Source organism: Pseudonaja textilis, chromosome 15 (genome assembly GCF_049901715.1).
Source record: "Pseudonaja textilis isolate UNSWEBS1 chromosome 15, rPseTex1.2, whole genome shotgun sequence".
NCBI lineage: Eukaryota > Metazoa > Chordata > Lepidosauria > Squamata > Elapidae > Pseudonaja > Pseudonaja textilis.
This window is the reverse complement of record NC_142004.1, coordinates 9,263,074-9,379,542: the sequence shown is the minus strand read 5'-3', so window position 1 is coordinate 9,379,542 and position 116,469 is coordinate 9,263,074. Positions and strand designations below refer to the sequence as shown.

Below are 116,469 nucleotides of genomic sequence, written 5' to 3'. Positions count from 1 at the left end.
GGGTGACAAAATTCAACTTTTCTAATTTGAAAGACTTCTTGCTGGCAGTGGCCCAGGAATAATACACAACATTTTTGCGTATTTCCTTCTACATATTTGACTCAAACACACTTTGAAGCTCAACAATAATGGAAACCCCAAGCAACGGCCACCTTAAATCTGCATTTTTTGTTTCTGCCGTAATCAATTTTGCTTTTTTTTTAAAAAAGCTTACATGAAAAGCTGAACAGCAGCACTTACACAGACAGTTGAAAAAAAAATTATAATAATGAACCTTTGCACGACATTTTCACACTCCCAGGAATTAATACCGGACACGAATCGGGACTCCCATCGCCTTTTAAATGACGGGCATCTCAGTGAATAATGAAACCGTTAATAGTTCAACACAGAGTACATAGAAAGTTTACGCTTGTAGAGTTCAGACAGTACTAATTGTGCATTTAATAAGGCAAACATCAAGGCTTCTGGCAAACTAGGAGTTTCAAGACCATGGACGTGTCACGTGGTGAAGAAACATGGGGCTCAAAAAACAGGGTTCTTTTTTGTTAAAAAAAAGTTTTTAGGGTTCTTTGTTTTCCACTTTCAGGTAAGGGTTTCACCGAAGTGGAAATAGGGAACTTGGGAATAGAGGAGGGGGGAAAAGTGGAAATAGGAAACAAAAGTCCCTTAGGGTTGGTTGCAAGGTTTAAATTCCTCAATCCCATCTTCTCTCTAAATGTTTTTGTTTGGGGGAGGAAAACAAACAAGCATGCTAGCAAAATGCTTTTCTTTTTAGCATCATTGCCACGCTGAGCGAGACCAATCCAGAGAGAAGTTTCTGGAGACAATCATCGTCATCATAAAAAGGGGTCGGTGGGTCCTGAAATCCCTAGTTTTTAAGCGTTTCTAGATCGATCTGCATATGGGTGTTTTTTTGTTTTTGTTAAAAGGAAAAGAAAGTCTGGTGGTTTTTAAGAGGATGTCCAGATGATTGTAAGTTTCATTTCACGGCACCCAGTCTTTTCAGAAGTTTCTTCCCTTTGGAAAGGAGACCCTTCGTCTTTCTCGAAGAGACCTCCCTGCCTCGCCTGGGGCTACCAGAGCCCATAGTTGGGAGAGGTGACCCCGAGTGGAGATGGGCTGTGGGGCTTGGTGATCTCCTTGGTGGTGAACCTGTGTTCTCAGGAGGAACCTGATAGGTATATTTGTTAAGTTTACTGAAGGGTTGTAGTCACGGACAACAAGAAAGCTTTTTTTTCTTTTGTTTTTTTTTTCATTCATTAAACCAGGGTTTCTCAATCTTGGCCTGTTGAAGACAGGTGGGCTTGCCACGCCCAGAATTCTCCAGCCCACAACCGTTCTAGACCAGGGCTGGGTTGGAGAATTCTGGGAGTTGAAGTCCGCCCATCTTAAAGTGGTCAGAGTTGACAAACACTGCATTAAACACACACACACACACACCTCTTTTAGGGGCGGGATTAGTTTTCTTTTTTATGCCATGTGACAGACCCCGTCTGTTTCCCGGAGTTATGTCAAAAGACTTGTGTAAATTGAATTGGGCTTGATGTTATGTTAAAAGTCGCAGCATAGACAGCTGAAGTCTTCCGCCTATTTTAGAAGACCAACCTCCACAAAAGGACTTATTTTAAAAGAGGGAATCTGGATTTTGCCCGAATCCCTTCGCTTCTCAGGAGGGATCTGGGGACTCACACGTGGCATATGTCTATGTGGACTAACCCACTTCCGGGAAGAATCATCCGGGGTGACGAAGAATTCAGACTAGCTCAATTCTTGCTTTCCTCCATGTTTCTTAATCCGTCACCCCATCCCCACCCAGCCTTTGCCAACTTTTAGCATTCTGTCAGGACATACTTTGAGAAGATGGCACACTGGTGGAAAGGAACAAAGAAAAGCAAACAAAACCACAAATAAAAACAGACCTTAATCACAATCCAAGGAAGCTCTTTGAGACCTCTGGTTGAACGTTTCGGAGTTGGCTGGCATTCTCCACACGCCCAATGGCATTGAAGAGGAGAACGCCGTGAGGAAAAATGGTGGGGAAAAAATACCAAAATGGAGCTCCTAAGAACATCCAACTTCCCTCGTGTTGTGTCTGTTTGAACATCTCAGTGGGTTCGTTAAGCCAAGGAGGTGCCAAGCTTGCTTTGATCTTCGATCAAGGTCTTGTCTAATGGGGGAGGGGAGAAGCCAAAAGGGACCCTTTTTCTCAGCGCAATCCCAACATACACCTGAAGATACCATCTGTGGAGCGTTAATGTGTTTGCCCACCGAACTGAGCGGCACGCTTTCCTTTCAGCTTATTGCATTGGTCAACCAAAGAGCTGCTGAGATGTTGGAGAAAGGAGCACACTTCCATAAGTGACATAGTTTCAACTCGGCCATGACCAGATGGGCAACCACCACCCAAGGAGAACTGCTTTGAAGGCAAACTGGCCACCGGTTATTGAAATTTAGCGTGCTTTTAAAAGAAGGAACTCAAGTCCTCTCTTCCCACCGCCATCCAGGTTGTTTTAGCACAACTGGCTTGCTCAGCAAACAATGTTGGGTTGTTTTTCCTTCTCCCCAATTCGCTAACAATGCAATACGCAGCTTTTCTTTGGAATCAAAACACTGGGAGCACTCTTTATGCAAACAAGCATTAAGGCCGGTAAGAAATATGTTCCAAATAGTCAGAAATGTTTTAAACCCTGGGTGGGTTAAACGAACCTTAAGCCCTGGCGCGTTTCTGCATTTCTTTTTTATAAATCAGAAATTCTCCATTCCTAACTTTGTGCCTTCTATTGCCGCTAGACTAGCAGTCCAATGGCTGGTCTCCTGGAGGGGATGGGACTTGTAGTCCCCCATAGTTGGAAGGCATCCGATTGGGAAATCCTTGCTTTTCTGGAACCAGGGCTAAGGAATTTGGAAACATATTTCTTTTTTTCTGCCCACGTCATGGGCCCAAGGTGGCTCGCGTTACAGGAGGCCAACTTAGAGGAATCGGGGTTATCCACTGGTATCTTCAGTTGCACACTTACGTGAAGGCAATGTTGCCCGTTTTTTAAGGTGTGAAATGAACACTCTTCTTCTGGTTCCCAAGCGGATGAGCAAAGAAATAAAGTAAACATATATACACGTAAAATAGAATAAGAGAAAAAAAAACTGCAAGGATGAGAGAAGACGACACACATGAAACCCTTCAGAAGGGAGCATCATTCAGCAGCTCAAAACATCGCTTTGAAATTTTGAAGTTTTGGGGGCGACGTTCCCCCCTCCCTGCCCAAAATAAGTGCCTGAACTTTTACATCCATCCATCCATCCATCCCCAAGTCTACTGTCTTAGGTAAAGGTCTACAGCAGATCTATAATTTACAGATATAAACTGCTCAAGGTGAGGGGAACGAATATATCTATATCTATATATAGAAAATTAGTGGCTCCTAAATTAGCATGAGCTCGATCACTGATGGAAGGAATAAGTTGGTTTAGAGCGAGGAGCTGTTTCGTTTTTTTTGGTTTTTGTTTTAATCTCCCAGCTTCAGAGCGATCTAAAAACTTGGTTTCAAAAAAAAAAATGCATTTCTTAATAGATCTATCTATCTATCTATATATATACATATACATATGTACACAAACACGTTCAAGCCAAACAGAATCTGAAATGGTTGGCAAGGGGAACAAAGCGAGAAAACAACAGCGTCGTTTTGTTTTTATTTTAATTCTCTTTTTTTTCTCTCTCAATGCTTGCTTACCCTTTTTGCTTTTGTACGTATGGGCGCATCTTGAGGGTACTGCGAGGGCGCGTCGGATAAATAGACTTCTACATCGTCAGGCACTTCTTCAAGAAAATTTGAAGGAACGAGACCCATCTGGTTGTTCAGTTCACCCTGAAACATGGAAATGGAAAGAAAAATGAACGAACAAAGAAGGAGAGATTCAACCCTGGAAATAAGGAGGAATTTTCTGACAGCGAGAACAATCAACCGATGGAACTGAATGAAGTTGCCTTGGGAAGTTGTGGGAGCTTCATCCCTGGAAGCTTTCAAGAAGGGACTGGACTGCCATATGTCAGAAATGGCATAGGGTCTGCTGGGTGGGCGGGGGGAGGGGTGGATTAGATGACCTTCAAGGTCCCTTCCAATTCTTATTCTGTTCTGTCTGAGATAACGGACTAGACAGCTATGGTAGAAAGAGTGCGGAGAAGAGCAACCAGGATGATTGAGGGACTGGGGGCTAAAACTTACGATACAGGAAATGGGCCTGGCTAGTCCAGTGAAGAGAAGAACCAGGGGAGACAGGAGAGCAGCCTTCCAATATTTGAGAGGATGCTACAGAGAGGAGGAAGGGGTCAAGCTATTTTCCAAGGAACCCAAAGGCCAGACAAGGAACAATGGATGAAACTGATCAACCTAGAAATAAGGAGGAATTTTCTGACAGTGAGAGCAATCAACCCATGGAACTGAAGTTGCCTTCAGAAGTTGTGGGAGCGTCATCCCTGGAAGCTTTCAAGGAGAGACTGGACTGCCAATTTGTCAGAAATGGTGTAGGGTCTCCTGCTTGGGTGAGGGGGGGATTGGATTAGATGACCGACAAGGTCCCTTCCAACTCTGTTAATCTGAATCTATCTAAGATGATCAAAGGCCTGGAGACTAAAATATATGATGAACAGTTGCAGGAACTGGACCTGGCTAGTCTAGCGAAGAGAAGGACCAGGGGAGACAGGATAGCAATATTTGAGGGGCTGCCACAGAGAGGAGGGAAGGGGTCAAGCTATTTTCCAAGCCACCCGAAGGCCAGACAAGGAACAATGGATGGAAACTGAACAAGGAGAGGTTCAACCTAGAAATAAGGAGGAATTTTCTGACAGTGAGAGCAATCAACCCATGGAACAGTTGCCTTTGGAAGTTGTGGGAGCTTCATCATCATCACTTGAGCTTCTAGAATAGGGATGTCAAACTCAAGGTCACTTAGAATCTGGCCCGCAGGGCTGCCCTGGAAACAGTGAAGGACTGACCAGTGGTTCCTCTGTCAGCAAAACGGAGCCAGCTCCATTTTCGCTGGCAGAGGGCTAGCAAAACAAACAAAAAACAAACTAAAAAGCAAAACCGAAGGAGAAATGTTTCCCCGTTTGCATTTTGAACAGGCAAGAAGGGACAGGGAAGGAGGAAGAGAAAGAGGAAAGACGAAGAAAAAGATGGGAAGAGAGCAAGGAAGGAAAAATAAGGAAAAAGGGGGAAGGAAGAAGAAAGGAGAAGGAAAAGGGAAGGAAAAAGAAAAGGAAGGAAGAAGGAAGGAAGTTAAAGAGAGAAAAGAAAAGAAGCAAGAGAGCTGAAAGGAGGGAGAAAGTAGAAAGGAAATAGGATGGATGGATGGATGGATGGATGGATGGATGGATGGAAGGAAGGAAGGAAGGAAGGAAGGAAGGAAGGAAGGAAGGAAGGAAGGAAGGGGATGCCTTAGCACTTGGCCCCCACAGGTGCCCCCAATACAATGTGAGTGATGTTGAGTTGGCCACACACCCCTGGCCATGTCCCTCCCCGCCCCCACCAGCCAAACACACCCCTGATGTGGTCCTCAATGAAATCGAGTTTGATACCCCTGCTCTAGGGCACCGTTCCTCAACCATGGTGACTTCAAGATAGGCAGATTTCCAGAATGGTGGAATTCAACTACTGGTGGGCTCTGGCAGACTTAGACCACCTAACTTTCAAGTTCTCCAAGCTAACATTTCTGTTGAGTTATAGAGTAATATAAAATACAAAAAGTAAATAGGAGAGAAGTGAGGGAAGATAAGAAAGAAAGAAAAAGTAGCGTTGACCTCCAACTGCTTCTGTTACAGTAAAATAAGGCGTGAACATCAAATCACAACTTTTTGCTGTTCTGTAATAAAATAACAAGCCATTTCCATAAAGATCTATAAATCAATAAATCTCAAAGTCAAAGTTTTATTCTTCTCCACATCAAGCACGAACTTCAGAAAGCTGTCTCCATATGGAAACAAAAGTACTTATGTTCTTTTCTTTAATCAAAGTGGTCGGTTTTAACTCCATCAATTTCTGCCCGCCTAACTTTCAAAGTTCTCAAGCTCGAGAAACACATCGATCTAGGACTCTCGGTCTTCTTGATCATGGCTGGCTGGAGAATTCTGGGAGTTGAAGTCCACCTGTCCTAAAGTTCTCGAGAAACTGTAATCTGGGGTTCTCAATCTGAATCATGACCTGCTGGGGAATTCTGGAAGTCCCCCTATTTTAAAGTCCTCAAGGCTATTGGAGCTCTTCAATCTCAATCACAGCTGGCTGGGGACTTCTGGGAGTTGAGGTCCACCTATCTTCAGGTCCTCAAGCTTGGAAAATGCTGCTTTAGAAGTTCCCCCAATGCACTGGTTTCAATTATGGGAAGGTCGACCTTGAAAGGTAAAGCAGATTCTTCTCTCTATGGCTAAGAGTTGAAGGACACTAAGTTTTAGTATTTTAACAACACTAAAGCTCATTCTTGACCCACCATCCATCTTGGGTGACATCCTGTCTTCAGGTTCCTTGCTTGTCAACCAAAAGGCTTTTCCCCCACCATTAATACAAACCAGGGGAAGAGCATGAATAAAGCACTTACATAATAAAAACCATCTTCATCAATTTCTCCAAAGACAGTAATGATGTCGCCGGTACAAAATGTGAGCTCAGCCTGCAGAAACGATTAATAAAAAAAATAAAGCCATTACTTTCACACCTCTTAGTCCAGCGTTTCTCAAATCTTTTGCTCTGAGGACCCCCCTCCCACATTTAAAAATTAGACCGGACAACCATTTGATTGGGATGGCGTAAGGTCTACTACCTTGAACGGGGAGCAGTGGTGGGATTCAATATTTTTTTTTACTACCGGTTCTGTGGGAATGGCGTGGCTCGGTGGGCGTGGCAGGGGAAGGATACTGCAAAATCCCCATTCCCTTCCTCACCCCACTGACCTGCTTTCCAGCTCTGTTCTCCTGTGCGGGGCAACCAAAGGAGACTCAGCCGATCAGCTGGGACTCAATGGGAGGTGGAGATTAGACAGGGCCGGGGCCAGTCAGAGGTGGCTTTTGCCGGTTCTCCGAACTACTCAAAATTTCCGCTACCGGTTCTCCACAACTGGTCAGAACCTGCTGAATACCACCTCTGGCGGGGAGGTGGACTAGAAGACCTCCGAGATCCCTTCCAGGCCAGCCCCATGATTCTATCTTCTAAGTAGCCAGTGGTCCAGGAAAAAGTTTCTGGACAGATCCGGAACCCACGCCATAATTTTCAACCCACCTGTTTTGTCCCCTAATTGGATGCTGTAGCCCCATTTCCCATTGGGTTTTTTTGTTTAATTACAAAACAAAATGTTCTGGGTTTGTGTCCATGACCACAATACCTCCACATCAACATTAGGAGAGCTTTCTCTTGGGTCGTAGTCATACAACGCAACCATTCTTCTTGTGGTTGACCCAGGCAGGCGGCTGCTTCTTCGGTTTCTTTCTGTTCCAACCCAAAGAGAGAAAGCGATTGCAACTGTCCTTAAGTGTACAACAGGCCATTAATTTGTAGCATCCTTGGGTGGTGTGGGCTTAGTTGTTTTCTTGCTGATGTTTCATTACCCAAATAGGGAACGTCATCAATGCTAGAAGGGAGTGGGGTTTGTGGAATGGAGGAGGAAGAGGAAGAAAAAGAGGAAGAGGAAGGAAGGAAGGAAGGAAGGAAGGAAGGAGAGGAGAGGAGAGGAGAGGAGAGGAGAGGAGAGGAGAGGAGAGGAGAGGAGGAAGGGGAAGAGGAGGACTGTGGTGTCCTTGCTCTCTAAGCTTGGTTGTTTCCTTGCAGACATTTCAAGACCCAACTAGGCAACATTATCACTGTTAGAAGAGAGTGGAGTTGGTGAAATGGAGGAGGAGAAGAGGAGGAGGAATGAAGAAGAAACGGAGGGAGAGAGGAAAGGAGGAAGGAAAGAGGAGCAGTAGTAGGAGCAGGAGGAGGAAGAAGACCATGTGGTCCTCGATATCCTCTGAGCTTGGTTGTTTCCTTGCAGATGTTTCATGACCCAACTAGGCAACATTATCAGTGTTAGAAATGAGTGGAGTTTGTGGAATGGAGAAGGAGGACGAAGAAGAGGAAGAAGGAAGGGAGGGAGGGAGGAAGGAAGGAGGGAAGGAAGAAAGAAGGGAGGAGGAGAGCAGGGAGGGAGGGACGGAGGAAGGAGGGAAGGAGGAGCGGTAGTAGTAGTAGGATCACTAGGAAGAGGAGAAGGAGGAAGAGGACTGTGTAGTCCTCAGTGTCCTCTGAGCTTGGTTGTTTCCTTGACATTTCATGACCCAACTAGGTAACATCATCAGTGCTAGGAGAAGGGTTTGCTCTCCGTTTATATACAAGCAGCTCACTCTATCAGTGTTGGTGGGAGTGTTGTAGCCCTTCAATATGGATGCTATTTACTGCTTTATTGTTGATGTGGTATTACAGAGCAAGCCACTTGTCTACGATCTTAGTGCTTTCCAAAGAATGAAGTGTCCTAGTTAAAGATGCTGTGGGAATGCAACTAAGAGGAGCCCTGATCTCAAAGGTGGAGAACCTTTCCCAACCGTGGAAATAACTGTCCAAAGGACAACTGGTGGTCAGGCCACCAGTTCCATGCATGTCCACAGGCCGATGCTTACCAAGTTTCTCAATTGGGGTGTTCAGAGGGAGGAACCCTTGCTTCAGAAGGTGGTCCATCATTTCTTGGTCGTCTGCTTGGATTTCGGAAACCATGTTGCAAGGAATAAGGCCCAGCCTCGCACAAGTTTCCCCCCGATAAAACCCGTCGGCATCTTTGTCCCCATAAACCTTAGACGTAGAAAAGAGGCATGACACAGACAAGAATCAAAAGAACCACCAGTTAGAATTTGCAAAGGTTCATCGTGATGCATACCTTATGCCACCAGGCTTGAAATTTTAGGCTTGGACAACCTAGAACTACACCGCCGTCGGTCCGACCTAAGCGTAGTACAGAAAATTATCTACTACGATGTCCTACTTGCCAATGACTACTTCAGCTTCAACCTCAACAATACACGAGCACACAATAGATACAAACTCGGGGTAAACCGCTCCAAACTCAACTGCAAGAAATACGACTTCAGCGACAGAGTGGTCAATGCCTGGAATACTCTACCTGACTCTGTGGTTTCTTCCCCAAACCCCCAAAACCTTTAACCTTAGACTGTCTACTGTTGACCTCACCCCATTCCCAAGAGGTCTGTAGGGGGCGTGCATAAGCGCACCAATGTGCCTATCGTCCCTGTCCTAATGCTCCCTTTTTATTCGTATCCATTTCATGTTTAGTTTAGTTTACTACTTTATTGTCACTGCACCTCGTACAGCAAAATTAAATACCATCTTCAGTGTACATTATGACTATGAAAATAAACACAAACACACATCCTTCACATTCTATACATTGTATTGAAAATCGCTGATATTGCATGAATATTGCACTATGCAGTAGAATTCAATAGAGTTATTGTCCTGGGATAGAAGCTATTTTTCAGCCTATTTGTCCTTATTTTTATTATTCTGTACCATCTGCCTGATGGTAACAGTTCAAAAAAAGGGTTCCCAGGATGAGATGGATCTTTGAGAATGTTTTGAACTTTCTTAAGGCAGCGGGAGCTCTAAAGCTCTTCCAAAGAGGGGAGAAGGCAACCAATTATGTATTCACAATCATGTTTACACTTGTATCTGTTATCGAATACATGCTCGACAAAAAAATAAAATTAAATTAAAAATTAAATGTAGCTATCATCTATCATGTAAGTCCTCAACTTATGACCACCATCGAGCCCAACATTTCCGTTGCTAAGCAAGACAGTCAAGGGAGTCTTGCCCCATCTTATGACCTTTCTTGCCACAGTTACGTGAATCAGAAAAGTCAAGGAAGAATGGATGGAAACTGAATGGGGAGAGATTCAACCTGGAAATAAGGAGGAATTTTCTGGCAGTGAGGGCAACCAACCAGTGGAACAGAAGTTGCCTTTGGAAGTTGTGGGAGCTTCGTCACTGGAGCCATCTGTCAGAAATGGTGCAGGGTCTCCTGCTTGGGCAGGGGATTGGACTAGATGACCTTCAAAGTTCCTTCCAACTCTGTTATACTGAATCTATCTAAGATTATCAAAGGGCTGGAGACTAAAACATACGAAGAACGGTTGCAAGAACTAAGCATGGCTAGTCTATTGAAGAGAAGGACCAGGGGAGACAGGATAGTAGTCTTCCAATATTTGAGGGGCTGCCACAGAGAGGAGGAAGGGGGTTAAGCTATTTTCCAAGGCACCCAAAGGCCAGAAAAGGAATAACAGATGGAAACTGATCCAGGAAGGATTCAACCTGGAAATAAGGAGAAACTTTCTGACAGTGAGAACAATCAACCCATGGAACAGAAGTTGCCTTCAGAAGTTGTGGGAGCTTCATCACTGGAGGCTTTCAAGAAGAGACAGGACTGCCATCTGTCAGAAATGGGGTAGGGTCTCCTGCTTGGGTGGGTGGGGGGTTGGACTAGATGACCTACAAGGTCCCTTCCAAGTCCGTTAATCTGTAAATCAGCCCTACCTTGATAATTTGCCCTTCTTTAAAGGGAAGTTCTTCGGTTGCATCAGGGTTTGGAGACATGGTCAGTGGGTCATAATCAAAGAGGGCGACAAAGATCCGTGTTGTCATCTCTTCTGCTCCAGGGTCAGTTTCTGATTCTTCGTAGATCTCTGGAGACAGGCGGTCGCGGCTACTGTACCCATCTGGGAAAGCAGAAAGATTGGACCAGCAAATTGGTTATATGGAGGTAAGAGCCATTGGGAGTACAGGTAGTCCTCGACTTATGACTGCCACAGAGGCCCCAATTTCTGTTGTTAAGTGAGACACTGCTTGAGTGAGGGTTTTTTTGCCCCCCGTTTTATGACTTTTCTTGCCTCGGTTGTTAAGCGAATCACCGCAGTTGATAAATTAGAAATCCAGTTGTTAAGTGAATCTGGCTTTGCACGTTGGAAGGTCACAAAAGGTGATCCAGTGACCCCGGGACTCTGCAACGGTCGTAACAATGAACCAGTGGCCATGGGAATGCTGCAAAGGTCGTCACTGTGAAAAACAGTCGTAAGTCCTTTTTTCAGTGCCATGGTAAAGTTGAATGGTCACTAAATGAACTGTTATAAGTTAACCTGACAACCGTATGTTTAGTGACTCAAGTTAGGTCCTCGCACTTACTACTGTCGTAACATCTGCACGTTCGTGTGATCATAATTTAGGTGCTTGGCAATTGTGCATTTATATCCAGTCGTTTAGAACAATGTTCCTCAAACTCAGCGGCTTAAAAGATATGTGGGCTTCAAATCCCACAATCCCCCAGCACCCGGTGTGCTTTCTTCCCTCCAAACTAGCGTTGCAATACAATAAATGCCGCGGTCGGCCACTAGATGGCACTGCAGAACTGCATGTGGATTTTGATCCTAACTTGTTCCTTGCTTGAAGTTGAAACAAAACCACATCAGCCAGCCTGCTAATGGCATAGTTCCAAGTGATCAGATGTCCTGGCCAGCACTGCCCCCAGTCATAGATACACATTTTCCTAGGAAGGAAGGCAGGCAGGCAGGCAGGTAAGCAGGCAGGTGAGCAGGCAGGTGAGAACGAAGGCAGGGAGGGATTGTTTGAAGTTATGATGGCACTGAAAAAAGCAACCTTTGACTGTCACAACGTTCCCCGCTGTCACATGATCACAATCCAGGCACTTGGGAACCAGCTCACATTTACAATGGTTGCAGCCTGCTGGAGTTACGGGATCGCCATTTGAGAACTTCGATGCGAATATTTTTATTACCGGTTCTGTGGGCATGGCTAAGTGGGCACGGCTTCTTTTTTCGCAGCATTCCACCCCCAGCGCTCCATTTTTATTTTTTATTTTTGCCTCCTGGGACTCAGGGAAGCCTCCTGGGCAGAGCAGTAAGACACAACGAGGGGGATCCCAGCACAGCTGATCATCGGAACAGCTGATTGTCGGGAGGAAAAAAAAAAAGAAATACCACTTTGGCCGAACTGGTAGCTGTTTTTTTATGACTGATTTGCTTGAACTGGTCCGGACTGGTAGAATATCACCACCGTTCCCAGCTGCTTCCAACAATCAAAGTTAATGGGAAAGCTTGCAGGAAAGGTAGCAAGTTGCAGCCACGGTGATTCACTTAATGACTGTGGCCAAAGAGGTCGTAAAACCAGGGGGAAGTCCTATGGTGCCTATTTAACCTCCACACTGCTTAATGACCAATTTCTTGGTCCCAATTGTGGTTGTTTTCCTTTAAACCTCACATCAGTTCATCTTGTGTTCAGGCCTGTTTGGTTCTTTCGTTTAACAAGAAGTGAATACGATTGTCACTCGTCCGCACCAGCCATATTCCTTCCTGGACTCTCCATCTACGGAACTGTTAAAAATAAGGCGGCTATTTAAAATCACACGCACACACACAAAAGGTGTGAATTGTGTGAAGTTTGAACTATTTAAAGTCATTTCTAATTATGAGACTTTGCACAAGGGAGAAGTGTCAGCTGACCCTTGAGGTAAGCAAGGGTGAACGAAGTCGATGTGCTTGCTCAAATTGTGTACGGTAACTATTGCAAGTCCCGTGTTAATGAAGTTATAAAAATTGGTCACAGCAAAAAAAAAATTTCCCAGCTTGCCTTCCTTCTTTGCAATTGTTACCTTTAATATGTTAGTTGACCAGATTCTTGTTTATAGGCTTCAATAAATAAACTATTTTTAAAATATATATATATATATATCTTTGTCGGTAAATTATAAATTCAACACAAAAAATAGTTTGCTGCGAAAGTGACTGCCTGCAAAAGCTCTTGGATTGGGGCTGAAAGGTGAAAGCGGAAGCAGTATATGTTGTGGCCTGCCAGCTGCCAGTGGAGCTGGCGCCAGACTCGGATGATGAGGAAGTTGGGGAGGAACTTGGGCCAGTCCTGGAGTCAGGGGAAGGCTCTGATGGATGCTCTGCGTCAGAAGCAGATATAGAGCCAGGGCCATCTGATATCTGCCTTCAGAGTCAGAGATAAGCGAAGAAGAAGAACAGCTGGAGCCTGTTCCCAATGCGCGTATGCACAGAGCTGTCGGGAGAGGAGAACAACTGTGGAACAGGGGTCGACTTAGGAAGAAAGGCACAAGGGGATGCTGAATGGCCCCTCCCTGGGTAATAAATAGAAGCAAAAGGGGAGTGGTGGTTGCACGATACACATAGTTCATATTTCTTTTGAAAGATTTGCTTATCAGAGTTCGTGCCTCACAAACACTCCTTGCTAAGAATTAATTTACAGCTTTGTGACTGGAAGCTCTCGGCCTGGCAATATCCCAGGACTGATAAGGTCTGTTCTTTGCAATTAACCTTTGGGAGGATTATTGCCTGGACTTTTCTGTGTTGAATGCCATGAATTCACAGTAACTAAATAAAGAGGGGAATTTAGGGACAAGGAGTCTGTTTCTTGGTTTCGCTAAGGCTGGGTCAGAACAGTATGCTTCATCCCGTATTTGGGCAGACCAGGTCGCCCGGATAGACCGGTTTCACTGGAAAAACACTTGTTCCCTTCCATTGCATCAAAGCAGGTCTTCAAAGTCAACCTCCTCCTCTAAACTCAGTAACCCCCCAACCAAGCACACGGAGGCATCATCGCCAACTCACCCATAGAAGGGACCAGAATGGGACGTGATCTTTGAGGACCAGAAGTGCCGTGAGATAATCTTCGATCTGGATGCTCCCCTCGATCCGGCCTCCTGGATGACATGGGTTTACTTAAGAGCTGAAGGTCCACACCAATAGAAAATAAAAGAAGAGAGAATGGGGGAGGGAGAAAAAGATGTTTAAAAGCTACCCAACTGCCCCGTAGAAGGTGTGAAAGGCAACAAGGGAGAATACACAATTGCGTGGAAGAAAAATCAAATGAATCGTTCTCCAAAAAACGTACGTTCTAAAGGCAACTAAACTTTTCTTTTTTAACTGAAAGGTTAGCTGAAAAAGAAAAGGAAGAAAGAAAGGGGGGAGGGGAGAGAACAGATGCCATTAAACCTGAGAAAGAAAATCACAGAGAGAGAGAGAGAGAGAGAGAGAAAGAGAGAAAGAGAGGCAGACAGACGGAGAGACGGAAAAATTGCCATCCGGATATGGCACATATTTGGCAGACAACAGTCGCACATTCAAACAAACAAACAAACAAAAGGAGAATTAAACGTTTTCTTTTGCCTTTGTGGTTGCGTCTTTTGGCCTCCTCTTTGTTGAGAATGTGGCTGTTCCTTGGAACTACGAAAATCTGGATGAGCTGGTAGGTTTATCGGCTTTTTCAGCGAGTTTAGCCTGTCCTATTTGCAGAATATTTGCCATCCTTTGCAGAATATGTGCAGAATATTTGCCTAGACACCTACAACCTCTTTCCTCTTATCTGTTACTTTCCTGCCACCTGCCCAACTTTAAAAAAAAAAAATGGTGAAAGAGGCTTTCAAATTCTCTCAAGGACCTTCAGGAGAATGGCTTTGCAAATAACCAACCATCGGTGCGGAAAACAGAAACAAATCAATTTGGTCGATGGACAATTTTGGAAAAGAAGAAAGCATTCCATGCATTCGGAATAATGGACTGTTGGATCTCCTTATCATGCAGAGTGGAATGTTTGGAGCATCTCTAGTTTGCTACACCAGGAGCAAACCATGATCCGGATCAACGGGAGAGAATCACATTCCTTAAGTAAGACACAACATCCATCTATGTCTCAAAGGGTTCCAAGTCTTTCCGTTGCCTTGAAAAAAAAAGGCTAAAACCTAGGAGAGTGGATGATGGGTCTTCCTGCAGGATGAGAGAGTTAGGAGTTTGCAACTTCAAAGGCAAGAAGAGGTGATTTCTGATTTTGTTCAAAAGAAAAAAAAAAGAAACAAGCAGGAATGGAAAAATAAAGTAGGAATAGAAAGAAGCATATGGTCCATTAAAGACGCTGGAGCTCCCCAAGGATTGGCGAGAATGTTTCATCCTTGAAAATCTGGAATGAGGTTAAAAATGAACGAAACTAAAAATAAAATAAAAGATAAAAACTATTGAAAGCAGACATTGAACGGAAGAAGGGAGGAGGGGATGGAAATGCATTCATTGTTTGGTTGTGTGTATTTCGTTGTTGTTGCTGAAGGTGTGCATCAAATTATACATGGTTCTATTCTACCGAGCGAGCTCAAAATCGAGAGCACAGATATAAAGAAGGGAAAACACGAGAAATAAAATCAAAGAGCGACCCCAAATGTCAGGACAATGGCAGTTCAGCTAACCCTTAATTAAAACATCGTTTCAGTTGTCCTTTTAAAGAAAAGAGAAGGGGGAAAAAGAGGCAGGTGTTTTAAAAAAATTTTATTTATTTATTTATATATTTATTCGTGGCCTTGTGGGGGGAACAATGAAATCATAATGGACCGACAAGCAATTTAATCTCATTTTATTTTATTTTATTTTATTTTATTTTAAAGCAAGGCACAAAATTAAAAGAAAGAAGGAAAAACGAAACCGAAGGGATAGCGTTCGGAGGCCGATGAAGCAATGCAAATTAAGATGGCAAACGAATGATTGGGAGGCGGAGAAGGAAACAAAAATGGGAAAAAGAAAGGAAGGAAGAAAGAAAGAAAGTGTCACGTGCAATATGGGAAGAGAAGAACTCAAAACGGAAAGAGAGAAATAAAAGAGATTTTTTTTTGTTTGAAAATAAAGGAAGTGATTTGGCAGGCAGATGTTAGAAGAAGGAAGCTTGGATTGCAACACACCGGTGGGGCTTCGGACATTCGGTAGGGTTGCTTTGAAAGCGGAAGAGAAGTTAGTCTCGTTTCATTCTCTATCAAGGGGCTACTCCAACCTCCCCCAGCATCTTCATGGCTGGAACGTTCTGCTCCAGAACTTTTCTGATGTTCTGGCTTCCTCTTGTAACAAGCTGAAAGGTCTTCCTGGTTTGGAGAATCCACAAAGAGCTGGATGGGGTCTCCAAAATCTTCTTCAACGCTACTCTGCCGGACTAAGGTCTTCCGGCGGGCCAGGAGCGGCCGTAAAGACGAAGAAGAGCTGTCCTCCTCTTGACCACAGGCGGAGGACATACGAGCAGCGAGGGTCTCATGCACCGGGGGGAAATTAAAACGTGATTCTTCTTCTTCGCTGCCACAGTCCAAACCACTATCTGGGCTTCGGGTGGAAGACCTGCTGGATCGACCACAACCTCGTTCTTCGGTGTCCTCCAAACTCCGCGACTTGGTGGTGGGGTGCCAGGAGATGGGATGGTCTTGGCTGGAAGCCTTGGTCGATCTACTCTCTCTAGCTAGGGCGTTTGGGGCCTGGCGGGTTCTCCATAATCCCTGCTTGTGGAAACGTTCGGGGTGATCGCCCTCCTCTTCCGCCACTTCAGGGATACTGAACAGTGTCTTACGGTGGCGGGCAAAATTGGGAGGCTCCTGGGAAGCTGTTTCCGTGGCTTTAGGATGATAGCATTCCTTTAAGAGTCACCACCGAGAAAGAAAGAAAAGAAAAGAAAAGAAAAGAAAGAAAGAAAGAAAGAAAGAAAGAAAGAAAGAAAGAAAGAAAGAAAGAAAGAAAGAAAGAAAGAAGGAAGAAAGGCAAGGAGAACAAAGTGTGCAATTTTTAAAAAGAGGGAGAGGAGGGAAGGGGAGGGGAGGAGAGGAGAGGAGATGAATGAATTGGGAAGGAAAAGAAAGGGAAGGGATGAATAGAGAACAGAAGAGAAGGGAAGGGAAAGGAAAGGAGGATGGGGATGGGGATAAGGAAGGGAAGGGGAGGAAGGAAAGGGGGAAAGGAAAGGAAAAAAGGAAAGGAGGATGGGGATAAGGAAGGGAATGGAAGGAAAGGAGAGGAAGGAAAGGAAAGGAAGGGAAAAAATAAAGACAGAATTAGTTGTACAGCAATGGTGAGCTGAAAGCATGCGGCTCTTATTCAAGTGAAGAACTATGTCATGCTTTGAATGGGAATCTGTGAAAATAAAACAGATGATTAGAACAGCTGTCCTAGCGTGGTCTATCGGGCGAGATGTCAACTTTAGCAGGCATGTCAAAAGAAGAACCTGACAAGGCATACAGAATATGAGTAGTTGACCCTACATAGAAAATCTCATCTCTGAATCGGCTACCACTGGAACTTAACCCTTCTCTCGCTCGGTGTTAGTATCCTGTCTCTATTCAGTACAAAATCTCTTCGCTATTGATTAAAAGAACTAGTTTTTGTTTTTCCTTTAGCGGGTGTGACTCTCTGAAGATCGTCCTTCTCCTCCAATGGTGGGGAAGCCGCCCCAGATCCACCAGAAATGCTCCAATCCTATTAATAGTGGTTTGTTTTTGTTTTTTTAACTGTTTAGACCGTAACAAGTTCCTAAAAATAATCCTAGATTTTCCTAAAGAGATCAAAACAATGACACCTACTTTTGAAAGGAGGAAAAGAAAAAGAAAAAAGAAAGAAAACCATGATACCTGCTGCTGGATGGGAGAGGACCCATTTTAGAAGAAAAACAGCAGGAAATGTGATGCCGCAGAGAACTCCAAGGCTGAAGGGAAGCTCTTTTTCTAAAGCTATGCCCCTCCCCCACTTTGCTTTTCAGAAAATCCCTTGTTCCTAACCTTAAGCCTTTCCATTTGGTGGAAGGATTCAAGATTTCAACATTTGAATTGCAACTTTGGCCACCTCGGTTTTCAAAGACAGCACGCTGTATTTTGTCTACTAAAAGCCAGAAAAAAGCCACCTAGACCCCATGGGAAAGTTCACAGATGTTTGAAGAAGATGTCCATAGTCTAGGTCCCAATGGCAAAATCCAAGCTTAAGAGACACGGTGGGAATTTTTCCTCTCTTGAAGTCTCCAAAAATTTCCAGAGGGCCATGCGTTGCTTACCTAGACTCTCATCTTATCTAGATCTTTTGATACCCCCAATTTATACTCCATTCACACAACCGTTCCTTTCTTTCTCTCTTGCACCAGAACTGCACCGGAGGAAAACCGTAGTACATCTCAAACTAGATTTGGAACATCTCTTTGTGTACAATAAGGACTGGTTAACGCAACCAACTCAACACTTAAACCGCTAGGGTTTGCCAATCATGCCTCAGGGCAGACACCAACCACAAATCGATAACTAGTCTATAAATCATGGCTTGTGGACCACAGTCATTTCAAACTGGGTTCACCCTGTCTGGAGATTCTCAGCCATCCATGTCATGGTTGTCCTAAAGGTGCTTTTTTTCAAGAGGCAACTGAAGAAGCTTCTTGGATGAGAAGTGAGATGTCTTCAAGGGAAAACAAAACAGGTCCAGTGGCCTCTTGAAAAAAAAAAAGCGCCTTTGGGTCATCGTGTCTTTATACCTTCAGGGTGTTATGTGAGGTTACGCTCACTCGTCTCCTCCCGCCATCTTCCAGCTGCATCTCCGAGTATAAGTCTTCTTCATCTTCTTCCATAATGTCGGACAAATCAGAACCTCGGCTGCTTTCTGTGTGATATTCCTCCCCGTGGCAATAGTGGGGCTGTGAGAGAGGGGAGGGAGAGAGGGAACACAGAACCATAGGGTGATGAGGGACTCTTGACAAATGTATCTTTCCTTTTATGTACACTGAGAGCATTTGCTCCAAAGACAAATTCCTTGTGTGTCCAATCACACTTGGCCAATAAAGAATTCCACTCCACTCCACTCCAACTTCTGAAGGCCGAGATGTTCCATTAAGTTATTCTCGCTGTTTTTGAGCCAGGTCTCACCTAATCTGAACTTATACCTTTAGATTTTTCCTGCCTAAATGTCAGTGAAATTCATTTTTGTTGGATGGGACCCCTTGTTCAAGTTGGTCAAGATCTTTTGGGTAAACCTTCTCCCTCTTTCTTGAAAACAGATGGAAGAGGAAAGAGATGGTGAACCTCCAAAGCATCTTTCTTAAGGAATTATGGCTTTGTAGAGGGACTCAGTGGCTAAGATGCTGAGTTTTTCAATCAGAAAGTGTCAGCAGTTCAGCGGTTCGAATCCCTAGCGCCGCGTAACGGAGTGAGCTCCTGTTCCACGTCCCAGCTTCTGCCAACCTAGCAGTTCGAAAGCATGTAAAAGAGCAAGTAGAAACATAGGGATCACTTTGGTGGGAAGGCAAAGTGCGCCTTCGGCATTTAGTCATGCCAGTCACATGACCACGGAGACATCTTCGGACAGCGCTGGCTCTTCGGCTTTGCAATGGAGATGAGCACCGCCCCCTAGAGCCAGAAATGACTAGCACGTATTATATGCCAGGGGAACCATTACCGTTACCTCTCCTGTTCCCATTGCCAAAGAGATGCCCGTTACCTGCTTCCCAAGCTCGGAGCCCTTCAAAAACTCGTCTACCGAAGCACCTCTTCGCTTGACCCTAGGCGAGTCGTAGCCGTCTTCTTCCTCATCTGAGTTGGTGTACTGCAGTGCGTTGCTCCTCTCTGGAAACGCAGGCCTCCTCTCCATCTGCGAGGCCCCAGAAGAGAAGAGAGAATGAGAAACGTGACTCTCTCTAGGGCAGGGGTCCCCAAACTTGGCAACTTTAAGACTTTTGGACTTATAGAAGAAATTGTCAAAGAACAAATAGAATTTGAACCGGAATTATTTATGCTAGGAATGTTTTAAAAGAACCATGATAAAAAGATTAAGTACTTTGTATTACACATATTAACGGTGGCTAGGTTACCTTATGCACAATGTTGGAAACATTAAGAACATCCCCCCCTGACGAACTGCTAATTCAAAAAAATGTTGTCATGTGCCGAAATGGACAAATTGACCCTAGAACTAAAGGCCAAAGAAGATTCGGAATATTATAAAATTTTGGGTATGTGGTATGATTGGCTGGAAATTAGACAAATAGAAAACAATGAAAGTTAAAATAAGTGGATGACAGATAAATGAATATAATCGCACAACAATGTATATCAAGGTATAACACACAAGAGATAGAGATGTATAAAATGAATGTTACAGTACTGTTAATGTTATGGTTATTTTTTTTCTTTTCAAAATGTAAAAGAATTAATAAAGCTTAATTTAAAAGAAAAAGACTTGTGGACGTCAATATCCCAGAATTCCCCAGCTAGCATACAAAATTCTGGGAGGTGAAGTCCATGCATCTGAAGTTGCTAAAACTTGAAAATCCTACTCTAGAGCACCATCCCTGCACAAAGGTGCAATTAACAACAGCAGACTTGGGGGTGCCCTAAGGATCACTCTTGGGGTGGAAAGTGGGGGGTTCCCCTAAAGCAGAGGTCTTCAAATTTGGCAACTTTTAAGACTTGTGGACTTCAACTCCCAGAATTCTCCAGCCAGCAGAGCTTATACCTATCATCTTGTAAGCGATTGACAAATCAAATAAATAAATAAAGTAAAATAAGACTTCAAGGTTCCCCCAATTAGCATTCACCCCTCTTTGCTAACCCTTCCCGTTCCTCCAACCCCCACTTTTTTCCCTCCCCCTCAAAAAAAACCCTGGCCTGTCAGTGGAGGTAAAGCAGTGGTGGGATCCAATTATTTTTACTATTGGTTCTGTGGGTGTGGCTTGGTGGGTGTGGCAGGGGAAGGTTACTGCAAAATCCCCATTCCCTCCCCGCCCCACTAACCTGCTTTCCTGCTCTGTTCTCCTGCGCAGGGCATTCAAAGGAGACCCAGCCGATCAGCTGGGACTCAATGGGAGGCAGAGAAGAAATGGGAGCAGGGCCAGTCAGAGGCGATATTTGCCGGTTTTCCGAACTACTCAAAATTTCTGCTACCGGTTCTCTACAACCGGTCAGAACCGGCTGAATACCAACTCTGAGGTAAACTGACTCTCGAACCTATTCCCGTGAACGAAACCCGGCATGCAGCCCAAACTAGACTTGGGAAAAGTTGCCTCGTGGTGGCCAGAAGCCGCAACTCTGCTCACCCGGTTGCTTTCGGCTGCCACCCTCTGAGCGGCCTCTCGTGCCATGGCCTTGGCGACGGTGTTCGGGACAGGGGTGCCCTGTGGTTGCGGAAGGATCCGGTTGGGCGAGGGCGACCGCCGCCCGTGAAGCGGGCTGTGGAAGTTGGGAGGCTCCAGGGTGTGTCCGTGGATGGGGGAGGCCATGCGGGTCTGTTCCCAGGCGTCGTCCCTTTTCCCGTGGGGACACAAGTGTTCCTCTTTGGTATCTGGGATACTGGCACTTGATAATGGCTTAGATTTGGGAGCTGGCTGAGGGTGAGGAGGCACCAGTAAGTCAGGTGGGATGGGAGCACTCAACGAGTCCATGGACTCCCCTTGGGCGGACTGGGTCCGGACAAGGACTTCTCTGGCATCCAGGCTCTGGATTTTGTTTAGCGCCACGGTGCTGTTCTCAGCGGTTGGAAACATCACTTCGGCCACCTGAAAATGCAGGGACAGATGCAAATACTTTAGGAACGGTAAAAGAGAATATTCGTAGCTCAGGGGTGGAAATGAAGGGGTCCTTAGTACTCTCTGAGTTTGGGGTTTTTCTTGCAGGCGTTTAGCCACCCAAAGAGATAACATTGTCAGTGCTAGAAGGGAGTGGGGTTTGCAAAGAGAAGGAGGAGGGCTGTGGGGTCCTTGGTGCTCTCTGAGGTCGGTTGTTTTCTTACAGATGTTTCATTACCCAACAAGGTAATATCATCAATGCTAGAAGGGAGGAGGAGGAGGAGGATGTTAAATGTTATTTTCAGATTCTGGCTGCACACAAGGTAAGTTGTTTTGATATGGGATGTCATGCCCCTTTCAGAGTCTGAACCTGCAGGGGAAGACGAGCTGGAACCGGAGCTGATGGCGATCGAGCGGGTGGCTTCACTGCCTTTGGAACAGAATGGGGAGGATCAGGCCCAGTCAGGCCAGGGCCTTTCAGGATTGGGACAGCTTGTAGGCAGGGAGGAATGGGGGGGGGCAGGATGACCAGCTGAGGTTAAGCAGTGAACATGTGAGACAGAGCTCAGGTGATGAGCAAGGACCGCCCCCTCCTGATCCCTGAGCATGGAGAGTGGAGAGAAGGCGAGAACAGCACAGACTGACTGACCTGACTACTCAGGAGGAGAGCACCCCACCCCTCTTCACAAGGTACACCTGGGGACTGAGACTTAAGGAGATGCTGTGGGGAGGGGCATTTCTCGGGAATAAAGGCTGAATTCATGGAGCGTTGAGCGTCGTTGCCGACAGCTGAACTTTCCTGGATTCCTTGAATTCTTTCTGGCTTTCCGGATGAATTGCCTTTCTCCTTTGCTTCCTGGACTCCTTGATTTGCCCTGCTGGATTTCGTTGCAGCCGTTGTGCTCACAGCGTTGTGCTGGACGACTTGCAGCCAGAGGCTGCTAGAGGTGTGTGTGTGTGTGTGTCTGTGTGTGTGTGTGTAAGAGAGAGAGAGAGATCACTGTCAACTCATAAAACATTTCTATGCTTGTTTTAGAGTTGCCATGAACAGAAGGGGGAGGTGAGAAATTTGAAAGAGCGGTCCAGCAGTTTGGAACTGAAAGTGCATTCCGTTCTTATCTTGCAAAGATTATAACTAAACTACCACAATTTCTGCCCCACAAATCTCTAATTGGAGAATGTGATTGATGACTCTTGGCTATGGACGTGTTTCGTTGGAGAATATGAATTATGATATACCCGGATGGGGGAGGGGAAACCAGGGTCAAGGGTGACAGTGAATTATGTGTCTCAGAATTGCCTTCACACAGGTCATGCCAACATGTTCGCTTCTATTAAATTCTTCGAAGTTTTTGAAGCTTGGCTCGAGGCTCATGGTTTAATTCGGGCAACTGCCGGAATCCTGACAGCCCCTTTGCTCTGATACGTGCGGGAAATGTGGGAGCATTTGGGAAAATTTGGAGCAATAAAGGGGCAGTTTGAAGGGCCAGCTGCCTGTGTTTCCTCTGTGCCATGCCTGGGTGATCACATGGGGATCCCAATGGGTCATTTGTTTGGTATATAGACCAAGATCCCTTCATCTCTTTTTATGATGATCCTAAACCTCTGCCCCTTTAGCAAATTTGGCTGTCGTCCTTGGATTATTATTATTATTATTTTTAAAAACCCCAACAATGTAAGGTTTCTCTAAGTAGAGACCTACCCTTTGACCTTTTGCATAAATACCATAGCCAGTCACATGGGCTCCGTTGGAGGTCCCTGCAGCGGTGAGGACTGGTGGCTTCCAAGAAACCAGGATAGTTCCTGGTGTTGGACCAACTTGAATTCGGATGTCTTGAGGGGGAGCTGGAGGACCTGGAATGGAACACAAGAAATATCTTACAGCTTCTTGTTTCTCTTCCTCTTGCTAATGAATCAAAATTCTTGGGGGAACAAATTAGGTTTTCCTTTTAAATCTAATATCTCACTTCCTCTCCTACATCCGCGGGATAAGAAAAATCATGAATTATCTTATAGCTTTTTCTTCTTGCTAACAAACCAAATTCTTGGTGGTACTCTATATCTGCTAGGTCTTTACCTTGACCTTACAGTGTATCGTTTCCTCTCCTAATCTCCTGGATTCATAGAAATCCTCTAATATCTTCTCCTCCTCCTCCTCATCTCCTGTTCTTCTCCTCCTCCTCCTCCTCCTCCTCCTTCTACCCTCCTCCTCCTCTTCCTCCTTCTCCTCCTCCTCTCCTACTCCCCTCCTCCTACTCTTGCTCCTCTCCTGCTTATCCCTTTCTCCTCCTGTTCCCCTCCTCCTCCTCCTCCTCCTCCTCCTCCTCCTCCTCCTCCTCCTCCTCCTCCTCCTCTTCCCAGCAAACCAAACACTTGGTGGTACAAATGCATCCATTAGATCTTTTACCTTGACCTCACTGCTTCTTCTCCCAAACCCTCGGGTTCTTCCCTGCTGCATTCAACCAACTCTAATACACCATTGTAAAAACTACACCACGCTGATCCTATAATATCTTGGACTAATCAGCTAACAGCCTTCTCACAAACCACTAAAACCACAAAACCTCTAACCAAGCCTGGTGCGTGATGAGAATGCATCTGGTAGTTTCTCCTTTGGCTTTGCAGGAAGTCAGCCAAAAAATTTCCTACCCATCCACTGAAGAGACCAAGCTCCGTTTTCAGTTAAATAATTGTGGGGTGGCCTTCCCAAGGGAGCCCCCTGCATTCACAAATATATTATCCATCCCCAAAGCCAAGACAGGCTTGATCTACTAGGAATGACATGATAGCAATATTCTGATTTCTCAGAGGCTGCCACAAAGAAGAAGGGGTCAAATTATTCTCCCAAGCATCTGAAGGCAGGAGAAATAATCTAGAAATAAGAAGAAATTCCCGGACAGTTAAAACAATTAATCAGTGGAACAAATTGCCTCCAGAAATTGTGGATGCTCCAATACTGAAAGTTTTTAAGAAGAGATTGGATAACTTCATTTGTCTGAAGTGGTGTAGGGTTTCCTCTGCCTAAACAGGGGTTGGACTAGAAGACCTCCGAGGTCCCTTCCAACTCTTGTTATTCCATCCTACTCTACTGTGGAGAATCCTAGTCCTTTGGAAAATTTTTAAAAAAAGCTTGCATTGTGAGCGCAGCCTTGCTCTTTAAATAAATTCACCGTCTGGAAATAGAAGAAGTGTGCTAGATGGAAGAGTCGCCTAAAAATAACGATGCAACTACGAAGGCGATGTATATTTCATGAGTTCTCTCAAGGTTTGGCAACCTCGTGGCTGAACTGAGCAAGCGGCGAGAACTTTCATAGAGAAGAACGTCCCAGCTGACTCAGCAACTTGCTTCAGAGACACAGATGGAGCCGCGGACAACTTCTCCACAACTTGTGATGCTAGACAACCGAACTCCTGATGGGAGACGCAGTCAGCCAACAAAGCGGCTTGATGGTTGAAATGAAACTCTACCATTTCAGACAAATGGTTGTCCAGTCTCTTCTTAAAAACTTCCAGTGTTGGAGATTTACAACTTCTGGAGGCAAGGAGTTCCACTGGTTAATTGTTCTAACTGTCAGGAAATTTCTCCTTGGTTCTAAGTTGGTTCTCTCCTTGATTAGTTTCCATCCATTGCTTCTAGTTCTCCCTTCAGGTGCTTTGGAGAATAGCTTGACTCCCTCTTCTTTGGGGCAGCCCCTGAGATTTCGGAACACTGCTATCATGTCACCCCTAGTCCTTCTTTTCATCAAACTTCTCTTGTTGTTAGTTGCGAAGTTGTGTCTGACCTACCGGACTCCATGAACAACGTTCCTCCAGGCCTTCCTGTCAGTGGTGGGATTCCATTTTTTTTTACTACCGCTTCTGTGGGCCTGGCAGGGGAAAGTTACTGCAAAATCCCCCTTCCCTCCCCACCCCACTGACCTGCTTTCCGGCTCCGTTCTCCTATGCAGGGCAACCAAAGGAGACCCAGCCGATCAGTTGGGACTCAATGGGAGGCAGAGAAGAGATGGGGTTGGCGGGGCCAGTCAGAGGCGGGATTGGCTGGTTCTCTGAACTACTCAAAATTTCCGCTATCGGTTCTCCACAACTGGTCAGAACCTGCTGGATACCACCTCTGCTTCCTGTCCTCTACCATCCTCCGGAGTCCATTTAAGTTCACGCCAACTGCTTCAGTGACCCCATCCAGCCACCTCCTTCTCTATCGTCCCCTTCTTCTAGACATACGCAATTCCTACAACCATTCTTCCTGTGTTTTAGCCTCCAGTCCCCTACTACATGGGTCCTTATCCAACAGGCTGTGGGCCACACTACCAGGTTGCGGCCTGGTCAGAACTTGGCAGTGGGAGAAATGGACAAATGCTCACTCAAAATGGAGCAGTGTGCGTGCGCATGCACCTGCCCCACACTAGACTGCCCCCCCGCCTCTCGCTGGGCCGCCAAGCTGGAATGGTTGGGGGCTGCTGAGCAACTGACCCCAACTGACTTTGTGAGACTCAAAGCAAGGTGTTTGGTGGTGCACTTTGAGATTGGTTCATTTCTTGCAGACGTTTCATTACCCAACTAGGTAATATCATCAGTGTAAGAAGGCAGGAGGAGGAGGGGAAGAGGAGGGAGTAGGAGGGGGGGAGGAAGAGGAGGATTGTGAGGTCCTTGGTGCTCTCTGGGATTGTTTTCTTGCAGACATTTCATTACCCAACTAGGTAATATCATCAGTGTAAGAAGGCAGGAGGAGGAGGGGGAAGACGGAGAAGGAGAAGGAGAAGGAGAAAGAGGAGGAGGACTTTGGGGTCCTTGTGAGCCTACCTGCTGGCAAGGTCGAAAATTCTACGAAAGCTTCCTTTCTCTCACGTTGCTCTAAAGGCAGCTGCCAGGGCATCTGATGGGGCTTGGCCAAAACTTTGACCTTGTAGGCCATGTTGGGTTTCAAGTTGAAAAACTGATACTTGTAGGTGGCGGCCCGGACAATGTCGAACTCCTCTTCGTTGAGGAAGATGACGTGGCTGTAGTTGCTGTTTGTGGGGAGCCAGGTGATCTCCGCCGAAATCTGGCTGACGTTGTCGACCTTAAGGTGCGAAGGTGCCACAATGACATCTTTCCCAACCAACAAGGTGCACTGCAGTTCGTCGGAATTGCCCCGGCTGGTGATGCTTTGAACGGAGACCCGATAAGTGCAAGTAGCGAGGTTCAATTTTTCTAGGAGAGCTTTAGTTTTGCTCCCCAAAGGGACGTTCGTACGTACTTCCTTGTCTACTAGAACGTTGTAGCTATGGATGGTTCCCCAACCAGGTGGCACGACTGGAGGTTCCCAGCCCACAATGACACTTTTGGCTAATTGTTTGATAAGGGTAATTTTCCTAGGGTAAGGCACAACGTTTTCTCCAATTTCGTCAATGTTCACATCCAGAGTTCCTGCACCGTTATTGAGGACGCCGGAGTCCAACTGGACCGGTAAGCTGATATCCTGGAGGCCTTCTCCTTCTGCCAGGTGACTACTGTGGTTGAGGACTTTCTGCTCTGGCTCACCGCTCAACCCGCTGGATAAATGAGACTCATCCTGCACAAAATCCACAAAGTTGGATGGAACCAGACCTCTCTGTCCATCTAGAAGTTCGCCTTGGGGAGAAAGAGATATGAGACAAGGAAGACACATACTAGCCGTGTTGCCAGAACATGAAGATCCTGTCCATCCCAGTTAAGAGTTATCTACTAATTGTTTGATAAGGCTTTTTTAAAAATTTAAGTTTTACTGTACTTTTTTCCTTGATATACATAGCCATTCCAATTATACAACCTCATGGTGTACTGGTTACATTGTCTCTTCCCCCCCACCTTCCATCATGTTATACATTCTAATTAAGACCGTCATACAATATACTCTCTCCATCATGTTATATATCCAATTGGTCATTATTATTTGCTTATTTCTACCGTATTACGCCATTACAATTCTCACTCTATGCATGCTATATTCTTGTACAATTTCATAATACAATAATGCAGTTTCTCACATGGTTTATTCTTATCACTGTATATATCTATTTTGTTAATCTTCTTTCCTCCTTTAGTAGATAGATGGAATTCTTGATTGGCCAAGTGTGATTGGACACACAAGGAATTTGTCTTGGTGCAAATACTCTCAGTGTACATAAAAGAAAAGATACATTCATCAAGAATCGTAAGGTACAACACTTAATGGTAGTCATAGGGTACAATAAGCAATCAAGTCATAGTACTATTCTCTTCTTCTATTACTCATCCAATTATACAATATGTCCAATGTTAGGTAGTCCTCTGATTCTTCCTTGATAAGGGTAATATTGTGAGCCACAGTGGCACTATGGTTAGAGTGCAATATTTCAGCTCCCAGAATTCTCCAGCCAGCTGACTGGAGAATTCTGGGAGTTGAAGTCCACAAGTCTTAAAGTTGCCAAGGTTGGAGACCCCTGTTCTAAATCCAATCCCTGCTCAAGACAGGAGCCTTATACCTTCCCAGTCAAATGGTTGTCCTGTCTATTTTTGAAAACCTCCAGCGATGGAGTGACCCATGACTCCAGGAGGCAAGCTATTCCACTGATGAACTGTTCTTACTGTCAGGAAGTTTCTTCTTAGTTCTAGGTTGGGCCTCTGTTTAATGATCTTCCACCTCTAACCTCTTCTCCTGCCTTCTGGTGTCCTAGAGAATAAGTGAACCCCCTCTTCTCTGAAGAACCCCTCCAGTACTGAAAGACTGCTATGATGTCTACCGTAGTCCTCCTCTTTTTAGACTTGAGAAGAGACTCAACCGTTCATTGCATAAACTAAGTCATGTGTTTAAGAGAATGGCCAGGAAGTTTCTTCTTATCTGAAGGGTGGAACTATTTCAATAAAGATATTTAAACCAAGGGTTCTGCTAGGCCACGCCCCCATCTCCAACACACCTTCAAAAAAGCCATCTTCATCCATATCTCCATATACGTAGAGATACTTTCCCGCAGTGAGAGGAAGTTCTGCCTCAGGGTTTTCATTTGGCCCATCAAACGGATTGTAACTGAAGGAAAACACAAGATTGTGGTTCGTTTTCAGAATCTTTCATAAGGAGGGTAAGGTAAAAGATTTTCCCCTGTCCATTCATGTCAGGGGGCAGTGATCACTTCCGTTTCTTGGCCAAGGGAGCCAGTGTGGTCTGAAGACCATTTCCATGGTCATGTGGCCAATATGACTGTACCCCAAAGGCACACAGAACGCTGTTACTGTCAACTAAAAAGATACTCCTTTGGTCTTTTTAGCTGCCAGAAAAAGGGAGTGGCAGGGAAAAACAAGACATTCTTGAAATGCCTAGATAATCACCTCAGCAGCCCAAAGTTGTCAGAGCATATAAGGAGGTTATTGGAGAGCATGATGGATGACTCTTGGAGACAGATGTGTCCCATTGGAGAAGTCACACCCAAGGGGTGGGGGAAAAATCAGGGTCAAGGGGGAAATGTATGACGTGACGCGCCAACATGGCAATTTCTAATAAACCAATTTACTTTTTCTGAGATGTGGCTAGAGACTTTTGATTTGAATGAGGGTGGATTTGTTGGAGCCCTGACAGCTACCTTCCCACAGAAGCGATACCTTCTTTAACTTAATCGACTTGCAATTGCATGCCCTTAAATTGCTTGGTGGGCAGGAGCTGGGGCAAGTAATGGGAGCTCACCCCATTGTGTGGCGCTTGGGTCTCGAACCTGGGCTCTCAGTTGACAAGCTCAGTGTTGTCTGAAGACCGTTTCCATGGTCATGTGGCCAACATGACTATACCCCAAAGGCTCACAGAACGCCATTACCTTCCCACCGAAGCAATACCTTCTTGAACTACTTTATCTACTTGAAATTGCATACTCTTGAACTGCTTGGTGGACAGGAGCTGGGGCAAGTAATGGGAGCTCACTCCATCCTGTGGCGTTTGGGTCTCAAACCTGGGCTCTCAGCTGACAAGCTCCGTGTCAAGTATGAAACTTTGGCAGCTACGTGCCTCTTCGTTTCAACTTGCCAGTAGAATAAGAGCGGAAGAGATTGCTTTAGAATGGGTTGGATGGAGAATTGAAACCTCCACGATTCCTCTGGAGACTGAGAGAGAACCTGAAACCTTTTCAAGGATACTGTAGCAGGTGTGAAGTTGAAGCAGATGGTTCCCATAACAAACTTACATGGGTACGTGAGAGGTTGTGGGTTTGGCTGGGGAAATTATTGTTTAATTCTGTGAACTGATGCCTGGGAACCTCCAAGTTAGTTTTGCTTCGACATTACCATGCAGTGTATTCAATAAACAAAATTTTCGGAAATGGAATAAACCTGGAGTTTTATTTTATTTGGATTCTGGAACTGGAGGACAACACTCAGCCTCTTTAATTACTGAGCCACTGCACCCCTACTCATAAAGAGAAAGGCACTATTAATAACCACCTGCATTCAGATATTGGAGTGAGATATTATTTTGGGCTTGAAGTCATGCAAATGTAATCATTGTGGCTTAGCGTTATGACTCAACTATTATGTCTTATTCAACATAACCTGGTTGGGGGGAAAAAAACAATTTAGCCTCATAGAGCAAGACAGGCATTGTCAGTTTTTGAAAGGAGTTGGGTCAGGGATCTTATCAAGAATTTAAAACTAGCACCAATGTAAGGTTGAAAGTGTTTATTGGACAGGCCGTATTACCTGTATCGGGCAATGCAAAGGTGGACTTTCCCCGAATACCTCTGCTTTGAGGTATTAGAATTCCGTTCGTTCTCCATCTGCAACAAGAACGTGAACAAGATATTTGGGGTGACCCAGGGTGGGATACAAAATAAACACAGTCACAAAAAAACAGGTGAAGCCCCTTTTATTCCTTCACTTCCAAGCTCCAAATATCCTTGACTAGAGACAAAAAACCTCCCACGTGAGCAGTTACGAAAAGGAGGAAATGCCGTTTAAATTATAAAGAGTAAAAATAACACAAACCAGACAAGATAAGGGCTGGAGGACATCCATAGATAACGGAACACACACTGGAAAGGACGCCAAATTCAGAGAGGAACCATAAACTAGAGATATTTCCATGCTTTGTTTCCAGCACTCGCCCTTGCGCATGTCCGTCCTCTTATTCAGTTGTCACAGCTGCAGCCTGAATCTCTCTCTTATCCTCTCATCCTTGTGTGCCCTAGGATGGAGAGGGGATGGGCCTGGGTCCTCCTCTGACTACTCAACCGGCCTCTGCCCTTCCCCAGCCTCCTCCACAACCTCCGGAGCCACACTTCTACTCCCTGCCGGCTGTTCCACCTCTCCCTCAGAGTCAGTCTTCACCAGGGGTATGACAATATTGAACAGGATGAGTCGTCCACCTACACACATTGACTTAACCCAAAATGGGATTCCTCTTAACATCAAAGAAACCCAAACGGTGTCTCATGAGAGATTAAGCATGTGCGAAAGTCTGAAGGCCATTTTATATATTTAGGAAAGTGATAATTTCAAAGACACAGAGAGAGATTAAACGCAGTAGCCCATGCAGAGGTGCTAATAAGGAATGGAAATGTGCAAAAATGAATTGCACTGGCCTGTCTCAGTCATGGTTGTCCCAAAGGTACTTTTTCAGGAGGCAACTGGACTTCCTTGCTTCTTCTTTTGAAGACCTGGATGACTGAGAATCTCGACAGACTTTTAGCGCTATACAATTTGGGACAAACACCCTCGGAATGGTGTGGGGGTAGAAATGGATTTCCAAAGGAAAACCATTCGCACTACTCAGGTGGCCCTGAGGACACAGATAAACCTCCAAGTGGCCTCAACGACCCTCTCAAAGGATGCAAATGACCAGCTGTCTGCAAGGAGTATAAATCCTTCCATTCCCCACCATCCAGTCAGAGCTGAAGAAGCTTCTTGGATAAGAAGGGAAACAGCACCACGGGCCACATGGTCCTCCTCCTCTACTCCATCACCTGACTCCCTTCTAGCACTGATGTTGTTACCTAGTTGGGTCACGAAACGTCTGTAAGAAAACCACCAAGCTCAGAGAGCACCAAGGACCCCACAATTCAACCCTGAGCTACACATGATTCTATCAGTTTGCTGTCTCCGTTATCATTCATTTTCAGCAAAGCCGCCTGCTTACAGGCAAGGAAGGAATATCATCTACGTACGTCTGATTCAAATCTGCATCTTGGGATGCTGGAGCGTGAGCGGATGAGGAAAGCTGGTTTGATGGAGAGTTGGTCCGGTTTGTCACCAGACAGCTGCAGGGGACGTGTGTACTCAGAGATCACAAATTGGCCTCGGGAGGGACTTTCATGATCTGCATGGAAAAAGCAACACACTATTGAATAGTTGTCCCATACAGCAATTGTAACTGAATAGGCTATTGAAATAACAAATGGAGGAACAATCTTGGGCAATTCTGAAATAACAGACACCATCTTTCTCATTGTTTGCAATGTTTGCCTATATTTATTTATCTTTAGCAACCAACTGGATTAAACCCAGAACTGGACAACACCCAGACTGAATAAAACTTTAAAACAAAACAAAGTACAGTTCAAATTAATATCTCCTCCTGTTCCTCTTCCTCTTTCTTCTCTTCTTCCTCTTCCTCTCTCCTCCCCTTCCTCCCTGTCTTCTTCTCTGCAAACTATATTCCCTTCCAACACTGTTTTTTTTTTTTGTCTTTTAATGATCCCGTAATCCTTTGCATGGGGGTGGAGTCTGGGAGACTGAATGGAGATGAGTGTTTACTGGCCGGATGCCCTTCCTGTTGCCAATGTGGAGTTTTGTTCAGCTGATATATTCTCATTGTGCCCAGAGAGAGAAATATCTGCCGCTACCTAGGATTGGACTCACAAGCCTCCTGATTGTGAGTTGAGAGCTCCACCTCTAGGCCAGTGCCACCACTCCTCCCTTCCAACACTGATGTTGTTACTTAATTGGATCATGAAACGTCTGCAAGAAAACAAACAACTCAGAGGACCCCGAGGATCCCACAGGTGAACCCTGAGCTACAAATAGTCTCTTCTATCGACGACCCAAACGTTTTTCTTTTTCTTTCATTTTTTTTAATGCTCTTGAGAATACGATCCCGAATATAACCCAATTCTATCAAAAGTGAAGATGGAAATAATTAACATTCTTGGGGTGGGGGGGAGGAACAAAGTGCGATATAAAAGCAAGAACAAGCAATACGAAACTCAGAAGCGGCCATGCCCCCAAAATCCGAAAGACTGGTAAGCAAATTCCAAACAAGCAGCTCAAAGAACGAATCACTCACGGAGAGAAGGATACTTCCTCAAAACAAGCAACGTGAAAAGAAAAACCTTCCAGTGTGACAGACTTATTTTAAAGGTCTCCAAACGCACGTTAACTGCTGGCACTTAAAAGAGCATTTATGCAAGGCGAGTCATACTGGTATCGATCCGTCAGTTATGAGCTCCACTAGATCCTTGAGTAAATGCATCTCACTGTCCTCCGTATTTAATTATAGTGATTGCCCGGGTTAAAACAATGCTCAGTTTCCCAGCCTCCGCTCCCAGTAGCTTCTGGGTTTCCATTTGTACAGCTGAAAACCAATCTGCCTTTGCTTTTGATTAGGGGATGACTGGAGGCTAAAACCTATGATGAACGGTTGCAGGAACTGGGTCTGGCTAGTCTAGTGAAGAGAAGGACCAGGGGAGACAGGAGAGCAGTCTTCCAGTATTTGAGGGGCTGCCACAGAGAGGAAGAAGGGGGTCAAGCTATTTTCCAAGGCACCTGAAGGCCAGACAAGGAATAATAATGGATGGAAACTGAACAAGGAGAGATTCAACCCGAAAATAAGGAGGGATTTTCTGACAACGAGAGCAATCAACCCATGGAACAGAAGTTGCCTTCAGAAGTTGTGTGAGCTTCATCACTGGAAGCTTTCAAGAAGAGACTGGACTGCATACCACCAGAAAGAGAAATAATAAAGAAAATAATGGCTTGTGCAGAATCAGATAGGTTGACTTTACAATTGAAAAATAAGCGGGGAATCAGCTTACTATGAAACATGGAATAAGTTTTATCAATGGCTACAAAAAAGAAGGGAAGGTCGGAGGGAAAAATAGACAGAATGAATAGAACCAAAAAGCAAATACAGTATTAATAATAGGAAAGTTAATGGTTTAGCAATATCTTTGTATGTATGGTATATGCGACGCCAAAATGGCAGCACCGTTGTATATTACAGTTGTAAACAATAAAGATATATTTTTAAAAAGAAGAATAAGAGAGTGGACTGCCATCTGTCAGAAATGGTGTAGGGTCTCCTGCTTGGGCGGGGGATTGGACTAGATGACCTACAAGGCCCCTTTCAACTCTGTTATTCTGTCTGTTCTCTTAATGTTTGTTCCCCGGATCGGTACAAACACCAAAACAAACTATATGTCTCTTTTGAAGCCAATCAACATGTCCAGATGTGCAATTCAGAATTCTAAACCAGTGTTCCTCGACCTTGGTGACTTTAAGATGGGTGAACTTCAACTCCCAGAATTCCAGCCTCTAAACAACATGTCCCCCCAAATAAAGCGCTGCTCTTTAGTGGTTTGTTTAGACTGAATTTGGCACGTTTGTTCGCCTTATCAAGTCTCCCCAAGGACTTGTTGCTGGATGTAAGCTGTCTCGGGGCTGCCTTTTGCAATTGACTGATTATCAGTGCAGATGGTGTTCAAGTGGTTATTATGAGTGAAAATCCTAACCAAGTAATTATTGAGGTAGCATCTAAGAATATAGGCAATTCCGAGCATGGTGATGGCTTTTATTCTGTATTAAAACTAACACTGTCAAGGATACTAAGAATTGTAGGATAAGTATAATGGGAAGGATAGGCGGATTGGAAAAAGCTGTTTAAAAATTCATCCGGGTAAAAAAATATCTCCATACAATTCAATTTTAACTTCTATTTTTCTTACTGTAACTGGCTAAATTCCCCAGAAACAACCTTTTGTCTAGATAGAAGATCACATTTAAAAGTACTGCAACTATCAAACTGTCAAAAGTACTCTGAGTCATTAAAATAATCCAGGCAACCATAGCCACTCAATTTCGATATGACTCTTAAAAATGATTTAGACATATGACATGTTTTTCCTTTCCGAAAAACCTTGTTCCTCTCTGTTACATGAAAGCTAACAGTTCTGTTTCTAGTTCCACAGCCTGTCACTTCCTTACATCACACAGAGATCAACCAGAAGAGAAGTTCTGTAAATCTGAATTCCATCCAGGTTTTTCCAGGAGAAGAATAAAACGAGTCTCCCAGCCGGATGAAGTTGATTTAATTTGGTGTCTGCAAGTTCACCCCAGGGTAGAATTTACAAAACATTCTATAGGTTACCTGAGAGGCAGTTTTAGAAATTTGAAGCCAATCACACAATTGAGAACGTACATTTCTCCATTTCCTTGGAGACAACCTGGAGAAGATGATAACCACACCTTAACTATTTCGCCTTTATTTCAGCACAGGTGAACAAACGATTGACCTACAAACATGGATCGTGTTTATCCTCTAACAACACCAGCTGGGGTGCCCCAGAGGCGCTCTTGCCAACATGGCATTTCCTTTTGCCACAAGGTATTCTCCTTTCTTTTTTTTCTTTTAATTAAAAGGATCTTTAGAAAACATTTAGAAGGATAAGGTGTCCTTCTGAGGTCAGATGACCTGATGTAACGGTATGTGAGAATGACCACATGACGGATGAAAACCAGAGATGCTGCCTAGGAACATTCAGTTAAGGAACCACTTAGCCCTCGTCTGGATAACGGGCAAGGCAAGAGGTTCAGAAAGGAACCACACACACACACCAGTTTCCTGGAGAGTAAAAGGGAAGGTGGGGAAAAATACTTTCAGTCTTGCAGGAATGTATTAATGTAGCCTTAACATAAAGATAAACTTAGTCCTTCTGGTTGGACTTCTGGTCTGGACTGTTATAATGGGTATGTGGGAAAGACCTTGGGAGAAGGAGGGAAGGAGGGAGAAATACTAAAAAGGAAGGAAGAGAGAAATACTGTCAGTCTTGCAGGAATGTGTTAATGTAACCTTAACATAAAGGTAGACTTAGTCCTTCTGGTTCAGCTTTTGATCTGGACTATTGCAATGGGTATGTGGGAGAGACCTTGGGAGACCGGGAGAAGAGATGCTGCCTAGGAAAAGTCAGATAAGGGACTGCTTAGCCCACAGATGGGTAACAGGCAAGCTAAGAGGCTCAGAAGGGACGCTCCCTAGTTTCTAGGGCTGTAAAGCTTTGTGGGAGAGACCTTGGGAGACAGGGAGAAGAGATGCTGCCTGGGGGATGAAGAGATAAGAGACAGCATAGCCCAGAGCACCATAACAGGTGGAGAAAGAGGCTTAGAAGGGACCCTCCCTAATTTCTCAAGGTGTAAAGCATGTGGCTATAATGGCATGTGGGAAAGACCTTGGAAGACAGGGCCAAGAGATGCTGCCAGGGGGATGATCAGATAAGAGACAGCATAGCCCACAGGTGCAAAATGGGTGGAGAAAGAGACCCAGAAGAGACCCACTTCCTAGTTTCTCAGACTGTAAAGGAGACAGTGGTAGATTTGTACTTTCAGACTTGTAAGATTATATCAATATAGCCTTACAACAAAGTAGAATTAGCGCATTGAGTTGTGTTTCTTGTCTGATCCACCTGGTAAGGTTGACCCCTCTCTTCCTTCTTACCTTGACCCAAAGAGGCGGCAATTCCGTTCATTAATTGGGCTAAAGATTTGCCAGGAGAGCCAGGAAGAGCCGAGGAGGTCAACAGATTAGTACCTAGAAGATCGAATTTCCCAGTTTGTTGCCGAAACTTTTCCAGTTCCTTGGACAGGAGGTTGAATTGCTCACTCTGCGTCCGGCATTTCTCTTCGAGCTCACAAACTTTGGCCTGGGCAAACAGAGAGGAGGAAAGAACTGCAAGACTTGTCAAAGGGCAAAGGTACATCGAGATAGCAAAAGATGGCTATGTTTCCTACTTCCGCCCTGAAAAATTTGGCCATTTCCTGTCCAAATCCTTCCTGGGAACAATCCATACAGACAAATGGAATAGGCTAACATGGCAATCTCTAATTGGGGGTTTGAAATGTTCCGTGGCCCTTTGTGACTATCAGTGGGGACATGCAGATTTGAGATCTAGCAGAGTTGTGTCAGAAGTTTAGAATGTCAGAGTTGGAAGGGGCCTTGGAGGTCTTCTAGTCCAACCCCTATTCAAGCAGGATTCAAGTCTACCATGCCAGACAAATGGCTGTCCAGCCTCTTCTTAAAAACCTCCAGGGACGGAGCGCCCATCATTTATATGATTTATGTTAATTTGTCCAGCTCATTATAGAACACAGAATAACAGAGTTGCAGGGGACCTAGAGGTCTTCTAGTCCAACCCACTGCTGAAGGAGGAAAGCCTATACCATTTCAGACAAATGGCTGTCCAGTCTCTTCTTGAAAGCCTCAGGAGATGAACCACCCACAGCTTCCAGAGGGAAGCCCTTCCACTAATTGTTCTCACAGTCAGGACACGTCTGCTTCATTCTAGGCTGGGTCTCTCTTTGTTAAGCTTCCAGTGGTTACTTCCTGTCCTTCCCTCAGGTGCTTTGGAGAATAGCTCAACCCCCCCTTCTCTGTGACAGCCCCTCAAGTACTGGAAGGTTGTTATCACATCATCCCCAATTCTTCTCTTCATTACACTGGACGTACCTAGTTCCCTCAATCGTCCATTGTATAGTTGAGCTTCTGGGCCTCTTATTTTCTTTGTGTCTCTATCTAGGACTAAGTAGTTTTCTAAAGTTGTTGGGGAAGCCACATTTGCCTTGAAAAAGAACTTCCAATTCCATGCAACTTCCTCCTGAACAACGTCCCTGATCTCCATGAAAGATCCATGAATTCCGACTATTGTTCCAGGGGATCTAAGATGGGACAAATATGAAGTGCTAGAAAAAGGCGTGGCCTGGAAGCTGAAATGGGTCTCTGCTATAGTCTCTGCCCTTGCTCCACGTGGACGGAATGTGCTAGAAATGGCCGAAAGCATCCTCCCTCAATGGTGGGTGAATGGTAGCCCCCTTTTGTGGCCTGTCAGCCACTGGCCCCTCCAGCAGCCGAATCAGAGGCGGAGGCGTGGGAGTCAGGAACAGCATCAGGGCAACCTGGGAGCTTGGGGGGTGGGGGGAGAGAGGGAATGGAACTGGCAGAAAGAGAGAGCGGGGGAGAGGCAGATCCTGGGCTGTCCATCAGCCTTCAGATGGAGAGTCAACAGCCCTCAGGTCTGGAGGTGGCTGATGAGGAAGAGGAGGAACAGCTGGGTCCAGTGCCTGACGCACGAATGTGCAGAAGGCAGAGGAGAGGAGAGCAGTGGAAATCTATGGGCCGGTCCTTGGGATGGAAGAGCCACCACTGCTAGCGAGGCCCCAGCCTAGCTCTGAGGATAAAAGGCAGTGGGTGGAGATGAATAGATGACAGACAGACTTGTTACCCTGCAAGATAAACTTCTTGCCAGAGCCGCCGGCATTCCTAATAAAGGAATCTTTTGAGTTCACATCAGAGGGTTTGTGGTGTTTGGGGAGATGGGTCAGAACACACCCCAAACCACTCTTGTACAATTGCTACAGGCTCCACACCTTTCCATTACCTGTCTAGATGAAGCCCTGGCAATTTCAGGAAGTCTTCTATCCATGTTCTAACCAGGTCTGGCTCTCCTAAACATCTTTCAAGGTTCATCAAAGTCATCTCTCTTAAGAGTTGCCAACTGCTCAGGGTTCACTACAAAGCCCTGCAGCCAAACTCAAGATCCTTCCAGAATCTCTTCTGGCTAGGGCAGGGATAGGCAACCTTAAACACTCAGAGTCACAGAAGTCCTAACCAGAAGCCCCCCGTTCAATTCTGGAGCCGACCGGAAGTCTGGTTCCCCCACCACAGAGTGTCCTCCAAGCACGGTGTCCTTTTTTCATCTGCTGACCGGAAGTTCGGTTCCCTCACCACAGTCTCCCCCTAGCGCAGCGTCCTTTTTCCTCTACCTGTCCTAACCTAAAGCCCTATCAATGGTGGAACCGACTGGCGACAGGGAGTCGCAACAGGGGGATAAAAGAGCCGCATGAGGCTCCAGAGCCGCGGGTTGCCGACCCTTGGGCTAGGGTTAGGGTTAGATCCCCTACTGTACATTCAGACAAACTCTACAGACAGTCATGAGACACTTTCTACTTTGCATGGAGAACAGTTTTGCACGGTTTTTCCGAGGCACACTCTTCGGATTAGTGGCCAACCTGCCAGAACGTCTCCAGAAGATATCAGTGGAGCATTTTTGCCCTGGAGCATTTTTGGCCTGGAGGTTTATGGGCTGAAGGATTTCCCGTTTGCTTGGACATCCCCACCAAGCCATGCACCAGGATTTGCATCAAGCAATTCGACATGCTTTTTTTTTTTTTTTTTTGATAACAATCGTGTTTAGGGTTCCATGCAAAGGTTCCATGCAAATGCCAAGGGCATTTGGCAAGGGGCAATTTGGAAGAGGTTGGGTAGAAGAAGACCCCAGAGAAGGTTTTTTTTCCCTCCTCCCTCCCTCTCCCCTCCATCTAAAAATACCTGCATACTGTCCAAAGTGATCTGGATGAGAAGCAAAGCAATACATAGAAGAAAGAAAAAAAACAAAAAAAAACAAAGACACAGGATGGGAAAAAAAAAAGTTGTGCGTTAAAAGAAAGATTTACAAAAAGCCAAAACACAGCCAAACAACAGACAAATCCTCTACAAAGCAATACACATATTGAACCTGTTCTATGCTGCAGGTTTGAAATTGTTTCAGAGCTTCTGGAATTGTTCCGGTTTGTCTTTCTTTCTTTCTTTCTTTCTTTCTTTCTTTCTTTCTTTCTTTCTTTCTTTCTTTCTTTCTTTCTTTCTTTCTTCCTTTCTTCCTTCCTTCCTTCCTTCCTTCCTTCCTTCCTTCCTTCCCTTTGCTTCCTCCTTTCCTTTCCTTTCCTTTCCTTTCCTTTCCTTTCCTTTCCTTTCCTTTCCTTTCCTTTCCTTTCCTTTCCTTTCCTTTCCTCTCCTCTCCTCTCCTCTCCTCTCCTCTCCTCTCCTCTCCTCTCCTTTCCTTTCCTTTCCTTTCCTTTCCTTTCTTTTTCAATTTAGGTGCTGCCCATCTGGTTGACAAGCTTTCAAGGCGTCTTGGGAAACATGAGTTTGGACAAAATCTGGGAAAGTCTCAAAGGCTTAACGTTTCCAGGTCCTCACCCAAATATAGACCCTCCTGTTATCTGAAACCAAGGCTGGTGAGAAACGCAGAGAAAAGGGCCATGCAAACCCTGAATTTGGACCCGATGGGCGGAAACGACAGCATCACCTTCCCTGCACCCCCTTTTGCTAAAAACCTCCTGAAGTTGGGAAAAGGCAGGTGCTGGAATTTCACAACTCCATCCAGTGCAGCAAACACAAGCTTTGAAACCAGTTTTCAGCAAGGAACATAGATACGCCCACTAGTACACTTACCACGCTTTAAAAAAAAAAGAGGGGGGGGGGAAGAGAAGGGGAGGGGAGGGGAAAAGCATGCGCCGAAAGGAATATATTTCGAGGGCGGGGAGAAAAAAATCAATATGGCTGCCGATTTGCAATCTCGGCGGGCCAATTAAAGAAACATATTTGGGAGAAAATTTAATGGGCTCCCAAGCTGGGTCAGATCGATAAGGAAATCAGCAAGGAAGGAAACATGGCAGATGAAATTGGAATTGCAAAACAAAAACAAAAAAAAAGGGGGAAGAGGTGGGATAAAGAAAAGAAAAAAGTCATTTACCCTAATAAGAGACACCCCCTACAAAAACCTCCCTCTTGGGACCGAACTAATTTCCTTTTGCAAGCACCAAAAATGTTTGAGCCGTTTGGACTTTTTGCTTTTTTTTAAAACAAAAAAAAAAGAAAAATCGATTTCAATACATTTGGCGGTAACAGTAAAACACACAGGAACGTTTTGCTGATAAAACTCTTATCAGTTTTTTTTTAATCTACAACACATGGTTGCAGCAGTTCACAATCTTATTCTTAATGATTCTCTATATTCATTGATCGTATAGTCTTACGTTCATCACTTTTGCAAATTTTATCAAATCGTATCATTCTGTTGGTTACTGACAAACTTATACTTAATTTATATTATCCAATATTTATCCCCTTTTTAATATTGCTTTTGCCACCATTATATCTATCTATATATTTCATGCACATCCTTCCCTCTAACTTCATCGCATTTACATGAATTATATTTTCCATCTTATTTTCATTTGGCCAATTATATAAATCAATACCAATATAATCTCTTTTTTTCTTAGTACTCTATACTATGTTCATGTACCTCACTACCTTATATAGATAAGTCACAAATTATATAATCCATTAAAATATTGCCTTATTTTGTGTGTGTGTGTGTGTTCTCTGTCAGATTCCACATGGTATTTCCTTCCCCATATTAAATATTATATATGCAGGATTCCAACAGTTACTCCAATTAAATAATGAGCCTTGAGCCACACTCCCAAAACTAAAAGGGATTTATTAGAAGTTATCATTTTACTTCCTGCATTTGCCTGAGTGTAGCCGATTCTGCGACACTTAATTCACTGTCATCTTTGATCCTGCTTTTCCCCCCAAACCCTCTGGGTGTATCATCCAGAGAAAAATGTCCATAGCCAAGAGTCATCAGTCATGCTCTCCAGTTAGATTTTTGTGTGGCAGAAGCTTCAGTCATCTAATCAGTCTCTGAAGAAAATATGAATGGAATGTACTTTCGATTCCACACTGCCACTGGCTCTTTGAAACTCCCCCCTCCTTTCTGTTGACAACTGTAAAATGTGTATACAAAATGTTTTATGAGTTGACATATGTGTATGTGTGTGTGTTTGTGGAGTTGATGTTTGCAGATTGGTTGGCTTTTTCGTAAGAAAGTGGTTGAGGTACTGGCTGTGTGTCTGTCAGCCTCCTGTATTGTAACAACCTGGGTAATGGGCTGTGTGATGACCTTCTGAGTTCTATTGTTGCGGATGGCTGTGATGTATCCTGAGCAGATGGCTGTGATCACCAGCTGCCACACACCCCGACCCCCAAACTAAGCAAACTGAGACACACCATAAACATATAGCCAGACCTCAAACTCGGAGCCAAACCAAAACCCGGAATGTTACATCACAGCCATCCGCTCAGGATATCACATGACGGAACTCAGGAGGTAACACCACAAAACCTCAGGATGTTGCAACACAGCCAACGACCCAGGAAATTACAGCACAAGACCCAGGATGTCACAACAATAGAACTCAGAAGGTAATCACACAGCCCATTACCCAGGTTGTTACAACACAGGAGAATGATAGACACACAGCCAGTACCTCAGCCACACAGGTTCTTACAAAAAAGCCAACCAATCTGCAAACATCAACTCCATCAACCAATCAAGAAATAACAACACAGCCAACCAGCCCACTTACAGCAGAACCAGTACACCACACCTCCCCACCAGTATTTATAGAGAGACAGCAGCTCCGATCACACTTTGCTCGCACAAGCACGAAGCCGAAAGCACTGAAGATGGTGAGTGGGACCTCGTCAAAATGTTGCCAAGATACTCTCAATCTTACACAGGAAAAGACCCAAACATGCCAAGACCTGCATACCTGCACCCCTGAAAATCTACGAATATATATATATATATATATATATATATATATATATATATATATATATATATATATATATATATATATATTTTCTGAGGTTCTCGCGGGTATTTGTATGTGATCTTTGGTTGTTGGGTTTTCCCGCGTAAGATTCGAAGTATCTAGGCAGCGTTCGATGAAGTCTCATTCATCATCTTCAGGCTCTGTCTCCGGCTCTGTGCTTCTCATTCACTCTGAGAAGCACAGAGCCGGAGACAGAAGCCTGAAGATGATGAATGAGACTTCATCGAAACGTTGCCTAGATACTTCAATCTTACGCGGGAGAAACCCGAACAACCAAAGATCCATATATATATATATATATACATACATACATACATACATATACATACATATATGTTTGTGTGTGTGTGTGTGTGTGTGTGTGTGTGTGTGTGTGTGTGTGTGTTTTCTTAAGTTTTCGTGGGTACTTACATGTATGGTATTCAGCTTTGTTCGGGTGTTTTCCCGTCATTGTAGTTGTGCTTTTAAAGTTGCCGAAACATTGCTACAACTTTAAAAGCACAACTATAATGACGTGGAAAATACCAACAAAGCTGAATACCATATATATATATATATATATACCATATACATATATACCATATATATATACCATATACAAAGCTGAATACCATATATATATATATATATACCATATATATATATATGGTATTCAGCTTTTTGTATTTTCACGTCATTATAGTTGTGCTTTTAAAGTTGTAGCAATGTTTCGGCAACTTTAAAAGCACAACTACAATGACGTGGGAAAACACCCGAACAAAGCTGAATACCATACATGTAAGTACCCACGAAAACTTAAGAAAACACACACACACACACACACACACACACACACACACACACACACATATATGTATGTATATGTATGTATGTATGTATGTATATATATATATATGGATCTTTGGTTGTTCGGGTTTTCTCCCGCGTAAGATTCAAAGTGTCTAGGCAACGTTTCGATGAAGTCTCATTCATCATCATCAGGCCTCTGTCTTTGGCTCTTGCTTTTCAGAGTGATGTGAGGTTGCAGCTGACAGTCAGACTGACAGTTAGAAAGAAAAAAGCAGCTGCAACCTCACATCACTCTGAAAAGCAAGAGCCAAAGACAGAGGCCTGATGATGATGAATGAGACTTCATCGAAACGTTGCCTAGACACTTTGAATCTTACGCGGGAGAAAACCCGAACAACCAAAGATCCACATACAAATACCCGAGAACCTCAGAAAACAAATATATATATATATATATATATATATATATATATATATATATATATATATATATATATATATATATATATATCTCTCTCTCTCCACAGGGTGCTGCAACAATCGTAAGTTTGAAAAACAATCATACATCACTTTTTCCCCGTGCCGTTGTAACTTTGAACAGTAACTAAACAAACTGTTGTATGTCAAGGACGATCTGTACTTAGAAATGCAGAGATTACATGCATCTCCAAGTGGCGAAGAAAACATAAAAATTGGCCTTACCTCTAGCAGCTGGATTGCTCCCTCATGTTCTTTCTTTGCCTCAACCTGAGCCTAAAAAATAAAGAGGAAAAAGGCAGAACGATAACTTTATTTTGCTCGCCGATAAATTTTGTAGAAATGATGCCATCCCAAAGGTGCTTTTTTTTCCCCCCAGAGGCCACTGGACTTCCTTGTTTTTTTTTCTTTGAAGACGTTTCACTTCTCATTCAAGAAGCTTCTTCAGCTCTGACTTGGATGGCGGGGAATGGAAGGATTTATGCTCCTTGCAGACAGCTGGTCATTTGCATCCTTTTAGAGAGCATTGAGGCCACTTGGGAGGTTTATCTGTGTCCTCAGGATCACCTGAGTAGTGCAAATGTGTGTGGAACCTTCTCGGAACTGCTGAAAGGAGTGTGTTGTAGATTGGAGATAGATGATGTTGTATCCCTCCCCCTCTATTGAGAGGGGGCTACTAATCTGCACTACTATTGCTATTAATCCTCCCTTCCATCCACCGCCTCCCACTTGTGACTGTATGACTGTAACTGTGTTGCTTGTATCCTTACGATTTATATTGACTGTTTCCTAGTATGATTTGATTGCTTATTGCACCCTAGGACTATCATTAAGTGTGGCACCTGATGATTCACGACTCTTGACGAAGGTATCTTTTCTTTTATGCACACTGAGAGCATTTGCACCAAGACAAATTCCTTGTGTGTCCAATCACACTTGGCCAATAAAGTATTCTCTTCTCTTCTCTTCTATCCCTTATTCTATTCTATTCCATTCCATTCCATTCCATTCCATTCCATTCCATTCCATTCTATTCTATTCTATTCGGACATAGATGGCCCCTTTGACACCTCTTTCAAATCAGCGGTCCCCTGTGTCCAAAACGTGGACTTTGCCATCTTCGAAAGAGCGGCCTTTGTCTTTTAAATGCAGATGTTCTGCTGAATCTAGTCTGGATGGGTTTGTTCTCCTATGTTCTGCCATGCATTTAAGAAGGGGTTGTTTTGTTACCCCAATGTACAGATCTACAATATACAGATGGCTCACTGCATTGTACTCAAACCCATGCAAATGACCAGCCGTCTGCAAGGAGTATAAATCCTTCCATTCCCCGCCATCCAAGTCAGAGCTGAAGAAACTCCTTGGATGAGAAGCGAAATGTCTTCAAAGAAAACCCCCAAAGTCCAGTTGCCTCTTGAAAAAACAGCACCTTTGGGGCAACCATGACCTGGAGGACTGAGAATCTCCGCACACAAATGATGCCATTGTTTGTGGCATCTTCCAAGCCGAGTTTTGAACATTTTTTCCTGTCGCTCAAACAAGGGGAGCGATTTTCAGGAACTTGGCAGTCATCGTACATCATAAATATCAAAGAGTCTTGGACCGGATTTGTTTTGGCAAAGCATTTTCAGGAGATTTATCAGATGAAATACCTCCCTTAAACATTCACCTGCAATTGGAAGTGGGTCGATTTAAAGGGGGGGGGGAATCAGAAGAAAATTCTATGCGATGTTTCTCGTACAGATATTAAAATTTTTTTAAAAGGGTGGGGAATCAAAGAGAAAAGAAATAACTTCAGTGTTCTTTCCCCATAAAAGACGTTCTCCAAACATCATCAGACAGATGGTAGCCCTTGGCTTGCAACCATATTTGGCGCCCTAATTTCACTGGCTACGCAAGGCGGTCATTTTATGACCTTTTTTTTGCACATTGGTGCTGTAATGGTCGTAAGTGCAAGGACTAGTCGTAAGCAATGGTGGGATCCAGCCAGTTCACACCAGTTCGGGAGAAACGGTTGTTAACTTGTTGAGCAGTTTGGTGAACTGGTTGTTGGAAGAAATCATTAGGGCAGAGAGAACCGGTTGTTAAATTATTTGAATCTCACCACTGGATCAAACTCTGGTTATAAATTACTATGTTTAAGGCCGCTGTAACGGAATGGTTACCTGGCCAACTGAATGGACACTAAGTGAATGATTGTACGATGAGAACAACCTGTAAATGTATCTGAAAATGAGAACAAAAAACAGAAGCTTTTTCTAAAAAGAGACAGAAACTATCTGGAAATTGGAACAGTTTACTGTAGGGGTCCCCGAACTTGGCAACTTTAAGACTTGTGGACTTCAACTCCCAGAATTCTCCAGCCAACATAGAATTCTGGGAGTTGAAGTCCACAAGTCTTAAAGTTGCCAAGTTTGGAGACCCCTGGTTTGTATTTGTGTTTTGTATTTGTATTTATTTGATTTGTCAATCGCTTACAAGATACAGGTATAAGAATAAACATAGTTTTGAACACATGAGACAGATACTTATAAGAAAAATAAAAAGAAACAATAGGACAGGGACGGTAGGCACATTTTGGTGCACTTATGCAAGCCCCCTTCAGGCCTCTTAGGAAGGGATGAGGTCAATAGTAGACAGTCTAAGGTTAAAGTTTTGGGGGTTTAATGTAAGTGTGTGTTTCGGCATACTTCGGGAACTAGAAGTGATGTCTCACTAGGTAGCTCAGAAAGTCCACCCAAATTCTGGGTGAAAGTTTAACCAGTCATCATCATCTCTGCTCTCTAGGACCTCAAGAGCGGATCCTGGATCTTGGACTACTGTATCTGTATGCCAGACTATATATTAAACTAGGCAATCAGATCCACAGAGGCGAGAAGTTAAGCCTGAGGTTTGCAATACGAAAAGTCCTTTGCAACATAATAAGAAATGTCTATCTTATCTTGTATCACAGATTTCCATAATAATACATCTTTTCGAAATTCGAGCTTGTAATAATAAAGGAGACAGACAGAGAAAGAGACAGAGAGAGAGAGTGAGAGAAAGAGAGAGAGACAGCAATCTTAGGTTCTCGACCAACATGGTTATCCTTATTGGATCTTCTTATCAGTATCCATTTCCTCTTGAAGGACATTATTAAGGTTCTGTCTGGTTTTGGAAGCTGGCTATGAAGAACCATCCAGGAGAGATATTTCATATATTCCGTAATTGGGTAATTGTTCCGATCACATTGTAAGCAGCAATGAGAAAAGACGGTTATTAAATTTACTGGCCTGCAGAGCAGAGAGAAGCAAGGGAACTGACATGTAAACCAGATGTCAGTTCTGGAAGCCATTTTGGTTTTGGAAGCTTCGAGGCTGCCACATTCAATGCCTGGGAATTTGGGAGGGGGGGGTGTCAACTTGTAAAACATTCCTATGCCTGTTTCCAAGTTGCCATGAGAAAGGCGGGGGGGACGGACGGACCTGAAGGAGCATACGGCAAATAAAATCAGAAGCACATTCCAAGCTTATCTCACAAAGATTGTAACTTAGGCAGCCGGGTATTCTGCCCCCGAAAATCCTTTGTAGGAGAATGCGATTGATGACACCCAGCCCATGGATGTGTTTCGTTGGAGAATCTGAATTTTAATACCACCCAGAGGGTGGGGTGGGGGGTCATAGGTGATTGTAAATTACGTGTCTCGGAATTGGCTTCATACAGGGGATGCCAGCATGTCGCTTCTAATAAATCTTTTGAAGTTTTTTGAAGCTTGTCTCGAGACTCATGATTTAAATAGGGTGATCGCCAGAATCCAGACAGGGGGAATTCATAGTGGGATAGAAGAATAGACACAACAACATTCTTTCTCAGAGAGTCAAGGACAAGTTTCCCTGCACCTGGAGGGGAGTGACTGGAGGGGTGTCTCCAGTTGTTGTAGTTAGTCAGCAGCAGGTTCAGATGGCTGAGGAGAGCGAGGATTCAGATGAGGGGCCAGGACCATCAGGGAGTGGACTGCTGCTTCAGAGATTGTGGGGGCTGGCAGCAGCGATGAGGAGGTTCCCGAGGAGCCTGTGCCAAGAGCGTGTGCGCACAGGATTGCTTGGAAGAAAGAACAGTTACAACAGCACAGGTGACTCAGGAGTAAGGCTGCAAGGTAATGACCCCTCCTTCAAGAAGATAAAAGCCAGCTGTGAATGAACATATTTTGCAGAAGGCAAAAACGTTTTGAAACTCTAGCTTTGTGGACATTCCAGTTGGTATTTGCAAACTATTTTTTATCTGTTGTTTTTTTGGCAGGCTTGAAAAAACTTGGCAAGTCTCTTTCTTGTCAGAGCTAATTAGTTGGAAGCAACCTTTTATCTGTGAAGAAACAGGATTTTTAGCTGAAACATAAAAAGGTTATACTGCTGCCTTTCTCTTGTGTTTGCTCTCTTGGAACCAGGTTTGGGTCAGAACAGCAGTTGGGACGAAGATTGGATTGGACCGTGTGATGGACTGATGGACACAGGGGATGGATCTTGGATTTCTCCTTTGGGAAGGGAAAACACAGAACTCTCAGATTCGGGTTTTCCCCAATGTGCCAATAGGACGACTCTAATCAATGGAACTTTGAGGAATTGATTGTCTCGGAGTTTATTGGCTTGGAGTGGGTTAGTTGGAATGCTGACACCAGATTGTCTTTTTCATTCTCTGCAGCAATTTCTACCTTTCTGTCGGTCACTGGGGGGTCTCGCCTGCCCCTTCTCTTACCTTTTGCAACAGTTCAATTTCCTTCTGCTTTGAGTTGAGAATAGCCAAGGCCTGTTCATGCTCTAGTTCCAGCTGTTGCCGCCGTTCAGCAGCCTCTCGCATATGCTGGAAGACAAGAGGAAGGAGGACAACCACTGCAGATGAAGCTAGCAAGGCGTAGGGAGTCCTTGACTTACAAACAGAATTTCCATGGCTAAGCAAGACCATTTGGTTAAGGGTTAGGGCCCTTAAGAGTTAGAGGCGTGCTTGATTTTATGATTCGGCCACGGTTGTCCAGCAAATCCCTCCGACTGTTTTAAGGGAATCAAATGCTTGTTAAGAGAATCTGGCTTCTCACCTTGATTTTGCTGGTCTCTGTAAGGACCTGCCCAAGCTATTGTCTCGGGAAAGCATGACTCCCGAAACAATCTGAATTTGAAGAGGAACTTTTACTGAGAGAAAGCGGTTGCAGGGAAGTCAGGTGGAGCCTGCAAATCGATGCACGCAGCTCATTTTTCCCTTCAACCCCCACCCCACCCCATGTCCACCGGTGGCCAATAGGATGCCGCCAAGGTGTTTTGAGAACTCTCAGATGGGTGGTGATAATAGGCTTTCCTTGAATAACAGGCTGGAATTGGCTGAGAGGGAGAGTCTGTGCAGGTGGCCCATTCCCCCTCCCTAATTCCCAAGCGGTTGTCCCAAAGGTGCTTTTCCAAGAGGCAACTGGATTTCCTGGTTTTTCTTTGAAGACACTTTGCTTCTCATCCAAGAAGCTTCTTCAGCTCTGACTTGGATAAGAAGCGAAACGCTTTCGGAGAAAAACCAGGAAGTCCAGTTGCCTCTTGAAAAAGCACCTTTGGGACAACCATGACTTGGAGGACTGAGAACCTCCACGGACACCCCCAAATGGTTACAGCAAAAGTGAAAATATGCAAAGTCTTTATCATGCCTCTGTCAGCTGACAGGGAGTGGGAGTGTGGCTCTGTTGGCTGTGGAGGAAACTGGGGAAGGGCAAAGTCCAGCTGGGCAGAGCGGGGAAGAGGTAGAACAAGGGAGAGGGAGTTCAGAGGATGAACCAGGCCCACCCGCTCTTCATCCTAGGGCACACAGGGAAGAATGGAGAAGGGAGCAATGTGGGTTGCGTGGCTTATGGGGAGGAAAGGGCCCTGGTTCCCTTCATTCGGTACACCTGGGAAGAAAGTTTAAAAGAGATGCATGCTGAGTGCTGCATCTGCTGGGAACAAACGTGAGTTTATCTTGTGTTGACTTTGGCTATCTGTGTTCCTGGCATCCTCCCAATCGTGTTGAGTTATTGCTGTGCCTTCACATCTGGAATCCCTTCTCTTGCCCTGCCAGACTAATTACCTCCTCTTGCCGTGATTGGACTTATAGTTACAATTTTTGCTGACCATGTTTTGGACTTGATTCTCTGCAGCCAAAGGCTGATCCTAGGAGAGTTTTTCTCCAGCCCAGAAGGTAACCAGGACATTGGGGGCAAAGTTGGAGCTAATAAAGGGACTCCTACTGATTATTTGACTGTGTTGCCTTTGTGCCAAGCCCTGGGTCATCACAGTCTTCAATACATAAAGCTACCCCTCACTCCCCTTTAGAATGGCAGCTTGACAGTCTGAAATAGCGATCACGTGACCCCTGGACACTGAAATCCTCATAAACATACAGGTAAAAATCAAGGTCTCCTCTATCCAGCCATGTCTGACTTCAGGGGACAGTGTTTGGCTCAGTTTCTTGGCCGAGGTGATGTGGCTTTATGCCAAGGCACACAAAATGCTATTACTTTCCCACAGAAGTGGTACCTATTTATCTACTCTCTTTCACATGCTTTCAAACTGCTAGGTGTGCAGGAGCTGGAGCAAGGAATGGGAGCTCACCCCATACATGATGCCCGGGTCTCAAATCCTTTCTCAGCGTTTTTAACCGCCGAGCCATCGTGCCCTCTCATAAATACAGGTGGTTGCCCAATGCCCGAATTTTGATCACATGATTGTGAGGATCATTTGAAGTACAAGGATTGGTCGCTTTTTTTTTTTTTTTTTGCAGTGCCATTATAACTTTGACCAGTTGCTAATTGAAGGGTTTGTAAGTCGAGGATGGCCTGTACTTCCTTCTGCGAGGTTGCAAAGTTCTTGGTAGCAATATTCACCCTACCTTTAGGACTTGCTCTAAGTTCTCCAGTTTGGCTTGGAGATGGTGTTTCCCCCAGAGAGCCAAATCTCGTTCTTTGGTTACTACAGCAAGGACTTCTTTGAGCTGGTCATCGTTGTTTTACACCTTGAAAGCAAACAGGAAGGGAGGGGGTGAAAATGAGGGTAAAAACCACTTTCCATACTCAATAGTCCTGTCCACAGAAAAAGAAGGTGAACAATTGTTTCTGAGTAAGACGCCTTCTATTATTTATCCCCTAACCATAGGAGATATCAGAAGTTCTAGCGGTTTTATAGATTTTAAGGTGAGAGTCACAACAGACAATGCCCCGATCAAGGAACTAACATCTCAGGGAAACAATCAAAAAGTAAACAATGACCTAATCAAGGAATCGCCAAGATTACTCCTACCAAAACACTGATAGGGAAAGCAGTTGCATAGAAACAGAGAGCAAACCCCACTCCCTTCTAGCCCTGATGATGTTACCTAGTTGGGTAATGAAATGTCTGTAAAGCACCCAGCTCATAGAGCACCAAGGATGACATCCTCCTCCCCCTCCTCCTCCTCCTCCTCCTTCTCCTCCTCCTCCTCCTCCCAAACCCCACTCCTTTCTAGCACTCAGGATATTATCTAATTTGGCAACCATTCTCAAATAGCATCAAGGACCTCACAGTTGTTCTCCTCCTCCCTCTCCCCTCCCCGCTCCTCCTCCTTGTTCCCCCTCATCTTTCTTCTCCACTCCACAAAGCCCCCCCCTCCCTTCTAGCACTGATGATGTTGCCCTGTTGGGCAATGAAACATCTGCAAGAAAACAATCAATCTCAGATGGCATCAAGGACCTCACAGTCCTCCTCCTTCTCCTCCTCTTCCTCCTCCTCCTCTTTCTTCTCCACTCCGCAAACCCCCATCCTTTCTAGCACTGATGATGTTAGCCAACCAAGCTCAGAAAGCAGCGAGGACCCCACAAATGAGAAATGAAAGAGATCCAGATAGACATTGGTCCAAGGATGCTAGTTTTAGCCCCTGTATTTGGCTCTGGCAGTGTGTTGTGGTTAGCCGGCAGCAGGTATAGACTGAGGAGAGCAAGGATGCTCTCAGATGAGAGGCCAGGGCCATTAGGGAGTGGACTGCTGCCTTCAGAGATTGTGGGGGCTGGCAGCAGCAATGAGGAGTTTCCTGAGGAGCCTGTGCCAAGTGCATGCAGGGATGCTCGAAGGAAAGAGCAGCTGCAGCAGCACGGGTGACTCAGGAGTAAGGCTGCAAGGTAATAACCCCTCCTTCAAGAAGATAAAAGCCAGCTGTGAATTGTACGTTCTTTGCAGGAAGCAAAGACATTTTGAAACTCAGCTTCGTGGACATTGCAGTATCTTAAGTTGATATTTGAAGACTCTTATGTTGTGAAATATTTCTTATCTGTGATTATTGGCAGCCTCACACAGTTTTGGCGAGGCTTATGCTTATCAAAGTTAATTAGTTTGCAGCAGCCTTTTAACCGGGGATTCGTAAGAATCATTAAAAGGTTTCTGTTCCCTTTGGTTCGTGTTTGTTTTATTGGACAAGGTTTTGGGTCAGAACATAGTGACATTTGGTGGTGAAAGATGAGCCTGGCAGCATTTGGGCATCACAGAATTAAATTCACCAACTAAGAAGAAGAGTACAATGCAACGTGCCATCATCCTTCCAAAATTTTCAGGGCTTGGTTGCAGTCTTAAGCCAATTCAAATAAATTTGCCTCTGATTTTAAGGGACAGCCCCTTCCTTTAACTTAAAAGTAAATCCTCCTCTTGCAAATTCCCTAGTTGTACTGTAATTACCTTGGGTGATACGCTTGCATATTGGAAGTTCAAAGGGTCCTTTCCATCCCCAACATTTTTCAGTTCATTTTCCTGCAAGGAAAGGAAAAAGAGGGACTCAAACATTGCAGTGGCGTTTCGTTCAAATGTTGCCATTCAGGTTGGATGCTGCTGGGATAAAATGGAAAATACCACGTAAAGGTGGACTTATAAAAAAAAAAAAGCAAGGAAATTTGGGTGACAAATCCAGATGTGGTTAGAAAAAAAAATGGTTGGACATTTATAGAATTTAAACCAGGAATATTTCTATTAGGAATTATAATAGATGGTTATAGTAAAGGGTCAATATAGCTAATATTACATATTCTGACGGCAGCGAGAATGGTATACGTCCAGCAATGGAAAAGTGAAAACACTCCTTTTTAGAAAAGGAGATAATAAAGAAGAAATTAATTTGCGCAGAATTGGACAGATAAAAGTTAGAATTAAAACAAACAAACGAAGGGGAGACAGAATATTATGACGCATGGAACAGATATTATCAATAGCTGAAATTAAGAGGTGGAAGTCGGAACACGAAATAATTAGACTAAGTAGACCTGGAATAAGATATTATTATAAGTATTAGAATGAGTATGTTGGACAAAAATAATTGTACAAGACTAGCAATGTATAAGTACTATATATGTCTTTCACTTTGGTGTACATGGCGAAGAAAATGCCAGCATGGTCACACTGTGTTAGATATACCTATATGTAAATAATAAAAAATATTTTTAAAAATGCCATGTAAAGAAATGGAGGATTTTATTCCTTTATTTATTTGCATCCCACCTTTATTATTTTTACATATGACTCAACATATTCAACACACTTTCCTCCTATTTTCTCCACAACAGCAACCCAGTGAGGTGGGTTAGGCTGATACAGAGAGGGACTGGCCCAAAGTCACCCAGATTGCTTTCAAGCTAAGGTAGGACAAGAACTCCCAGTCTCCCGGTGATTGTCACAAAGTCATCCGACTTGCACTAGAACTTACCCTCTCCTGGTGATTGGCCCAAAGTCACCCAGCTGGTTTTCATGGCTAAGGTGGGGCGAGAACTCCTAGTCTCCTGGTGATTGGCACCCAACTGATTTTCAAAACTAAGGCAGGACTAGAACTCACCGTCTCCTGGTGATTGGCCCAAAATCACCCAGCTGGCTTGCAAAGCTAAAGCAGGACTAGAACTCACCATCTCCTGGTAATTGGCCCAAAGTCACCCAGCTGGTTTTCATAGCCTAGGCAGGACCAGAACTCACCATCTCCTGGTGATTGACCCAAAATCACCCAACCAGCTCTCATGCCTAAAACGAGACTTGAACCCACAGCCTCCTTGTTTCATGGCTAAGTGGGACTAGGCGAAGACTCATGGTCTGCTGGTCATTGGCGCAAAGGGATTCCTTTAACAAGTGCAACGATTCGCTGAAGGACCGTGGCAAAAGGCCTGACTAACCTTGCCTGGCTTAGAAATTCTAGTTCCAGTTGTGGTCCTTAGTTGAGGACTACCTGTACCAAAGGATCTCAGGCAGAATCTCCCAAGAGCTGTGCCTTCTGCATCTTCTCCAAGATATCTATCTTTAATAAAGCATCCGTGAGATAAAAGCAATTCATCAAAAAATGCAGTCTCTCCCCCTCCCTCCTTCCCTGTTTCTGCCTTGCAGCGCTCCTGCTTAATAAGAAATCAGTTCATTGAACTGTTACAACTAGCTAATATCCTGTGATCTCCGACAGGAAGAATGCAAAACAACAACAACAAACAAACAAAAAACCAGGATAGAACAAATGTAGGATTTTTTTGGAGTGGGTGGGTGGGTTTAAATAGAACAAGTTGCCTTTTAATTGAGTTTTGTGTTTTGTGGGGGGGAAGAGCCAAGCCAGCCTCTCTTCCAGGCCTGGAAATAAATGCAATTTAAAAAAAACAACACAGCGAGAGGAATAAAAATCTTTCAGGAAGGACAAGGCCACCAGTAAGCCAAAAAAGAAACAAAAAAAAGGAAAAGAAATTCAACCCACTCTTGTTTCTGAAGCCAGATTCTGTATCGCCTGGAGTCAAGCATCTCTTTTTGAATGTTTTATTTAGTTCACACGTCCTTGATGTATTTTGTTTCGTAGTTGAGAACACAGAAATGAATGAACCAAAAAACTTAGGCCAAGGGGGAGGCGGGGGGGAAAGTTATGTAAATGCCAGAGACCTTAAAATAAGCCAACTCAACAAAGGAGGAAGTCTGCGTCAGGTTGAAGTCGAACCGCACCAGAATGGGCAAACATCATTGAGAGTTGAACCAAAACTCTGTGTAGTCTTCTTTCCTTTCATCCCCCTTTCTGAATAATTTGCCACTGTGGGGTCCTTGGCGCTCTTGGAGCTTGGTGGTTTTCTTGCAGATGTTTCATCATTGCCTTGATGTTATCTAATTGGGTAATGAAACATCTGCAAACAAGTAACCAAGCTCAGAGACCACTGAAATCCCCACAACCCTCCTCCTCCTGATGTTCCTTCTCCTCCTCCATCCTCACTCACTTTTAGCACTGAGTATATTATCTAGTTGGGTAATGAAGTCTGCAAATCACCAACCAAACTCAGAAAGCACCAATAACCCCCACACCTCATCCTCCTCTTACTGTTACTCTTCCTCTTCCTCAAACCTCACTCCCTTCTAGCATGATATAAACATACACACAATTGAGTGAGTCCAGAAGTATTTTACCAGAAGAAGACTACATTCCTCTGTCCAGAATACCCACAGCACCAGACTTGAGATTCTAGACTTAGACAACCTTGAACTACTAGTTAGCTTTTTCTAAGATCTTCTGTTGAGTTGGTTCACCAACTCTGCCAAAAGAACCTGATCAGTTCTCTTAAATTTCTCTTTTAAATAGTGGTGATGACATACCTGGATTTGGGGGAACCTGCAAAATGTGGTCAAAAGGCAAGGAACCAGGGACATCCAGAAAGTGCCAGCTGTTAAAAGCCCAGGGAGGGTTCAGCTCAACCCTCCAAGACGGTTTTATTTTCCTCCCTTATGTATGACGGTTCAGAAACCATCTGCATTTTAAATAGCTCCATTCCACAATTAGATTCTTTCTTTCTTTTTAAAGATGCAAATTAAAACATGTCCTAATAAAAGAGTGCCAACACTGCAACCGATTGGAGTTTGTTCTTTAATGATAGCCTGAGAGCAGAGCATTTGATATGCAAAGGGTAAAAATAGCCACGAAGGAAATAAACAAACTGCCTGTCTAAGATTCAGAGCCACTGGCTCTTTGAACAGCAAGGGTTTTCTGCAATCAGAGTTCCTGGCAGGAAACGCTGCAGTTAAAGTACCATCGAACGAACCACCAGGTGGGCACATTCAAGGCTACCTAGGATATGCACCAAAAGACCGATCCAAGAGACTGACTAACCAGCATACCATTTCTCAGAGCATCTATCCAGATGTGCTTGGGACCTCGTGAATCCAGATAGAATAAACTTCCATTTCAACTTCATCACCCCCTGCAGTAACTTCCATCATTTAGCTATGCCTTCCCTCTATCAGCCTGTATCCCTTGAATAGAATAGAATATCAGAGTTGGAAGGGACCTTGGAGGTCTTCTAGTCCAACCGCCTGCTTAGGCAAAGGAAACCCTACACCACTTCAGACAAATGGTTATCCAACCTTTTTAAAAACTTCCAGTGTTGGAGAATTCGCAGTTTCTGGAGACAAATTATTCCACTGATTAATTGTTCTAACTGTCTGGAAATTTCTTAATTCTAGGTTGCTTCTCTCCTTGATTAGTTTCCATCCGTTGCGTCTTGTCCTGCCTTCTGGTGCTTTGGAGAATAGCTTGACTCCCTCTTCTTTGGGGCAGCCCCTGAGATATTGGAAGACTGCTCTCCTGTCTCTCCTAGTTATGTATCACCCCTAGGATGGGTGATACATAATTGTATTTCTTAGGGAAATCAACATCCTTCACCTGGAAAGCCAGTTGAGTCTAGTGGTTAAGACCCCAGGCTAGAAACTGGGAGACTGGGAGTTCTAGTCCCGCCTTAACCAGGAAAGCCAGCTAGGTGACTTTGCACCAATCACCCAGAGAAAATGCGTTCTAGTCCTTCCTTAGGTGTGAAAGAGTGACTTTGGGCCAACCGCTAGGAGACTGTGGGGTCTAGTCCCACCTTAGGTGTGAAAGCCAACTGGGGATGCCAACTAGGAGATGCTGAGTTCTAGTCTAGTAAGTGCTACTCTCCAAAGCACCTGAAGGCAGGACAAGAAGCAATGGATGGGAAACCAAACAAGGAGAGAAGCAACCTAGAACTGAGGAGGAATTTCCTGACAGTTAGAACAATTAATCAGTGGAACAATGTACCTCTAGAAATTGTAAATGTTCCAACACTGGAAGATTGTAAGAAGAGACTGGACAGCCATTTGTGTGACGTGGTGTAGGGTTTTCTGCCTAAGCAAGGGGTTGGACTAGAAGACTTCCAAGGTACCTTCCATCTATTCTATTCTATTCTATTCTATTCTATTCTATTCTATTCTATTCTATTCTATTCTATTCTATTCCTTCTTTAGACATGAAATCTAGTTACTAAATTAATCCCTTCTCTGATTTCAGGCATCGAAGGCATAAATTAGCCAGATATTGCTACCTGCCGTAACACGTCTAAAGGTGGACGATTCCATACAGATGTCCTTTTGTCTTCTCATTAAACTTCCCAAAGAATCTGGGGATTTCAAGGGCCAAAGACTGGAATTAAATATGTCAGGTTAGACACCACCAATCTGGTTCCCTTCAGTTACCCTGGGCTGCAGTTGTATCCCAGGGGATTCCTTCCACTGCTAATCCAATCTATTTAATGAAACTGATTAAAAGTAGAGTAAGTGGAAAGCTGATGGCAATCCAAAATGAAAAATTGGAGATGCCCTCTCCTCCATACATATCCTCCTAACGGGAAGCGGGTGGACTCTTTCTTATCTGCAGAACTACATCCCAAAGGGTGTATAAAACACATAGAAGAGATATATTACCACAAATGTATCTCCTCTGGTTCTTTTTAATCAACTTCCTGACATTCCCATAGCTTTCTACCTTGCCACAAATGAACGTTTGTCTCAGCTTGACAAATGAATAACTATACTTATTATCGAGAAAGTCCTTTCAATTTTAAACACTTGATAGATGTTAAACTGGGTTAACCTACAAGTTGATATTAATTAGATAGCATGCAGAGGGCACACTTTTTAAAAAAATTTTTTAGAGTAGAGTAGGAAGCACCCTTTTCAACTCTTTTCTTCCCTGCAGGAATTAAAATAGGGGAAATCCCTCAAAGAAAGTAACTGGACTTTTTTCTTTCTGTTTCATAGTACATTTGCCCATAAAGATGACAGAATTATAACAAGTAATAAGGAAATACAAAAGGGTGGATGCGCATTCTTCTATCCAAAGGCAAGCTTGTTGGTCAACTTACAATGATCATTGTTCTTAAAGATGTAGAGCCACTCCCAACGTTTGATAGTGCTGGACATTACAGTAGAGACCCCCACAATTGTAAGCTGAAATGCTAGATGGGGAGGAAATGCATTTTTATAGAAAAATCTTAACTGAAGTCCCTCTCCCTCTTACTTTTTTTTATTTTTAATCTTCTATAAGGAGATGTTTCCTACAGGCATCAAGAAAGCTGGAGCAGAATGAATTTAAGCTTTTTGTGAGACCAGATGAAGCAGGCTCCCTTACAAGATGGGTGTTGGTGTTAGTGTTGGTGCTGATAGTGGAGGGGGAGAAGGAGAAAGAGGAGGAGGGGAAGAGGAAGAGGAGAAAAAGAAGAGGAGGAGGAGGAGGAGGAGGAGGAGAAGGAGAAGGAGAAGAAGAAGAAGAAGAAGAAGAAGAAGAAGAAGAAGAAGAAGAAGAAGAAGAAGAAGAAGAAGAAGAAGAAGAAGAAGAAGAAGAAGAAGCATATGAAAATGAGTGAAAACTCCACCTGTGAATCTACAGAGCTTGACACAGTAACCAGATCCAAATCAACCCAAAGAAGGAAACAGCTTGGCTTTAATCCCATCCCCTTCATCTTTACTTCTTGCGTGGAGGTTGGAATTTTAAAGAGGAAAATCCATTCTCAAAATTTGGCCTGATTGCCACAGGCAAAAAGAGAGTCATAAGAGGTGAGCAAACCTGGAGACGAACAGCCATTGTCAGGACAATAGCCTCCCGTGTTTAAGGAATTTTGGTCCTGTCTTTTCAAGCGGAGGAAATAGAGTTCTAAAATTAATTTGGAGGATCATCAAGAGCTCAATTTCCCCAGAGATTTACAAAGATTCAATCTTCCAGATCTGGATTGCTTCCTCTAGGGGTTGCTTCCAGCTGCTAAAAGACACAAGTACTCAACGTGTCTTTCACTAAGCTGGCTGAATTTGTCACCTTGGATTGGGGGTGGGTAGGAGAAGACTCGAGGAAGTTGGACACCCAACACCCCAACTTGAGAGAACATTCAACGGCCACCCTGGGTGGCATTTGTGTTGCTACGTTAATTATTGCACAGCTAGGGATTAAGTCTTCTAGCTTGGCCTTTACTTAATGAGCAAGCGGTGGGGATCTGGACTCATATATTAGTAATCAAAGATGTTTCAAAACGTCGTGACAGAGGTATATTTAACAAACGCGTGCACCGCATGGCGTAGGGACCTCTGCTTTTCTTTCAATATTTTCTTTTCAACCCAAAGATGATCTTGTCAGAAGAAGTTGGTTAAGCTAACACAGCAACCCTTCTCTCCTTTAGCCGTATTCTTGAAGTTGAATTCAATTCTTTCCCAAACTGAAGAAAACCTCTGGACATTTCAACTGAATATGCAGGAAAGCTTGGTGCAAAATCAACATTTTAGCCACTCCTCAACCCCTGCATGATACTGACCCACCGTAAGGAAGAAACGCGTCAATGTTTTATAGAATAGAACAGAATAACAAAGTTGGAAGGGACCTTGGAGAGGTCTTATTTTCCTGTAATAGAGAGGGTCGAGAGTCAATTCCTTCTTTTCCTTTCCTTTTCTTATCTTTCCTCACTTCTCTTTCCCCCTTTCCTTCTGCCCCCCCACCCCGCCGCTTTTCTATTTACTTTATATTTTATAATACTTTCTAACATGGTTGAGTGGAAGAAAAGAAAGAACCCTGTCGAACCATTCGTCAAAACAAGTTGATAAGTTTAGATTATTCCTGTTAGCTGTGCAATGTGCCAATATTTATTTATTTTTATTATTTATTTCTTTGTCGAGCATGTATTAGATAACAGATATAAATATAAACATGATTATTAATGAAATGGATATGAATAAAGAGAACATTAGGACAGGGGCAGTAGGTACATTGGTGCGCTTATGCACGCCCCTTACAGACCTCTTAGGAAGTGGGTGAGGTCAACAGTTGACAGTCTAAGGTTAAAATTTTGGGGGTTTGGGGAAGAAACCACAGAGTCAGGTAGAGTATTCCAGACATGGACCACTCTGTTGCTGAAGACAAAGCAATTTGCTTGTTGAATTCTGGGAATCAGGTAGGGGCTGGATCCCTGTTTCGGAGCTGATCTACCACCGCAATAAATGCATTCTACTTTTTTATTCCCACAGCCAAGCAAGACGAAGAAGGTGCTGGCAGGACATTGTTGAAAGACGGCAAAGAACGCCTCCCTCGTAAAGGGGCCACAAGAGGAAAGCAATACATGGAAAGCAATGAAGTTGCAAAACTTACCTGCCCAAATATCCTCCTGAAAGGTGGGTGCGGAGCAACCTCTGAGCGGTGTTGGCGCGGCTAACCCAAGAGGAATCAAGAAGGGTGCCAGGAAGCGCCGAATCCTTAAACGGCGGCTTTAAACAATTGCTACGGAAAACCGTGTCTGGTCTTGTGGCTTTGCTTCTCCACCCAGCTCCCCACATGGTTTCCTCCATATAAACAGCCCCTCCCCTCCCAAGGGTTAGACCTCCTGCTCTGGTGCAGGGTGCCTGCTGTTAAATTTAAATTAATTTTCCTGCCTGGTTGGGGTTGACCTTTCTGGTAAGTGCCTGGAAACAACATATTAGTTGCCTGGGGGCTGGGGAGAGAGTTAGGGCAGGGAGAGAGAAATCCACACATTCGCACCAGCACGTACACATACACACACAGAGAGAGACATTTGCAAAAGTCGAAACTTTTAAGCTCTGTTGCAGCCATTGGTCGGTGCAATATTTAAAAAGTTATCTAGTCCTTCATAACACGTCTCAAGGAATTGGGGCGATGGTGGTTTGGGAATCCTCAGTTCAACGTCGCTTCTTTGCAATGCCTAAAATTCAGTCCAGTCTGGTCCAGTAGAGGACTGGAGGCTAAAACATACAATGAATGGATGCAGGAACTGGGCATGGCTAGTCTAGTGATAGGAAGGATGAGGGGTAAGAAGATAGCAGTCTTCCAATCTTTGAGGGGCTGCCCCAGAGATGAGGAGGTTGATCCAAAGCAGGGGTCTCCAACCTTGACGACTTTAAGACTTGTGGATTTTAGCTCCCAGAATTCCTCAGCTAGATTTGCTGGTTGAGGAATTCTGGGAGTTGAAGTCCACAAGTCTTAAAGTTGCCAAGATTGGAGACCCCTGCTCCAAAGCATTTGAAGGCAAGAAAAGAAGCGACAGATGGAAACTAATCAAGGAGAGAAGCAACCTAGAACTAAGGAGGAATTTCCTGGCAATTAGAACAATTAATCAGAGAAACAGCTTGCCTCCAGAAGTTGTAAATGCTCCAACACTGGAAGTTTTTAAGAAGAGATTGGACAGCTACTTCTCTGGAATCGTATAGGGTCTCCTGCTTGAGCAGTGGGTTGGACTAGAAGACCTCTAAGGCCCCTTCCAGTTCTGTTATGCTGTTATTGTAACTAATCAAAATATTGTCGCATGGGCTGTGCAAAGGATCAACCCTTCCATTCTATCTTTATTCACAGTTGCACACATTTCCTTTTAAATTTGGTCAAATATTGTACGTGCTTTCTGTACCTTTATAAACCCACAACAAGAAGCAAGGATCTATTGAGAAGAAAGAGGCACGCCTCTTTAAAAAGTAGCTTTTGGTTAGACAAAACTGTGTGTTTATTTGAAACTGTATTTATTTGGCTGTTCCCTAAATCCGTAGTGATGCAGTGAAGTGACTCAATAAATCCATTAAATTCTTACACTGAATCAACAACTCATCCTTTAATTGGACAAGTTTCTGTCTCCGTTAATAATACAAACCCTCTCTTTCTTTTACAAGACAGATTTTTTTGTTGTTGTTAATCTTTCCCTGAACTGAGGAAACAATTACTGATCCTGGGGTTCGTTCTCTCTAGCCTAGGGAGAGAGCATTTAGAAAACTCGCCCCTTTTCCTAAGCAGAGACGATCAAGTCAGTTTCCTCCAAAAAGAACTGACATTCCCTGTCAACTGTCTCCAATTTAATTGCCCAAACTAGCACACGCAGATGATGATTACAAAAAAAAAAAAAAATGATACTGGAGGCAAAGGCTGTCAGGTTTTAATTGTTTAAAAATAAAATAATAGCATTACCCTTGAAGAATTAACAGAATGGAAAAAGAGAGGCTGGCAATTCTAATCAAGGTAAGGAGAGTGGTTCATGGTGTCCCAGGCATGATGTTCCCCATGGTTTGGGGAATACCAAAATGGCTGAATACCCTGAGCAAGGCTGGAAATAAGGAACAATTTCTTGACAGTGAGGACAATTACTCAGTGGAACGACTTGCTTCTGGAAGGGTGGGTGCTCCATCACTGGAGGTTTTCAAGTACAGACATTGGACAGCCATTTGTCCAGAATGGTAATAGGGTCTCCTGCTTGAGCAGGGGGTTGGACTAGAAGACCTTCATGGTCCCTTCCAATGCTATAATTCTATGTTCCTATTGCAAGTCTCAGAATGAGGGGATGGGGAAATCTCCACTCTGGAAACTCAGCAGATACATAGGTTCATTTTGAGGCATATAATCCAAAGAAAACCTGGGGTGATTTGGGTGAATCCAACTAATTAAAGTACTAAATCAGTTTTATTGGATTCTCAGAGAGAGGGAACTTGACAAGGCAACTAACACTATGTTTTCAAGGACATGTGGTGCCTTCGTCAACATGGACAGCTCCAACACGGAATGTGCCATCCGTTAATTGTGTCTTAAGGAACTTCAGCACCCTGGAGAGCAACCTTCTTTCTCCGCTCTTCCCTTTGGTGCTGAACCAGCTTCCGTCTATCGTGGTTTGTGTTTTGTTTGGGGGTTTGCTTTCTGTTCGTTTGTTTTGAGAAACTTTGCAATAACAGATACCAATTAGGATAGAGAAGAAAAGAAGAAGGCAAGACTCTGTGTCTTCTTCTTCTTCCAAAGGGCTGGAAGACAAAATGAAAGAGAGACGTACATGCTTGATGGAGCAAACAACCAACATTTAAAACCTGCAGGAGTTTAATTTGGGAGCACAAACCAAGCGGAGCTGTGTATTTTCAGCCACATCTGCGTGGTAAAAAAGATCAGACCAAACTGGGATGAGGAACAGAAAAGAGACAGTCCAGAGGATAAAGAGTAGCTCTTTTCATTTAAAAAAAAAAAAAAAAGGAATGGCTTTTGCAAAAACAAGGTTTTTGGGATGACCGATGTTTTTGTATTTAGAAATGGAGAGAAAGGCATCGTCTTCTTCTCTTCAATCCCAAAGTTGTCCCAAAGGCGCTTTTTTTCAAGAGGCAACTGGATATTCTGATTTTTCTTGGAAGACGTTTCGCTTCTCATCCCACAAAGCTTCTTCAGCTCTGACTTGGATGGTGGGAATGGAAGGATTTCAATGAAAGTCCAAGCTAAAGAAGCTTCTTGGGGGAGAAGCGAAATGTCTTCACAAGAGAAACCAGAGAGTCCAGTTGCCTCTTGAAAAAGCACCCTTGGGACAACCATGCCCTGGAGGACCGAGACTCTCCGTAGACAATCCCAAAGTCAGATTCCCGCAATATGAGTGGGGAATACATTTGGGGGAATGACAAAACAACACAACTCTTTCCCCAGGCAATTCATTTTCTTGGGAAAGAAGGAGGAGGCTGTCCCATTCCTTCTCAACAATTCAAGGTACACTCACTTCCAAATGTAACCCAAATTTTGTTTCTAAGTTTGAGAGAGAACTTATCACATCCTCTTTTCTTTCCGCCCTGGCAAATGTCACCTCCTCCTAAATGGATCTGGAATTGAATTGGAGAGAACACAACATTAGATACCCCTTCCTCCGCCTCCCCTTGGCATCTCTGTTATGTAATCATTGAGCACTGTTCTATTTCATGGAGAAAACAATTCCTGCAAGCGTTTGTCTGCTCGAGAATATTTATCTCCCTTTGGGGAGTTCTGGATCTTGTTACTGAAAAGCTCTTATTTCGTTAAGACGTAGGAGACCAGCAAGAATCATGAAAGATCTAAGAGTTTGGAAGAGAACTCGGTCACTAGGGGGTTGCAGGAGAAATCTGGTCCCAGATATGGAAGGAGGAGGAGCTTGGTCATGCTGCTCTGGACACCATCTTGGCTTTCTTGCCCATACTCTGAAGACCATGCTGCCCGTAAGGATGAAGGCACAAAGATTTCTCAGCTGTTTCAGGCACAGGAAGAAGAAGGAGAGAATAGGGAAAGTGTCTATCCTCTCAGCAGACTTGGCCAGTTTCTCAGCATGATCTTCTTTATAAAATAGTTCTGCTTTCAGGTTTTCTAGCATTACAGTGGCTATAGGGATGGATGGATGGATGGGTGGGTGGTAGGTAGATCAATGGCTGTATAAATGATCAAATGGGTAAATGTATATATGTATGTATGCATGCATGCATGTATACAGGGTGGACAATAGATAGGATGGACAATAGATAGATGATAGATAATGTTGATAGATGATTGGTAGGTAGATAAAGATACCCTATGTATGTAGGTAGATATAGATGATTAGATAGATAGATAGATAGATAGATAGATAGAAAGAAAGAAAGAAAGAAAGAAAGAAAGAAAGAAAGAAAGAAAGAAAGAAAGAAAGAAAGAAAGAAAAAAGACAGAATCAGACAGATACTGTAGATACTTAAGAATGATCAAAGTGGATCCACAACAAAGTTCCTGAAACGTTGGCATATCTTCTTGCCTCTTGAACATGTTTAAGGACGTGGGCATTTTGACATAATGTAACTCCAGTTGGTGGTATCTGTGGTTGATGCCTACAAAGAAACTGTGTCTGCAGTTGGTGAACTAGACAGAACAATCACTCAAAATGAAGTTTTGTATGTTGTTGTTGTTTTTGAAGCCAATTGCATCAACCTTGATGGATGATGTGACATCAAGGGGTTTGTCAACTCTTAGCCAATGTTTAAATTTGAGCTTTGTTTTTTATTGTTGCAAGCTGGATAAAGAGGCAGAAATGCTTTTCTTTCCTGCTGTACTGCAGTATCATAAATCTTGCACAGCCATTGCCTATAAGATCCTGAAATAGAAGGACTAGAGAACGGCCAGTCAAGGAAGATGAGATCACTCTCCTGTATATATATATATCCCTATTGTAGTAGATTTAGGAATCTGGCCAAAATTCAGATTTGCTGGTTGGTGAAGAACAGCTGATAGAAACTGCCAGATTAGTGGCTTTGCTAGTTCCTTTAGTTAGTTTTTGCCCTCTTCTTAGTCTTTAGTTAGTCTTTGCCCTCCACAAGTCTTAAAGTTGCATAAAAATAAAGGAGAAGGAAGAAACTGAATACTTTTTAACTTTGTTAAAATATGAATACTTTGTTTTACCAATGATTAACTAACAGAAACAGAGATTAGAAATCAAAGAGATTAAGGGAATGATTAATTATGGAAGGAAAGCTTTCTAGTATGGATAAGCCAAGGTTACTATTATTATGTGATTATTATCAATGATATGTATATTATGATGATGATTATGCTTATCGTCTTGTTGCTGTTCAGAACTAACTGTACTCAGACGCTGTTCATATAGAGATTGAGTTTTTTTCTCTTTATTAAAGGAAAATGTATGCAAAATGCCACTCACGCATCATCATAAAATCTCCAGGACCGTAAAGCCTGCAAACTTGAAATTCAGCACGTATGTTCCTTCTAGGTGCTCACTAAGAAAGGATTTTTCAAAATTACCATCACAGCATTAGTATTTCCTATATTATTAGCATGCTCTGATGCTAAGGAGTTCTACTCCCCCTCCCTACCTGAAAAGAAATCTCTTTCAAATGCAAAACACAAGCAGAGAGGAGTTTCAATTTCGGAGCACCAAGTAGCTTTAATACAGAACAGTTGAGCTAAGCCACGCCCAGGCTCCTTGCTGTCTCCTTCTTGCTCACACAGCAAAGACCATTTCAGTTTCCAAACAGCCCTCAACTCTCTCACACACTGACAGGACACTAGCCATATGAATACTGATTTTTTAAAACTACCGGTTCTGTGGGCGTGGCTTGGGAGGGCGTGGCTTGGTGGGCGTGGCAGGGGAAGGATACTGTAAAATCTCCAGTCAGGGGTGGTATTTGCCAGTTCTCCCCACTATTCAAAATTTCTGCTACCGGTTCTCCAGAACTGGTCAGAACTGCTGAATACACTTATGGTTCACACCGACTATGTCTTGACTTTTTTGAGGTCTAGAAGGAGAGTCCTACTTTCTATCGGATAGCTTATATTTTACCTGTAGAAATAACATCTCTTGCAAAACTCTTTATCAGTCTCCTCTTCCCAGAAGAGAAGCTTCAAGCCTGGGGGAAAAAATTCAGAAGCAAAGAGATTTCAAAATCTGCCTATTCCAGCATCAGCTCTCAGGCTAATGATTAAAAAAACAAAACAAAATCGATGTTCTCATTTCCTGCTGTGCCGGCAACATTAACACTGCAATCTGGTTACCTGCTGTAATCACAGCCAAACTCAATTACCCTCCTTAAGCAAACAACGCAGCAGAAAGGCCACGAAATGTCAAAAATTTATTTCCACCACTTCTGTCCCTCTGAATTTTGAGCTCCCGGGTCCAGATCCAAATGGGGAAAGAGCCCATTTAGAATTTGCCTCTCAAAAATTAAATGACTCCCAGGATTAGAGATCAATAAATAGGCCACGTAAGACTTCGTTCTTTCAAGGAACTACCAAGAAAGAAACCAACACTCCCATCGACAGTGACGGGGGAAGCCACTTGTCTATAAACAGAGAGTAAAACCCCAATCCCTTCTAGCACTGATCATATTGCCTAGTTGGCTCATGAAATGTCTGCAAAAAAACCCCAAGTTCAGAGAGCACCAATGACCCCACAGTCATTATTCCTCCTCCTCCTCCTCCTCCTCCTCCTCTCCCTCCCTCCCTCCTCTCTGCAAACCCCATTCCCTTCTAGCACTGATCATATTGCCTAGTTGGCTCATGAAATGTCTGCAACAAAAACCCAAGTTCAGAGAGCACCAATGACCCCACAGTCATTATTCCTCCTCCTCCTCCTCCTCCTCCTCCTCCTCCTCCTCCTCCTCCTCCTCCTCCTCCTCCTCCTCCTCCTCCTCCCCCCCTCCTCTCTGCAAACCCCATTCCCTTCTAGCACTGATCATATTGCCTAGTTGGCTCATGAAATGTCTGCAAAAACCCCACCAAGTTCTAAGAACACCAATGACCCCACAGTCATTATTCTTCCTCCTCCTCCTTCTATTCCTCCTCCTCCTCCTCTCTGCAAACCCCATTCCCTTCTAGTACTGATCATGTTGCCTAGTTGGGTCATGAAACATCTGCAAAAAAAACAAAAACAAAAAAAACCCACAACCAATCTCAGAGAACAACAAGGACCCCAGATATCACATCGCCCGGCATGATCACACTCCACTCAGTATCAGCAGGACGCACCTGTGGAGGTGGTCAACAGTATTAAGTATCTGGGGGTGCAGATAACTAACAATCTGAATTGGTTTCTCCACATGTCATCCTGAGTGAAGCATGCATATCAGCGTCTGCATTTCCTACGTCGGATGAGGAGAGCACATCTTTCTCCTTCTGACCTGGCCACTTTTTACAGGGGCATGATTGAGAGCGCTTTAACAAACCGTATCCCTGTTTGGATTGATGGCAGCAGTGCCTCAGATAGAAAGTCCCTACAGAGAGTGGTGAGGGCAGTGGAGAAAATCCTAGGACGCTTGCTTCCCATTATTCAGGATGCTGCTTGTAAGCACTATAGAGCCACCAGTGGTCAGAGCGCAGTACTGCAGGCTACTTCTGCCGACTGCCGGCTGACTGCAATTTGGCAGTTCGAATCCCACCAGGCTCAAGGTTGACTCAGCCTTCCCTCCTTCTGAGGTGGGTAAAATGAGGACCCAGATTGTTGGGGGCAAGAGGCTGGCTCTGTAAACCACTTAGAGAGGGCTGGAAAGCACTATAAAGTGGTATATAAGTCTAAGTGCTATTGCTATTGCTATGTGCTTAGAGCGCAAAGCATTGTTAGAGACCCGACACACCCACTTTATGGTTTGTTTCTGTTGTTCCCCTCCAGGAGGAGGTTTCCAAGTATTTTTAGCAGGACTGCCAGATTCTGGAACAGCTTTGCTTCCTATGTCACCTGACCGGTAAACTCACAAGATTGGTTTCTCTCACCATATACCGGTACATCTATACATCCAAACTAGACTGTGTTGTTTCTCTGTGTCATATAATATATGTGGGTACCTGCATAATTTTGTATTTATTTATTTGTTTGTTTGTTTGTTTATCTTGTCATGTATATGTTTATATTAGAGGTAGAGACCCTTTGAGAGCTGCATGCAACATAATTTCATTTTAACGTATGCCGCTTAGTGTACATACCAAGTGACAATAAAGTTATTCTAAGTCTAAGCCATATCATAGAAAAGAGACTGCCTGAGCCACCACTAAGTATGGAAATTATGGGATGGTGTGCCTATCCAAAGAACCCTGGGGGATGGGGAGATGTATCCTGGCCTTCCAAATTGTCCAGCTCCCTTTTTGCATCGATGGATAACTTAAGGAAGCTGCAGAGATGCCAACAGAACCTGTTGGGGAGTTGGCTCCACTCCCAAAATTCGCTTGGCAGCTAAACATTTTTGGGGGGTGGGTGGGAGGGGGGGGGGAAGTAACGTAGAGACACTGTCACAGTTGGGAAGGCCAAAGCAGAGCGAGTGACACAATTGGAACAATGGCTAATTTTATCAGATCCACGTGGTAGGGAATACCGTATATCCACACAACTGCTCAAGCAGATTCCATACAAAATAACATTGTGCACAGGAAAAGGATCTGGTTGTATGCGATCCCAGCAGACTGGAAGAAATCAGACCTCTAGATAATTATATTCTTTTTATATAGATGTAGAAGGAAAAGGCATCAAGTTTGTGATCCCTTAAAGCAGTTCCTAGTAGGATATTTCCTTTGGATTGCAAATGCTATACAAAAGTGAGCCAGTTTGGTCTAGTAGTTAAGGCACCAGGCTTAAAAGCAGGTGATAGTGAGTTCTAGTTCCACCCTAGGCATGAAAGCCAGCTGAGCGACTTGGTCCGAAGGTGAATTCTAGTTTCACCTTAGGCACGAAAGCCAACAGTGTGAGTTTAGATCAATCACCAGAAGACTGGGAGTTCTAGTCCCACCTTAGGCATGAAAGCCAGCTGAGCGACTTGGTCTGAAGGTGAATTCTAGTTCCACCTTAGGCATGAAAGCCAACAGTGTGAGTTTAGGTCAATCACCAGGAGACAGGGAGTTCTAGTTCCACCCTAGGCATGAAAGCCAGCTGAGTGACTTGGTCTGAAGGTGAATTCTAGTTCCACCTTAGGCATGAAAGCCAACAGTGTGAGTTTAGGTCAATCACCAGGAGACTGTGAGTTCTAGTTCCACCCTAGGCATGAAAGCCAGCTGAGCGACTTGGTCTGAAGGTGAATTCTAGTTCCACCTTAGGCATGAAAGCCAACAGTGTGAGTTTAGATCAATCACCAGAAGACTGGGAGTTCTAGTCCCACCTTAGGCATGAAAGCCAGCTGAGCGACTTGGTCCAAAGGTGAATTCTAGTTTCACCTTAGGCACGAAAGCCAACAGTGTGAGTTTAGATCAATCACCAGAAGACTGGGAGTTCTAGTCCCACCTTAGGCATGAAAGCCAGCTGAGCGACTTGGTCCGAAGGTGAATTCTAGTTTCACCTTAGGCACGAAAGCCAACAGTGTGAGTTTAGATCAATCACCAGGAGACAGGGAGTTCTAGTTCCACCCTAGGCATGAAAGCCAGCTGAGTGACTTGGTCTGAAGGTGAATTCTAGTTCCACCTTAGGCATGAAAGCCAACAGTGTGAGTTTAGGTCAATCACCAGGAGACAGGGAGTTCTAGTTCCACCCTAGGCATGAAAGCCAGCTGAGCGACTTGGTCCGAAGGTGAATTCTAGTTTCACCTTAGGCACGAAAGCCAACAGTGTGAGTTTAGATCAATCACCAGAAGACTGGGAGTTCTAGTCCCACCTTAGGCATGAAAGCCAGCTGAGTGACTTGGTCTGAAGGTGAATTCTAGTTCCACCTTAGGCATGAAAGCCAACAGTGTGAGTTTAGATCAATCACCAAAAGACTGGGAGTTCTAGTCCCACCTTAGGCATGAAAGCCAGCTGAGCAACTTGGTCCAAAGGTGAATTCTAGTTTCACTTTAGGCATGAAAACCAACAGTTTGAGTTTAGGCCTATCACCAGGAGACGGAGACTGTGAGTTCTAGTCCTGTCTTAGACATGAAAGCTGGCTAGGTGGCCTTGGGCCAATCACCAGGAGGCAGTGAATTCTAATCCCACCTTAGACATGAAAGTCAACTGTGTGAGTTTAGATCAATCAACAGGTGACGGTGAGTTCTAGTTCTGCCTTAGGCTTGAAAGCCAACTCTGTAAGTTTAGGTCACTCACCAGGAGACAGTGAGTTCTAGTCCCACCTTAGGCACAAAAGCCCTCCAATACAACCAACAAAGCATTTGTTATGCCAACAAAACCAACCTATTAAAATCACACGGCTTTAACATACCTGTTTTTAATTGCCCTCAATTATTAATCACGTTGGCAGCTTTCACAATGAAAACAACATATCAGCAAGAGAGCCAGGCATATGAATTTTTAATAACTTGGTTATTAAACTTGGAGGTGGGGAGGAACAAGCGAGCAACGCCATGCAGATGAAGCACAGGCCCCCTTCTCCAAACCCCACCGCCTTCAGCTGCTCAACCAACCTGATTTCTCTCTAGTAAGGAATTGGGTCTAGTCGGAAACCAGGCCATCGATGTTGAGTTACGTGCAGAAAATTGACTTCCGGGCATCTGATTTTAAAAGTATCTTTCCGTTTCAAAGTTTGTCACAGTCAACATGCCCAAGTCCAGACGTCTTTTAAGGGCAACCAACAAGAACTACAAACACAATGTGACAAGTAACCAACCACTTAATGTACTATTTACTCTACCACAGCCATTTCCGGGCGTGTGGACTTCAACTCCCAGAATTCCACAGCCAACATGGTCATGGATGAGAATTCTGGGAGTTGAAGTCCACATTCCCTGGAAGTTGCCAAGATTAAGAAATACTGTAAATAGGTGTGAGAATGACTTTGGGAGACCAGGAAAGAAATATCAGTCAGATAAGGGGTAACATCGTGCATAGTTGCCTAGTGGGTGGAGCAAAGAGGCTCAGAAGAGGCTCCCCCTAAGTTATTGCTTGTAAAGATGACGGTGTGAGAATGGCACTTGCAAAGGTTCTGTTAATGTAGCCTTAACAATAAAATAGAATTAGCTCAACTGTTTCCTTGTTTCCTGTCTGGTTTACCTGGAACGATGGGCAAAGAGTCAAACACTCACTTCGTATCTTCTCCCCTCTAGAATTAAAGTTAGGTAAATTTGGTACAAACCGAATTAGTCTCGATTTTATTAAATCTCAGGTCTGCGATGCCATTTGCTCACAGATGCTTCCTCTCTCTGAACTAATGTCTCTTGTCAAGGCTCTTAATGAAGATCTGACATAGTATATTTGGCTTAAGCTTGTCAAAGGGTTGCATCGGGCGATTGCACCGCTTTGCTCAGAAAGGAAATGGGGACATCAACTCTGCTGATATATAGGTTGATGCCATCATTCAAAGATTCATCATATATTTTACGGGGCCTGACCGATAGGGGAACACAAAACTTACAGCCCTAAGTCCAGACTAGAACCCGTCACTACTACAATGCTACTTTTAGTGTAAGGTTACAGTAATAAGAATCTGGAAATCTTGAAAAACACTCACCCTCCCCACCCCTGTTTTTATGTTTCAGGGAACGAGGGAGGGTCCCATCTGAGGTGCTTTCTCCATCCTCATTCCTGCTTTGGATTCAAATGTCTCGCCTGCCTGCCTGTCATCTCCATCCATCTCTCTATTTCACTATCTATTTATCTGCATCTCTCTCTCTCTCTCTCTCTCTCTCTCTCTCTCTCTCTCTCTCTCTCCTGTCTCTATCAATCTCTAGCCATATCATATGCATCATCTGTCTGTCTGCCTATATGTCTGTCTGTCCATCCCTCCATCCATCTATCTATCTCTTTATCTATCTCCATCCATTTGTTGTTCTATTTCTCTATCGCTTGATCTATCTCCACTCATCTTTCTGTCATCTATCTACATAAATTCCATCCATATCTATCTATAGCAATATCATCTATCTATCTATCTATCTATCTATCTATCTATCTATCTATCTATCTATCTATCTATCTATCTATCTATCTACCTACCTACCTACCTACCTACCCACCCATCCTCTCCATCCATTTCCTTTTCTATTTCTCTATCTCTTTATTTACCTCCATCCACCTTTCTCTGTCATCTATCTACATAAATCCATATCTATCTCTAGCCATTTGTATCATTGGTCGGTCGGTCTGTCTGTCTGTCTGTCATCTGATTGAAGAACTACCTTTCCCCCCCAAAGAGGAACTCTGGTTGGTGTACAATAAAATTATTAAAAGAATAAAAACATGTCTTCCCTGCCTGAATGGATGGGACGGGCTGAAATAACTGGACAATGATGGCTCCATAAGGTAGAGTGTAGTCTGGGCCGTAACTCCTCTCCCTCCTGTCTCCCAAGGTTATCCTCACAGGCCACTGCAGAAAACTCTCTGCCTCAACTCCCCTGCTATAAATCCAGATGTGATAAAGTGCCACCTCCTATTCAGCTGAGTAATTTTAGGGTGGTGCGTTTCCCCAACTTCAGAAACAGCGTTGCTCAAAAGGCGTGCCTAGTTAAACATCATCTCACAAAAAGTTCCAACTCCGTGTTCGAAAAACCTGGTGAAAAAAAAGCATGTGTAAACATTAAGGGCGGGGGGTGGGGAGAAATGTTTGCAGGTTGCTCGCGTTGTAGATTCCCTTAAAAACACTCGACTGAATGGACCAAATATTTACTGGAGGTGCTAACGCAAACACACCACACATCTGCTCCTCTTCACAATTTCGCGGAAGCCAACGACAGTCTTCCATAAACATGGGCTTCAAACACGCACGGCAATTTTGAAATGTGATGTCTTTTTGCTTCGAGCGTTCTTGTTGAAGGTTTCGCAAAGTATTATTAAAGGTCAAATGAAACTATCCACTTGTCTACTATTTCTCTACTCTCTCAGTGGGTTCAGGGCTAACTTTCTGCTACATCCTAGGGAAAGGAGCTCCTATTTCCTAGGGACTGGTACAGAAAAAGCCCTGCTTACAGAAGTGGTATTCAGCCGGTTCTGACCGGTTGTGGAGAACCGGTAGCAGAAATTTTGAGTAGTCCGGAGAAACGGCAAATCCCACCTCTGACTGGCCCCAACCCCATCTATTCTCTGCCTCCCGAGTCCCAGATGATTGGCTGGGTCTCTTTTGGTTGCCCTGCACGGGAGAATGGAGCTGGAAAGCAGGTTAGTGGGGTGGGGAGGGAATGGAGATTTTGCAATATCCTTATCCTACCACGCCCACGAAGCCACGCCCATAGAACAGGTAGTATAAATTTGTGGATCCAACAACTGCTTTGTGTGTGCAGCTGGTGCGGACCTGCAACAGGAAAGCCCCCAATCCTCTAGAGACATCCTTAGGTCTCAGGCAAGGCAGAAGAGCTGTAGAGCAGAGAAGAAGAACCAAAGCAACCATAGAAAACTTACTTGATGATCTTTACAGTCCATTTGGTCTACTGATTAAGGCACCAGGCTAGAAAGTGGAAGATTGTGAGTTCTAGTCCCGTTTTGGTCATGAAAGATGGCTGGGTGCCTATGTGTCAGTCACCAGAAGATGGTGAGTTTTAGTCCCATCTTAGGCATGAAAGTTAGCTGGGTGACTTTGGGCCAATTACCAGGAGACTGTGAGTTCTAGTTCCACCTTCAGGCATGTAAGCTAGCTGGTTGACTATAGGTCAATCATCAGGAGACTGTGAGTTCTAGTTCCACCTTCAGGCATGAAATCTAGCTGGGTGACTTTGGGCCAATCACCAGGAGACTGGGAGTTCTAGTTCCACCTTCAGGCATGCAATCTAGCTGGGTGACTTTGGGCCAATCACCAGGAGACTGTGAGTTCTAGTTCCACCTTAAGGCATGAAATCTAGCTGGGTGACTTTGGGCCAATCATCAGGAGACTGTGAGTTCTAGTTCCACCTTAAGGCATGAAATCTAGCTGGGTGACTTTGGGCCAATCACTAGGAGACTGGGAGTTCTAGTTCCACCTTCAGGCATGCAATCTAGCTGGGTGACTTTGGGCCAATCACCAGGAGACTGTGACTTCTAGTTCCACCTTGAGGCATGAAAGCTAGCTGGGTGACTTTGGGCCAACCAGGAGACGGTGAGTTCCAGTCCTATTTTAGCATCAAAGCCAGCTAAGGGACTCTGAGCCAGTCCCTCTCTTTCAGCCCAACCCACCTCACAAAGTTGTTGTGCAGAAAGTAAGGAGAAAGCACATAGTATACGTTCACCGCCTCGAGCTGTTTGCAAAAGAACCAAGGCAGGAAATGAATAAAATAATTTTAAACATCTTTAGCAAAATGACCCCCCCTCAAAGCTCGTGGCACTCCCAGCGAAGTGACCTTTGCCTTCTCGCTTCCCAATCTCTTTATAGGTATCGATTGCAATCCCCTCTCCCACCCCGCCAATTCCCTGTCCATGTAGACTTCCGTGCATTTACCCAACAGCTGTCACCCAATGCAGTAAATTCTACAGTTGCCTAGTAACTACCAGGTAAGGAAGCCAGCAAACAAACCTGTCTTCGCAGGCTGCATGCTTAATGGTCAAGGATAAAGAGGAGTGACGGTTTGGCAGTGTTCCTTTCAACACAGAAACATAGCTGTTCTGCAGTGGCGGCAAATATCTGTAGCTAGGGTGTAGGAAGAGTCCGCAGAGATTCTTAGTCATCCAGGTCATGGTTGTCCCAAAGGCAACTGGACTTTCTGTTTTTTTTTCTTTGGAAGATATTTCGCTTCTCACCCAAGAAGCTTCTTCAGTTCTGACTGGATGGTGCGTGAATGGAAGGATTTATATTCCTTGCAGATAAGCTGGTCATTTGCATCCCTTTGGAGGGTCGTTGAGGCCACTTGGAGGTTTTATCGGTGTCCTCGGGGTCACCTGAGTGGTGCAAATGGTTCCTGTATATGGGTGTTTTCTTCTTTTTCTCAACTATGGCGTGCCTTAAATCAGGGGTTCCAACCTCTGGGCCGTGGCCTTTCAGTGAGCTGTGAGCTATCTGCAACCGGGCCACAGAAACGGCGGGTGAGTGCATGCACTCTCACGCATCCCTACTTGTGCAAGCGGTGGGCGAGCATCTGTGTGCGTGCCCCATTGCCATGACTGGCAGGTATGTGTGCACACCGCTTGTGCCAATGGAGCTGTGCGCCTGTCAGCCACCCCACCCTGCCAGTCCACATTGTTGGAAAGGGCGCGGAACAATGGCTTAAACCACAAACCCTGAAGTGCACAAAGAGGCATGAGCCGGTGACGCAGGGACTTCTGCTGACTGCTGGCTGCAGTTTGGCAGTTCGATACAGACAGGCTCAAGGTTGACTCAGCCTTCCATCCTTCCAAGGTCGGTAAAATGAGGACCCGGATTGTTGGAGGCAAGAGGCTGGCTCTGTAAACTGCTTAGAGAGGGCTGGAAAGCACTCTAAAGCGGTATATAAGTCTAAGTGCTATTGCTATTCCTCTTCCTTTTCCCCTTCCTTCTTTCTTTCCTTCCTTCCACCCATCCATCCATGGTGCACAGTGGTTAAAATGCAGCTTTGCAGGCTAATTCTGCCCATAGCCAGGAGTTCAATCCTGATGGGCTCAAGGTTAACTCAGCCTTCCCTCCTTCCAAGGTTGGTAAAATGAGGACCCAGATTGTTGGGGGCGATAGGCTGATAAACCACTTAGAGAGGGCTGTAAAGCAATGTGAAGCGGTATATACATCTAATATACTGCTTCACAGTGGTATTTCTTTGCTCTTCCTTTTTTCCTTCCTTCCTTCCTTCCTTCCTTCCTTCCTTCCTTCCTTCCTGTTAGAATGCAGTATTGCAGGCTGACTCTGCCCACTGTCAGCAGTTCGATCCTGACCAGCTCAAGTTGACTCAGCCTTTCATCTTTCCAAGGTCGGTAAAATGAGGACCCAGATTGTTGAGGATACGATGCTGACTCTGTAACCACTTAGAGAGGGCTGTAAAGCACTGTGAAGGGGTATATAAGTCTAAGTGCTATGGCTATTGCTATGGAAACACTTTGGACTCCCAGCTATGCACGGGCTCCTCACTCCTTGCACCATTAATCCATACTGAATGATAAGCCAAAAATGCATTTCAGCACTTTAGAGTGGGAGACGTGAAGGCCAGACTTCCTATTTGGCAAAGCCACAATCCAATACAAGGAATCCAAACACGATAGATTCTCACCGACAGGAAAGGAAGAAAGGTGTAAATCACACAAGGGTCCTCGCACCAAACATTGCCTTTTATCTTTTATCTCCAACATCATTGTCATGGAAAGGTCTGGAAACAAACCCCCAAACCCGATACGAAACGTGGGTGACTTACCAAAAACCCGCAAACGGCGATTCACTCAGTTTAGGCTGATGACATTCGACCAAAATACCCGGATTCTCTTCCTTCTAAAAGAAGGATTTGTTCCAATGTTTTCTGTGTCGCTGCAGGTTGTCTGGATGGCAACTCATTTCCAACCTGAAAATGAGAAAGAGGGTTATTATTTGCACTCCTTTTTTGGGGGGGGGAAAACAATTTTGGCGATGGTTCACCAAAATTCTTGAATGATTGTTTTCAGTTGCCTTTGATGCCGTAGTTTAAAAATATGTCAAATTCCATATCTCCGTCTTGGGGCCAAAGATAGAAAAAGTGACTGATGAGGAATGCTACATCTAATAACAGTGGCTAGAATTACGTATGCACAAAATTGGAAAAATGGAAGTATACCCACAGAGGAAATGGTAATAAAGAAAACATTAGAATGCGCCAAAATGGACAAGTTAATGATGGAGGTTAAAGACAAAGGAGAAACAGAGTATTACCTAATATGGGATCTATGGTACAATTGGCTAAACAATAGATGCAAAGGTTAGAAAAGGGATGACAAACGAGGATCAACAGGTTAGAAACAAATACAGGTATAAAGCTATATAAAAGGATACGTATCGTAAGCAATATTGGTACTAGATTGTACATAATTGCAAATCAAAATATACAGAGTGATAAATGTATACAGAAGTATGTTATAACCATGGATGCAATAGATATAAGTATGTTGTATAATATCAAGTTTTTATTCTTTTTTTTCCATGGACTATATAAAAAAGAGAAAAATTGTGATAACTAGGACGTATAACATCGTGTATATTTTTAAAAGGTGCTGATACTACCAGCATATCGTTGTTGCAAAATTGAAATTGCAATTGCAAAATGAAGGAAAATGCACAATAAAAATACTTTTTAAAAAAAAGAAAAACAGGAATGGAGACCCAGGAAAAGTCTAGTCTATTAGAAGGTCATATTTGTAGCTCAGAGTTGAACTGTGCTCTCGGAGCTTAGTGGTTTTCCTGCAGACGTTTCATTACCTAACTAGGGAACATCATCAGTGCTAGAAGGAAGGATCTGCAAGAAAACAGCCAAGCTCAGGGAGTACCAAGGACCCCACAGTGAGAACAATTAAACCAGTGGAATGGATTGCCTCCAGAAGTTGTGCATGCGCCATCACTGGAGGTTTTAAAGAAGACAATGGTCAACTATTTGTCCGGAATGGTGTAGGGTCTCCTGCTTCAGCAAGGGGATAGATTAGAAGACCTCTGAGGTCCCCTCCAATTCTGCTATTCTTATTCTGTTAGTTGTGGAAGCTGTGCAAGGGACCACGTCTTGGCATAGACTTCACAGCTTCAGGGCATCGGGAGCTAACTTTAGCAAAGTGTTTGAAAAGTCGGCCATCCTTAACCATCTAGGCTGGGCTCCAATTGCTATTCCTGTTTCATGCTGGTTTTGGCTTCCCTCGTTGAATGCTCCACTGCAAATCTTTGCACGTTTGATATTTATATTCCCTTGCCTGCTCCACTAGATTAGCAAGCCTGGGTTTTCAATCTTCTTCCCCCGGTGAAAGAAAAATATTACACATTTGCATACCGAGGTCTGTTTTGTTTTGTTTTTTAAAAAAAATCGCCAAACAGCAGTGTCTTTTTAGGAAGCAATCAGGTTGCCTATTTCTGAGACAAACTGGAGGAAACATCTCCACGTTGAAGAACATGAAACAGTTTGCCGAAACCCATCAAAACCACCGTGCAGAAAAACACAAGCCCCACCGATGTCCTCCCTGAAGCTAACTATTCTGACAATTAACAAAGCCAAGACTTCACCCAATAGTACCTACATTTGCAGCTCATTTTCAAAAAACTGATCGGGAATTATGAATAAGAACTAAACATTAACTGGAAAATTAGAGAATGAATGACGGTATCATTAACATACCGAAACAATACAATGATTAGCAGTGAGATCATAAAATTAATATATGAATGCAAAGATTTACACTCCTTGCAGACAGCTGGTCATTTGCACTCTTTTAAGGAGTCGTTGAGGCCACGTGGAGGTTTATCTGTGTCCCAAAATTGCAGACTACAGGAACCATTGGCACCACTCAGGTAATCCGGAGGACACAGATAAACCTCCAAGTGGCCTCAACAACTCCCTAAAAGAGTGCAAATGACCAGTTGTCTGCAAAGAATACAAATCCTTCCATTCCCCAACCATCCAGTCAGAACAGAAGAAGCTTCTTGGATGAGAAGTGAAATGCTTTCAGAAAACCCCCAGAAAGTCCAATTGCCTCTTGAAAAAAAAGCACCCTTGGGACAACCATGACCTGGAGGACTGAGAATAGACATTTAAAGAGGGCCTCACGTTGAGGTAGCCCCACAGAATTCATAGGAAAGAAATGGGCCACTCTCTCCCTTATTTAGAAAATTTAGAAGACAACAGGCCATCTATAATGATTCTTTAAAGGGCAGCAGAAGCCCTATTATGTCTACTAATAAATGGATATTGCAGGCCTAGCCATGATCAAATTTCTTCCAATTTTCTGCAGGCGAACAATACTTCCCCTTTCGGCAAAGGAATTGTTCTATTAAGAATATATTTTTAAAAAAGGTCATTAAAAGCTAATTTTGTGCGGGAATTAGCTAGATTTGGTTTTGCCCTCATCAGTGCCCAAATGATGTACTCAATAAAGTTTTGCGTTCAGAGATTGCATTGTCTTGACCATGCCTGCTTCAGTTGGGTTTGTCAATCAGAACTGTTGACACGCTGCTCGAGTAGGATCGGCAGATTCGTAAGGGATGCTACATATCCTCTCCATGACCAGGTTTCCTTGTTATCTTCTGGGAGGAGGCTTCATGGTATCCGAAGCAGGAGTTTGTGACAATTTTCCATGGCCAACTCACCATGACCGAGTTGCTCCTTTCGATGGCCAACTCACTGTACGATCACTCACCGCGTAACAAGAATTACACTAATATTGAAGAAATAGTGGAATAGTGGAATAGAATCAATCATGAAAGTATGCAGGTTGAAATGTGAATGACAAAAATTAAAATTTATTTAAAATTTATTTTAAATAATTAAATTGAATTGCTGAGTTGCCCCAGAGTGAGCTGCCCTATGGTGAGTTGTCCGTGGCGAGCTGGCCATGATGAGTTGGCCATGATGAGTTGGCCATGGCAAGTTGTCCCATTCCACCGAAGCAGAAACATCTAGATTCAGTCACAGCTTTGTTCCCTATAGTATCAACCTTGTGAACTCTGAAGTTTCCTCCTTCCACTATGTATTCAAAATGGACAGTGATTAATATATAAGTATGAGTGAGTGTGTGTGTTTGTGTGCGTGTGTCTTTCTATGATCAGGGCTTTGACAAGACGAAGGAGGAACATGGGCCTGTCCAGGAATCTGGGGAGGACTCGGAGGAGGGTCCTGCATCCAATGCAGAGATGGGGCTAGGGCCATCTGGAGTTATGTGCTGAATCTGACAGCAGTGAGGCAGAGGAACAGAGAAGAGAGCAAGGTGGGTTGCATGGTTTACAGGGGAGGAAAGGGCCCTGATTCCCTTCATTAGCCACACCTAGGAAGAGAGTTTAAAAGAGATGCATGCTGAGTGCGCCATCTGCTGGAAACAAATGTGAGTTTATCTAGTGTTGACTTCGGTTATCTGTGTCCTGGCATCTTCCCAATCATGTGGGTTTTGCTGTGCCTTCATGTCTCCTTGCTCCTGCCCTGCCAGATAACTACCCCATGGGACTTAAAGTTTCAGTTTTTGTTGACCATGTTTTGGACTTGACTCTCTGCTGCCAAAGGCTGTTCCTGGGAGAGTTTTTCTCCAGCCAGAAGGTAACCAGGACATTGGGGGCAAAGTTGGAGCTAATAAAGGGACTCCTACTGATTATCTGACTGCGTTGCCTTTGTGCCACGCCCTGGGTCATCACAGCCAAGTTCACCAAGTGCCTGCACAGGTCAACAGACACAGTTCACCCCCTTTATATAGAAACTCCTGTGTTTTCCTATCCACTTGCCGCTCGGATGATGGTTTCAAGTCAACTGGATCCCAGCCACCACCTCCAGCCAAAGGATTTTAATCGAGCAGCCTGGCCCAACAGAAGGCATGGCAACTCATCGCAGGCTTCTCCTGGCTGCCCATCAAAGCTGCGGTCCATCACTTTAGGAACCGCAGGTGGATAAAAGGATCGTCTGGGCTCATAAGCCACCTGTTCGTAATGTCAGGCTCTTCTTTGTTTCCCCACATTTAAAAACAAAACAGAAATAAAACGTTTTGCTTCCAACACCAGAAAAACCTGCCCGACTGAGTAGAAATTCAGCTTCTGAAAACCATCCAAGATCTTTCTTTTTTTTTTTTCACTTCAAGAAGTCACATAAGAGCAGCAAATTATTAGCTGTTTGATTCCTTAGTCCTATATTTATTACTTTGATGCCCCTTCTGTTTTGTATTTCAAATGCCTTTTCAGAGCTTCTAATCTTCGATTCTGCTTTGAGACTCTTACCAAAAGCTGGTCCATTAAATATACATGTATATATGTATGTATGTATGTATGTATAATTAGATGGCCGAGTCCTATCTATCGCCAGTGCTTGGTTCTGGATTAGGAGATCTTGGAGGACCAAGAAATGTTCTTTGCTTCAACAGTTCTCCTCTCTGAGAAGCCCACTATTCTTCTACACATGGATTCAAGCCAGTGGTAGTATTCTACCGGTTCGGCCCGGTTCTGCTGAGCTGGTAGCAGCGATGAGCAGTGGAGACCGAACCAGTTCTCTCCACTGCTCTGCTGTTGGGCCCACCATGTCCCGCTTTTGAAGCATAGCTGCTTTGTGCGGCACAGCAATTGTGGCGCAGCAGCTGCTGAAGAGTCAGGGAGAGTGCAAGAGCGCAGGAGGTGACTCCAAATGCCTCTGCACCTGCACAAAGGGCGCGTTTGGTGTGCGTGTGCACACAAAACACGTGCGCGCGCACAAAGCGTGCCCACCCAAGCCACGCCCACCGAACCGGCGATAAGAATATTTGAAACGCACCATGGATTCAAACATTCCAATAGAATTGGGTCTGGAGAATATGTTACGGAAAAGGCCCGCTATTTTTTTTGAGGGGAGACAGAAGGGTAGACCTTTTCTTTTTTTCTGGATTTGTGGAAGGAAGCAAAGTTCTTTTTCAAATTGTGGTATTGGAGAACACTCTTGAGAGCCTCCTTAGGACAGTCCCTCCTACAGGAAGTCAACTCTGTTCCTTGGAAGGACAGATCCTGAACCTCAAGCTCAAATATTTTGGCCACCTAAGGAGAAGAGAGGATTCCTTGGAAAAAGACCCCCACAAAGCATGAGGAGAAGGGGGTGGCAACAGTGGTGGGATTCAACTGGTGTAACAACTGTCTTGGTGAACACGCGCGTGCAGTGTTTGAAAACCACCCATTTTTAAGCTCTAAAACTGACCTCCTGCTGCAGCCCCGGTGAGTAAAACAGCTGAGGCGCGGCAATTTCCTGTGCCGTGCAAATCAGCTGTGCTTCGAAACACGGAGATATAGGACAGACCAGTGGTGGGATTCGAAGATTTTTACCACTGGTTTTGTGGGCATGGCTTGGTGGGCGCGCTTTGCACGCATGCATACACTTTGCATGCACGCGCCTGCCAAATGCGCACTTTGTGCAGGTGCAACTGTGCTTCAAAAGCAAGGAATAAAGGTGAGTATGCGAGACCAGGCAGGTAGGTGGGCCCAACAGCAGAGCCGCAGAGAGAACTGTAGGGGGCGTGCATAAGCGCACCAATCGTGCCTACCGTCCCTGTCCTAGTGTTGTTTTTTTCTTCTTATAAGTATCTATCTCATGTATTCAAAACTATATTTATTCTTATACCTGTATCTTGTAAGCGATTGACAAATCAAATAAACACTAAAAAAAATAAATACTATACTGGTTCGGTCTCCTCTGCTCATCGATGCTACCGGCTCGGCAGAACCAGGCCGAACCAGTAGAATACCACCAACTGGGACAGACTAGGGCAGGGGCGGGTGGTCAGGACCTACTAATCGCCGGCTCGCCTGAACTGGTCTGAACTGGCTGAATCCCACCCCTGGGTGGCAGGGGAGGAGATGGTTAGATACAGTCATCGACGCAATGAATATGGATTTGGACAAACTCCAGGAGACACTGGAGGACAGGGGGACCTGGCGTGCTATGGTCCATGAGGTCAGACATGGCCTTAGTGACTGAACAACTGCAGCAAATTTCTTAAAAAAAAAAAAAAATCTCTGTTAGGCCTATTTTAGGCTTAAGCTATACAAAGTAAAATCTCCTTCACGTCAAGCTAACTTCAAGGATGCATAGGGTTTCCTTGACAACGGGGATGGAAAGAGATTCCCGCTGCTTGCTTTTAGCACGTTTCTTCTTCTCCTTATTTTTTTGGGGGGGACTTCCTACAATGCTGAAGGTTCCTGGTGGTCTTTCATCCCAATCCTAACTGGGTCAGGGTCTGCTTGGCTCCTACGTCCGAGGTGCTGAGGACCTAGAAGGCCCTAAGATGCCCAAATGGTCACGAGAGATGGTCTACCTCCCGCGTAGATTTTTCTCAGCTCTCCTCCACCCCTTTGCTCAGCTGCTTTCCCTGATGGGCAATCAATCAAACAATGATTGTACGTGCATGCACGTCTGAACAAGGCCCGCATGGCTCTGGCAGGGCTGTGGTAGAAGCAATTTTATTAAGATGGCCACATATTTATTTATAACGGAAGACCGGCTGGTTCTCGTGGCTTTTATCTCAGGGATGCCTTTCCGAAGAGGAGGCTCTTTCCTCATGGTTGTTACTTAGCGATTGTCTTCGCTTATTGATTCCAGCACTTCATTTCTTGGGGCCACTTGATGGGGTTACAGAAACATTAAGACGAATGGCGTTTTTAACAACGGCAAACAACGGGAAGCTACGGAGGACGAGTCTTGCTTTCCAGAAAAAGGGGGAAAAGGTAAGGAATACAAGGTCCCAGATTAATTGACATCTAACACTTGTGTGTGTATATGTGTATGCATGTATTTTTCTGTATCTGCCCAGGAGCTGTGGTGGTGCAGTGGTTAGAATGCAGTATAGCAGGCTAACTCTGCCAGCCATCAGCAGTTCAATTCTGATCAGCTCAAGGTTGACTCGGCCTTCCATCCTTCCGAGGTGGGTAAAATGAGGACCCAGATTGTTGGGGGCAAGAGGCTGACTCGGTAAACCACTTAGAGAGGGCTGGAAAGCACTGTGAAGCGGTATATAAGTCTAAGTGCTATTGCTATTGTTCTTTCTTTTCTCCTTCTTTCCTTCCTTCCTTCCATAACTCTGCTCACTGCCAACAGTTTGATCCCAACCGGCTCAAGGTTGACTCAGCCTTCCATCCTTCCAAGGTTGGTAAAATGAGGACCCAGATTCTTGGGGGCGATGGGCTGACTCTGTAAACCACTTAGAGAGGGCTGGAAAGCACTATGAAGCGGTATATAAGTCTAAGTGCTATTGCTATCTCAGAGAACGATTCTGGGCAGCTTGTAATTCAAAAAATGTTGGAAGGAAGAGGTTCCGCAGCCTGTTTCATGTTACAATAGTACTGAAAAAGTGACTTAAAACCAGTCCTCACACTTACAACTCCTGCAGCATCTCCGGTCATGGGATCAAAATTCAGGCACTTAGCAACCAGAATATACGACCAATAGTTGTGGCATCTCTAGGTCACGTGATCCCCATTTGCTTGATCTTCCTAGTTGGTTTTCTATGAGCAAACTCATTTGGGGGGGAGCTAGATTTGCTTAATGACCGCATGATTCACTTACTTGTTAAATGATTTACTTAACAAAGAGTTCATAAAATCAGGCATAATTCACTTAACAACTGGGTTGGGCTGAGAGAGAGAGAGAGAGAGGGACGGGCCCAAAATCACCCAGTCGGTTTCATGTCAAAGGCAGGACTAGAACTCCCACTCCCCTGGTGATTGGCCCAAAGTCACCCAATTGATTTTCAAAACTAAGGCAGGACTAGAACTCCCAGTCTCCTGGTGATTGGTCCAAAATCACCCAGCTGGCTTTTGTGACTAAGGCAGGACTAGAACTCCCAGTCTCCTGGTGATTCGCCAAAAGTCACCCAGCCGGCTTTCATGCCTAAGGCAGGACTAGAACTCCCACTCCCCTGGTGATTGGCCCAAAGTCACCCAACTGATTTTCAAAACTAAGACAGGAGTAGAACTCACCGTCTCCTGGTGAGTGGTCCAAAATCACCCAACTGATTTTCAAAACTAAGGCAGGACTAGATTCACCAAAAGTCACCCAGCTGGCTTTCATGCCTAAGGCAGGACTAGAACTCATGGACACCTGGTTTCTAGCCTTGTGCCTTAACAACTATACCTATATCTATACATGTTCATATACCCATACCCGTACATGTACATACACACACACACACACACACAAATACCCACACCTTCAGAAACTCCCCAGAGGGTATTTCCACACCAAATGAAAGCAACCCACTGCAGAACCAGTTTGGCAAAACCTAACCCTAACCTTAACCCCAGGCAACCAAGAAGCAAAAGGCAAAGAGATACTTGGAAGCCCCGTGGGGAATTTCACATCTCAGAGGCAGAGAGAGACAGAGAGGGGGAGAGAGAGGAAGAGGGAAGGAAAAGGGAGAAAGGGAATGAGGGCAAAGAGGAGAGGGGGAGAGAGAGAAGGAGGGGGGATGGAGAGAGAGAGAGAAAGGGAGAGGAAAAGAGGGAGGAAGAGGGAAGAAAGAAAAGGGAGAGAGGGAGAGGGAGAGAGTGGGAGGGAGAGAAGGATAGAGGGAGGAGGGAGAAAGGGAGAGGGAAAGAGGGAGAAGGAGAGGGAGAGAGGGGGAGGAAGAGAGAAAGGGAGAGAGGGAGGGAAAAAGGGAGAGAGGAAAAACGAGAGCAGGCATTTCAAGGCTCAAAGGCTGTTTGGGGAAAATAAAATAACCCATGAAACCAAAAGAGGAAGGAAGTGAAACGGGAGAATGGACGGGTGGGGGAGGCAGAAATATATTGATTAGCAGAATGACAAAGTTTCCCCCTCGGTGCAGACACACATTCAGAACCGCGGCTGGCAAAGCAGCTTCCAACACCAGCTTTCAGAAGAAGCCGAGATCATATCCGGGGGGGAGATGACACAGGGTTTTCCTTTCTTTCTTTCTCTCCTTCCTTCCTTCTTTCTTTCTTTTTTTAAAAAAGGATGCACGTACTTTCTCCTCCCGATGCATCATCACCCAAAGAGAGGACAGCGGTGGGGTGGGGTGGGGGGCAGGAGAGAGAGGGGGCGCGCGGGGAGAAGAGAGAGCGAATGGCCAAACGGGAGAGAAGAGGGGAGAGGGAGAGGCGGGGAGGGAGGGAGGGGGGCGGCGGGAAATAATCTAGCAAAAGGGTTTAATCCGGGGCAGATCTTATGCTGCCGGCCTCAGAGACAGAGGCCGTTTCTTCCAACCGGCCAAGCTTCCCCCCCACCGCACCCACCGCTTTCTCTGGGAAGCTTTTGAAGGACATCAAAGCGCCCCCCACCTTCCCTGCCCCCCCGCCCCCAGCAGCTACATTCCAGCAGAATGCGAAAGTTGGCCTGCTATCCGGGTGGCTTCTCCTGCAGTGGGGGTGGGGGGGTGGGGTGGCTGGTCAGCCCCCAAAAGGGGTTTGAGAGGGAAGAGGGCATGAAAGAGAGAGAGTGAGAGAAGGGGAAAGGGAGACGGAGAGAGAGAGAGAGAGAGAAACAGAGAGAGAGACAGAGGCCAAGGGTGGGTGACCCTCTTAAGCCAGTTAAGCAGATAAATCTATTTTTAGGAAAGAGGAGCCGAATGGGAACAGACCGTCAGCACAAAAAAGAAAAAAGAGAAACCAAACACACCGTAAAATAAAACCAACCGCTCGGCGCCTTACCTTCAGAAAGGCAGCCTTTTCCTAGAGGTTGCAGAACCAGAGTGGAGAAGAGGCAAAAGGGGCAGAAAAATAACCCAACTGGGAAAAAAATAAAACGAGAGGAACGAGCCCCGGGCTTGTGTGGCCGCTGTCCTGAGAGGAGGATGGAGGAGGAGATGGAGGAGGAAGAGGAAGAAGAGGAAGCAGCAGTAGCGGTAGCAAAAGAAGAACCGAGAGCCCCCGTGCGCCCGCGAGCTGTCCAGAGGCTCTTGGGACTCTGTGCGGGGAGGCGGTGGGGGCGCATCATTGGCCATGCAGCAGGCGCCACAGCCTATGGCACAGCAGCACAGCGCGCGCGCCTGTGCCGTGCCACAAGCACCCACACGCACGCACACCCTGGACACGCACCAAGATGGCTTTCCTGGGCTTGGCCGAGAGTCCTTCCAGCCGGAGCATGGAAGCCCACCTGCTGGCGGGGTGGGGTGGATGGAGAGAGAGCGAGAGAGAGAGAGAGAGAAAGAGAGAGAGAGAGAGAGAAGCATAATGCAGGGAAATTCAGCGTGGGCAAGGAGAGGGTGGGGAAAAAGCCAGCTGGACCAAAGGGTTCGCCTTTTTCCCCCTCTCCCTGCCCCAGGAGAGCTTCAACAGGTCTTGGGGGGAAAGAACCTACCAGGAGATCCGATGGATGAGAGGGCAGGAGAAGTGGGATCCTGAACCCCTTTTCAGGACCCCGATGGGCCCAACCTTGGAAAACCTCCCTCCTTGTCAAGCTCCGAGGAAGCCCCCCCTCCCCGAAAGGTATTTCGGAGGGGTTAGCTGGAGGCTTCCGACCAAGGGGTTCTTCTCACCCGCTCCCCACCCTTTGGCAAAAGAAGACTGCAATCAACTTGCATTTCCCAATTTGCAACTTCTTCTCGCTGGGTGATCAGGCAGCTGCCTAGCAACTGGAAGGAGGAGGAGGAGGAGGAGGAGGAGGAGGAGGAGGAGGAGGAGGAGGAGGAGGAGGAGGAGGAGGAAAAAGAGACCTCTTCGTGTGGTAAATGTTAAAAAAAAAACACGAACTCTTGAAGATGGAAGCCAAACCTTTTAGCCCTTGGGGGAGAAGAGGGGGAAAATAAAATAGGGGTATGGGAATCCCACGGTAACCACCAAAGCCAAATCTGATGATGTTTGGCTTGGGCCAGGTGAGACGGAGCCGTTTTGAAAAGAAGATTTCTTTTCTTGCACGCCTGCCACGGCTATTTTTAAGAATGGAGTGATCAATATGAGTGAGAGGCCTTATTTCAAGCACGTGGCTTTTCTACAGCAAGTGGTTCTTTGCCTGCCTTTTGCAAAATGACATTCTCCAACGCAGGAGACAATGGAAAAAGCACTTCCCAAAGCTTACGGTACACCAGGCTCGTCCATAAAATGGACGTGGATGTCCCAGTAGGTTGGATAGAGACCGGTCTCTGCAGACCCAAGAGCTTCTGCAGGGGCTGTTCCATATTTCTTGGCTGTGGTTCCACCAGATTTTTTTGGGTAAGGTCATGATATTCCTTCAGTAGAGGCTTGCTCGCTCCCGCTCTTGTAAAATGACAGGTAGTCCTCAGTGTATGACCACAAATTTCACCAATAACATAGGAAGGAACCCTGAGCCTCTTTCTCCACCCATTATACAGCTGTGGGCTATGCTCTCTCTTATCTGACTGTTCCCTAGAGAGCATCTCTTCTTCCCATTTCCTGAGATCTTTCTCACGTACTATTACAGCTGGCTCCTTAATAGCCTGAGAACCTAAGGGTCTAACAGCCTGAGGGTCCCTTCTGAGCTTCTTTCTCCATCCATTAGGCAGCTGTGGGCTGTGCTGTCTCTTATCCAATCATTCCCTAGGGAGATTCTCTTTTAATTGTCTCCCAAGGCCTTTCTCACATACCATTCCAGCCATCTCCTTTACAGCCCAAGAAACTAGGAAGGGTACCTTTTCAGCCTCTTTCTTCATCCGTTGCACAGCTTTGGGCTGTGCCCACTTTTATCTGTCCATACCCTAGACAGCATCTCTTCCCTTCCCTCTCCCAAGTTTTTTTCCCACTCACCCTTACAGCCGTCTCCTTTACACCTCAAGAGACTAGGGAGGGTCCCTTCAGAGTCTCTTGTTCCACCCATTATGCAGCTGTGGACTATGCTGTCTCTTGTCATTCTCTAGGGAGCTTCTCTTCTCCTGGTCTCCCAAGGCCTTTCTCACATACCATTCCAGCCATCTCCTTTACAGCCCAAGAAACTAGGAAGGGTACCTTTTCAGCCTCTTTCCCTACCCATTATGCATCTGAGGGCTATGCTGTCTCTTAATCTGACCATTCCATAAGTACATCTTTCCCACCTTCCCTCTCTTTACAGCCTGAGAAACTAGGGAAGGTCCCTTCTGAGTATCTTTCTCCACCTATTATGCAGCTCTGAGCTATGCCGTCTCTTCTCTCCTTCCTTGGTAGAATCTTTTCCCCCATCTCTTTGTCACATACCATTACAGCCGCCTCCTTTAATGAGAAACTAGTTGGGTCCCTTCCAAGCATCTTTCTCTACCTGTTGTGAAGCTCTCGGCTATGCTGTCTCTTATCTGACCATTCCCCTTGGCAGCCTCTCTTCTCCTGGTCTCCCAAGGCCTTTCCCACATGCCATTACCCTTGTCTTCCAAATCTTAAACAAAATAAAACTGAACAGCAAGCTTTAGAAATCATGAGCATATACCTGTAAAGTAGGATCTAGCAGTTGATAAAAGGGTCTGTTTGGATGCACATCCTGAAATTATTAGTTTTAAAGCAGTAAAATGATTTCTAAACATTCAGATTTTCCATTTTCTAAAACATGGCAGTCGCTTTATGGATCATGATTTATCCCACGCACATCTAAACTGATTTCAAAGACTTGATCTCTGAATCTTGGAAAGCACAAGAAACCTAAACACTTGAGATTCCTCATCGAGGGGTCCTGTTTTCTTCCTCAGTTGAGTTTTTTGGTCATCCCATTTCTGAGTTTGTTCTTGTTGAAGACCTGTTGCTATTTTTTTTTTTTCAGTTTCTTAAGCACTGTTGGCACATATGGAATGCATCAGGTTGGAAGACGCTGGGCTAATCCAAAATTCTTCCTTACCTAAATGGGGAACTTTTGCAAGACACCAGGATGGCCTCTTTGCGTAACTGAGGGCGAGGGCAAGGATCCCAGATGTCGCTAACTTGACCAATGATGAGAAATGCTGTGTCTTCAGCAACATCTGGAGAGAAAGGTTCCTTCCTCATCTTTGGACGTAAGCGAATGAGAGGACATCACTTTTCAAACAGAAGATGACATCTTCCAACGGATCCATGGGGATATTGGAGTTAGGCCAACCAAGAAGGCAATGCTTCCTCTTTGCAGTCATCAAGCTAACTTGAGTGATCTTGCAGCCCTCAACATCTCAGATAAAACCGGTGAAGGGATTCCAAACTCTGGTCCAAAGATGGCATTCCTCCCAAATTAGGAGGAGGAGGACTAACTATAGCTTGCTTCGATATGATTGTATTTTGAATTGGTCAAATGAAGGAAGGCCTACAGTAGATGGTAGCTCCTGGTTAAACCTTCGCTGGTCCAAAAAAAAACCAAGTTGGAGCTGACCTAATTTTTTCACAGATATCTGATAGCCTGAAAAGTCTGGTCTGGTGGATGGGTGAGAAGTCTTTCCGGACAACGGCAAATCAACTCCATGCTATTGTCAAGGAGACTAAATGGACACGTCTTTGAGGCAAGGGAGAAGAGTCCAGATGCCCTCTACTGTTCAATTACAATTTGTGCAACTGACAAAGTTCTTTTAACCTCAGGTGGAAAGGGGGAGGAATGATAAAAGGGGGTGAAGAATTTCAAGGCAAAAATCTGAATCACTACTCAGATTATTAACTGGAATTATTACACGCATCCTTCCAGTTTCTAACTTCTTAGGTTCTCAGAACCAAGTGAATCCAGGAGCTCTGATGGAGCTGTGCGGGTGTTCTTCCAAAGACCCAAGAAAGAACAAGGACTGGTTTCCTCCAGCCATATACATGAAGACAAGAAGACTGAGAAGACATACCTATTTCAACAGAAGATCAGGAGCTATCTCAGCTCATGATCTTGGCTAAGGTCTTCTCCAGATGTCATTATTTTTTTAGAGACAAAAGATATTAGACACATTCCTGAATCTTTTTTCACACTGTAGAAGTCACCCATTGCGGCGTTTCTAGTCCTCTTTTATAAAAAGGTTTACAAGCCAAGTCTTTACTCTAGAACTGTTGTGTTTTAAAACAGTACCTTTATTATTCATTGGTTGAAGGTGTATATTTATGTCTGTATTTTATTGCGTTTCTCTACTGGCATGGGCTGTCTTCAACATACTTGGCGGTTGGCAAGAACAGAGAGAAATCAAACAAATGGAATGGAATAGGAGAAGGGAAAGGAGGAGGAGGAGGTTGGGACAAGTAGAAGCAGAGAAGAAGGAAGGAGAATAGAGTAGAGTAGAGTAGAGTAGAGTAGAGTAGAGTAGAGTAGAATAGAATAGAATAGAATAGAATAGAATAGAATAGAATAGAGAATGGAATAGAAAATGGAATAGAATAGAAAATGGAAGAATAGAATAGAACATAGAATAGAGAATGGAATAGAAAATAGAATAGAGAATGGAACAGAGAATGGAATAGAAAATAGAACAGAATAGAAAACAGAAGAATAGAATAGAAAATAGAATAATGGAATAGAAAATAGAATTGAATCAAAAATAGAATAGAATAGAAAATAGAAAATAAGAACAGAATAGAAAATAGAAGGAATAGAATAGAATTAGAATAGAATAGAGAACGGGAATAGAACAGCTTTTCTTTGATAAAGTGTGATTAGACACACAAGGAATCTGTCTCCAGTGCTGAAGCTCTCAGTATACATGCAAAGCAGAATAACAATAATACCACCAATAAGAGGGGGCAGTAAAGAAGATAATAATGATAATAATAAAACGGCCATACTGCATGGGTAAAATATGCATAGAGAGTACTGTGAGAAGCAGGTGTTCAGCAGAGTGATGGCCCGAAGGGGGGAAAAAAACATGAGTGAAATAAAAGTTAAAAATCTGGAGAAAGTCACCTTGTACCTCCAGGAAATGCTGCGTCCGTTTTTTTCACTGCTTTCCAGAATTCCAAAACCCGAATCAACGTTGGTTGATGTGATGCAAACAAGGTTTCTTATCAAACAGCAACATGCCAAACAAATGACAAAGCCAAAGACGTCACACATGAAACTTAAAATGTTTATTGATTGCTAAGGTGTAGGACTAATGGGAGCTGGAGTTCACGAGGGACCCAGGACAGCAGAAAAATAACCTGCTATCTAAAATGCATTTCCAAATGACTTGGAGAGAACAAAAGAAATTAGTTTTGTCAGGCTAATAGCAACTTCTACGGGCTGACTTACGCTTCTCCACTGAATCTCAGGCAAAGAACTAAGCGTGTCATGCCCCTGATCCTGAGGGGGAGGCTGAGCACTTGACAGGGAATGGGTGTGTGGCTCCATCAGCTGTGGAAGAAACTGGGGAAGGACAAAGTCCAGCTGTGCAGAGCAGGGCAAAGGTAGGAGAAGGGAGAGGGAATTTGGAGGAAGACCCAGGCCCACCCTCTCTTCATCCTAGGGCACGTAGGGAGGAACGGAAAAGAGAGCAACGTGGGTTGTGTGGCTTACGGGGGAGAAAAGGGCCCTGATTCCCTTCATTAGCTGCAGCTGGGAACACAGTGTTTAAAAAGGGAAGCTACACACAGCAAAGTTGTTGGAAGCAAATCGTGAGTTATCTGTTACTGTCGAGGCTTATCTAGAGTTCCTGGTGTCTCCCCAACTGTGTGTGTTTTGCTGGCCTTTCAAGTCTGTAATTCTTTCTCCTGCCCCTGTCCAGTTAATTACTGCAGCGTGGTTTGTGTGGATTATTAGTTACAGTTTGGATGTACTTTGTTTCCGGACTGAATTTCCTCCATTTAAAGACTGTTCTTGGGAGAGTTTCTTTTTCTCCAGCTGAAGGTAACCTGGACATTGGGGGCAAAGTTGGAGGTATTCTTGCTTATTTGACTGTGTTGCTTGTGTGCCACGCCCCAGGTCATCACAAAGCGGGAACTCCATTGTCAAATGTATGTTTTTCGAGACCTCGAAAGGCAAGCAAAACACCATGCATTATTTTAATGCAAACTTCACTGGCTTTCCTCACACTTTCTTCATTTCTCAGGAGATCCCTGCCTCTCGAGAACTCGCTGAATTCTGACAGCTGAGAAAGGGGAGTCAAGTAACCCCAAATCATAATTAGAAACAGAAACCAGAGAAACGTGAGGATGATGGATGGAGGAATAACTTTGAGGTTGCTCTTCTACTTCAGTTTTCTACAAGGTAATTTTTCTTTCGCATCAAATTCGTGCCCTGGTGCTCAAACTGGCACGAGTCTCTCGCTGTTCAAAAATGCAGGGCCTTTCTCAATCCTGTAAAAAAAAGGTTTGAGCCTGTGTGATTTCTCACCTCCCAATCAAAATTGGCAGGATTGATTCACTTACTATTTCCTGTTCCCAGCCTAGCCAAGGTGAGCTGAGAATTCTTTTGGTGTCTTGGTACAAAACTATGTCTAGAACTTGGCCTTCCTACGGATTGAGAGATGCACCACTCTAGTGACTTGGATCCTGCCCCCAAATAGAGGCATAAAAGAGACCAACCGCATGCGTAAACCAAGATACTGATTAGGGCTTACGTTCTTTCACAGGTGTAGAGATTGATCCTTTAATAAGGGTTCCCCGGTTATATTTAGCAAGCTCTGAATCATCGGGGTTGCATCCCAGGCAAAGTGCAGGCAGAAAACGTCGCTACATTTGATCTTTATTTTCCCCTCTTTCGCAAAAAAATAACAATAGCACTTAGACTTATATACCACTTCACAGAGTTCACAGACCTCTCTAAGCAGTTTACAGAGTCAGCCTATCGCCCCCGACAATCTGGTTCCTCAACCATGGAAGGAGGGAAGGCTGAGTCAACCTTGAGCTGCTCAGGATCAAACTGCTGGAAGTGGGCAGAATTAGCCTGCAATATTGCAGTTTAATCAGTGAGCACTATGGATGGATGGAAGGAAGGAAGGAAAATATCTATAACACTTAGATTTATATACCGCTTCACAGTGTTTTACAGCCCTCTCTAAGTGATTTACAGTCAGCATTTTGCCCCCAACAATCTGGGTTGTCGTTTTACTGACCTCGGAAGGATGGAAGGTTGAGTCAACTTTGAGCCGGTCAGGAAAATAAATAACTCTCTTGAACACCTTGCATTTATTTTTGTAGGAAGCTCTGAAATGAACTAAAAAATGATTAGAAAAGAGCTAGGATTTCGCATGCCTGCAGTGCCTGGGAATATAGTGCTGATTTTTTTTAAAAAATGTTTCTCGTAATTCTCATGATGTTATTGTTTTAATATCAGGAAGCAGAGAGACTGCCGATATTGCAAAGGCCTGGGCACAGATGAAACGGGGAAGGTGGGTCCTCACAACCAGGCTGGCTGTAATCCTGATCAATCCCAGCTAACCAAACCTCCCTCTTTTTAGCCAGTGCAAAACCCTGTTCAGAGCTGTCTGTAGGATATTCCTGAAAGCTGTTGCTGTAGCATCATGAAAAGAAATGCATGAAAAAGAGAAACCAGCAAGGATTGCATTTTTAGGAAGTCTGTGTATATCCAAACCGTTTTTTCCCCCCTATACTGAGGATGTCAAGCTCCCATTTTAAAAAGGCAATAAAAATAAACTTCAAAGCCTTAAGACACAGATCTCCAACCTTGGCAACTTTAAGAGTTGTGGACTTCAACTCCCAGAATTCTGGGAGTTGAAGTCCTCAAGTCTTAAAGTTGCCAAATTTGGAGGCCTCTGCCTTAAGGCAAAGGTGTCCAACCTTGGCAACCTTTAAGACTTGTGGACTTGGAAATTGTGGGAGTTGAAATTCTTTGGTCTTAAAGTGGACTTAAAGCTTAAATAGTCTGAGAAGTTTTTCCCTCTTCCCAATTTATTTCCAAACCTCTCTCTGTGAAGAGTAAAAGGCAGTTAATTTTTTTTAAAAAAAGCCAGAAACCAATCAATTATCCTTCCATAGTGTATCTTTATGAGCAAAATCAAACCCATTGACGAGTGAAGTCAACCTCTAATGCCGAGATGTCCCATTTTAAAACTTTTCTAGGCATTATTCACCTCAGAAGAACTGATATTTCAAAAAGTCCAATTCCTAAAATCAGCACCAAGGGCATTATTATACGCATACAAAATATGCCCTCAACAATGTGCCCAATAAAATGGTAAGTTCTAGGAAACAGATTAGCTTGCATGGTAAAATAAACCTGACATTATGCTTGAATCAAAACACCGAAAGAAGTATGTCAAAGCAGGTTTTGTTAAAAAACAAATAAGGCACCTATCACAGTTTATTTCGTTCTGAGCATAAATAGCTACATATATATTTTAACAATAAGAAAGCAAAACACAGTTGCATGTACATATATTTACAGGAATACCATACAAAAAAAGAAAAAGTAAAGCAAGGTTAAGACACAACTTGTTTAAAAATTCTTAACAGCTGGACATTTCAGGTTCAGATCTAGAGGGAAATATGTCACCCACACCCCATGAAACATTTGCGGGACTTCAGTGCAACTAACCACCAATAAACTGAGATCACAACACAAACCACATCAACTTTTGGAGTCACCTCTCCTGACAAAATAAGGGTTTGTTTTAAGACGAAAGCCTTAAAAAGATAATGACCAAAGGCTTTTGTTTGTCATAATTCCTCAACTAGTTGGCAACAAGAACGTAAGGACTGAATGCGCTTTGGACAAATCTATAATGCAATCCCAATTTTACTCCATTAGTAAGTAAGCCCCTTCCTAAAATTCAACTTGAAGGCATCTTCACTCTCCCTTATTAGACTTCTGTGTGTGCAACCTAAAAATTCATTTTCGGCAGCTGCTTCTTGCTAAATTGATGGAAAGTTGCAAGAAGCAGCTTTGCAAACTCACCACACACATGAGGACTGTTTCACACAAAACAGGTCTTCCTCAAGTTCTTTGACTGAAGGGGTTCAAAGATGCAACAAAGGCCATTCTCAAAGGCAGCCTAAAAATCAGGTGCAAATCTCCCCCCCACCCCCATCTCAACAACGCCATGCTTTCTGAGTGTTTAGAAAGAAATAATCTGAAATTAAAACAAAGCAAAATAGCTTAATAAACTTCACAGTGAAATACATCTTTAAGGCAAGGAAGGCTTCGGTTCACACGTGACACTAAAGCTGGGTTTAGTGTTAGCTTTGCACAGAGCTGAGAATTGGAATCTTCCACGCTTTCTTTGTCCTCTGAAGGCTCACAAGTCAAGGTTAATTTCATTTCATGACGCAACTAAACTGGCTTACTGTGAACTTCAGCGGACAAAATGGTTTCAAACTCACTTTCAGTCAATGTCAAGTCGTGTCAATTTCAAGCCCTGGGCTAGTTTGTTACTCTGTTTAAGATCCTAAACTAGGATCGCTGGCTCAAATGTAATGCCAAACTACCTTCTGTATAAAAAGAAACAATGTTTTTGCTCAGTCAGAGGACAGTTGAGTTATGAAGACCGAATTCCAGCCCTGATTTTGCCCCAGCCAGCTTTATGTGTGAACCAGGTCAGTCTAGGACCACCAGTAAAATCACATTATTTAACAAGAGTGCTGACGCTTCTCAAAAACAGTTTGCAGATTCGCCCGTTTAAAAAAAAGGAGGCACTTAAGATTCCCACTCTGTGGCCTTGAAGCGATTAAAACATTAAAAAACATTTTGTTTATTATGCAGTGGTTTTAAGATGATTTAAAAACACATGAAAAACGGAGAGAAGAGAAAGCAATTCTATGCAATCTCAACCGCCTTTGCTTAAAAATAAAATGCAATCATTATCGTGAAACGTAACCTCTGAAACATAGCATTTAGGACTACAGTCAAATCGCAAATAGGGCTGCTTTAGTTTCAAACAATACAAATTTCAAGACCTCTGGTTTCTGGGTGATGAATCTACCCATTCCCAACTGGTAACACTGATGTGCTGGGAGTTTTGCAACTCATCATATACATTTGCATGTATGTAATTAAAGCAGCCTTTAAATGAGTCCACATCAGAGGGTGTTCCAGCTTCTTTTATGTTTGGTTCAGGTCTGCAGATATCAAAACTTTAAAAGAGTCCTACAAGATCCTTAAACAACTACTTAATTTTTTTTTTTTTTTTGCCATCTTGGAAAACAGAAAATCCTCGTTATGGCAAGAAAAAGGCATCTTGATGAGAACTTGGAAGCGTTTCAGGAGATTCCCAACCTCCAAATGAAGGTTAGGAGAAGTGTGCAGCTAGGATAATTCCAAGGATAACAGTCAAGAGAGTGACACAAATTAGCATGAACATCAGTTTCTGCAAAGAGAGGGGAAACTAGGATTAGCTCAGCCCCAAACAGTGGTGCACAGATGTATACAAACCAAAGAGGGGAGAAGTGAATTAACAGAATAACAGAGTTGGAAGGGGCCTTAGAGGTCTTCTAGTCCAACCCTTTGCTCTGGCAGGAAGCCTTATATACCATTTCAGACAAACGGTTACCCAATCTCTTCTTAAAAACTTCCAGTGAAGGAGCACCCACAACTTCTGGTACCAAGTCATTTTACTGTTTAATTGTTCTAATTGTCAAGTTGGTTCTCTCCTTAGTTAGTTCCCCTCCTTGTCCTGCCTTCAGCCGCTTTGGAAAATTAAAAATTAAACATTTCCAGTGTTGGAGCATCCACAATTTCTGGAGGCGATTTGTTCGACTGATTAATTGTTCTAACTGTCAGGAAATCCCTCCTTAGTTCTAAGTTGCTTCTCTCCTTGATTAGTTTCCATCCGTTTCTTCTTGTCCTGCCTTCAGGTGCCTTGGAGAATAGCTTGACTCCCTCTTCTTTGGGGCAGCCCCTTAGATATTGAAACACTGCTATCTTGTCCCCCCTAAGTCCTTCTCTTCATTAAGCTAGACGTACCCAATTCCTGCAACCCTTCTTCGTATCTTTCGACCTCCAGTCCGCTTCTTCGTTGCTCTTCTCTGCACCCTTTCTATTTTGGCATTTTCCCATCATAACACTACAGGTGCAAGCCATCTCAAAGCGAGGCGGAATGGGGTAGCCAACTGACCTAAAGAGTCCTCCCCTCCCCGAAAGATCTGCAGAAATCAAGCACACCTAGATCAGGAGGGGATTACCGACTGCGATCTTAATCCTCAATCTCCCTTCATCCCATCCCCTCTTCTATAAACTGATGTAAAAACCTCAAATGTCCACCTTCCTAGCCTCCAAAAAAACCAAAAACAATAACAAACGGGCCCCAGGAAAGCAGGGCAGAACCAATTGGGTTTTAGACTTAGAACTATTGGCACGCAAAACAAAATATTTCAGTGGCAATTAAGCCACTGGAGGTCTAAGTTAAAACCTGCCCTTTTTTGGCTCTCAGACAGGCTGGGAAGAAAGCAAGCGTACGCACAACATTGCAGTGAGAATACAGAGGTTACAGTTTTAGAAAAGATTAACAGGCGAGGCCAGCCAGTCGATTAGTACTTACGGAGAGGTAGTAGGGGCAGTTGCTCGTGGGCAGTTATCTAAGCATCAAGGCACCCCAACAGACAAGCCAATTATTAGAGCCAGTAGAGCTAACAGCACCAGCACAATTGTGACAATAATCCATTTTTTCTGCCAAAGGAAAAGAAGGCGATTGCCTCTGTTAAGGGTTTTATGTGAGTTTTCTAAATGGAAATGGAGTCAGTTCTCAACAGGCACAGAGGAACCCGGATACAGCGGCTGGGCCTCAACATTGGTAGGCATCCCTTGACTTACAGCCATTCGTTTAGTGACAGCTCAAAGTTACAACAGCACTGGCAGGGCGGAGGGGGGGAAGAAGAGACTTAAGGCCGTTCCTTGCCGTTAGGAACATCATGCCCAGGTTCACCCGATCAAAATTTTGGGCGCTTGGCAACCAGGGTGTTATTTATGATTGTGGCATCGTCCCAGTGTCAACCCTGGAGCTGACGGGATTGGGAGTAGAGAGAGCTGGGGTTTTGTAGCCAAAACAAAATACTTTCTCTGGGGAACCAAGGACATTCTCACACCTGGTCGGAGGGAGGAAGAGTGATGTTACCAGGCAAGGGTGAGGCTCCAAACATTTCAGCAACGGGTTCTCTGCCTGGTTACTGGGTGGGCGTGGCCAAGGTGGGCGTGGCCTAGTCGGCCTCCTGCATCATGGGGGGAGGGAGCCGCGTTTTTGCCTTCCCCAGGATCCGGAGGCTTTCCTCGAGCCTCTGTGAGGGCGAAAACTGCCTCCCATGGGCTCTGGAGGCCCCCTGGGGGCCAGAAACAGGCCCGTTTTTGGACTTCCAGAACTTCTGGGAGGCCCATTTTTTCCTCTCCCCAGGCTCCAAGGCTCTCCTCGAGCCTCTGGGAGGGCAAAACTGCCTCTTCTACGTTCCCAACGTCCCCTGGAGGCCGGAAACAAGCCCGTTTCTAGGCGGCCTGTTTTTCACCCTCCTCAGGTTCCAGAGGCTCTCCTCGAGCCTCTGGGAGGGCGAAAACTGCCTCCCATGGGCTCTGGAGGCCCCCTGGAGGCTGGAAACAGGCCCATTTCCAGCCTTCCTGAACCTCCGGGAGGCCCGTTATTCCCCGTCCGCACAGGCCTGGGATCTGGCGGTTTGACGAACCAGCCCTAATGTTATCAACAAGTCCTCCCGAACCTGGGCGAACCCACAGCAGCCCAGCCCTGATTACCAGTCAACCAGACAGCACCTTGATTGGACCCTGTGACTGATGGTTTGGGGAGAAGGGAAAATATTTACTTTTAACTTGGTGAAAACCGTGGGAACCTTCAGAGTCGGTTTTCACCGGAACTGTGCCGATACGTTATATCCAAATAGAACTATTTTTTTCAGGAATCTACCTGCCTTGGAGTTTTGTTCGCTATGGTGGGTGTGTTACTCGGAACCCTGACACCCAGGAGGTCACGTGATCACTATTTGCAACTTTCCTGGCTGGCTTCCGGCAAGCAAAGCTCATGGGGGAAGCTGGATCCGTGTACCGATTGCATGATTCGCTTAACAGCTGTAGAGACTCGCTTGCTAACGGTGGCCAAAAGGTCATAAAACCAGGCACGACTCAACCGCCGTGCTTAGCGACAGAAATTCTGGTTCCCATTGAAGTTGCAAAAGTCGAGGATTCTCTGGAAGGACTGCGGTGGGTAAGCAAGACAGTGTCAACTCAAAAATATTTCTCTGGTCTTTTAGAGTTGCCAGCAGAAAGGGCCTTTTCATAGATAATTTCTAGGCGACCGAGGCTTCTGGTGCACAAGATTATTACTGGAGAGCATGATTGATGACTCTTGGCTATGGATGTGTCCCATTGGAGAATATGAATTATGATACTGTTGTGGTTCGCTGGCAGCAGGTGTGGGTGGCGGAGGTCTCTGACAGCAAGGACTCGGCTGAGGGGTCTGAGGGTGATGCAGGGATGGGGCCAGGGCTATTGGAGAGTGCATTGCTGCCTTTGGAGCTTGTGGAGGCTGGCAGCAGTGATGAAGAGGAACCCGAGGAGCCTGTACCCAGTGCGTGTGTGTGTGCAGGGCTGCTTGAAGGAAAGAGCAGCTGCAGCAGCTCGGGCGACTCGGGAGTAAGGCTGCAAGGTGATGTCCCCTCCCTTAAGGGATAAAAGCCAGCCCTCAGCGGTGGGATTCTTTGCAGGAAGCAAAGAAGTTCTTGCAACTTCAAGTCTTGTGGAAGTTCGGGCTATCCTGGTTTGTGTTTGGAGACTTTTGGGTTTTGACTATTTCCTTGCAATTTAATCTAGTGTTCTTGGCAGCCTTGCACAACCTTGGCAAGGCTTATCCTTATCTGGGACAATTAGTTTTTAATAGCGTTTTACTGTGAATGAACGGAATTCACAGAGAAGCATTACAAAGGTTTTGCTTTTATCTCTGTTTGGTGTTTGTTTGCTTTGAAGGAGGCTTGGGTCAGAACGGATACTACCCAGGGGGTGGGGGGGGTGGGGAGACCAGGGTCAAGGGTGAAATGAATGACGTTTTCTCAGAGTCGGCTGCACCCAGGTAGCGCTGGCATGTTCACTCCTAACAAATCTTCTTTAAGTTGTCTGAAAGAACCGGCTAGAGACTCATGATTTAAACGAAGGTGACTACCGGAGCCCGGACAGACAACACATGATATAAAAAACATTCAGAAAACACTGATCGGGGTTTTTTTTTCTTTCCCTACGGGGAAAAACTTACTCTACGAGCTTTACTTTGATATTTGACGGCCTTCTTGGTCTCCTCCTTGGCGTGTTCTACGTAGTCCACCGCGTTCATCACGTTCTTCTCGATGCTGTTGACCATTTCGCCCTTCGGGGGAAAGCCAGAGAAACACACACAACGAACAAGAAAAAAGCAGAAATTGGCCATGAATGTCACCTTGCGACGAACAGCAGAATGGAGACGATGGATGTTAGATAGATATAGACAGACAGATAGTAGGTAGGTAGATAGACAGAGACAGACAGACAGATGGTATGTAAGTAGGTAGACAGACAGTAGGTAGGTAGGTAGGTAGACAGACAGACAAGACAGTTAAGTAGGTAGGTAGATAGATGAATGGATGATAGATATAGACAGACGCTAGGTAGGTAGGCAGACAGAAGACAGGCAGGTGGTAGGTGGGTAGGTAGGTAGATAGATGGATGAATGGATGTTAGATGGATAGATAGATAGATAGATAGATAGATAGATAGATAGATAGATAGATAGATAGATAGGCAGGCAGGCAGGCAGGCAGGAGATCGAGATATAGATGTAGATAGAATGGTAGAATAATAGAATGATATATAGATGAGGTAGATGAAACAGACAGATAGATTGATTAAGGTAGGGTAGGGTAAGGTATAAGGTCAGATAAGCTATAGGTAGAAATGTTTTGCAATGTTTCACAAATGACACAAACGTCATAAACGTGACGAGCCCACTGCATCCATGATTCAAGGTCTTTTACTAAAATTACCAGCTATTGTTGTTTTCTACTGACTACAGAACCGGGAAGGGTGCCAAACCAGTATATCCTATTTTACATGTGATCTCCATAGCTACCCAGCTAGTAGATTTGCTTAGTATTCTGGGATTCTAAGGCCATTTCCTGCACGGCGAGGCCAGTCTTTTAATAACAACAGTCATTATTCCAGCACAGTTCTACCTACAAAGCACCACCCATGTTATATACTACAGGATTTAAAGACTCACCTGAACTTCCACCAGCATCGCCATGTCCATGAACATTTCGTGCAATTCCTGTATGCTCGATTCCAGTTTTATAATATCTTTATGACGCGACTCGATTTCATCAAGGGCTGCTCTGGTCAGTTTGGTATCCAAAATGATCTTTGCGAGGTCGGAGGAAGGAAGTGACACAAAATAAGTACGCTTATTGATTTTCTTTCGACAGAGGAGAACTTGTAGGCATTTGGGTTTTAGTTCAATTTGCTTATATTGCTCCTCGAGACCCAAAAGATAAAACCTGCCTCGAAGCCACTTTGATAAGGGCCCAAGGGCTAATCAATAAAGCAAACTAATCAATAAACTAATCAATAAAGAAACATGGAAGCCAACAAATGCAGATTGGAAATACGTACGTCCGAAGTGAAAATAGAAAGATTGCCGCTTTCCAACATGTCTTCCAGTTCTTCGTCCGTGGTGGTTTTGCCAGCTAGCGAAAAAGGACGAGAGTGTTTTTGTAAGGTACGTCATCATCCCGCTTTTCCTGGCATTATATTTTTCAATGCCATAACGCATTGACAAGATGGGGCCAGCTCTTCAGAGTAGGAGAAAATGAGCAAGGAAGGACCACTCACTTATTTCCAACTGACGCCGTATCTGGTCTTTCGTACGTTCCCGGAAGACGGTTTGAGTTCCGTTATACATCGTCATCACGTCCACAAACTTCCGGGTCAACACCGAATGCTGGAAAGGGGATTTTGCACATATTAGTTTGAGAGTTCTGTTTTGTAGCAAAGGCTTCAGACATTACTGAAACTGAGAAGTCTGACACAGGGTTGCAAGTGTTTATTGAAAGGAGGGATCCAATGGGTAGAAGGAATGACCTTGAGGAACAGAAGAAAGAGCCTCTACCAAGGCAACAGCTGGATAAAGGAAACCGCAGTCCAGGACAGAAATGTAATCTGAGAAAACGTCTCACACATGACTGGCCTCCCCCTTGTTCATGAAGATAAAGAGAGGGAGGGGAGGAACAACAGCCAAACCTTCAAAACTATGTTTAAAAGGTAAAGGTTCCCCTCGCACATCCGTGCTAGTCATTTCTGCCTCTAGGGGGTGGTGCTCACCTCCGTTTCTAAGAGCCAGCACTGTCTCAAGATGTCTCTGTGGTCATGTGGCTCACATGACTAAACGCTGAAGGCACATGGAATGCTGTTACCTTCCCACCAAAGGGGTCCCTATTTTTCTACTTGCACTTTTTACATGCTTTTGAACTGCTAGGTTGGCAGAATCTGGGACAAGCGACAAGAGCTCACTCAGTTACGCGGCGCTAGGGATTCGAACTGCTGAACTGCCAACCTTTCTGATCGACAAGCTCAGCGCCTTAGCCATTGAGCCACCGTGTTAACATTAAGTCACCATTAAGCCACTGCGTAATGTGTTTATTGTCTGATAAACTCACAAGATTCCTTTTTCTCCTCACGTACATGTATACATCCGAACTAGGCTGTGTTTTTTCTCTGTCATATATGTGGGCATATACATAATTTTGTATTTATTTACTTATCTGTCATGTTTGTGTGATGTATATTGGAGGTGGTGACCCTTTAAGACAGGGGTCTCCAAACTTGGCGATTTTAAGACTTGTGGACTTCAACTCCCAGAATTCCGAGAGTTGAAATCCGTAAGTCTTCAAGTTGCCCAGTTTGGGGACGCCTGCTTTAAGAGCTCCAAATTTCATTTTCATGTATGCCGCTTAGTGACAATGAAGTTATTCTAAGACTAAGTCTATTCTCTGCCTGCCTACCTGCCTGCCTGCCTGCCTACCAATCTACCTACCTACCAATCTCATTTATATAAGTGCCTTTCAGCACCCACTCTAGTTTTTAGTCTTCCCCATAACAATAGGTCAATGATGGCCTATATCCAACAAGGCTTCTTGTTTAGACAATTCAGCAAGACCATTGTTTGCTTTTTAATCAGAGCCTAGCCACCCTTTTCAATGGCACGCTGGCCACTGCAGAAGTGGAGGAAGCAAAAATGGCTCACAGTGCCCTTCCTCGTGAGAAGATAAGCAAATTCAAGACGCAGCCTGCAATTCCCTTCTGCATCCTTCTCTTTGAAACCAAACAAAAGGCATGTCACGAGTTTCCTTTCTTCACCCAAGGAATTTCTAAACAATACCCCTTCCCCCAGCTGGGACTCTTTCATCTTTGATGGTGGTTTGCCAAGACTGATTTTCATTTGCTCCAGGTACCTGTGATTTTCGTATTCGGACATCCGCTGAAGTTTGATTGATGTTCTCTTCTCGAACTAAATTTTGTTCCATGGCTGTGAAACAGATAATATCATCTCAGAGATGATAATTGTTATCCCTCATCCATCCACCCGTCCGTCTGTCCATCCATCCATCCATCCACCCACCCACCCATCCATCCAGTGTTTCCCCGAAAATAAGACCCTGTCTTATATATATTTTTTGCCACCAAAAAAGGCACCAGGTTTTATTTTTTTGGGGGATGTCATCCACTTCACTTGGGTGCTTCGCCCGCAGCCTCCTTTTTGCTGGCAGAGGCCTTTAGCAACTTCTTCTGCATCCAGCAAGGCTTTTCCGAAAACCTCTGCATTCTTGGTAAATGTTGACCTTATCCTCCAAACCAAGTCACTTAATTACATATAAACTAACTAGCCCCACTGATAAGTCTTGCATTAATAATGACAATTAAGATTTTTTTTTCAAACTTTCACACAGCGCAAGCACATAGAAGGTGGTCCACAGAACAATCTACACAGAACTGTAGCAAAGATCTTTTTTTTTTTTCTGGCACCTTTGTAAAAATTTCTATACGGTGTTATGCTCCACTGCTTTGGCATTTTTATTTTAACTCACAGTTAGGGTATGCTCACATTTCAATTTAGCGCGGATGATATTGGCTGTTTTTCTGATTTCTTTGTTCAGTTCTTCGAGCTCTTCCTTCGTTTCTTTAACAAAAGGAGAAATGGGAACTCTGCTTCAGTACGATAGAGAATGTTGCCCAAACAAAACATTACCCATGTGGATGTCCTCCTCCTGTTTAATACGCAGTGATCATCATCATCTTTTAACAACCCCATAGTCCCTTGTGTTTACTGGCTGGATGCCCTTCTTGTCACCAATGCGGAATTTTATTCAGCAGATAAATTCTCATTATGCCCAGAGAGAAATATCTGCCTCTATGACTAGGATCAAACTCGCAGCCTCCTAATTGTGAGGTGAGAGTTCCACCTCTAGGCCACCGTACACCATTCAACGATTTTCTTACATAAGATCCTGGAATTAGGGAATGTCTGAACTAGGATGGACAACATCAGGGGTCAAGAGTCCACACAAGAATCGGGTCAACCTGAAATTGGCGCTAGATAAGTCAACGGAATTCAAGAAGAATTGGACCCTAGAACATTTGTGGGAATGTAACAACTCTAGGCTGACGACTCTCTTGACTCCTCCACCAGGCTCTGTCTGTCCTTCCCTTAGACATGTCACCCAAGCTCGTACCAGGCTATCTTCCATGGGTGAAGAGCAAATGAGGACCCTACCCAAATCTTGTCCCATGTCCCACATTCAGTTCTGATCTCCTTTTCCTTCCGCTATTGAAGGGCAAAGAGTCTGACATTCTGAAGTTGAAAAGGGTTATCATGGTTGCGCCCTGATCAATAAATTAACTTTGGACGCTGCCTCTGTAAACAGCTTGAAATCCTGCCTGGAATTCGTAATAATCCTCTGGTGCTCTCGACACCGGTACGAACAAATCAAAGAAAGGATTTCCACCCACCAGCTCTTGCAACTCAAAAAAACCTGTTTCCTTTTTCCTGTCTGAAAGAATTCAGCTTTTTTTTTTAATCTCCCAGGATTCTTCGACTAGAGTTCACACGACGCATCCTCTATATACTCCAGCCATCGATTAGTTGACCAAAAGCAAGAATTTACAGGCAAGGATATCTCTGAGTATTACATATCCTGAAACAGAACTGCAATTTATTTATTTTTTTACTCTTTGACTGATTATTAGAGAGTCAGTTTGATTTAGTGGTTAAGGCACCAGGCTAGAAAATGTGGGACTGTGAGTTCTAGTCTTGCCTTAGCCACAGAAGCCAGCTGGGCGATTCTGAGCCAATCACTAGGAGACTGTGAGTTCTAGTCCTGCCTTATGCATGAAAGACAGGTGGATGGCTTTGGGCCAATCAGCAGGAGACTATGAGTTCTAGTCCCACCCTAGGCATGAAAGATGATTGGGTGATTTTGGGCCAATCAACTAGGAGACCGTGAGTTCTAGTTTTGCCTTAGGCATGAAAGCCAGCTGGGTGACTTTGGCCCACTTCCTCTATCAGCTCAACCCACCTAACAGGGTTGTTGTGGTGAGGAAAATAAGAGGAGGAGGGTGGGTTGGATATATTCACCGCCTTGATTTATTTGTAAAAATAATAAAGGCAGGAATACAAATAGATACATAAAATATTCCCAATATTGTAGATTCCTCTGCTGAGCCGCTAATCAATTCAGCAGCACAGATTCTCAGTGCTGACTTTTCCCTCTGTCCTCGGGGTGAAAGAGATAGTATTTGAACATGCAACCCCTACATAGTCCTTCAAAATTTTAAAGTGCTTTATATGTGGTAATTACAATTTCAATTCACTAAACGGGAGAACAACAGCAGTGCTATTACACTTAAAAGAAGCACAAACATCCATTTTAATGTTGAAGCTGTTCGTTTTTTTTAAAAAAAACTATGTTTGTCCCTTCACAACCCTCAGTCAAACAGCCGTACCAAGCACGGCTGGCATGGCTCTGGAGACCTCTGTATACTGTATTTAGCTCATTTTATACATGAATCCAAGAGCGGAGAGCTAAAATTACCCGACAATTATAAGTGCTAGAGAAAACAATTTTTGGATTGGATTTTCAAAGAGGATTTTTGAAGGCTCAAGTTAGCGGGATGCAGCCTTGGTATACCATGTTTTAATTCTTCCCAATTCTTTTCTTGGAAGTAAGACTTTGCTATTTTAACGGAACACCATTCTTCCATTCTGTGATGACTCCGGGCGTGGCACAAAAGCAACAAAGTCACAAAAGTAGGTAAAGTCCCTTTAATTCCTCCAACTTGTCCCCCAATGTCCAGTTATCTTTGGCTGGAGAAAAAAACTCTCCCAAGAACAGTCTTTCAAGGGAAGAAATTCAGTCGAACCCAAAGTATATATAAATTATAAATAAAAACCAACACAAACCAGACAGGGCGGGATAAGAAATTGAAGATTTCAAAAAATAACAAAGCACACACAGTTGGGAGGATGCCAGAACCCAGATAGGGCTTGACATACAAATATAATGCATGCTTTGCTTCCAGCGAGGTGCTGTGTGCAAACGCCCTTTTAAAATCCGGTTTCTCCAGCTGCAGCTAATGAAGGGAATCAGGGCCTTTTCCTCCCCTGTAACCCACGTTGCTCCCTTCTCCGATCCTCCCTGCATGCCCTAGGATGAAAAGGGGGTGGGCCTGAGTCTTCCTCTGAATGCCCAGCCGGCCTTTGCCCTTCCCCAGTTTCTTCCACAGCCACCAGAGCCACACTCCCAGTCCCTGTCAGCTGCTCAATCTCTCCCTCAGAATCAGGAACCATCCTTCAAGTCTTTGAGTGGAATAGTATAAAAATAGTTCAAAATTTTGATTTTTTTTTTTTTTTTTGGAGGGGGGGCATATACTCATCGGAGACACCCTCCCCCACCCCAAAATATAGCAAAATCTCAGTTTAATAGCCCAGTTAAGAGAGTGGGTGTTATTTACTCCCAATTATCTGTTCAATGCACAGTATGTTATCCACTGGTCATTTTACGTCATTGATGGTGACTTTATGTCAACGCAACACAAATTTCATCCGTTGCCTTTGATGCTCATTGCATTGTGATCTGCTCAATTGTGGTTTTGCTGCTTTTCACACCATTCTTTGCAGTTAATTCTTCTTTTAGCCAATGGGATATCCTTTGGATCTTTTGGCTATATCCCTTGGATATCCTTTGGGCGCCATGCATATGAATACTGTATGAATGGTAAATTATGCAGCACTAGGAACTGGGAAGAAATAAACGAGACTACAAAGCCAACAGAACTGAATCCTAGGTAGCAAAGTGAACGTGTTTGTTGTCTACGGTAAAATTCAGTGGTGGTATTCAGCCGGTTTACACCGGATCGGGCGAACCGGTAGCAAGAATTTGGCGTGGGTCGCTGAACCGCTAGTAAGTTCTGGCTGGCCGTGCCCCCCACCCGGTTGCCCTCCCGCCTGATGCTCACACACCCCGCCCGCCCGCCTGACATTCGCCTAAGGCATTTCTTTCCTTCCCCCCCCCTCCTGACAATCAGCTGTAGATACGATCAGCTGTGCCGGGGTTCCCCCTTGCTGAAGCCCAGGAAGGCAAAAAATGGAGGGAGGAGCTCATCCCCCCCCCCCTCCATTTTTTGCCTTCCAGAGCCCCAGACGAGCCTTAGGGGAGCAATAATGCCCCCCCGAGGCTCCTCTGAGGCTAGGAAGCTCCCCAAAACGGGTGGGGGCTGCAAAAAGACAAAAAAGCCATGCCCTCCCAGTCACATGGCCACGCCCACAGAACCGGTAGTAAATCCCACCACTGGTAAAATTATGACAATTGTGATGATTAACAACAACAACAAAAAAAGACGCTAGCTCTAACAGATGCTATAAGCCACTCACTGTGACTTTCCATGCAGCGTAGAGGTTTTTAAAAAGTGTTTTTTTTAAAAAACTGGAACTTTTAAAGAAGAGGTTGTACAGCCATTTGGTCTGGAATTGCAAAGGGCCTCCTGCCTGAACAGGGGGTCGGACTAGAAGACCTTTGAGGTCCCCTGCCAACTCTGTTATTCTGTCATTCTGTAACCTCAGCCACCCATATTTGAAAAGTTGCACAGAGACGGAAAAACTTACTATCTTTTGGATGCGTGGCCGAGAGGATAACACTGTGTTTCTTCCTCACTTCTTCTACAACATCTGAGATTTTTGAGATATACTTCCGAACTTCCTCAACCTTCGGAACAGGAGGAAAAAACAGCAACAGGAAACAGGTTTAAAGCTACAGGTTGTTAGCACCCTGTTGTAAAGGGTAGGCGGCATCCAAGGAGACTCAACCAATCAGTCATAAACGCAAGCAGTCCTTGACATGCAACACTTCATTTAGTGACCGTTTGAAGTTACAACGGCGCTGAAAAAAAAGGGGCTTTTTCACACTTACAACCCTTGCAACATCCCCAGATCAAAACAATTCAGAGGCTTGGCAACTGGCTTGTATTTACGACGGCGGCAGTGTCCCCGTGACACCGCTAAGCAAAGGCAACGGGGAAGCCTTCACAACAACCGTGTCACTAACTTAACAACCGCAGTGATTCACTTAGCAGCCACGCCAAGGAAGGTCACAAAACGGGGCAAAAAATCGCTTAGCAACTGGCTCGCTCAAACCACAGAACTGTTGGTCTATAGAGATTCTCAGCCTTCCAGGTCATGGTTGTCCCAACGGTGCTTTTTCAGGAGGCAATTGGGCTTTCATGTTTTTCCTTTGTTTGAAGATGTTTCGCTTCTTATCCAAGAAGCTTCTTCAGTTCTGACAGGATAGTGGGGCACTGGAGGATTGATATTCCTTGCAGACAGCTGGTCATTTGCCTCCTTTTAGAGGGCCTTTTGTGCTTCAAGTGGCCTCGACGACCCTCCAAAAGGATGCAAATGAGCGGCTGTCTGCAAGGGGTGCAAATCCTTCCATTTTCCCCACCATCCAGGTCAGAGCTGAAGAAGCTTCTGGGAGGAGAAGCAAAACGTCTTCAAAAGACAAAACAAGGAAGTCCAATTGCCTCTGGGGGGAGGGAAACACAGAACTTGGGGGCTCAATTGTGGTCATAAGTCGAGGACTAGCCCATAGCAAACACGATTCTGTACTTAAGGTGGAGAAAAGTTGGATGGCAACCCTGTCGTGTCACCGAGCAGAGAGAGGAATTTCTTGGGGGAAGACAAACATTGCGGACGGTCCCTAAAGCGTGGGAAGCCACGTGTGACCCTTGTTTGGCACCCACGAGGGATTACAAAGCTCGGGGGAATCCCGCCAAACACACCTGAATGTAGCTTCTGCTGCTCGGGAGTCTAGAGTGCTATTTGCCTCTAGGAAAATCCAAGGCAAAGCCACTACAGGGTAGTCCTTGACTTACAACAGTTCATTTAGTGACCGTTTTTGAGGCTACGACGACGCTGGAAAAAAAAGGGACGTAGGATCCTTTTTCGCACTTACGACCTTTAAATTCGGACGCTTGACAACTGACTCACTTTTAGGACGGTCGCCGTGTCCCAGAGTTACGCGATTCCCTCCCTTTTGCGACCTTTTGACAAGCAGAGATGATGTGGGGGGGGGAGACCAGATTCATTTCTCGGCCGTCTTATTAACTTAAGAACTGCAGGGATTCGCGTAACCGATGTGGCTGTCAACTCATAAAATGTTTCTCTGGTCTTTTTAGAGTGGCCAACAGAAAGGGAGAAAGGGGGAGCGGTGCGGCAGCTTGGAACCCGAAACTGCATTCCACAAATGTTTTCAAAGATAGTAAACTAGGCGACCGAAGTTTCTGTTGGGCAAAACTCTAACTGGAAAGCATGATTGACTCTTGGCTATGGAGGTGTCCCATTGGAGAATATGAATTATGATACACCCAGAGGGTGGAGGGAAAACCAGGGTCAAGGGTGACCATGAATGATGTGTTTCAGAGTCGGCTACACCCAGGCAGCTTTGGCATGTTTACTCCTAATAAATTTTCTTTCAGCTTTGAAAATCTGGCTAGAGACTCATGATTTAAAATGGGGGTCACTGCCGGAGCCCTGACAGTGGCAGGAAAAGTCGTAGAACGGGGCAAAACTCACTTAACAACAAATATCTCACTTAAGCAGCAGAAATTCTGGGCTCGAATGTGGTCATTGAGGACGACCTGTATTTCTCCTATTTTCCTGAGAAAAGGTGCCTGCTTGGAAGAAACCGAATGTTTTGGAGGCCAACTAGACCACAAAAAGGGTAAAAATTGCAGGTAGCCCTCAATTTCCATTTAGTGACCGTTCGAAGTTACATCAGCGCTGAAAAAAAATAGTAACTCAGGACCATTTTTCACGCTTACCACCGTTGCAGCCTCCCCGCCCCCCCCGCCACAGTCAGGCGATCAAAATTTGGACGTTTGGCAACTGTCTTGTATTTATGACGGTCGCTGTGTCCCCGGGACTTCGCGCGATTCCTCTTTTGCGACAAGCCAAGTTAAAATGGGAAGCCCGATTCGCTGGGCAACTGGGTCACTCGCTTAATGCCTGCAGCGGTTAACAACTGGGGCGAGAAAGCTTGTAAGATGGGGCGAAACTCACGCTGTCCCGCGTGGGGCTCAGTTGTGGCCGCATGTCAGGGATTGCACTAAGAAAGTTGCTTCCGGCGTAGGTTTTTTTACCTGTAGGAAGAAGTCTTCCATGTAATGGTCGCTTTCGACGACAACTGTGGCTTCTCCATCTTCGTTCTGAGTGCGCTAAAAGAAGCAGAAACATTTCAACTGTGGGAATAACCCCTTTCAAAAGCTACAAGGGCATTTTAGGGGAGAAACCGAGCTCCGAAACAGTAACTGTGAGGGGGACCTTGGAGCCCTGGTGGACGATCCCTTAAACACGAGCCAGCCGTGCGCAGCAGCAGCAGCCAAAAAAGCAAATACAACCCTTGTTAAGGTAATTCCCCGTTAGGAGAAAGCAGGACGAGAAACAATAGATGGAAATTAACCAAAAAGAGAAGCAACCTAGAATGAAGGGAGAAACTTCCTCACAGGGAGGACAATTAACCGGTGGAACAGAAGTTGCCTTCAGAAGTTGTGCGTGCTTCATCACTGGAGGTTTTTAAGGAAAGACTGGACAGCCACTTGTCTGAAATGGTATATAGGGTCTCCTGCTTGAACGGGGGGCTGGACTAGAAGACCTCCAAGGTCCCTTCCAGCTCTTTTCTGGTTAATGATTCAGGGTTATGGCTTGTAACACAAGCTAGCCTAGTAAAGATTGGAAGCTCAGCTCAACGCCACCTTTTCTCCCTTTGCACTAACAGCTTGTTTCCTTAATAAAATTATAATTGAGGCCTTTTTCCTCCGGTTAAAATATTGGTGACAAAAATGTCATTCATGAATTCGCTGTCCTCTGCGTCTTCTCCTTCTTATGACTCATTCATAAGACAAAGGAGAAGCTTTTCAAGTAGGAACAGACACACAATGGAAATATTTGTGCACCAAAAACTTTCCTAAGTGATCCTCGGGAGAATAAATTAAGCTTTCTCCCCCACCAATTAAAGAAACCTTTCCTAGCTATTTCGTTAAAAGTTCAACCTGGCGCGTGCCTGCTGGGAGACAAAACTTGCTAAAATCGGTGGGATGCTTTCACAATTGCACACCTGGTCCAGAATTTCACTTTTGAGCTGGACACGTTTGCTTTTAGAAGAACATCAATTAGAAGAAAAAACTTATCTAAACCCCAACAAGTCCTCCCGTCTTTCTCAATGACCCGAGAAAGTGAATCTGGGATTTATTTATGGAGATTATGGAGATCCCCAATACTCTGTCATGCAGGTCATGGTTGTCCCAAAAGTGCTTTCTCAAAAGCCAACTGGAATTTGTTTTTCCTTGAAGGCATTTCGCTTCTCATCCAGGAAGCTTCTTCAGTTCTTCTTCACTTTCAGTCAGAACTGGAGAAGCTTCTTGGATGAGAAACGAAAGGTCTTCAAAGGAAAAAAAACACAGAAAGCGTTTTATTTTTCCCATATATGTTTTTTTAAAGCAAGCGTGACCAACTCGCGGTGAAATTCTGAACACTGAATACAGCTCAAGGTGTGTTAATTGTTAATACATTGTGGAATCCAATATAATAACCCATTTTTCTTGTGTTGAAAGAGGTTAAGCAAAAGGCTCTTTATTCCCACCACCTTCCTTTTCCTTTTAAAGCTTCTTTGTTGCCTCAGGAAGAGATAAGAATGAGAGGAAGGAAAAACATATCACAAGCACACAGACACACTCAAATGTCCAGTTGTGACGATACCAAAAAAAAAAAAAAAAGAGTCAGAGGAATACTGATGGTGTTGTTCTTGAAAATTACCTTGGACAGCACAAAATGAAAGCAACGTAAACATTCCAACAAAACTACAAGCCGCCTATCGCGCATAAAAAGTTAAAACAGTAATTTTAAAAATACAATCTTTCTGGATAGCCCAAATTTCTGCAGAGAATTCTTCTGCTTACATAAAAGTTAACCAGTTGAGGTTTTATGCTATTTACCTTATTTTATTACACCAAAAGGAATCAATGCCTTTTTTTCTCCCCGCCTCCCTATATTCTACACTTTTCTCTCTCTTCTTCCTTTTCCTCCCCTATTTTACCATTATTTTTTTATTTTTCTTTATATTTTTGTATTTTATGTTTTGATACAATGTTGACACGTTAAGATTTTTTTCAATAAAGGGAAAAAAAATCTAATTGCCAGTGTTTTCAGGGTGTGCGTGTCATCTTTTTCTCATTACGGCTTGGGAAAAGGAAGGCAGGGAAATTTCTCAAATCCTCAAAAAAACCCACCAAAACATTATGCAGAAATGAGGCTGTATTACATATAGATGCAGGCATTCAGATGTATGCACAAATGTACTGTATAGGCAGTGCTTGACTTACAACAGTTTGTTTAGTGACGGTTCAAAGTTACAAAGGCATTGAAAAAAAGCAACTTATGACAGTTTTTCGCACTTATGACCGTTGCAGCATCCCCACGGTCATGTGATCAAAATTCAGGTGCTTGGCAACGGGCTCGTATTTATGATGGTTGCAAAATCCCAGAGGTCATGTGATCCCCTTCTGGCAGAGATTCACTTAACAACTGTGGCAGGAAAGGTCGTAAAATGGAGCAAAACTCACTTAAATGTCTTGCTTAACAGAAATCTTGGTCTTAAGTTGAGGACTACCTATATATACATGCAGGAACACCTTCAAATAAATGTTCTTTTAAAGGCACAATCCCTCCTTCTTTTGAGAACTCAAAGCCGGTAAAGAAGTTTGAAACTGCAATTGAAATATTAATTGGCAATGTGGACATATTAAATACAGGCACAGACCAATATCTGTACACCACTGAAGCAAGAGGCTTTCTTTAAAATAACATGCACACCATTGGTGCCCAATATCTACCACAGCCAAGGTTTTAAAACTGCTAATTTCCATCAGTCTAACACAGCTGTAAGGGACAGAAAAGGTGTCCTTATTTTGTTCTGAGTTGTTTGTTCACCCTGATTCTTTGTATCATCCCAGCAAGTAGCAAAATAAAATGCAATGTTTTCAAAACAAGGGTTCACTTTACACAACTTTTTTGCTGAAAGGACAGATTGCCTGTTACTGTGACACAAAACACTTGCATTTTGTTAGGCAACTTTGCTTTGCTCCATTTTAAAATAAAGCAAACGAATGTTTTCTTTTAGGAGCAGAAAACAGTGCTTCAAAAACAAAAAAGGCAAACACTTCATGCAGAAAATTTAGATTTTTTTTTTTTTAAGGAAAAGAGTTAACAAGAGGGAAGGTGATTGCCGAAATCAACCCTCCGGTAAGAAAGGCACCTCTAGCAAAATTCCTAAACCTTGAAATGGGGATGTTTGCTTTGCCCAGCTGTTTTTTTTTTTTAAAGTTATTATTATTTGATTTGATTTGATTTGATTTGAACGAAAGGCTGCTCTGAGCTGAGGGCGACCAACGCCTTTGGGCGATAAATTTTAAAAAAAATTCAGAAAGCTTCACTGGCACAAAAACACACCTGGGCTAGATAACGTCATGCCACCTAGGGATCGGGATGGGCGGCATATAAATTTAATTTATAAATAACATAAAGGCGATGGGGTTGTAGAAAGCGGCTCTTCTTCTGAAGGCGTGCGACTAGCACCTCCATCGTCCCGTCTTCTCCATCCTCCGGGAGACGGAGCCCATCTCCTTTGCGACGGGCGCCAGGTTGCAGAAGGAGGCAAGGATGCTGCCGCGCATCCTTTAATTGGCCTCCCCCCCCGTGGGGGCTGTTTCTGCCCAGGGGTTACCCTCCCTCCGCCGCCGCCGCCGCCTCCTCCTCCTCCTCCTCAGTTTCTCACCGATGTCAGCTCGGCCAGACGGTCCCTCATCCTGGCGGGGCTTCTCCAGCCGGTTCTCCCCGGGCGTTTCTGCTGCTCCTTGCCCACCGCAGGCGGCTCCCGGCTCCGGGAGGCTCCAGCGGCGGCACAGCGCGGCCGCCGCCTCCCCGCTCGCTGATGCCAGGGCAACCACTGCCCGGCCGCCGCCCAGTGCGCAGGCGCAGGCGTCTCCTCCCGTTAGAAAGCCGAAGAACCCAGCGGGCAGAGGGACCGAGGGAGGGGTGAGGCCGCTTACAAAGGAAGGGCGGAGCTATGCAAATTTGGAGTCTGTGTCCAAGCGAAGAGGGAGGGGCAACAGAGCCCCACCCTCTTCGTGGAATATCACTGAGGGACCAAAGGGAAGGGATGGGGCCACTTACAAAGAAGGGCGGAGCTATGCAAATTTGACGTCTGGTCCAAGTTAAGCGGGGGGAGGGAGAATGAAGATCCTATGCAGAATATTACAACAGGGACCAAGGGTGGGGCTGTGGCATTTAAAAAAAAAGAAAGGGCGGGGCTATGCAAATATGTGTTCTATCCAGGCGAAGTTCATATCAATTGTGAAATGCTAGAGATGTACAGAGACCAACGGATGGGGCGTGGCCGCCTACACTAGAAAGGCGGAGCTATGCAAATTTATTATTTAGTCCAGGCCAAGAGGGTGTGGCTAAAGAGGCTATATTAAAATCCTTAGTAGAATATTAGAGATGCTTTTTAAAAAATTCAACATTTCAAATTTAAAAAACATTGAATGCTCATTTTATTATTATTTTTTAGCTTTTCTACTTTAATTCCTCTAATTTTAATCATCTTGTAGGAGGCTTTTAATTTTTTTATCATGTTGTAAGACAACCAGAGTGGCTGTTATCAGTGAGATAGGTGGCATAAAAACTGAATAAATAAAAATATTCATGTTATGACTTAGGTGTGTGGGATTTTTTCACCCCTTCTCCACTCCTTGCATTTTTTTAAACTTCCTTTTCTATCTCTTTATTCAACATAGATTTGGAGTTGACATTTAGCAAAGCCAAACAGATGCTTTCAATGAATGTTTCTTTCCTCATTTCTAGTAAAGAAATCAGAAGCAGTGAGGAAAAAAATAAGGCTACCCGTGAAAGTTGCTCTTTTTAAAACTGCATCTTTATTGTCAAAAAAAATCAAATAAAGGAAGTTCTCGACATACGACAACGAAGCCCAAAATTTCCATTGTTAAGTGAGACAGTTGTTAAGTGAGTTTTGCCCCATTTTACGACCTTTCTTGTCACAGTTGTTAAATGAATTACTACAGTTGTGAAGTTAGGAGCGCTGTTGTTAAGTGATCTGACTGCTCCACTGATTGGATATTTCTCTCTCTGGGCACACTGAGAATTTATCTGCTGAACAAAACTCCTCATTGGTGACAGGAAGGGCATCTGGCCATTAAAATTTCTTCTAGCTCCATTCAATTGCCCAGACTCCACTCCACAATGGATTATGGGGTCATTAAAAGATGATGATGATTATAGGGATGCTGCAATGGTTGTAACTGTGAAAAGTGGTCATAAGTCACTTATTTTCAGTGCCGTTGTAACTTTGCTCGCTAAATGATCTGTTAAGTCAAGGACTACCTGTAACAGGATTGGTGCCTTGCCACAGCAGAAAATATTTACATTTTAATGGACTGATCCTGAGGACAAAGTTAGAAGAGAAACATAAATGATTTCAAGGCTTTTAGAACAATGTACAGAAATGGAATGAAATAAAATGCAAACTTCCTTTCTGACCTCTAGAGGCCAACTGAGGCATTTCCAGAAAGAAACATTTTAATTGTTGAGAATAAATTATGATCTTGGGTGCCAACAGATTGAGAGTTTTGCCTTTTTTAAAATTTCAACACTTATTAGCTTTTTGGTGAATCTGTCCTGCTTTACCTCTGGTATCTTGTAATTCCTTTTGTCATTTTTATTTAATCTAAATATTTCCCTTGCCACAGCATCTGTCTCTTGCTGTTGGATCTCTAGAGTACCCATCCTAAGTTCCCCCAGGGCAAGA

At 44.4% G+C, this 116,469-nt stretch overlaps 2 protein-coding genes across 11 annotated transcripts; both read right to left on the bottom strand.

Moving 5' to 3' along the window:
• Positions 1-555: 555 nt before the first annotated feature.
• Positions 556-86,108, bottom strand: RIMBP2 (RIMS binding protein 2). Of its 9 annotated transcripts, none has more exons than XM_087913459.1 (24): positions 85,960-86,108; positions 76,055-76,198; positions 52,052-52,123; positions 50,241-50,363; positions 48,096-48,200; positions 43,590-43,640; positions 38,959-38,979; positions 36,073-36,277; positions 31,532-31,683; positions 30,069-30,145; positions 28,307-28,416; positions 26,193-27,002; positions 23,095-23,246; positions 20,925-21,383; positions 19,331-19,480; positions 18,372-18,530; positions 15,787-16,500; positions 13,676-13,793; positions 10,569-10,750; positions 8,642-8,810; positions 7,372-7,475; positions 6,592-6,663; positions 3,735-3,869; positions 556-1,174 (listed from the first exon to the last, which is right to left on the bottom strand). In XM_087913459.1, the coding sequence occupies exons 5-24, from the start codon at positions 48,195-48,197 to the stop codon at positions 983-985; spliced, it is 4,134 nt and encodes a 1,377-aa protein (XP_087769585.1). In that variant the 5' UTR covers positions 48,198-48,200; positions 50,241-50,363; positions 52,052-52,123; positions 76,055-76,198; positions 85,960-86,108; the 3' UTR covers positions 556-982. The 9 variants fall into 9 exon arrangements, with proteins under 9 accessions (XP_087769585.1, XP_087769580.1, XP_087769582.1 ...); XM_087913454.1 differs by having other exon boundaries at positions 1,099-3,070; positions 19,331-19,474; positions 20,916-21,383; XM_087913456.1 differs by having other exon boundaries at positions 1,099-3,067; positions 19,331-19,474; positions 20,916-21,383.
• Positions 86,109-94,358: 8,250 nt separating this feature from the next.
• STX2 (syntaxin 2) lies at positions 94,359-114,705 on the bottom strand. Of its 2 annotated transcripts, XM_087913453.1 has the most exons (11): positions 114,421-114,655; positions 110,732-110,806; positions 108,201-108,300; positions 104,145-104,219; positions 103,495-103,568; positions 101,876-101,984; positions 101,657-101,730; positions 101,268-101,405; positions 100,269-100,379; positions 97,566-97,693; positions 94,359-96,395 (listed from the first exon to the last, which is right to left on the bottom strand). In XM_087913453.1, exons 1-10 carry the CDS (start codon positions 114,448-114,450, stop codon positions 97,610-97,612), a joined length of 870 nt encoding a protein of 289 aa, XP_087769579.1. In that variant the 5' UTR covers positions 114,451-114,655; the 3' UTR covers positions 94,359-96,395; positions 97,566-97,609. The 2 variants fall into 2 exon arrangements, with proteins under 2 accessions (XP_087769579.1, XP_026572032.1); XM_026716247.2 differs by lacking the exon at positions 97,566-97,693 and having other exon boundaries at positions 114,421-114,705.
• Between the last annotated feature and the right edge of the window lie 1,764 nt (positions 114,706-116,469).

What these genes read in the sequence shown, in the direction of transcription:
- RIMBP2 (XM_087913459.1), bottom strand. Translation starts at nt 48,197, where the DNA reads ATGCGAGAGGCTGCTGAACGGCGGCAACAGCTGGAACTAGAGCATGAA. An exon ending in GAATGTCCGAAGCCCCACCG is followed by an intron (nt 13,794 to 15,786) that starts GTGTGTTGCAAT and finishes GTGGACCTTCAG; the next exon opens with CTCTTAAGTAAACCCATGTC. An exon ending in AAGAAGGGCAAATTATCAAG is followed by an intron (nt 8,811 to 10,568) that starts GTAGGGCTGATT and finishes TCTACGTCTAAG; the next exon opens with GTTTATGGGGACAAAGATGC.
- STX2 (XM_087913453.1), bottom strand. Translation starts at nt 114,450, where the DNA reads ATGAGGGACCGTCTGGCCGAGCTGACATCG. An exon ending in TCCGAATACGAAAATCACAG is followed by an intron (nt 101,985 to 103,494) that starts GTACCTGGAGCA and finishes TCCCCTTTCCAG; the next exon opens with CATTCGGTGTTGACCCGGAA. An exon ending in ATCAAAGTAAAGCTCGTAGA is followed by an intron (nt 97,694 to 100,268) that starts GTAAGTTTTTCC and finishes TTCCTTTGGCAG; the next exon opens with AAAAAATGGATTATTGTCAC.